At 49.8% G+C, this 135,232-nt stretch overlaps 6 protein-coding genes, 61 non-coding genes and 3 pseudogenes across 67 annotated transcripts; 1 reads left to right on the top strand and 69 right to left on the bottom strand.

The window, feature by feature from the left end:
* Positions 1-28,435: 28,435 nt before the first annotated feature.
* LOC149352057 (uncharacterized) lies at positions 28,436-33,369 on the top strand. The gene is made up of 2 exons (XM_089584437.1): positions 28,436-31,911; positions 33,357-33,369. Exons 1-2 carry the CDS (start codon positions 29,483-29,485, stop codon positions 33,367-33,369), a joined length of 2,442 nt encoding a protein of 813 aa, XP_089440563.1. The 5' UTR covers positions 28,436-29,482.
* Positions 33,370-36,390: 3,021 nt separating this feature from the next.
* TRNAQ-CUG (transfer RNA glutamine (anticodon CUG)) lies at positions 36,391-36,462 on the bottom strand. Its single transcript has one exon. It is a non-coding gene; the product is annotated as a tRNA-Gln (tRNA).
* A 1,961-nt stretch (positions 36,463-38,423) lies between these two features.
* Positions 38,424-38,495, bottom strand: TRNAE-UUC (transfer RNA glutamic acid (anticodon UUC)). Its single transcript has one exon. It is a non-coding gene; the product is annotated as a tRNA-Glu (tRNA).
* A 5,586-nt stretch (positions 38,496-44,081) lies between these two features.
* On the bottom strand, positions 44,082-44,153 carry TRNAQ-CUG (transfer RNA glutamine (anticodon CUG)). Its single transcript has one exon. It is a non-coding gene; the product is annotated as a tRNA-Gln (tRNA).
* A 5-nt stretch (positions 44,154-44,158) lies between these two features.
* On the bottom strand, positions 44,159-44,230 carry TRNAE-CUC (transfer RNA glutamic acid (anticodon CUC)). Its single transcript has one exon. It is a non-coding gene; the product is annotated as a tRNA-Glu (tRNA).
* A 78-nt stretch (positions 44,231-44,308) lies between these two features.
* TRNAQ-CUG (transfer RNA glutamine (anticodon CUG)) lies at positions 44,309-44,380 on the bottom strand. The gene has a single exon. It is a non-coding gene; the product is annotated as a tRNA-Gln (tRNA).
* A 5-nt stretch (positions 44,381-44,385) lies between these two features.
* On the bottom strand, positions 44,386-44,457 carry TRNAE-CUC (transfer RNA glutamic acid (anticodon CUC)). Its single transcript has one exon. It is a non-coding gene; the product is annotated as a tRNA-Glu (tRNA).
* A 78-nt stretch (positions 44,458-44,535) lies between these two features.
* TRNAQ-CUG (transfer RNA glutamine (anticodon CUG)) lies at positions 44,536-44,607 on the bottom strand. The gene has a single exon. It is a non-coding gene; the product is annotated as a tRNA-Gln (tRNA).
* A 5-nt stretch (positions 44,608-44,612) lies between these two features.
* TRNAE-CUC (transfer RNA glutamic acid (anticodon CUC)) lies at positions 44,613-44,684 on the bottom strand. Its single transcript has one exon. It is a non-coding gene; the product is annotated as a tRNA-Glu (tRNA).
* A 78-nt stretch (positions 44,685-44,762) lies between these two features.
* Positions 44,763-44,834, bottom strand: TRNAQ-CUG (transfer RNA glutamine (anticodon CUG)). Its single transcript has one exon. It is a non-coding gene; the product is annotated as a tRNA-Gln (tRNA).
* A 5-nt stretch (positions 44,835-44,839) lies between these two features.
* TRNAE-CUC (transfer RNA glutamic acid (anticodon CUC)) lies at positions 44,840-44,911 on the bottom strand. Its single transcript has one exon. It is a non-coding gene; the product is annotated as a tRNA-Glu (tRNA).
* Positions 44,912-44,988: 77 nt separating this feature from the next.
* Positions 44,989-45,060, bottom strand: TRNAQ-CUG (transfer RNA glutamine (anticodon CUG)). Its single transcript has one exon. It is a non-coding gene; the product is annotated as a tRNA-Gln (tRNA).
* A 5-nt stretch (positions 45,061-45,065) lies between these two features.
* Positions 45,066-45,137, bottom strand: TRNAE-CUC (transfer RNA glutamic acid (anticodon CUC)). The gene has a single exon. It is a non-coding gene; the product is annotated as a tRNA-Glu (tRNA).
* A 78-nt stretch (positions 45,138-45,215) lies between these two features.
* TRNAQ-CUG (transfer RNA glutamine (anticodon CUG)) lies at positions 45,216-45,287 on the bottom strand. Its single transcript has one exon. It is a non-coding gene; the product is annotated as a tRNA-Gln (tRNA).
* Positions 45,288-45,292: 5 nt separating this feature from the next.
* On the bottom strand, positions 45,293-45,364 carry TRNAE-CUC (transfer RNA glutamic acid (anticodon CUC)). Its single transcript has one exon. It is a non-coding gene; the product is annotated as a tRNA-Glu (tRNA).
* An 80-nt stretch (positions 45,365-45,444) lies between these two features.
* TRNAQ-CUG (transfer RNA glutamine (anticodon CUG)) lies at positions 45,445-45,516 on the bottom strand. The gene has a single exon. It is a non-coding gene; the product is annotated as a tRNA-Gln (tRNA).
* Positions 45,517-45,521: 5 nt separating this feature from the next.
* On the bottom strand, positions 45,522-45,593 carry TRNAE-CUC (transfer RNA glutamic acid (anticodon CUC)). Its single transcript has one exon. It is a non-coding gene; the product is annotated as a tRNA-Glu (tRNA).
* A 73-nt stretch (positions 45,594-45,666) lies between these two features.
* TRNAQ-CUG (transfer RNA glutamine (anticodon CUG)) lies at positions 45,667-45,738 on the bottom strand. The gene has a single exon. It is a non-coding gene; the product is annotated as a tRNA-Gln (tRNA).
* Positions 45,739-49,889: 4,151 nt separating this feature from the next.
* Positions 49,890-51,110, bottom strand: LOC149352075 (uncharacterized). Its single transcript, XM_089584457.1, has one exon. The coding sequence runs from the start codon at positions 51,108-51,110 to the stop codon at positions 49,890-49,892; it is 1,221 nt and encodes a 406-aa protein (XP_089440583.1).
* A 143-nt stretch (positions 51,111-51,253) lies between these two features.
* On the bottom strand, positions 51,254-51,325 carry TRNAQ-CUG (transfer RNA glutamine (anticodon CUG)). The gene has a single exon. It is a non-coding gene; the product is annotated as a tRNA-Gln (tRNA).
* Positions 51,326-51,330: 5 nt separating this feature from the next.
* On the bottom strand, positions 51,331-51,402 carry TRNAE-UUC (transfer RNA glutamic acid (anticodon UUC)). The gene has a single exon. It is a non-coding gene; the product is annotated as a tRNA-Glu (tRNA).
* A 154-nt stretch (positions 51,403-51,556) lies between these two features.
* On the bottom strand, positions 51,557-51,628 carry TRNAE-UUC (transfer RNA glutamic acid (anticodon UUC)). The gene has a single exon. It is a non-coding gene; the product is annotated as a tRNA-Glu (tRNA).
* Positions 51,629-51,705: 77 nt separating this feature from the next.
* On the bottom strand, positions 51,706-51,777 carry TRNAQ-CUG (transfer RNA glutamine (anticodon CUG)). Its single transcript has one exon. It is a non-coding gene; the product is annotated as a tRNA-Gln (tRNA).
* Positions 51,778-51,782: 5 nt separating this feature from the next.
* TRNAE-UUC (transfer RNA glutamic acid (anticodon UUC)) lies at positions 51,783-51,854 on the bottom strand. Its single transcript has one exon. It is a non-coding gene; the product is annotated as a tRNA-Glu (tRNA).
* Positions 51,855-55,657: 3,803 nt separating this feature from the next.
* Positions 55,658-56,722, bottom strand: LOC149352081 (uncharacterized). Its single transcript, XM_089584485.1, has one exon. It carries the CDS (start codon positions 56,720-56,722, stop codon positions 55,658-55,660), a length of 1,065 nt encoding a protein of 354 aa, XP_089440611.1.
* Positions 56,723-56,858: 136 nt separating this feature from the next.
* On the bottom strand, positions 56,859-56,930 carry TRNAQ-CUG (transfer RNA glutamine (anticodon CUG)). Its single transcript has one exon. It is a non-coding gene; the product is annotated as a tRNA-Gln (tRNA).
* A 5-nt stretch (positions 56,931-56,935) lies between these two features.
* Positions 56,936-57,007, bottom strand: TRNAE-UUC (transfer RNA glutamic acid (anticodon UUC)). The gene has a single exon. It is a non-coding gene; the product is annotated as a tRNA-Glu (tRNA).
* A 78-nt stretch (positions 57,008-57,085) lies between these two features.
* LOC149352084 (uncharacterized) lies at positions 57,086-58,225 on the bottom strand. The gene has a single exon (XM_089577114.1). It carries the CDS (start codon positions 58,223-58,225, stop codon positions 57,086-57,088), a length of 1,140 nt encoding a protein of 379 aa, XP_089433240.1.
* Positions 58,226-65,511: 7,286 nt separating this feature from the next.
* Positions 65,512-66,700, bottom strand: LOC149352085 (uncharacterized; annotated as a pseudogene).
* A 124-nt stretch (positions 66,701-66,824) lies between these two features.
* On the bottom strand, positions 66,825-66,896 carry TRNAQ-CUG (transfer RNA glutamine (anticodon CUG)). The gene has a single exon. It is a non-coding gene; the product is annotated as a tRNA-Gln (tRNA).
* Positions 66,897-70,532: 3,636 nt separating this feature from the next.
* LOC149352087 (uncharacterized) lies at positions 70,533-71,743 on the bottom strand (annotated as a pseudogene).
* A 162-nt stretch (positions 71,744-71,905) lies between these two features.
* Positions 71,906-71,977, bottom strand: TRNAQ-CUG (transfer RNA glutamine (anticodon CUG)). The gene has a single exon. It is a non-coding gene; the product is annotated as a tRNA-Gln (tRNA).
* Positions 71,978-71,982: 5 nt separating this feature from the next.
* On the bottom strand, positions 71,983-72,054 carry TRNAE-UUC (transfer RNA glutamic acid (anticodon UUC)). The gene has a single exon. It is a non-coding gene; the product is annotated as a tRNA-Glu (tRNA).
* Positions 72,055-72,133: 79 nt separating this feature from the next.
* TRNAQ-CUG (transfer RNA glutamine (anticodon CUG)) lies at positions 72,134-72,205 on the bottom strand. The gene has a single exon. It is a non-coding gene; the product is annotated as a tRNA-Gln (tRNA).
* Positions 72,206-72,210: 5 nt separating this feature from the next.
* Positions 72,211-72,282, bottom strand: TRNAE-UUC (transfer RNA glutamic acid (anticodon UUC)). The gene has a single exon. It is a non-coding gene; the product is annotated as a tRNA-Glu (tRNA).
* A 78-nt stretch (positions 72,283-72,360) lies between these two features.
* On the bottom strand, positions 72,361-72,432 carry TRNAQ-CUG (transfer RNA glutamine (anticodon CUG)). The gene has a single exon. It is a non-coding gene; the product is annotated as a tRNA-Gln (tRNA).
* A 5-nt stretch (positions 72,433-72,437) lies between these two features.
* Positions 72,438-72,509, bottom strand: TRNAE-UUC (transfer RNA glutamic acid (anticodon UUC)). The gene has a single exon. It is a non-coding gene; the product is annotated as a tRNA-Glu (tRNA).
* Positions 72,510-72,588: 79 nt separating this feature from the next.
* TRNAQ-CUG (transfer RNA glutamine (anticodon CUG)) lies at positions 72,589-72,660 on the bottom strand. The gene has a single exon. It is a non-coding gene; the product is annotated as a tRNA-Gln (tRNA).
* Positions 72,661-72,665: 5 nt separating this feature from the next.
* TRNAE-UUC (transfer RNA glutamic acid (anticodon UUC)) lies at positions 72,666-72,737 on the bottom strand. Its single transcript has one exon. It is a non-coding gene; the product is annotated as a tRNA-Glu (tRNA).
* Positions 72,738-72,818: 81 nt separating this feature from the next.
* LOC149352096 (uncharacterized) lies at positions 72,819-83,067 on the bottom strand. The gene is made up of 3 exons (XM_089575661.1): positions 82,533-83,067; positions 81,725-81,837; positions 72,819-73,742 (listed from the first exon to the last, which is right to left on the bottom strand). Exons 1-3 carry the CDS (start codon positions 83,065-83,067, stop codon positions 72,819-72,821), a joined length of 1,572 nt encoding a protein of 523 aa, XP_089431787.1.
* A 167-nt stretch (positions 83,068-83,234) lies between these two features.
* On the bottom strand, positions 83,235-83,306 carry TRNAQ-CUG (transfer RNA glutamine (anticodon CUG)). Its single transcript has one exon. It is a non-coding gene; the product is annotated as a tRNA-Gln (tRNA).
* A 5-nt stretch (positions 83,307-83,311) lies between these two features.
* Positions 83,312-83,383, bottom strand: TRNAE-UUC (transfer RNA glutamic acid (anticodon UUC)). The gene has a single exon. It is a non-coding gene; the product is annotated as a tRNA-Glu (tRNA).
* A 79-nt stretch (positions 83,384-83,462) lies between these two features.
* On the bottom strand, positions 83,463-83,534 carry TRNAQ-CUG (transfer RNA glutamine (anticodon CUG)). Its single transcript has one exon. It is a non-coding gene; the product is annotated as a tRNA-Gln (tRNA).
* A 5-nt stretch (positions 83,535-83,539) lies between these two features.
* TRNAE-UUC (transfer RNA glutamic acid (anticodon UUC)) lies at positions 83,540-83,611 on the bottom strand. The gene has a single exon. It is a non-coding gene; the product is annotated as a tRNA-Glu (tRNA).
* Positions 83,612-83,690: 79 nt separating this feature from the next.
* Positions 83,691-83,762, bottom strand: TRNAQ-CUG (transfer RNA glutamine (anticodon CUG)). Its single transcript has one exon. It is a non-coding gene; the product is annotated as a tRNA-Gln (tRNA).
* A 5-nt stretch (positions 83,763-83,767) lies between these two features.
* Positions 83,768-83,839, bottom strand: TRNAE-UUC (transfer RNA glutamic acid (anticodon UUC)). Its single transcript has one exon. It is a non-coding gene; the product is annotated as a tRNA-Glu (tRNA).
* A 4,976-nt stretch (positions 83,840-88,815) lies between these two features.
* On the bottom strand, positions 88,816-88,887 carry TRNAQ-CUG (transfer RNA glutamine (anticodon CUG)). The gene has a single exon. It is a non-coding gene; the product is annotated as a tRNA-Gln (tRNA).
* Positions 88,888-88,892: 5 nt separating this feature from the next.
* TRNAE-UUC (transfer RNA glutamic acid (anticodon UUC)) lies at positions 88,893-88,964 on the bottom strand. The gene has a single exon. It is a non-coding gene; the product is annotated as a tRNA-Glu (tRNA).
* A 79-nt stretch (positions 88,965-89,043) lies between these two features.
* TRNAQ-CUG (transfer RNA glutamine (anticodon CUG)) lies at positions 89,044-89,115 on the bottom strand. The gene has a single exon. It is a non-coding gene; the product is annotated as a tRNA-Gln (tRNA).
* A 5-nt stretch (positions 89,116-89,120) lies between these two features.
* TRNAE-UUC (transfer RNA glutamic acid (anticodon UUC)) lies at positions 89,121-89,192 on the bottom strand. The gene has a single exon. It is a non-coding gene; the product is annotated as a tRNA-Glu (tRNA).
* A 79-nt stretch (positions 89,193-89,271) lies between these two features.
* On the bottom strand, positions 89,272-89,343 carry TRNAQ-CUG (transfer RNA glutamine (anticodon CUG)). The gene has a single exon. It is a non-coding gene; the product is annotated as a tRNA-Gln (tRNA).
* A 5-nt stretch (positions 89,344-89,348) lies between these two features.
* On the bottom strand, positions 89,349-89,420 carry TRNAE-UUC (transfer RNA glutamic acid (anticodon UUC)). Its single transcript has one exon. It is a non-coding gene; the product is annotated as a tRNA-Glu (tRNA).
* Positions 89,421-89,498: 78 nt separating this feature from the next.
* Positions 89,499-89,570, bottom strand: TRNAQ-CUG (transfer RNA glutamine (anticodon CUG)). The gene has a single exon. It is a non-coding gene; the product is annotated as a tRNA-Gln (tRNA).
* Positions 89,571-89,575: 5 nt separating this feature from the next.
* Positions 89,576-89,647, bottom strand: TRNAE-UUC (transfer RNA glutamic acid (anticodon UUC)). The gene has a single exon. It is a non-coding gene; the product is annotated as a tRNA-Glu (tRNA).
* Positions 89,648-89,726: 79 nt separating this feature from the next.
* Positions 89,727-89,798, bottom strand: TRNAQ-CUG (transfer RNA glutamine (anticodon CUG)). Its single transcript has one exon. It is a non-coding gene; the product is annotated as a tRNA-Gln (tRNA).
* A 5-nt stretch (positions 89,799-89,803) lies between these two features.
* On the bottom strand, positions 89,804-89,875 carry TRNAE-UUC (transfer RNA glutamic acid (anticodon UUC)). Its single transcript has one exon. It is a non-coding gene; the product is annotated as a tRNA-Glu (tRNA).
* A 79-nt stretch (positions 89,876-89,954) lies between these two features.
* TRNAQ-CUG (transfer RNA glutamine (anticodon CUG)) lies at positions 89,955-90,026 on the bottom strand. Its single transcript has one exon. It is a non-coding gene; the product is annotated as a tRNA-Gln (tRNA).
* A 5-nt stretch (positions 90,027-90,031) lies between these two features.
* On the bottom strand, positions 90,032-90,103 carry TRNAE-UUC (transfer RNA glutamic acid (anticodon UUC)). The gene has a single exon. It is a non-coding gene; the product is annotated as a tRNA-Glu (tRNA).
* Positions 90,104-90,182: 79 nt separating this feature from the next.
* On the bottom strand, positions 90,183-90,254 carry TRNAQ-CUG (transfer RNA glutamine (anticodon CUG)). Its single transcript has one exon. It is a non-coding gene; the product is annotated as a tRNA-Gln (tRNA).
* A 5-nt stretch (positions 90,255-90,259) lies between these two features.
* Positions 90,260-90,331, bottom strand: TRNAE-UUC (transfer RNA glutamic acid (anticodon UUC)). The gene has a single exon. It is a non-coding gene; the product is annotated as a tRNA-Glu (tRNA).
* A 79-nt stretch (positions 90,332-90,410) lies between these two features.
* TRNAQ-CUG (transfer RNA glutamine (anticodon CUG)) lies at positions 90,411-90,482 on the bottom strand. The gene has a single exon. It is a non-coding gene; the product is annotated as a tRNA-Gln (tRNA).
* Positions 90,483-90,487: 5 nt separating this feature from the next.
* On the bottom strand, positions 90,488-90,559 carry TRNAE-UUC (transfer RNA glutamic acid (anticodon UUC)). Its single transcript has one exon. It is a non-coding gene; the product is annotated as a tRNA-Glu (tRNA).
* A 4,783-nt stretch (positions 90,560-95,342) lies between these two features.
* Positions 95,343-95,414, bottom strand: TRNAQ-CUG (transfer RNA glutamine (anticodon CUG)). The gene has a single exon. It is a non-coding gene; the product is annotated as a tRNA-Gln (tRNA).
* Positions 95,415-95,419: 5 nt separating this feature from the next.
* Positions 95,420-95,491, bottom strand: TRNAE-CUC (transfer RNA glutamic acid (anticodon CUC)). Its single transcript has one exon. It is a non-coding gene; the product is annotated as a tRNA-Glu (tRNA).
* Positions 95,492-95,571: 80 nt separating this feature from the next.
* On the bottom strand, positions 95,572-95,643 carry TRNAQ-CUG (transfer RNA glutamine (anticodon CUG)). The gene has a single exon. It is a non-coding gene; the product is annotated as a tRNA-Gln (tRNA).
* A 3,632-nt stretch (positions 95,644-99,275) lies between these two features.
* Positions 99,276-100,528, bottom strand: LOC149352122 (uncharacterized). Its single transcript, XM_089575662.1, has one exon. It carries the CDS (start codon positions 100,512-100,514, stop codon positions 99,276-99,278), a length of 1,239 nt encoding a protein of 412 aa, XP_089431788.1. The 5' UTR covers positions 100,515-100,528.
* A 39-nt stretch (positions 100,529-100,567) lies between these two features.
* TRNAE-CUC (transfer RNA glutamic acid (anticodon CUC)) lies at positions 100,568-100,639 on the bottom strand. The gene has a single exon. It is a non-coding gene; the product is annotated as a tRNA-Glu (tRNA).
* Positions 100,640-109,150: 8,511 nt separating this feature from the next.
* LOC149352124 (uncharacterized) lies at positions 109,151-110,100 on the bottom strand (annotated as a pseudogene).
* Positions 110,101-110,561: 461 nt separating this feature from the next.
* TRNAE-CUC (transfer RNA glutamic acid (anticodon CUC)) lies at positions 110,562-110,633 on the bottom strand. The gene has a single exon. It is a non-coding gene; the product is annotated as a tRNA-Glu (tRNA).
* An 84-nt stretch (positions 110,634-110,717) lies between these two features.
* Positions 110,718-110,789, bottom strand: TRNAQ-CUG (transfer RNA glutamine (anticodon CUG)). The gene has a single exon. It is a non-coding gene; the product is annotated as a tRNA-Gln (tRNA).
* Between the last annotated feature and the right edge of the window lie 24,443 nt (positions 110,790-135,232).

Raw genomic sequence — 135,232 nt, forward strand, 5'->3', positions numbered from 1 at the left:
TCTTTGACTTCTTTCACTCCCACTTCCTCCCTTCCTGTACGGTGCGGTTCAGGTGTCCACCGAGATGACAGAATTACTGCGCCATTTCCTTTCCTCAAAAAGCATTGCATTCGAAGGGCAAGGCATCGCGCCGAACGGGTGGTGGCGTTCCGTGGACTCCCTGGCAGCGCTACAACACGCTGTCGCGTTCCACTCCTAAAGGGGAAGCTTACGTCATTAATTAGCAGTAAGTTAGTATTCAGGCATTAATCAGTAATTAACCATTAATTAGTGATTTGTCATCACTTAGTAATTGGTACTCAATTATATGTGACGCCACCAGTGCCACATAGGCAGTCAAAGTGGTGCGGAAAACGCTTTCGCCTCTACGCACTTTAGACAGTCAAAGTGCCCCCTGAGTTTTTACGTATATTGTTTGCGCATCTACCTTTGACCAGGCGTAAATATACTGGCCGTTTTGTAGCGTGCAATATTGCAGGCATCTTAATACTTCCCGTTATGCAAAAAAAAAATATATTTCCTGGCTTGAGACGGGGCCATTGCGGCGCAATCAAGCATTAGGCCAGCACTGGTATAGAACTGGTTGCACGGCAGCTGCTCCGACAGCTAATATAACATTCAAAAATTAAAAAGGAAAATAGCGCTTCAACGGGCAGCTCTGATTACTAACTATTATTCAGACGAAAAGCAGCGCACTCAAAATCTCCAGTCTTATCTTCATTTCTGATTTAACGCAGGGCACACGCGCTCCTCACAGATTTCATTAAAGAAAACGGCATAACTGGCTCGTGACGCCCAGCAGGTTAAGCCGCGAAGTAGAGAAGCTGAATTCTTAATATTTTAAATATCTTTGTTCATGTACGCTACGCGTATTATAAAAGCTCGTCTGCGGTAACGCGCAGCATGAACTTGTCGATTATTGCCTGATTATTGCGGAATTGTGTGACTAATTCAAAGTAAAACAAAAGTAGAGCATAAACGCTATCCACTCTAATTTGGAGTTGAGAAAAGTACAACTTAGCGTAATCATGCATAATTACACCCATTGTTCTGGTTTGGCTTATGGGGTTTAACGTCCCAAAGCGACTCAGGCTACGAGGGACGCCGTAGTGGAGGGCTCCGGAAATTTCGACCACCTGGGGTTCTTTAACGTGCACTGACATCGCACAGTACACGGGCCTCTATAATTTCTCCTCCAAAGAAATTCTAGCCGCCGCGGCCGGGATCGAACCCGCGTCTTTCGGGTCAGCAGCCGAGCACCATAACCACTGAGCCACCGCGGCGGCCATTGTTCTGGTACCATGTGGGGTGGTTCTGTGCCTTACGAACAGATAATTCAATAAAACATGACGTTAAAACTCTGCTTATTTGGAATATTTATGGATGTTTCTATAATAAAATGCAAAAAAAGCAAGCGTGTGCCGTTAATTTTTTTTTTTAAATAAAGAGCACAAACGAAGAAATAAAAAAAACTTTTCGTGACATGACCGACTGCTTGATTTACACTTGGAAAATTACCAGGGAAATTCAGTGGTCAGAAACACGAACATAGTCTCAACACGTGGAAACGCTTGTGTCGACATGCGTGTGAGCGTCCTCTGGTAAACCACGGGAAAGTGAGCGACAGACGCCATTTCCACGCACATTCCCCATTAACAGAGTGTATACCACTTCGAAGTGCACTGAGCGCTGTCGCAGGGTGGTTGGCTCTGCGGTGCCGATGTTTAGTGATTCCTGAAAGTCCCGCCTGCAGTATCGATGCAACCTTCGAATCGAGGATTTAATTTGAAGGGTTTAATTTGAACCAATTATATTACTGCGTGGATTGACTAAAATTCTTGTTGCTGCCTGCAGCCGCAGATTTCACGCTTTGCGCCAGCGCTATAGTTCCGTTGCTTGGCGCCTAACGCCCGCCGTGTTAAGCTGCCGAGGTACCTGTATTTTCCTGTTTTTTTTTTCTTTTCGGGTGCTCTTTTTAAAAAGGTGTGAGCAGGTTCAGTCCGCGTGTAGTACTACTTAGTACGTAACCTCCCATCAACACTTTCACCTCTCCAGTTTCCATCTAGGGCGCAGGCCTCCACCAGGATTTTCTTCAGGCCAACCTCTTGCTATGGAGGCTTTGTTTTACAAATTTTACGGTCGCCGAGAATAATACTAATAAAAAAAAAGGCGCAGAACGGTTAGCGCTCGAACTGCAGGGACAGCGTCGTTTTCCATCAGACTCGTCTCCCAATCCTTCCTCTTCCTTTGCGCACGCGGCATGGCGTTTGCGTCATCGGGTCAACAGCAGGAAAGTTGTAAAGAGCAACTCTGTTTGCATCCGACTCGTGGCAGCGGTTACGCACAGCCGCACGTCAGCGGAATGAGTCGGCGGCGTGTACGGGAGCAACGTTTACCTGCGAGCACGGTTTACGAGAGTGAGCTGCAACGGACAGAGCACGACTCACTTTCTGTTCGAAGTGACTCAGGCTAGAGCCGCATTTTTTTTTGTGTGTTCCTCCTGGACACTTCCTACGCAGCGTGGAACTATGCAGGCTGCACGTGTACAAAGAAAAATTTTTAAAAATCTTTGCAGCTTCGTAAAAACTGAAGGCGATAGTCATGCAGGTGCTGCCTTCCTGAGTGTGCGTGTGGCTCGGCGGACACAAGATAACGAAATAGCGGTCATGGGTTTGCGACGAATCAGCCGAAAATTGGTAATTACTTTTTAATTAGGTAAATGACCTATTTTCCGCGAGCTCAGTGTGCTGCGAATTGCACTGAAGTTGCATTTTACGAATATTTCACCAGCACTAATTTCGCGAAGCAGGCGCTACAGGACCTTTAGTTCCACCTTACAACCGGAGGATTGCAATATTTTTGACGTTGCAAAAGGAGGCTGCGAGGATCATGCTACGTCGAGCACTGTAGTCTAAGAGAATCCTGCTAAGCAGTAACTGCTCATTGGATAAAAAGAAAGCGCGCCGTTAGTATTGCTCTTTAAAGATGATATTTTTGGAAGTAATTTGAACGCCCGCTGAATTCCGCAGTCTCCTACAAGACCTAAACATCGCTTTACTTCGTGAACTCACCTCGTACACGCAGAGAGCATTAAACATTGCAAAAACTGACCCGAAAAAGCCATCAAAAGATCTGACCACTTTTGTGCGTTTTGTGCCTTTGCAAACCCAGCTTTCTTAGATATCGCTTTCAAACGTGGCGAAACTGTGCAATATTGTAAATTACTGTCATGATCATACATTGATGTGAACGGCATTACCTTCCAGTGTGTAGCAAAATCTTGTTTTTAAAGTTTGTTCTGCACGCGCACCGAGTAGCTAAGATTGCCACAGAAAACCAGTGGGGTGTGTTTTTGTTGTGTTATGTTGGGTTGTATGGCGCATCAGCAACTGAGGCCATCATGCGCCAAACACAGGGTCTGGTGTTTTGTTTTAGCGTTTTAATTTTTCTAGCCCTAGAACTTTTTTTTTACGTCAGAGTTACTTCCTTAAAAAAAATTAAAAAAAAAACCATATGGAAGTTCAACAAAGACATTTTCGCCCAGCAGTACCTAGGCTGGGAGAGAAGGGGATGTGTTCATTATAAAAGCTTGTAAAATGCTTTTTTCTTGCTTTTTCAAGTTTTTTACATGAAAAGTAATCCATTTCAAATACTGGGCCGATTATCGGTGCTGCTTGGGTAGTATGTGGTTGATTGTGAGCTCATCTCCACATGCTACCGGGGATAATGCTGCCGGGGATAGTAAATATAATACAGCTCATACATCGCTGTAGTTTTTTAGCAATCTGCGACAGTTTCAAGGAATTAAGAACGCCATTTTTGCTAGTTTCTTGGTTTCTTGGGGGTACGGTTAAGAGCCTAGGCTCCCAGTTTCTTAGGGCCCATTATCAGAGTTTTCGGTTTGTTGACACGCTCAAGTGAGCTGTACAGCCCCTGCATCGTGGATGTGCTGGAGTTAGTGTCCAAAGACTCTCTGGAGGCGCTGGAGGTCCGCGGGGAAGCCGCAGGTTTGAGAGATGCAGACCTCCGCCGTTGGGGAGAATCCTTTTGGCCTACCGACTCAAGGTCTTGCTCAAGGGTGCTCAATGTAGCAGACGGAGTGTTCGCCTACTCAGTTTGCTCAATGCGGTGAAGCTTGACAATGCTCGTCAGGATGGTCTTTGGAAGCGTATTTGGCACATGTTTGGTGTCCGCGGCAACTTTGTGAGTCATGGCCAAACTTCTGACACTTGAAACATAGACGGGGGTCTGGAATATATGGGCGGACATTTATTTTCAGGCATCCTACTTCTGAAGAGTCTGGAAGTTGCTATATGACTGAACGTGAGGACTTGGTGCTCTGTACAGGTTTCTTTGTTGTACTTCAGGATTTTTATTCTGGGTGACACCCTGGTCACTGAGTCCTTCCAAAATTTCCTTCTATGTTAAATGTATAAAATCGCTTACCGAGATAACACCACGGGCGGTGTTCAACGAACTATGAGCAGTTAATGTGACAGGGATGTCCCCAATGGCCATTATGTTTGAAAGCTTTGAGGGCTGGACATTATCTTTGAGTTCAATCGTAAGGTTTCCACCGGAGTTTTAGTTATCTTATATCCTGGGGCAAATGCTTCTGTAACATATTTTGCAACTAAAAATGATAGATCATTGCTGGTTTTTCTTTGACCTCAATATGAACGACATAGAATCTGGGGAAGAGTTTTCTTTCTTTGGTGAATTCTGCAGTCACTTCGGTACGCCCTCTTTCCTGAGGCCGGTCATTAGTTGAGAAAAGGGAAGCCATAAAAAGGATTTGTTTTTAGTCTACGATGCCAGCCGCCCGTGACGGAGCAGGAACTTAGAAGAAGGCCCTGCCCACGCCAGTTGTGCACTTAATCTGTAACCCAATATATGACGTAACACAGGGAGGTTAGCCACACAAGGTTAACCCTCGCCGTCTGGAAGAAAAAAAAAACAAGACGAGAGGTGACATGAGAATTCTGAGAAAAATTATAGGAAAATGAAAGGTGGAGAGAAGGATAGGAAAAGGCGACTGCCGATATTCCCCAGTCGGGTCAGTCCATAGGTGCCATCTACGGGAAGGTGGAGCCAAAGCGGCATGTTGCCTCCGCCGAGGGACCCTAAAGGCCGAAATACTCGGCATCGTCTCAACTACCAGGATCCTCTTTTTCCCGGAACGGCTCAGTCACGCATGGATAAGCGTGGGTGCTCGGGTCCGTAGTGGCGCACTGCTCACAAACACCTCCCTGTGGGGATGCCCTTGCGGATTCTCGGAAAACATTGGTGTCGCAATTCACCATCATCTGCATTTTGTGGATGCCACCGCGGGGGTGCATTCTTTACAACTTGTGAATCAGCTGTGAAATATTCCGAGATACTGTTATGTATATATTGTTCAGAATGATCTAATCTTCTGATTCATAACGAAATCTTGATTTTAAAGTTTGTCCTGCTCTCGTGCCGAATAGTTAAGATTGTCATAAAAAACCAATTGGGTGCGTCTTTGACTATACACAGCAGAAAACTGCAAGCGTCCCGAGGAGAGATCTGCGGATGTATTGATTGTGATGGTGCAATATTGCGATATGCAAAAAAATTGCACTCACAAACAACTTGCCGTTGAAAAAGCTTTTCTAGAATTTCTGGGAATGGGCACATCAGAGGGAGGAAAGCGGCTGGACGTAAAAGAAAGAAAAAGAAACAAACTGAAGGGCCGTGAGAAGCGAAGACAGCCGTTGGTAAAGACCATGACGCCTTCTTTTCGTGAAGAGAACCTGCCAACGGGAAGTTGCCAGCGCACTTTCCACTTCTAATCGTAGAAGTTAAGGGACGTGCTGATCTCGGAAACATATTTTTAACAAGTTATGTGACGATATTTTACTGCAATTATTCGCGGGATATTTCTTCCCTAGCTGCATGAAAACTCGAAAATTAGCTTCTCGCGAAAATTAAGCCGTTTAGAGCATTCAGGTCATGCTGCAATTTGCAATCGCAATCTTCAAGAATGTATTGATTCGAGACTAGTCCAATTTACAGAACCCGCCAAGGTGCAAACCGGCGCACGCTGCAAGAAAGCGGGAAATTATTTGACGTATATCTCAGGACGTATTACCCTTTGAAACTTTGTAAATTTGGTTAGTATCGAATGAACGCAATCCTCGAAATTGGGATTTCAACATGTAACATAAAGGGAATGATTAAAAAGATAATTAGCAAATCTAGTCAATCAGTCGTATAACCATAACCGCCATCTCGTTATCTTGTATTCGCCGAGTCGAACCATCCACGAGACCACTAACATCTTTTTTGATGCAGCTTTAAAGAATAAAAAAAATTCCCTGTATATGGAAGTACAATCGCAGCGAAGAAAAGTTGCGGCCAGTCTTCGCTCAAGCACGCTTTCGACATATCTCGGCCAACACTGTATACGCTTGTCTGTGGCGTACGGCATTACAACCGCAGTCGGAATTCCTTCTGCACCTTGAAGGTTCGCGTACAAAACGCGTGAGGCTTGAGAGAAGAATTTTCGTGACGAGAAGCGTTTTTAGGCATGAGCGAGTACAAGACAGGCGGCGACTCCTTCAAGGACGTTTATGGCCCGAAAACGTGGAACGCGTGTACGCCACAGCCGATGCTATTAAATCATAATTAATGCAAATGAAAAGGGAGAGCAGGGGGGGGGGGGGGGCTTCTAAATGTTGCGCGTTAGAGAAATAAGCGCACACAGACCGTATAGAAAGAGTCGCGCGGTCGCAACACGTTAAGGATTTCTTCTCAGGAAATATTTATGACAGCTGATTGGCACACTTCACGCTATTCGAGGCCGCTCTAACTAGGCATGTCAGCAGCTGCTTTCACATGCATTTGAATAATTATATATGAACAGTCGTAACTCTTCTTGCTCATGGGAAAGATGGCAGCCAGTCCAACTTTTACGAGACATTTGGTATTATATGGTTTTGAGCATCATTAATAATGCTTTCCAAAATCAGCTGACGAGCGTGGTTGCGACGATCTTGCGCCATAAGTGATAGCGCATATTATTGTCTTGCAGCCACCACACCACCGCCACTTACCTGAAAGCGCGATTGAGTTGTCCACTGACCGAGGGAGCCAGTTATGCGCATTTTCATCTTTTTGATCTTCAGTGCCTATTTACCCAAAGTACGCCGGTGGCATATATGCTCCAGTGCCACTTTTTTGCAGGAGTGTTGTCAAAGCCAACGCGTATTGCTCTAGTGCCTTGTTTCTGGCACAGCGTTGTCCACACCAACGCATGCAGCGCACATCTCTCTGTCACTATTGCCCCATGCATGCTCAAAGCGGGAATATTAGTTAGATAGTGGTGTTGACTGATGAAGAAGACGATCTGCAATCCACAGCGCGAGAGTGTGTTGAAGTGCAACATGATCGAGGGGTGTTTGGCTACGGCGATATCCAAGTGCTCTCGCGCAGTGGCCAGCGAAGCTGATCTGTTCACGCAGCTCCGGGTTCGAATTTCAGTCGCGGATGTTGTGGGGACTTTGCCCCTCGTCTTCCCCTTTTGGTTGGCTTCCCTGCGATGCACCCTCCTTACCTCCGTCCTCGTTCACTCCCATCTTCCTAACATTCCCATCTGCCGTAACTGAAAGGGAGGAAGATGGGAGTGAACGAAGACACCGTATTGAGTAGACGCGCCTTTGTTCACTCCAAACCATCGAGCTGGCATGGCGGAGTGATTAGCGTGCTCGTCTCGCACTCCGGAGGCCCTGGTTCGATTCCCGAACTCGAACAATTTCCTACTCGGTTTTATTTATTTGTCTGGATATTTAGGCTAATAGCTTAACTATTATTACTCAATTAGTCATTAATTATCACGCAATTATTATAGAATTACTTAAATCGCATTCCGATATCATTCGAATGCCATCGATTAATTAATGATTGGCATATGCCCGTATAAGGCACGTAACCGAAACGCGGACTCATCTGCCGACTCATCTGCCGACTCATCTGCCGACTCATCTGCCGACTCATCTGCTGACACGTCTGCTAACGACAGTATGAGGCATTGAAGGCTTTCGCCTTAAAACCATCGCCGATACGCTCGACATGTATGTCGATGCCGAGCACAAGACCCGGGGCATCATCTTTCCTTACATCGTCTTCGCCTACAACACCACAGTGCAGGAGACCACCCAGATGACGCCTTTCAGGCTCGTCCATGGCAGAGAGGCCACGACCACGCTGGACGCCATGCTGCCGAACGTTACCGAGGAAGAAAACGTCGACGTCGCCGCCTACCTACAACGCGCAGAAGCCCGAAGACTTGCCCGATTAAGGATCAAAGACCAGCAGCAGACCGACGCCACGCGCTACAACCTACGAATACGCAACGCAGAATACAAGCCAGGAGACCGAGTCTGGGTTTGGACGCCCATTCGGCGCCGAGGATTGAGTGAAAAGCTTTTGCGCCGCTATTTCGGCCCGTGCAAGGTTCTTCTCGGCTAGGTTGATTGGACTATGAAGTCGTTCCTGACCAAATGACTGCATCCCAGCGACGCCGCGTACGACAAGAAATTGTTCATGTCGTCCGTCTAAAGCCCTGTTACGCGCGCTTAAGGACGCTGTGTTTCCAAACTCAGTGTTTATGTTTGCACTTGAAAAATTGCTTTGCCTGAGCTTTTCGAAAGCGCATGTATTTTGGAACGATGTAGCCAAATTCTGTCCGGCCACAGTGCCGAGTATAATCGTGTTTTCGAAACTTTAAGAACTGATACGGCTTACTAACGGCCAGCTACAAATCTCTGATTACAAGTAGGAGCCTAACTCCACTAGTCTAGAAGATAATTATTAAAAATTAGTCAACCGGCTTACTACTAAAGGCGATTCACTGGTTTTCTGGTGTCCGCCAACACTGGTAATGCTATGCAACAAAAGCCATATTTTTACACCAAAAAGCCTACTATTTATGAAAATTCCTTAAAGACTTCCCTGAAACACCTGGTATGGTTCAACCGGCTATAGGAATTTGTTTTAGAAGATTTTATTCGTCGGAAAGAGCTTGGTTCTAAGAGTTGGCGTTAAGTGGTCGAGAGTACATAGCCCTCGCCGACGTTGTCAGCCCATTCCACCGCCAGAACTTCTGTTCTGGGGTCAGAGCTAGCGGCATGGTCTCCCACCGCTCAAGAGAAGTACCGGTAACTAGATCACCCGACGGGGCTCTATTTTGTAATCCCATAGGATATGATCGTACTTGACTCGTTGGCCGCAGTGTTTACAGCTCGGGTTGTATAGCTCCGTGTAAATGTGCACGAGGAGTAATGGGGTGCGCATCAATCTCGTCTGTAGATGACGCCACGTAACCTCTTGCTGTTTAGTCAGGCTTTTGTCCGGAGAGGGAAAAGTTCTCCTCTATAGTTTAAAATGATTGGTTAAATCATGATATGTGATCATGGAGTCCTTCGTGAAATTCAGGGAGCCAGACTCGCTCGGTCGACGAAGCCTCGGGCTTTATTGAGGGCTGCCTCGTTCCCCGGATTCACCGAATGGCCTGGAACCCGTATCAGTTGGGAATAATTTGGTGAGGATATCAGTGGGATGTACCGAACATTCGAAATTCCCGCGTAAATCTTTTACGTTCAGCGCGAAACGCCGCGCGTGGGGGTAGCCATGCAAACTAGAAGCAGTTGCCCAGATTTTTTGGGCTTTTATGCGCTTGGGGGCTTCGAGGATAAAAAATCTGATGAGAAACGAAAACTTTATAATGTTGACAAAGCGATGAGGTTGCAGCCTTTTCATATAGGAACATTTTTTCGAAGCGAATGCAGGACTAAGTGAGGCTTATCCCGGTGTCTCAGTATAACAGCTTTAGCTATAAAACACGCACACCTTGTCCTGTTGAGGTTGGAAGATTACGATGACTGCGGAAATAAAATTATTTTCCGAGAGATGCTGTGATAAGAAGACGACGACGATCACTGAGGGCGCTACAGAAAAAAAACGGAGATAGCGCCGCCAGACTTGTTCGATTTGGACCAGAATGCCACTGAAGAGAGTCAGTAGTGCCTGGCAAATCTGGCGCAGAGAGCCTGTTCTCGTCTCCTCAACCGGCATTGGGGACGGCCCCGTCGACGGCGACGAGTCTGAGGAAGGCGTGGAAACGGACATGAGGCTGGAGCCTGTCCCTGCGACCTTCAGCGGGGACGAATGCTCTGTCGATGAGCACCAAGTCCCCAAGGAGATTATGCAAGGCATCCAGAACACTGACCCGACGTGGGATGGTGCGCTGTCCGAGAAAAGCGAGGGGACGGACAGGACTCTGAAGTTGGTCACAACGCCCCTCGACGAGGTGCGCCTTGTCCCCAAGGAGGTCATGCAAAACATCCAGAACACGGACCAGACGCCGTATCATGCGGTGTTCGAAGAAGGCGAGGAGGTGGATGTAACGCTGAAGTCGTTTACGACACTCCTCAAAGAGGAGTGCCCTGTCCCCAAGGAGGTCGTACAAGGCATTCAGAACGCGAACACGACGCGGTATCGCGCACTCTCGGAAGAACTCGAGAAGGTGGACACGACGCGCCTCGACACGAATGCCCTATCAATGAGTACCCCGTCCCCAAGAAGGTCATGCAAGACATCCAGAATGCGGACCCGACGTGGTATTGGCGCACTGTCCGAAGAAGGCGACGGAGATGGACAGGACGGCCAGCGTCGTCCTGTCCATCTTCCACACGATGCGACACGACGCGCTGTCGAAAAGTAAGACTTACGCGTTACTTACCGGTGCGATACTTCCTCTTCCTTTTGCCTGTTCCTTCTGCTTTGTTGTGTTTCCTGTTCCCTGCTGGCATTGATGCTGTGCTGTCTTTTCTCCTTGCAGCCATCCTCTCCCGTTCGGCCATGGAGGCACTGGTCTGCCAAGAGGACTTTCTTAGGTTTAGCGACTGTGTGCAGCCGCCGCACTCATGTAGCAGTGCACATAATTTTTTAATCTGGATATGTAGGAGAACGATATAGTTGCGCGCACACGGGTGCTTTTGTGCAAGTCATCGGACTCCACAACCATCTTGTTTTCTACTGAAAGGGCATACGAACTCACAGTCGACCTCTCTATGTATACTAGTTGCAATTTCTCCTTTATTTTTACGCCGAAAAATAAAAACTGCGTGATTGCTTTCTATATGGCCTGTGTTTGTAGCTTATCGCAGATTTACTGGTACGATCACATCTGCGAGGACGAAGGCGTTTGCTTTCGCGTAGTTGAGGTAAGCTAACGCCGAAAGCAGGGGACGAGGCGCGGCGTGCAGTGCAGAGCCGAAGGCCAGGTCAGTGAACCTCTCGCGCCCTCGCTTTGGGGTCGGGAGGACTCCTCTACTTGACATGACGGCCCTTCCGTCCGAAGAAGATAACGTCGACGTCGCCACCTACCTTCGACGCCTAGCAGCAGCCCGAAGATTTGCCAGATTACGGATCAGAGGCGAGCAGCGGACCGACGCCAGACGAAGATGCAACGCAGAATACAAGCCAGAAGACCGAGTCTGGGTATGGACGCCCATTAGCCGCGGCGGATTGAGTCAAAAACTGTTGCGCCGCTATTTCGGCCCGTAGGTTCTTCGTCGGCTAGGTGAACTGGACTATGAAGTTGTCCCTGACGAAATGACTGCATCTCAGCAATTGTCTAAGTCGTCCGTCTAAAGTCCTGTTACGCGCGCTAAAGGACGCTGTGTTTCCCCACTCGGTGTTTATTTTTGCACTGGAAAAGTTGCTTTGCCTGCATGCTTTTAGAAAGCGCATGCATTTTGGGACGATGTAGCCAGATACTGTCGGGCCACAATGGAGGATAATCGCGTTTTCGAAATTTTAAAAATTGGTACGGCTATTAATAACGGTCAGCTACAAATCTCTGATTACAACCAGGAGCCTAACTCTACTAGTCAAGAATTTAATTATTAAAAAGTTGTCAACTGGCTTGCTACTAAAGACCACTCACCGGCTTTCTGGTTCCGCCAACACCGGTAATGATGTGCAACAAAAGCCATATCTTTACCCAAAAAAGCCTACCATTTTTGAAAATTACTTAGTCCTCCCTGAAAAACTTGGTATGGTTCAACCGGCTATAGGAATTGATCGTAAAACATTTTACTCGTCGGAAAAAGCTTCGCCAGCACGGTCCGTGACCGCTCGATAGAAGTAGCGGTAACTAGATCACTCGCAGGTGGCTCTATTTTGCAATCCCATAGGATATGATCGTACTTGACTCGTTGGCTGCAGTGTTTACAGTTCGGGTTATAGAGATCAGGATAAATATTCGCGAGGAGTGATGGGGTGCGTATCGACCTCGTCTGCAGACGACGCCACGTAACCTTTTGTTGTTTAGTCAGGCTTTTGTCCGGACGGGTGAAAGTTCTCATCCTTAGTTTGAAATGGTTGGTTAGATCATGATATGTGATCATGGAGTCCTTCATGAAATTCAGGGAGCCAGTCTCATCCACTGCCCCGTCGACGAAACCCCGGGCTTTATTGTGGGCTGCCTCGTTCCCTGGATTCACCGAATGGTCTGGGACCCATATCATTTCGGAATAATTTGGAGAGGATACAGTGGGATATAACGAACATTCGAAATTCCCGCGTAAATCTTTTACGTTCAGCGCGCCACGCCGCACGTGACGGTAGCCATGCAAACCAGAAGCAGTTGCCCAGATTTTTTGGGTTTTTATGCGCTTGGGGGCTTCGAGGATGAAGAATGTGATGAAAAACGAAAAATTTATAATGGTTTCAAAGCGATGAGGTTGCATCCTTTGTATATAGGAACATTTTTTCGAAGCGAATGCAGGACTAAATGAGGCTTATCCCGGCGTCTCTGTATAACAGCTTTAGCTACAAAACACGCACACCTTGTCCTGTTGAGGCTGGAGATAGCGCAGCCAGACTTGTTCGATTTGGACCAGAATGCCACTGAAGAGAGTCAGTTGTGCCCGGCGAGGCTGGCGCGGAGAGCCTGTTCTCGTCTCCTCAACGGGCGTTGGGGACGGCCCCGTCGACGGCGACGAGTTCGAAGAAGGCGTGGAAACGGACATAAGGCTGGAGTCTGTCCCTGCGACCTGCAGCGAGGAGGAATGCTCTGCCGATCAGCACCAAGTCCCCAAGGAGATTATGCAAGGTATCCAGAACACTGACCAGACGTGGGCTGGCGCGCTGTCCGAGGAAAACGGGGGGACGGACAGGACTCTGCAGTGTGCCACAACGCCCCTCGACGAGGAGTGCCTTGTCCCCAAGGAGGTCATGCGAAACATCCAGAACGCGAACCCGACGCCGTATAATGTGGTGTTCGAAGAAGGCAGGGAGGTGGATGTAACGCTGAAGTCGTTTACGACGCCCCTCGACGAGGAGTGCCCTATCCCCAAGGAGGTCGTACAAGGCATTCAGAACGCGAACACGACGCGGTATCGCGCACTGTCGGAAGAAGTCGAGAAGGTGGACACGACGCGCCTCGGCACGGATGCCCTGTCAATGAGTACCCCGTCCCCAAGAAGGTCATGCAAGGCATCCAGAATGCGGACCCGACGTGGTATTGGCGCACTGTCCGAAGAAGGCGACGTAGATGGACAGGACGACGCTGGTCGTCCTGTCCATCTCCCACACGATGCGATACGACGCGCTGTCGATAAGTAAGACTTACGGGTTACTTACCGGTGCGATACTCCCTCTTGCTTTTGCCTGTCCCTTCTGCTTTATTGTGCTTCCTGCTCCTTGCTCGCATTGATGCTGTGCTGTCTTTTCTCCTTGCAGCCATCCTCTCCCGTTCGGCCATGGAGGCACTGGTCTGCCAAGAGGACTTTCTTAGGTTTAGCGACTGTGTGCAGCCGCCGCACTCATGTAGCAGTGCACATAATTTTGTAATCTGGATATGTAGGAGAACGATATGGTTGCGCGCACACGGGTGCTTTTGTGCAAGTCAACGCACTTCACAACCATCTTAATTCTTACTGAAAGGGCACACGAACTCCCAGTCGACCTCACTATGTATACCAGTTGCAATTTCTCCTTTATTTTTACGCCAAAGAATAAAAACAGGGTGATTGCTTTTGATATGGCCTGTGTTTGTAGCTTATCGCAGATTTACTGGATTTACGCTCACGTCTGTCAAGTCGAAAGCGTTTGCTTTCGCGTAGTTGAGGTAAGTTAACGCCGAAAACAGTGGATGAGGCGGGGCGTGCAGTGCAGGGCCGATGGCCAGGTCAGTGAACCTCTCGTGCCCTCGCTTTGGTGTCGGGAGGACGCCTCTACTTGACATGACGCCACTTTCGTCCCAAGAAGATAACGTCGACTTCGCCGCCTACCTTCAACGCGTGGAAGCAGCCCGAAGATTAGCCACATTACGGATCAAAGGTCAGCAGCGGACCGACGCCAGACGAAGATGCAACGCGGAATACAAGCCAGGAGACCGAGTCTGGGTTTGGACGCCCATTAGCCGCGGTGGATTGAGTCAAAAACTGTTGCGCCGCTATTTCGGCCCGTAGGTTCTTCGTCGGCTAGGTGAACTGGACTATGAAGTCGTCCCTGAAGAAATGACTGCGTCCCAGCGATGCGATGCACGACCAGCAATTGTCTATGCCGTCCGTCTAAAGTCCTGTTACGGGCGCTAAAGGACGCTGTGTTTCCCCACTCGGTGTTTATTTTTGCACTGGAAAAGTTGCTTTGCCTGCATGCTTTTAGAAAGCGCATGTATTTGGGACGATGTAGCCAGATACTGTCGGGCCACAATGGAGGATAATCGCGTTTTCGAAATTTTAAAAGCTGATACGGCTATTAATAACGGCCAGCTACAAATCTCTGATTACAACTAGGAGCCAAACTCTACTAGTCAAGAATTTAAATATTAAAAATTTGTCAACTGGCTTGCTACTAAAGACGATTCACCGGCCTTCTGGTGTCCGCCAACACCGGTAATAATATGCAACAAAAGCAATATATTTACCCAAAAAAGCCTACTATTTTTGAAAATTACTTAGTCCTCCCTGAAAAACCTGGTATGGTTCAACCGGCTCTACGAATTGATTGTAAAACATTTTATTCGTCGGAAAAAGCTTCGCCAGCACGGTCCGTGTCCGCTCGATAGAAGTAGCGGTAACTAGATCACCCGGAGGTGGCTCTACTTTGCAATCCCATAGGATATAATCGTACTTGACTCGTTGGCTGCAGTGTTTACAGTTCGGGTTGTAGAGATCAGGATAAATGTTCGCGAGGAGTGATGGGGTGCGTATCGATCTCGTCTACAAACGACGCCACGTAACCTCTTGTTGTTTAGTCAGGCTTTTGTCCGGACGGGTGAAAGTTCTCATCCTTAGTTTGAAATGGTTGGTTAGATCATGATATGTGATCATGGAGTCCTTCATGAAATTCAGGGAGCCAGTCTCATCCACCGCCCCGTCGACGAAACCCCGGGCTTTATTGTGGGCTGCCTCGTTCCCTGGATTCACCGAATGGTCTGGGACCCATATCATTTCGGAATAATTTGATGAGGATATCAGTGGGATGTACCGAACTTTCGAAATTCCCGCGTAAATCTTTTACGTTCAGCGCGCCACGGTGCACGTGGGGGTAGCCATGCAAACCAGAAGCAGTTGCCCAGATTTTTTGGGTTTTTATGCGCTTGGGGGCTTCGAGGATGAAGAATCTGATGAAGAACGAAAAATTTATAATGGTGTCAAAGCGATGGGGTTGCATCCTTTATATATAGGAACATTTTTTCGAAGCGAAAGAAGGACTAAATGAGGCTTATCCCGGCGTCTCTGTATAACAGCTTTAGCTACAAAACACGCACAACTTGTCCTGTTGAGGTTGGAAGATTACGATGACTGCGGAAATAAAATTATTTTCCGAGAGATGCTGTGATACGAAGACGACGACGATCACTGAGGGCGCGACAGAAAAAAACGGAGATAGCGCAGCCAGACTTGTTCGATTTGGACCAGAATGCCACTGAAGAGAGTCAGTTGTGCCCGGCGAGGCTGGCGCGGAGAGCCTGTTCTCGTCTCGTCAACCGGCGTTGGGGACGGCCCCGTCGACGGCGACGAGTTCGAAGAAGGCGTGGAAACGGACATAAGGCTGGAGTCTGTCCCTGCGACCTGCAGCGAGGAGGAATGCTCCGCCGATCAGCACCAAGTCCCCAAGGCGATTATGCAAGGAATCCAGAACACTGACCAGACGTGGGCTGGCGCGCTGTCCGAGGAAAACGGGGGGACGGACAGGATTCTGAAGTGTGCCACAACGCCCCTCGACGAGGAGTGCCTTGTCCCCAAGGAGGTCATGCGAAACATCCAGAACGCGAACCCGACGCCGTATAATGTGGTGTTCGAAGAAGGCAAGGAGGTGGACGTAACGCTGAAGTCGTTTACGACGCCCCTCGACGAGGAGTGCCCTATCCCCAAGGAGGTCGTACAAGGCATTCAGAACGCGAACACGACGCGGTATCGCGCACTGTCGGAAGAAGTCGAGAAGGTGGACACGACGCGCCTCGGCACGGATGCCCTGTTAATGAGTACCCCGTCCCCAAGAAGGTCATGCAAGGCATCCAGAATGCGGACCCGACGTGGTACTGGCGCACTGTCCGAAGAAGGCGACGTAGATGGACAGGACGACGCTGGTCGTCCTGTCCATCTCCCACACGATGCGACACGACGCGCTGTCGATAAGTAAGACTTACGGGTTACTTACCGGTGCGATACTCCCTCTTGCTTTTGGCTGTCCCTTTTCCTTTATTGTGCTTCCTGTTCCTTGCTCGCATTGATGCTGTGCTGTCTTTTCTCCTTGCAGACATCCTCCCCCGATTGGCCGTGGAGGCACTGGTCTGTCAAGAGGACTTTGTTAGGTTTGGCTGCTGTGTGTAGCCGCCGTGCTCGTGTAGACGTGCACATATTTTTGTAATCTGGATATGTAGAAGAACGATATGGTTGCGCGCACACGGGTGCTTTTTTGCAAGTCATCGGACTCCACAACCATCTTGATTCCTACTGAAAGGGCATACCAACTCACAGTCGACCTCTCTATGTATACCAGTTGGAATTTCTCGTTTATTTTTACGCCGAAAAATAAAAACTGCGTGATTGCTTTTGATATGGCCTGTGTTTGTAGCTTATCGCAGATTTACTGGATTTGCTTTACTGGCGTTTGCTTTCGCGTAGTTGAGGTAAGTTAACGCCGAAAACAGGGGACTAGGAGGGGCGTGCAGTGCAGAGCCGAAGGCCAGGTCAGTGAACCTCTCGCGCCCTCGCTTTGGGGTCGGGAGGACACCTCTACTTGACATGACGGCCCTTCCGTCCGAAGAAGATAACGTCGACGTCGCCACCTACCTTCAACGCCTAGCAGCAGCCCGAAGATTTGCCAGATTACGGATCAGAGGCGAGCAGCGGACCGACGCCAGACGAAGATGCAACTCGGAATACAAGCCAGAAGACCGAGTCTGGGTTTGGACGCCCATTAGCCGCGGCGGATTGAGTCAAAAACTGTTGCGCCGCTATTTCGGCCCGTAGGTTCTTCGTCGGCTAGGTGAACTGGACTATAAAGTCGTCCCTGACGAAATGACTGCATCTCAGCAATTGTCTAAGTCGTCCGTCTAAAGTCCTGTTACGCGCGCTAAAGGACGCTGTGTTTCCCCACTCGGTGTTTATTTTTGCACTGGAAAAGTTACTTTGCCTGCATGCTTTTAGAAAGCGCGTGGATTTTGGGACGATGTAGCCAGATACTGTCGGGCCACAATGGAGGATAATGGCGTTTTCGAAATTTTAAAATCTGGTACGGCTATTAATAACGGCCAGCTACAAATCTCCGATTACAACTAGGAGCCTAACTCTACTAGTCAAGAATTTAATTAATAAAAAGTTGTCAACTGGCTTGCTACTAAAGACCACTCACCGGCTTTCTGGTTCCGCCAACACCGGTAATGATGTGCAACAAAAGCCATATCTTTACCCAAAAAAGCCTACTATTTTTGAAAATTACTTAGTCCTCCCTGAAAAACTTGGTATGGTTTAACCGGCTATAGGAATTGATCGTAAAACATTTTATTCGTCGGAAAAAGCTTCGCCAGCACGGTCCGTGACCGCTCGATAGAAGTAGCGGTAACTAGATCACCCGCAGGTGGCTCTATTTTGCAATCCCATAGGATATGATCGTACTTGACTCGTTGGCTGCAGTGTTTACAGTTCGGGTTATAGAGATCAGGATAAATATTCGCGAGGAGTGATGGGGTGCGTATCGACATCGTCTGCAGACGACGCCACGTAACCTTTTGTTGTTTAGTCAGGCTTTTTTCCGGAGCGGTGCAAGTTCTCCTCCTTAGTTTGAAATGGTTGGTTAGATCATGATATGTGATCATGGAGTCCTTCTTGAAATTCGGGGAGCCAGACCCATCCACTGCCCGGTCGACGAAACCCCGGGCTTTATTGTGGGCTGCCTCGTTCCCTAGATTCACCGAATGGTCTGGGACCCATATTATTTCGGAATAATTTGGAGAGGATACAGTGGGATATAACGAACATTCGAAATTCCCGCGTAAATCTTTTACGTACAGCGCGCCACGCCGCACGTGAGGGTAGCCATGCAAACCAGAAGCAGTTGCCCAGATTTTTTGGGTTTTTATGCGCTTGGGGGCTTCGAGGATGAAGAATCTGATGAAAAACGAAAACTTTATAATGGTGTCAAAGCGATGAGGTTGCATCCTTTATATATAGGAACATTTTTTCGAAGCGAATGCAGGACTAAATGAGGCTTATCCCGGCGTCTCTGTATAACAGCTTTAGCTACAAACACGCACACCTTGTCCTGTTGAGGTTGGAAGATTACGATGACTGCGGAAATAAAGTTATTTTCCGAGAGATGCTGTGATAAGAAGACGAGGACGATCACTGAGGGCGCGATAGAAAAAAACGGAGATAGCGCAGCCAGACTTGTTCGATTTGGACCAGAATGCCACTGAAGAGAGTCAGTTGTGCCCGGCGAGGCTGGCGCGGAGAGCCTGTTCTCGTCTCCTCAACGGGCGTTGGGGACGGCCCCGTCGACGGCGACGAGTTCGAAGAAGGCGTGGAAACGGACATAAGGCTGGAGTCTGTCCCTGCGACCTGCAGCGAGGAGGAATGCTCTGCCGATCAGCACCAAGTCCCCAAGGAGATTATGCAAGGTATCCAGAACACTGACCAGACGTGGGCTGGCGCGCTGTCCGAGGAAAACGGGGGGACGGACAGGACTCTGCAGTGTGCCACAACGCCCCTCGACGAGGAGTGCCTTGTCCCCAAGGAGGTCATGCGAAACATCCAGAACGCGAACCCGACGCCGTATAATGTGGTGTTCGAAGAAGGCAGGGAGGTGGATGTAACGCTGAAGTCGTTTTACGACGCCCCTCGACGAGGAGTGCCCTATCCCCAAGGAGGTCGTACAAGGCATTCAGAACGCGAACACGACGCGGTATCGCGCACTGTCGGAAGAAGTCGAGAAGGTGGACACGACGCGCCTCGGCACGGATGCCCTGTCAATGAGTACCCCGTCCCCAAGAAGGTCATGCAAGGCATCCAGAATGCGGACCCGACGTGGTATTGGCGCACTGTCCGAAGAAGGCGACGTAGATGGACAGGACGACGCTGGTCGTCCTGTCCATCTCCCACACGATGCGATACGACGCGCTGTCGATAAGTGAGACTTACGGGTTACTTACCGGTGCGATACTCCCTCTTGCTTTTGCCTGTCCCTTCTGCTTTATTGTGCTTCCTGCTCCTTGCTCGCATTGATGCTGTGCTGTCTTTTCTCCTTGCAGCCATCCTCTCCCGATTGGCCGTGGAGGCACTGGTCTGTCAAGAGGACTTTGCTAGGTTTGGCGACTGTGTGTAGCCGCCGCGCTCGTGTAGACGTGCACATATTTTTGTAATCTGGATATGTAGGAGAACGATATGGTTGCGCGCACACGGGTGCTTTTGTGCAAGTCAACGCACTTCACAACCATCTTAATTCTTACTGAAAGGGCACACGAACTCCCAGTCGACCTCACTATGTATACCAGTTGCAATTTCTCCTTTATTTTTACGCCAAAGAATAAAAACAGGGTGATTGCTTTTGATATGGACTGTGTTTGTAGCTTATCGCAGATTTACTGGATTTACGCTCACGTCTGTCAAGTCAAAAGCGTTTGCTTTCGCGTAGTTGAGGTAAGTTAACGCCGAAAACAGTGGATGAGGCGGGGCGTGCAGTGCAGGGCCGATGGCCAGATCAGTGAACCTCTCGTGCCCTCGCTTTGTTGTCGGGAGGACGCCTCTACTTGACATGACGCCACTTTCGTCCCAAGAAGATAACGTCGACTTCGCCGCCTACCTTCAACGCGTGGAAGCAGCCCGAAGATTAGCCACATTACGGATCAAAGGCCAGCAGCGGACCGACGCCAGACGAAGACGCAACGCGGAATACAAGCCAGGAGACCGAGTCTGGGTTTGGACGCCCATTAGCCGCGGTGGATTGAGTCAAAAACTGTTGCGCCGCTATTTCGGCCCGTAGGTTCTTCGTCGGCTAGGTGAACTGGACTATGAAGTCGTCCCTGACGAAATGACTGCATCCCAGCGATGCGATGCACGACCAGCAATTGTCTATGCCGTCCGTCTAAAGTCCTGTTACGGGCGCTAAAGGACGCTGTGTTTCCCCACTCGGTGTTTATTTTTGCACTGGAAAAGTTGCTTTGCCTGCATGCTTTTAGAAAGCGCATGGATTTTGGGACGATGTAGCCAGATACTGTCGGGCCACAATGGAGGATAATCGCGTTTTCGAAATTTTAAAAACTGGTACGGCTATTAATAACGGCCAGCTACAAATCTCTGATTACAACTAGGAGCCAAACTCTACTAGTCAAGAATTTAAATATTAAAAATTTGTCAACTGGCTTGCTTCTAAAGACGATTCACCGGCTTTCTGGTGTCCGCCAACACCGGTAATAATATGCAACAAAAGCAATATATTTACCCAAAAAAGCCTACTATTTTTGAAAATTACTTAGTCCTCCCTGAAAAACCTGGTATGGTTCAACCGGCTCTACGAATTGATTGTAAAACATTTTATTCGTCGGAAAAAGCTTTGCCAGCACGGTCCGTGGCCGCTCGATAGAAGTAGCGGTAACTAGATCACCCGGAGGTGGCTCTACTTTGCAATCCCATAGGATATAATCGTACTTGACTCGTTGGCTGCAGTGTTTACAGTTCGGGTTGTAGAGATCAGGATAAATGTTCGCGTGGAGTGATGGGGTGCGTATCGATCTCGTCTACAAACGACGCCACGTAACCTATTGTTGTTTAGTCAGGCTTTTGTCCGGAGGGGTGAATGTTCTCATCCTTAGTTTGAAATGGTTGGTTAGATCATGATATGTGATCATGGAGGCCTTCATGAAATTCAGGGAGCCAGTCTCATCCACTGCCCCGTCGACGAAACCCCGGGCTTTATTGTGGGCTGCCTCGTTCCCTGGATTCACCGAATGGTCTGGGACCCATATCATTTCGGAATAATTTGATGAGGATATTGATTGTAACACATTGATTGTAAAACATTTTATTCGCCGGGAAGAGCTTGGCAAGAGGTCGCGTTAAGTGGTCGAGAGTACATAGCCCTCGACGACTTTGTCAGCCAAAACTTGCGTTCTGGGGTCAGAGCTAGCCAGCACGGTCTCCCACCGCTCGAGAGAAGGAGCTGTAACTAGATCACCCGGAGGTGGCTCTATTTTGCAGTCCCACAGGATGCGATCGTAGGTAGCACGTTGGCCACAGTGTTATCAGTGGGATGTACCGAACTTTCGAAATTCCCGCGTAAATCTTCTACGTTCAGCGCGCCACGGTGCACGTGGGGGTAGCCATGCAAACCAGAAGCAGTTGCCCTGATTTTTTGGGTTTTTATGCGCTTGGGGGCTTCGAGGATGAAGAATCTGATGAAGAACGAAAAATTTATAATGGTGTCAAAGCGATGAGGTTGCATCCTTTATATATAGGAACATTTTTTCGAAGCGAATGCAGGACTAAATGAGGCTTATCCCGGCGTCTCTGTATAACAGCTTTAGCTACAAAACACGCACACCTTGTCCTGTTGAGGTTGGAAGATTACGATGACTGCGGAAAAAAAATTAATTTCCGAGAGATGCTGTGATAAGAAGACGACGACGATCACTGATGGCGCGACAGAAAAAATGGCACAATCCCCCGCCGTGGGTATGTGCCATTCAGCCCGAGGACATCATCATCATCATCATCATCAAACGGAGATAGCGCAGCCAGACTTGTTCGATTTGGACCAGAATGCCACTGAAGAGAGTCAGTTGTGCCCGGCGAGGCTGGCGCGGAGAGCCTGTTCTCGTCTCCTCAACCGGCGTTGGGGACGGCCCCGTCGACGGCGAGGAGTCCGAAGAAGGCGTGGAAACGGACATAAGGCTGGAGTCTGTCCCTGTCACCTGCAGCGAGGAGGAATGCTCTGCCGATCAGCACCAAGTCCCCAAGGAGATTATGCAAGGAATCCAGAACACTGACCAGACGTGGGCTGGCGCGCTGTCCGAGGAAAACGGGGGGACGGGCAGGACTCTGAAGTGTGCCACAACGCCCCTCGACGAGGAGTGCCTTGTCCCCAAGGAGGTCATGCGAAACATCCAGAACGCGAACCCGACGCCGTATAATGTGGTGTTCGAAGAAGGCAAGGAGGTGGACGTAACGCTGAAGTCGTTTACGACGCCCCTCGACGAGGAGTGCCCTATCCCCAAGGAGGTCGTACAAGGCATTCAGAACGCGAACACGACGCGGTATCGCGCACTGTCGGAAGAAGTCGAGAAGGTGGACACGACGCGCCTCGGCACGGATGCCGTGTCAATGAGTACCCCGTCCCCAAGAAGGTCATGCAAGGCATCCAGAATGCGGACCCGACGTGGTATTGGCGCACTGTCCGAAGAAGGCGACGTAGATGGACAGGACGACGCTGGTCGTCCTGTCCATCTCCCACACGATGCGACACGACGGGCTGTCGATAAGTAAGACTTACGGGTTACTTACCGGTGCGATACTCCCTTTTGCTTTTGCCTGTCCCTTCTCCTTTATTGTGCTTCCTGTTCCTTGCTCGCATTGATGCTGTGCTGTCTTTTCTCCTTGCAGACATCCTCCCCCGATTGGCCGTGGAGGCACTGGTCTGTCAAGAGGACTTTGTTAGGTTTGGCTGCTGTGTGTAGCCGCCGTGCTCGTGTAGACGTGCGCATATTTTCGTAATCTGGATATGTAGAAGAACGATATGGTTGCGCGCACACGGGTGCTTTTTTGCAAGTCATCGGACTCCACAACCATCTTGATTCCTACTGAAAGGGCATACGAACTCACAGTCGACCTCTCTATGTATACCAGTTGGAATTTCTCGTTTATTTTTACGCCGAAAAATAAAAACTGCGTGATTGCTTTTGATATGGCCTGTGTTTGTAGCTTATCGCAGATTTACTGGATTTGCTTTACTGGCGTTTGCTTTCGCGTAGTTGAGGTAAGTTAATGCCGAAAACAGGGGACGAGGAGGGGCGTGCAGTGCAGAGCCGATGGCCAGGTCAGTGAACCTCTCGCGCCCTCGCTTTGGCGTCGGGAGGACACCTCTACTTGACATGACGGCACTTTTGTCCGAATAAGATTACGTCGACGTCGCCACCTACCTTCAACGCGTAGCAGCACCCAGAAGATTTGCCAGATTACGGATCAGAGGCCAGCAGCGGACCGACGCAAGACGAGGACGCAACGCGGAATACAAGCCAGGAGACCGAGTCTGGGTTTGGACGCCCATTCGCCGCGGCGGATTGAGTCAAAAACTTTTGCGCGGCTATTTCGGCCCGTACAAGATTTTTCATCGCCAAGGTGAACTGGACTGTCAAGTCGTTCCTGACGGAATGACTGCATCCCAGCGACACCGCGTGCGTCCAGAAGTTGTCCATGTCGTCCGTCTAAAGCCCTATTATGCGCGCTAAAGAACGTTGTGTTTACACCCTTTGTGTTTGTTTTTACACAATCCGTTTGAGTTGTTTGTGGCCTCATTATGTTGTAAAGCATCTTGTCGGCGCTTCTTTGAGGGGGGAGTAATGCCGCGAATGTTGGTAGTTTTTGTTCATTCTTCAAAGATGCCGGCACGCCGCTTTATCGCTTTGTTTGTGATGCAAGACGCGCCTAGATTTATCTCGATTGATCGCATGCAGACGGAGCCGACTCTACTTTGTTCCAGAGTGTTTTAGTAACTTTCCAAGCTGTATCTCGAAAGTTCGCTATCAGCTTTAATAAGTGCACGGCCGAGAGCGGCGGGATTCTGTTCGACGACCGCCGAGCACGCTTGTCGCTACGCCGCCGCCGAGTGCTTAAGTTCTTTGCGGGCGCGAGTCAGCCAAAAAAAGAATTTTGTTTAGAAGCGATTCTCGCTGTTTTCTGGTTCGCCGGAGTGCAGTCACAACTACGTGACAATATATGCTTGCACCACAAGGCCAGGCAACTTTTTCATGAACTATCGGGGACATAGGTGCCAGGACGCGTCTCCGCCGACCGGAGCGTGGAAATCTGCATCGTTGCGCCATCTAGTGGTAGTTCACCTCGTTCGAGATCAAGGAGGAGCGCATGCGCGTGCTATCGTACGCGTAAGCATGTACTGACGTTGCCTTAACGGGAGTTCCTCTTCGAACAGCAGTTTTTCGCCAGATGCCGCTATATGGGCACCGCTGTGATCGTCTGCTACATGTACTGCCGCGCTAGAATGACAAAGCACTTGTCATGTCTTTCGCCAATTGGACGCAATATTCCCTCGAACGGGCGTGCATTGAATGGCTGGCTGTTTTTGTTGTTTCCAACAGCGGCTCCCTTCTTGGTTCTGGGACGTTAAAGCTTCATGGTGAACGTCGGTTCTATGTGGAATAAATAAAAACGCATGCAGATTCTCAATGATTGTCGCTAACTGGGCGCAACGCCTATGGAGAATATTACTGAGCTCTGATTAGGTGATTTTTTTGTCCGTTTTTATGTTTTGTATGCAATTTAATAAAAACAGCGTGTTTGGAAGCCGATGTCTTGAAAATTCTTAAAGGAGTGATATTTTTCTTGGTAACAAAGATATTATCAACACGTTTAGTTGGAGCCGAGAAAAACATCTCTAATTCATGCCTTCGATATGAGATAAAGAAGTACAGGCAGAGGCGAGAAAATTTCTTATTGGCCTAATAACAAAAACAGCTTGGCGTGCTCAGCATAGCTATAGAAAGTATCGTGGCTTTGGTTTAATAGCTAGTAAATTTTCCTTACACAGCAATAACTTGTTGCAGTCTGCGAGTCATTGACCCGTAAAGGCGGCCTATGCATTCGCGGTGCTCATGCAGCTTTCTCACTTTTGCTGTATTGCATTCCACAATCCGTCTGCTGTGGCGCCACCGAGGTTTCTTGACACCAATTTCCTTTTGATGGTGCCCCAAACGTTTTTAATTGGGTTCATGTCGGCGCCATTGACTGGCCACTCCAGCAAGGGTATGCTGTGACCTGCAAGCGTTGCGCTCACTTTTCGGGTAGTATGCACTGGGCTGCGATCTTGCTGCAGCAGATAGCACCCGTCCGGAAAGGGATCGTCAAGGACGCACGACACAAGCGTGGTTTTTATTATCTCGCAGTAGGCGTCCGCGTCGAAGTGACCGCTGATTCTTACAAGTGGCCCCACTCCTTCCTTGCTTATGGCCTCCCAAACAGCAACAGTGCAGCGCCCACTGGAGAGGACATTTTGAGTGTACTCTGGGAAGTACCTGCGCGAAGAAGAACAGGAGAAAGGGGAAAACAGAGTTGTAAGCTGGGCTAGTTGGTGGACGTTCATCTTGCAAAAAGTTGGCCACTGCGCCCAAAAGAGATTACTTCTTTTGTCTGGGCATTTTGGCGCAGTAACCCCCTTTTTGCAAGAAGGGGGAAAACTGAGCAAAGTCGGAGAAGTGTTTGTGTTGGGGGGTTATTGATAGCTAATATTTTTTTTTGATCTGAGGGCGTAATTATGATTGTTCGTCGTTTCGTGATTATACAGAAGCATAACTATGCAGTAACAGTTAGGATGCCTATTTTTTGTACGAATGAATTTAAAGCAAGTTTCTGTAGCGAATAAATAAATAAAGCTTCACAAAAACTAAAGTAACTGAGAAAACATCACAATGCTACCGATACCACGGATCGGCAGAGATAATTTTTTTCCGTTGCTTTTGCGAGTAATGCAAAGGACTGTAAGTCATACCTGCAGTTCATGGGACGCCAAACGCGCCGCTTCTGGTCCCACCTTGTCGAAAGGGTAGACTCATCGGTGAAGATCACCTCAGACCAGTTGGTAGATTTCCACTGCTCGCGTCTACGAACGAAGTCAAGCTTCGCCTGTCGCTGTGCTTCCCCGAGGATGGGCTTCTGGACAGCGACATAGTTGTTTAGCCCGCACTCGCGAAGCCTCCTTTTGATGGTCTTGCAAGAGCCGTCTTGATGTTTATGGCGCGTATTAATGGGTTGGCGATTGCGGCTCCTACTGTAAGACGATCTGTTGCCCTTGGCCGTCCAGAACAGGGAAAGTCGGAAAGTCGCCCCTGCTCATCACGGAACGCTTTAACAATACGTGTCACTGCCCACTTCGAATGGCCAGTCAATCTAGCGATCTCTGTTTGAGGCACGCCTTCAACAAAATAGCGAACAATTCATTCTCTCTTCGATCGGAATAGGAGGGGCCATCTCTGAGAAGCAGTGACTGCCTTGCTCATGAAAAAGCATTCGCTGCCAGTGCCTCTTGACCGGCGGATTTCGTGGGCTGAAATCATGCGCTATGAAATGCCGATAACGGTTTCCAAGGCGGCGTGTACCATTTTCCCATTCCGCAAAACAAATGTTTGGTTGTCTGAGAACAGACGGCAAGTAGAAAGCTGCTGTTGGAAACAATAAGAATAAAAACAGCCTGCCATTTAATGCACGTGTCTTCAAGAGAATATTGCGTCCAATTGGCGAAAGACATGACAAGTGCCTCGTCATTCTAGCGCAGCAGCACGTGTAGCAGACGATCACAGCGGTGCCCATATAGCGGAATTTTGCGGAAGACTCTTGGACGAATAGCAACTCACGTGAGGGCACCATCCGTACATGCTTACGCGCAAGCTAGGACGCGCATGCGCTCCTCCTTGATCTCGAACCAGGTGAACTGCCACTAGATGGCGCAACAATGCAGTTTTTGCCAGCGGGGCCGCGTCCTGAGCACTTCTGTCCGCGATAGAACATTACGCACCCAGCCGACGTCCCTATTTCATGGCTGACGATAGCGTAGGATCTAGACGTTAAACGCCGCACCATGCACTCGGTCTCTTCCTCCCCACCGACTTTCGTTTCTTGCGCAGCAAGAACGTCGATATCCTTCTCTGTTAAAAGGCGGTACACTTGATTCTGCTTTCTGTTTCCCGCTAGACCCCTAACATTAAGCGTGCCTACTTTCAAAGGGGGTGGATTCGCCATTTCTACCGAGGGAAAAGAGCCCGAGTACACGGTGCTTACCTCTCGCGTCCAGCACAGTGCTAGACGCCGTCGTCGCCGCAGGAACCATCCGTTGAAAGCGCCGAACCGTGGAGAGGGGGGGCTTTGTCCTCTCCACGCCTCTACGTGGAAAGGTTAGGCCGAGGACGCAAGGTGTTGCGCCGGGCTTGGACGGTTTTTGCTGGTGGCTCTGTGCTGGAGGCTGACGCCTTTTCTTCTGGAACAGTCTGTGCATGCGGTCGCTTAGTTGACGGCGTGACACTTGGTGTGCAAACACTGCTGGCATCTCGGCGCTCGTCGAGTCTGGTCTGCTCTGTGTCACTCGCCAGCTGGTTGGGCGTCGTTTCACCTTTTTTCGTTGAGCCTGATGTTTCAGATCCTTCCCCTATGTCGCTGGCATCGTTGGCATCCGGCACTCCCAGACGGGTCCGTCAAGCCAACCGGCTTCCCATGGTCTGTTCCTTCTGCCGCCTCCTCTGCCTCGACGACATCCGTTTGGTGTTCCTCAGCGCCAGCTTTTGTTCCGAGTCCTGCAGCCGATGCGTACGTTCGTACACACTCCTGCTCCACGTGACCGTAGCGCCTGCATTTGGAGCAACGGGGCAACTTACACTCGCGGCGTATGTACTACATGACATGAGCCGTGGCAACGCAGACACTGCATAGGGCGTCCAGGCACCACCACTAGGGCCAGTTCTCCGGCGACTCGAACCTGGTGGGGCAGGTCGTCAAAATTCATTCCAGGTTTCAGCTTGAGCATACCACCCTTGCAGTTGAACCCTTTTCTTCCACACCTTGGACGCGCCACCGCTCGCGCGTTATTTCGGTCCCGTTGCCGAATACCGCGAAGGCCGTCCTGATGTCGTCGTTGGCCGCCCCGTGCAGCATCCAGTGTAGCCTGTTAAGAGTGGACAACGTGGTCCTGAGAGCCGGGTGTGTCTCATCGCAAAGCAAGGGATATGACGAGGCCTGGCGCCGGCGGCAGAAGCATAGACGACGACGGCCGGGGCTGTTGCACTCCAAATCACCGAACCTCCGACCCGATCGAAGGACGCTGTCTCCCACGGACCTGGGATAAATTACTGTCAGACGAGTGTCGTCGTTAGGCAAAGATGCGGCGACAGCTTGCGACAGCAGCGGCAACGATGAAAGCAGAGATGCACAGCAGCACGGCGGAAACACCGGTATACGTTGGCCGAGTCGACCTTCGGGTCACCGGACTGGATGATGCTACGCAAGGTCACGCTGAGCGAGGCTGCTAATTGAAAGACGCTGTGTCGAATGGGTCTCGTGCTTCGGCCATCCGGCGGGGGAGTTCGAGAAGGTTCAACCACCTGCGAGAAGACTGCGGGATTCTGCTTTCCCACGGAGGCAACGCACAGAATACTTGCGGCAGTGGTCAAGGTGACGCATCTGTGTTTGATGACTGTCTTCCCCTTCTCATCCCCCGAGCTGTGAGAGAGCGAGAGCTTCAGCACCGCCCCGTGCCGTGGGTGGTACCGCCAGCGTCATCAATGGCCCATCCGATTGGACAACGTTATTCGAACCAAGTTCCCCAGTCAGGGATCTAGGGAACGCGAACCGTATTTAACGGGATGTTGTTGTGTGATCGGAGCATTGGATTCGATTCTCTTCTGTAAATATGTAGAATAAACCCTCTTGTACAGTTTCCTCGTTAGCGCAGTCCGTCAACGTCATTCGGAGCCGGTTCCTGTGAGGCTAAACGAGTTAGTCATCTCCAGGACCCCTCCGTTTTCAACACTGGTTGGCAGCAGCTGGGATGGACCGTGCGACATCGTGCTTTCTCCACGGGTGAGCGTTTTGGTTTTTGCTATGGGATTCGCCAGGCTTTAGATTCAGAGAAAAATCTTGACTGGGAATCAAGGGTTTGTCATTTGAGAAGGGTTATTCTCAAGGCATTTTTTTTGAGTTAGCAGAGCCAAAGCGGAGAAAGCGTCACAATGGACCTAATGAGATTGTTGAAGTCGGACTTGCTGTTGATATGCGAGGAACTGTCAGTGGAAGTTCAGAACAAAGTAACCAAAATTGAACTGGGCGAAATCATTCTTAAACACGTCAAGGATAACGATCACCTAGCAGTTACATGGAACTTGATACAGGAGGAAAAAGCCCGTAAAGAAAAAGCCGAACAGGAGGAAAAAGCGCGCACAGAGGAAAAAGCGCGTAAAGAGGAAGCTGATCGGGAGTGGGAAAAAGAGAAAGAAAGAAAAAAATGGGAAGCTGAAAACGCTGAAAGGGATCTAAAGCTTAGACAGCTTGAAAACGAAAAACAAAAAGAGGGCGTTGGTGCGAGAGCCGGAACTCTTGGAAGAGCAAGCGATGCAGAATCGTATCGAATGAACAGGTACATGCATTCGTATGAAATTGGTCGGGACATAGGACTGTACCTGGGTAATTTTGAGAGAACTTGTGAAAGAGAGAACTTTGCTCGCAGTACATGGCCACAACGGCTTCTGACCCTCTTGCCATGTGAAGTAGCTGAAGTCATAGCGAGACTTAGCACGAAAGACGCAGCAGATTATGACAAGGTAAAAGCCAGCCTGCTGAAAAGATACCGGCTTTCAGCCGAAGCTTTCCGACAGCGCTTCAGGAGCACAATCAAAAACGATAGCGAGGGCTATCCGGATTTCGCGTATGGCCTTAAGACTAACCTGCTAGAATGGCTAAAAGGAGCTGAGGTTTACGAAAGCCGAGACAAAATCATCGAGTGTTTTTGCCTTGAGCAATTTTACCGAAGCATTCCACAAGCAGTGAAACTGTGGGTTCAAGACAGGGAAAAGGTCGACACAGTTGAAAGAGCCGCTGAGCTGGCAGAGGAGTACGTTTCGCGCAGAAGGTTGAGCACTGAAGGGGGTGCGTCACACGCTCGAAACACAATGCGAGATCAAGGACCTAGCCGAAAGAAGCAGCTTGCTAGAAGTTCTGGACAGTCGGAGGCGTCAAAGAAAGCGCCAGAAAAGCAAGAAGAACAGTCAAAGAGAGAGGGAGCAGACAAAGCCGGGAAAAGAGAGTTCGAGGCTAGTAGGCCACAGCGTTGCTACAACTGCAATCGTGTCGGGCACTTTGCAGCCAAATGTCCAAAGCAGCGTGTTGTGTTCTCGTGCATCGATGATAGCGACGAGAATTTAGAGCTCCTTAGGCCGTACTTGCACGAAATGCAGGTTAACGGGAAACCTTGCAAAGTGCTTCGTGATAGCGCCGCGACGATGGACGTTGTCCATCCGTCCTATGTTACAGCGGACGATTTCACGGGGGAAGTGTCGTGGATAAAACAGGCGGTAGAAGAACACAGTGTATGCCTGCCGATGGCTAGAGTGAGGATTTGCGGGCCGTTTGGAGAGCTGTTAACTGAGGCCGCAGTTTCGAAGGCCGTGCCACTTCAATTCCCATACCTTTTCTCGAATCGATCCGACCAATTGCTACGCGAGAGAGGCCAGAAACTCGGAAGTGGGGTGATACAAGCTTTGACAAGGTCTAAAACTCTCCAGCTCGCTTCTCAATTGAGCCAGATTCCCAAACTTCAGGTAGCTAGAGATGCACCAGCCAACTTATCGTTGGAAGCCAATCAGGAGGGTGAAGAGCCACCAGGGCATAAAAGGCAGACGGATGACCGAGCAGATGAGCGACCAGACACTTCGATCACTGAGTCGGTAAATGAGGCAGAGAGGGCTGAAGGGTCCGTTTTATCTCCAGCTTCGCGTAACTTTGATCGCCTTCTGCAGGTGAACAGGGAGTCCCTAATAAAAGAACAAAAACAGGACCCTACATTGGAAAGATTGCGCCTTACAGCCGAAGAGGGAATCGCGAGACGCAACATAACGATGCATGAGAAAGGAGGCTTACTGTACCGACACTATCAGGACAGAAAAGGCAAAACACTTGATCAGTTGGTCGTGCCTGAAAGGTACCGAGCGGATATTCTGAGTCTCTGCCACGGTAATGGCTGGTCAGGACATCTCGGAATCAATAAAACAAAGGAGCGGCTGTTAATGGAATATTACTGGCCAGGATGTTTCAAAGATGCAGAACGCTACGTGAAATCGTGCGATGCCTGCCAGCGCGTGGGCAAGCCGGGAGAGACATGGAAGGCTCCACTAAAAATTGTGCCATTGATCTCGGAACCTTTCCGCCGGCTTGTAATAGACACAGTAGGCCCGCTGCCTAAAACAAAGTCAGGCTATAAGTACCTGCTCACTATGCTTTGTCCCGCCACAAAATTTCCCGAAGCAGTTCCATTGAAGGATTTGAGCTCCGCAGAAATAGTTGACGCTCTTTTGTCGGTGTTCGCGCGCATAGGATTTCCGGCCGAAATCCAGGCCGATCAGGCGACAGTCTTTACAAGCGCTTTGACGACCACGTTCCTAGAAAGGTGCGGGGTAAAAATGCTACACAGCTCGGTGTATCATCCGCAGTCTAACAGTGTAGAAAAGTGGCATTCGGTGCTGAAGCGGGTGTTACGTGCTCTTTGTTACGAGCACAAAGCCGACTGGGAGAACTGTCTACCGGCCACACTGTTCGCTTTACGAACAGTGCCCCACGAAGCCACGGGGTTCACCCCAGCAGAACTTGTATACGGAAGAACCCTCCGCTCTCCCCTCCGAATGCTGAGAGAAATGTGGGAAGGGACAGGAGAGAACCAGACAGTGGTTGAGTACGTGCTTCAGCTACTGGACCGCCTTAACGATACAAGGAAGTTAGTTAACCAAAATATGAAAACTGCCCAGGAGGCCGCCAAGGTCTATTATGACAAAAACGCCCGCCTTCGAGCTTTCACCGTGGGCGATCGCGTGATGATACTCCGGCCATCGAGAAAGAACAAGCTAGAAGTTCACTGGGATGGTCCAGTGGAAGTTTTGCAGAAACTTTCAGACACTAATTATGCGCTAAAGGTTCCAGGCAGAGGAAAGCAGGTGAAAATCTATCACTGCAATCTGATGAAGCCGTTCGTGGAACGTAGCGGGATCGTCAATCTGACGCTAAATGAACCGGAAGAGCCGGACGGCGAGAGTCCAGATTGGAAGGAAAGCGCTGGCGCTAGTGGCGCCATGGAGAACATCCTGGCTCTTTCCATAGGTGCAGAATTTCTAAACTCGGCCCAGATCGACGCGCTAAAGCAGTTGTTGAGCGAATTCGCCGATCTATTTAGCAGCCGCCCAGGAAAGACACATCTCCTGACGCATGAAATAGAGCTCACGTCTGATGAGCCGATTCGATCGAAGCCCTACAGGGTATCACCACGGCAAAAAGAGGTAATGGAAGCTGAAATTCAGCGCATGTTAATGTTAGGGGTTATAGAGCCCGCGGAAAGTGACTATACCTCACCGCTGATCCTGGTTGAAACCCCAGGCAAGGATCCTCGCCCATGCGTGGATTACAGAAAGCTGAATGCGATTACCAAGGATCAGCTTTACCCGATTCCCAACATAGAGGAAAGGATAGAAAGGGTGAGCGGCGCAAAATTCATTTCCACCCTCGATCTCGTGCGCGGATATTGGCAGGTTCCCCTCTCGGAAAGCGCGAGCCGGTATGCTGCTTTCATATCGCCAGCAGGCACCTTTCGACCCTTAATGCTTAGTTTTGGGTTGAAGAATGCCCCCTTCAGCTTCTCGAAACTCATGGACATCGTACTAAAGGATATGCAGGGCTTTGCGCTCCCCTATTTAGACGATGTCGCTATTTTTTCGGAAACCTGGGAAGAGCATCTAGAGCACCTAACGAGCGTGCTTTCTAGTTTGCGACAGGCCGGACTGACGTTGAAAAGGGAAAAGTGTAGGTTTGGTTGCGCTCATGTGTCCTACTTGGGCCACGTTGTAGGCCAGGGAACTAGGAGCCCATCCGAGTTAAAAATTGCCCCGATAGCGGCATTTCCGCAGCCACGGACGAAGACAGACATTCGCTCCTTTTTGGGATTGGTTGGATACTACCAGCGGTACATACCGAGCTACTCACAGCGGGCAAGTCCCTTAACTGACGCCTTACGAAAGGGAGCACCCAGTGACGTACACTGGGATGACCTAAAAGAAAACTCCTTCCGGAGCCTGAAGGAAGCGCTCGTGTCCCGACCTTTGCTTCGGACCCCTGACTATGGTAGGGAGTTTATAGTCCAGTGTGACGCCAGTGATAGAGGACTGGGTGCTGTTTTAAGCCAAGTGGGCGACGACCACGAAGAACACCCGATTCTGTACGTCAGCCGCAAGCTGACCTGTAGAGAAGAAGCGTACAGCGCTTCAGAAAAAGAGTGCGCGTGTTTAGTTTGGGCGGCACAGAAGTTGTCGTGTTACCTGTACGGCGCAAAGTTCATCTTTGAGACTGATCATTGCCCTCTAACCTGGCTGCGACAAATGTCTCCCAAAAATGGTCGCTTGCTCAGATGGAGTCTAGCTCTCCAACAGTACAATTTCTCGGTGCGTTACAAGAAGGGAAAACTGCACGGAAATGCTGATGGTTTAAGCCGACTATTTTAAGCGGGAGAAATTGGGACAACCTACTGTGTGTGTGTGTGTTTTTTTTTCTTTAACCTTGGCCCAAGCGGTCCGTCTTGGGCGATTTCAAAGGGGATATTTTGCGCTTTCTTGGCACCAAAATTACGCCAAAATTCAGTAATGTTTTATTAAACATTTATTGTCATTGTGGGAAGCCTGGTGGGTCTTTGGCAAATTCCGAGCGCTTGCTTGTGGGTCAGTGCCCTGTCTCGTGGAACAGTCCACTGATGCCATTCTTTGTTGAATGTTCGAGCTTGGATGCCATTTCTGGAAACCAGCCCTTCCACCCGACTCCGGCCTCATCTCTTCCTGCCCAGCGGTCGTGGACGCTGGCCATTCGAGATTTTTCGGGCCGCGGACGAGCTGTTAAGAGTGGACAACGTGGTCCTGAGAGCCGGGTGTGTCTCATCGCAAAGCAAGGGATATGACGAGGCCTGGCGCCGGCGGCAGAAGCATAGACGACGACGGCCGGGGCTGTTGCACTCCAAATCACCGAACCTCCGACCCGATCGAAGGACGCTGTCTCCCACGGACCTGGGATAAATTACTGTCAGACGAGTGTCGTCGTTAGGCAAAGATGCGGCGACAGCTTGCGACAGCAGCGGCAACGATGAAAGCAGAGATGCACAGCAGCACGGCGGAAACACCGGTATACGTTGGCCGAGTCGACCTTCGGGTCACCGGACTGGATGATGCTACGCAAGGTCACGCTGAGCGAGGCTGCTAATTGAAAGACGCTGTGTCGAATGGGTCTCGTGCTTCGGCCATCCGGCGGGGGAGTTCGAGAAGGTTCAACCACCTGCGAGAAGACTGCGGGATTCTGCTTTCCCACGGAGGCAACGCACAGAATACTTGCGGCAGTGGTCAAGGTGACGCATCTGTGTTTGATGACTGTCTTCCCCTTCTCATCCCCCGAGCTGTGAGAGAGCGAGAGCTTCAGCACCGCCCCGTGCCGTGGGTGGTACCGCCAGCGTCATCAATGGCCCATCCGATTGGACAACGTTATTCGAACCAAGTTCCCCAGTCAGGGATCTAGGGAACGCGAACCGTATTTAACGGGATGTTGTTGTGTGATCGGAGCATTGGATTCGATTCTCTTCTGTAAATATGTAGAATAAACCCTCTTGTACAGTTTCCTCGTTAGCGCAGTCCGTCAACGTCATTCGGAGCCGGTTCCTGTGAGGCTAAACGAGTTAGTCATCTCCAGGACCCCTCCGTTTTCAACAAGCCTCAGCTTGACCTGTTGATCTTTATGACCAATAGGAATGCAGCGGCCTCTCTTTACTTGCCGTTCCTTGCATGCCACAAACTTCTTCGTTGCTTCAGGGCTGTTGAACGTGACCGCCCAAACGTGGTTGATCTGGTACGCCCCAAATGCCGCAACGTCGGCGAGCGCACCAGTGATGGCAAGGGCGTCGCAGAAGTCCTCAACCTTGTACGGCCTAACTCGCACGTCGCCGTGCAAAAAAAAAAAAAAAACGCGTTGAAAAGAACACGTCCGGTGTGGAGATCGGCAAAATAATCTGGTAGTCATTATCTTCTGTCATATTAAGCCTGTTTCCGCGGCCAGCAAGGGCCGCTATCGCCCTGACCGCTATAGCACACGATTCTGCGACCGTTCACATCGGTGGCCGGAAGTAGAATGATTACACCATGAGACCGCACATTCCGACGCCGGGAATGGAACCCAGTACTCCTGGATGAGAGCCAGATATCCTAGCCACTAGACCACACCGGAACCCGGTGAACAGCTGCAAGAGGAGGCACAAGAAGCGCGGATGGCATTAAAATTGGCAAAAAAAAGAAAAAGAGCTGACCTCGGATCGCCGGATTCAGAGTCCAGAGCGCTAACCATTACAACACGAGACCAAATTTTCCGACGCCGGGACTTGAAACCGGGCCTTCTGGGCGACAGCCAGGTATTCTTGCCACTAGGCCACGCCTTTTTTTTTTTTCTTTATTGCCTGCTAATACAGTGACAGGTCACACAAATGAATACATACATATATACTGAATAAGCACGTTAGCATGCGATGCGGGTATTTCAAAATTTTTTCAGACACACCAAGTCATCAAGGATGGTAACCCACTCAGGGGGTTCATTTTGTGCACGATACACTTCTCTAATATATGAAACACTTTCGATTAGGTTATCGCGCGTAGATCGCACATTGGCATCTGCGTGCCGAAAAGCCATTCTCGTCCTCCACAAGCTGTGGAGGCCCAGGACCATGAACATATCAAAAGGTATCCCTTGATCGCTTTCACTAGGCCACGCCGGAACACGGTGAACAGCAACAAGAGGACGCAGAAAAAGCGCGGAAGGCATTAAAATTGGCAAAAAAAAAAAAAGAAAAGAAAAGAGCAGGTCTCACCGAGATTTGAACTCGGATCGCTGGATTCAGAGTCCAGAGTGCTAACTTTTACACCATGAGACCAAATTTTCCGACGCCGGGAATCGAACCCGGGCCTCCTGGGTTAGATCCAGGTATCCTAGCCACTAGACCACGCCGGAATTTTTTTTTCTTTATTGCCTTCAAAGGCGTGGGAATACAGTGCATTACAACATATGTGACTATTTACATGGCTATTTACATGGCTACAGGACTCCTCGCTTCCAGCGACCATTCCAACTTCTTCAGTTGGGATAGATTCTGGAAAAGGAATACAATTTCGTCGTCAAAACCTCGGTCTTTTAACACATCGTAAATTTTCAGGACACTCTCAACAAAATATTGATACACAGATCTGGCTCCAGGATCGCAATGGCGATATGCCATGGCACTACGCCACACTGCATGCAAGCCAAGCAGAAAAATGATGTCATATGGAGCTCCATCGTCTTCGACAGGCAGAAACCTAATGCCGTGCGAAGTGAGCGGCAAATCTTTCTTTCTGGTTCGCTGCAACACGTCCCAAAAGAAGATTGCATTATTACAGTCGACAAAAACATGGTCAATTGTTTCCTTCTTCGTACACAGAAGGCAATGGGTGCCCCACGGGACGTATATGTCTCTTTCATGTAACCAGCCCAGACGAAGACAAGTCCCCTTGTCGAAACGTTGGCTCAAGCAACCTGAGGTTTTCCCCTCCCTTGTTCATTTTGTGATCGCAAAGGACCATCTACCACACCCTCTCTATACCACAGCTTTTAACAGGTAAGGTACCTGTGTGCAGCTGAAAGAAGAAAGTTTTTGCTGAAGGCGTTACCCACATTCTTCTTACTCTCTTTAACACATTTTGTCCCGGTGAGGCCCCAAAGGCCGACCGATACAAGGGAGCGGGAAAAAGGACGTGTAATAAGTCGTTCTTAAGGTGCCTTTTCTTCACAGTTGTCAAATATTCTCTGGAAAAACGGGTGACAAGGAATCGATAAGATGCGACAACCTCAAGGAGGTAACGGGACACACTGTAGCGACCACCTCCGGCAGAGGAGATTACAAAGTCTGGCAGTGCATTTGGCAACATAAACTGAACAAAACACTGGAGGAAAGGGTTTCTTCTTTCGCGGAGAAACATGAAGCGCATGACCACTTGGCTTAAAAACAAGTGAGAGAGGGACAGACCCCCCTCGGCGACTCGCCGAAAAAGATTCGTTCGGGAGGTTCTCTCCCAACTGGACTGCCATATAAATGTCGCAAAGATGCGATGGAACTTCTGTATATTCACCCGTGTACAGTACAACACCTGCAAGATGTACATTATCTTAGCTGCTAGAAAAAACATTGCATACCGTGGCACGCGCGAACACTGAAAGGTCGCGCCCACGCCATTTAGATGTCAAATCTCTCATTTCACCGGCCTTCTTGCTCCAGACCGAATCGCTTTCACGATAGCAATCAAGAGGCACCCCAAGATATGTGCTCGGTGTAGTGGACCAGTGAACATTTTCAAATACATCTGGAGTCATGTCCCATGCGCCATGCCACAAACCAATGCCCTTATCTATGTCATGCTCCCAGTCTTGGCACAAAAATCCTGTGTTGTTTTCAGTACAGCCGTAATGCATTCCCTGTCCGATGCAAAAAAGGCAACGTCATCCGCGTAAGCAAGCACACGAACTTCACACGTGTGGAAGCCAAAACCGCGCATTTCTTCATTCTGCAAAATTTTCTGGCAGAGTGGTTCAAGGAACAGTGAGAACAACAGCGGCGACAATAGACAACCTTGGCGTACAGATGAGCGTACATCTATACGGCGCGACAGTTCACCATTTATGACAAGATTTGTGGTGCAGTTTCTGTACGCGGTGAACAGCAGCAAGAGGAGACACAAGAAGCGCGGATGGCATTAAAACTGGCAAAAAAAAGAAAAGGAAGAGGAGGTCTCACCGAGATTTGTACTCGGATCGCTGGATTCAGAGTCCAGAGTGCTAACCATTACAGCATGAGACCAAATTTTCCGACGCCGGGAATCGAACCCGGGCCTCCTGGGTGAAAGCCAGGTATCCTAGCCACTAGAGCACGCCGGAACACGTTTTTTATTAGAAATATACATCACAAGAAAACAAAAGAAGTATACACACACTTAAGGACATGGTACATGGCGTCGGTATGGGCTAAAACCATCACCAAACCTTGGCTGACGTAAGGCGCTAAAAGCGTTTCATATGTACAAGAGGCTCAATTCTCGGTATCCATTCAGGCACTTGTTTCAAAGTTTTGTAGTTTTCCAAGAATCTGCCTACAGAATCGCGAAAGTACTCCTGCGCCGGCCTTGCATCGATGTCAGCATGTCGCGCCGCCATGCAGGCCTTCCAAATACAGTGCAATCCCATGAGCATTACTGCGTCAAACGGTACACCTTCTCCATTTTGCACTGCTAGGAAACGAATTCTCCGGGGTTCTAGGGGCAGAGCTTTTTTCAGTGTTCTTTGAAGAATGTCCCAAAAGAACACTCCTCCCCAGCATTCCAAGAAAACATGTTCAATAGTTTCTGGCTTTCTACATATAAAGAAATGAACACCCCATGCAACATACAATCCTTTCTCTGCCATCCAAGTTTTATGCGAAGCATACTACTTTAGCAACCACTTCAGCCCTTCACCGTGGTTATGCGCCTCCAAATCACGTGATACATGACGTCACACCACGTGACACGATGACGTCACGACAGTAGAGAAACGGGGGCCCACCTCGCGCCGTCGCTGTGGTTTTGCGCCTCCAAATCACGTGATACATGACGTCACACCACGTGACACGATGACGTCACGACAGTGGAGAAACGGGGGCCCACCTCGCGCCGTCGCTGTGGTTGTGCGCCTCCAAATTACGCGACACGATGATGCTTCGCATTCTCCAGGCTTAACCAAGTTAAGCCTCAGCCATTTTTTACCCCTAACCTTCCGGTGTGCAGCCTGAAGAAGGACTTGGCTCCCGGAGCTACATACATTCGCTTCACACGCTTTAAAACATCGCTGCCTGGATTGGTGCTGTACATAGTTCGATACAGTGGCACAGGAAAAACCAGGTCTGCAAGGTCCTTGTATAGCTGTTTGCGTCTTACCCCTGCAAGATATTCGTATGAAAATCGCGCGCTTAGGGAGTTACAAAAAGCTACAACCTCCATCACGAAGCCAAAAACACTTCTTTGTATACACTCAGTAGATAGCACAAAATCCGGCAAAAGTCTGCTCAATCTGATCTGTACTACAGTACGCAAAAACGGGTCCTTCACATCTCGAATAAAACAAAAACGGTTGACCACTTGTCTGAGGAATAAATGCGACAAGCCCAGGCCTCCTTGAATAACTCGCCGGAAGAGGTTCGTACGGCTTGTTCTCTCCCATACCGACCCCCACACAAAGATGGCCAAAACACGGTGCAACTTTTGTACATTGGCGCGTGAGCAGTGGAAAACGCTTAGCACATACCACAGTTTAGTGACAAAAACACATTGCACACAGTACTGCGCGCAAACATAGACAAGTCCCCTCCTTTAACCTTCTCTGTACTTTCACGCACTTCTGCAACTTGCCTCCGCCAGTAGGGCTCACTGTCGCGGTAAAACTCTAAAGGAGCGCCTAGGTACCTAGCGGGAGTATTAGCCCATTGCATGTTGGCGAAAGTGCCTGGTTTCGTCTCCAAAGAACCGTGCCAGAATCCAAGGCACTTACCCCAGTTCACTGCGCTGCCGCTGGCATCACAGAAACGCTTAACAATTTCCACCGTTTTCAAGATGCTCTCATGGTGAATGCAGAAAACCGCCACATCATCCGCGTATGCCAACAGTTTCACTTCTGTTCGCTGTAATTTAAAGCCTTTTACGTAGCTGGTGTGTATTATACTAAGGCAGAAGGGTTCGATATGTAAGGCAAAAAGTAATGGTGAGAGGGGGCAACCCTGTCGCACGGATCGTTGCACCTCGATGGGTGCTCTTACCGATTTGTTCATTACTAGGCTCGTTGTGCATCCCCTGTAAGCTATTGCGACACCCTCTGTGATAACTGCTCCCACGTTGACGTGTTGCAAAAGTGTAAACTAGATTTCATGTGGTACACGATCGAACGCTTTCTCCAAATAAAGCTGGAGCATTGCGACGCTCATGTTTAGTGCATCGCAGCACTCTAGCACGCACCTCGCCGTGTGAATGTTAGTGAATATTGACCGATCCCTTATACCGCATGTCTGGTGCGGTCCAACAACCTCTTTCATTACCGTTTGAGGTCTTTTAGCCAGTACCTTCATATAGATCTTGTAGTCAACATTCGTTAAGCTGATTGGACGATAGGCCTTTACTTGCCTTAAAGCGATTCGATCCTCTGTTTTTGGGATGAGAACTGTATGCGTGGCCAGAAAAGAAGGCGGTAGGCGGTCTCGGTCATATGCGTCTTCTAAAAGGTGGGCTATTATGGGGGCTAATTCATACTTGAAAGTCTTGTAGAATTCAGCGCCTAATCCATCTGGTCCTGGTGACCTCCCTCGTTTTAAGTCATCGATAGCCAACTCTATTTCAGCGACAGTAATTGGGCGCTCTAACACGTCTTTTGAGTTGTCATTAATCCTAGGCATTAAAGCCAGGAAATCTGTCCTGAAGCTTTCTAAGCCTACCGCTCTACACGCAAATAGACCTTTGTAAAATAGTGTGAAAGCGTTTTCGATGCCGTTCTGTTCATTCAAAATAATACAGTCTTGCTCAACTTCGGAAATCACATTCTTGCGGGCCCATTTTATTTCCCTTGCCAGTGCTCTTTTAGTTGGTGCCTCACCGGTTATCTCTTTATCGGCTCTGGCTCGAACGAGCGCACCACGGTATCGGTCGATATCAAACTGTTCTAGCTTTTGTGTGAGCGAACAGATGTCAGCCTTGAACCTGCCGGGAGCTGAATTTCTTGATTTATTAGCATCTCCAGGCTCTTTCGTAAGTTCGTCTCGTATTTATTATTCTCATACTTTATAGCGCTAGCTCGTTCCAACGCTTTCATTTTAGTTTTTTGCTTGAAAGTCTCCCATTGTTCGCAAACTACTGTGGCTGTATCATTCTTAATTTCTCCGAGCATACTTGACACTTGTTCATTGAAAACGTCGTCATCCAAAATCTTCGCGTTGAACTTCCATAACTCCCATGTGACTTTGTTTTTATTTTCTATCTTATTCCTAATATAAAACCAGACAAGACAGTGGTCGCTGAATGACACAGACTGCACATGGTACTCTCGGAAAAGCGCTGTCAACTCGGCCGAAACGCACTTTCTATCAAGCCAGGCGTGACTGGCACCTTGGAAATGCGTAAAGCGGACGCAGTGGTCGTCTTCTAAGCATTCCGCTACGTCTTCGAGCCCAAATTCATCGATTAATTCTCTCAGTTCTGCCGTGCTGGCATCTCTATACGGTGTATCGTTCGCTTTATCACGCGCCGCTAATACACAATTAAAGTCTCCCATGGGAGCTAGTTTCCGATCGACAATGCAATAATTTCTGAGTCCCTGAAACATCTGTCGTCTTTCCTCGAGTACATTAGGAGCATACAAGCATATTACCCGCAACAGCACTGAATCAAAACTAAAATCGCAAAGAACCATACGTCCTGCAATGTCTGACTGTACGGCCTGTACTTCCAGCCCCAAATGTTGGCGCACAAAAAGAACACAGCCTGCGGATCTCCCAACCGCATGGCTCACAAACGCGTAGTAATGTGACATGAAAGGCAGCACCATACTCTCGGTCTCAACATCCCCTCCAATTTTCATATCTTGTACGGCAATAATATCTAAATCTTTTTCCGTTGTCAACCTATATAACTGCCGTTGCCTCCTCCTCGCACCAAGCCCTCGGACATTGATTGTGGCAAATCGCAAAGCTCTCTCTGGCAGCGCCATTGTAGAATGGAAGGAGACCAAGAGAATGGTGCTTACCGTTGACAAGAAGCATCCTCAGCGCCAGAACAAGCGCTCGTCCAGTCACAAAACTTACAACTACGAGGCCGCCGGCGGCGTCGTCGGCGGCGTCGTCGCCCTCGTCGTCGTCCTACGGTCTGGAGGGATGTTCGGCCGAGGTCGCAACGCCGACCGACGCACGGGAGCTGCTTTTGACGGTGGCTCTCCGTTGTTATTGTTGCCTTGGTGGCATGGCACATACCCACGACGGGGGATTGGCCAGGGCTCAGTGAGGAGAGCCCAAAGAAGGCAAATTGGTGCCAAGCTAATGGATTACCCTTTGGTGCCAAGCTAATGATTTAAATTTGGGTACGTATTCTGAGGAATTAAAGATGGAATTATGGATAAAAAGGAATTATGGGAAGAAATGAATAAAAAAACAATGGGCATAAAGATTAGAGAATTGAACACAAGAAAAATTCTAAATGATTTTGCAATGCGGAAATTCTGGATACTATTAGCAAGGGAACCTGCCGGTAGCAATTATTTAATTGTGGAGGAAATTGCAAACTTGACGCAATGCGAAACCTTGACAGGCGGGCCAGAAGATGTGTCATCTTCCTCGACTACTTCGTGTTAGCGTTTAGTCGCTGCGGCGGCGGTGCCCTCGTTTGATGTGTCCACGTTCTGCTCCCCCTCGCTGGCGTTTCCCACCGATGTCGCGTTTATCTTCTCGTCCTGGACCAACCTCGCCGTCGATGGGTCTTCTGTTCTCGCAGGTGTGCCATTTTCTTCGAGGTTCGGGGGGCCTTGGCGTACTGAGTCGCCTGAGGCTTGCTCAGCCGGCTCATTTCCAGCCGTAGCTTTGTCTTCTGACCCCGCCTTGGCTGCTGCTTCAGCATCAGCTTCATCCATTAGGACCTCCGAGTTATCGTCACTCCTCGCGGGCCCTGCGACGCTGGCGTAGGTACGCACGCACTCGGTCTCGTCGTGGCCAAAGCGACGACATAGTACAAAGCGCGGTACCTCGCAGTCACGACGTATGTGGCCGGTGCTTTGGCATCGCAAGCAGAGGGGTGCCCTGCCCGGCACCACGACAAGGGCCAGCTCACCAGCAATCCTGAGCTGATGTGGTATATCTTCCGGCTTCACACCAGCCTTGAGCTTCAAAGTCACGGTCCCGGTCGTCAAGCTCTTGTCCGACAAACCATCGAACCTCCAGTGCTCCTTGACCATATCTGTCGCTTTTCCGTAGACTAGAAAAGCCGCCCGCACGTCGTCGTCGGGGACGATGGACAGCAGCCAGTGCAGTTTCAACCGTAGGTCCTGGTGAGACGGGTCGATGAGAACGCAGCGATGGTTCTTCACTTGCACGTCGTTGTTGGCGAGCAATCTCTGCACACCTGCGTCACACTTGAAGGTAACTGCCCACACGTGATTCATTCGATACGCCCCCAAGGCCGTAACATCGGGGAGCAGATTCAAATTCACCAGCGTATCCCTGAAGTCTTCTACTCGGTAGGGCCGTGCTCTCACGTCCGCATGCATAAAACCTGTATTCAAAACCAAACGCCCTGAAGGCAGACTAGGCAAAACAACACGATACTCATCATCCGATGCTGAAGAAAACCTGTTACCGCGGCCGGACACGGCCGCCACGCCGGAACGCGGTGAATAGCAACAAGAGGACGCACAAAAAGCGCGGTTGGCATTAAAACTGACAAAAAAAAGAAAAGGAAGAGCAGGTCTCACCGAGATTTGAACTCGGATCGCTGGATTCAGAGTCCAGAGTGCTAACCATTACACCATGAGACCAAAATTTCCGACGCCGGGAATCGAACCCGGGCCTCCTGGGTGAGAGCCAGGTATCCTAGCCACTAGACCACGCCGGAACGCGGTGAACAGCAGCAAGAGGACGCACAAGAAGCGCGGTTGGCATTAAAACTGACAAAAAAAAGAAAAGGATGAGCAGGTCTCACCGAGATTTGAACTCGGATCGCTGGATTCAGAGTCCAGAGTGCTAACCATTACACCATGAGACCAAATTTTCCGACGCCGGGAATCGAACCCGGGCCTCCTGGGTGAGAGCCAGGTATCCTAGCCACTAGACCACGCCGGAACGCGGTGAACAGCAGCAAGAGGACGCACAAGAAGCGCGGTTGGCATTAAAACTGACAAAAAAAAGAAAAGGATGAGCAGGTCTCACCGAGATTTGAACTCGGATCGCTGGATTCAGAGTCCAGAGTGCTAACCATTACACCATGAGACCAAATTTTCCGACGCCGGGAATCGAACCCGGGCCTCCTGGGTGAGAGCCAGGTATCCTAGCCACTAGACCACGCCGGAACGCGGTGAACAGCAGCAAGAGGACGCACAAGAAGCGCGGTTGGCATTAAAACTGACAAAAAAAAGAAAAGGATGAGCAGGTCTCACCGAGATTTGAACTCGGATCGCTGGATTCAGAGTCCAGAGTGCTAACCATTACACCATGAGACCAAATTTTCCGACGCCGGGAATCGAACCCGGGCCTCCTGGGTGAGAGCCAGGTATCCTAGCCACTAGACCACGCCGGAACGCGGTGAACAGCAGCAAGAGGACGCACAAGAAGCGCGGTTGGCATTAAAACTGACAAAAAAAGAAAAGGATGAGCAGGTCTCACCGAGATTTGAACTCGGATCGCTGGATTCAGAGTCCAGAGTGCTAACCATTACACCATGAGACCAAATTTTCCGACGCCGGGAATCGAACCCGGGCCTCCTGGGTGAGAGCCAGGTATCCTAGCCACTAGACCACGCCGGAACGCGGTGAACAGCAGCAAGAGGACGCACAAAAAGCGCGGTTGGCATTAAAACTGACAAAAAAAAGAAAAGGATGAGCAGGTCTCACCGAGATTTGAACTCGGATCGCTGGATTCAGAGTCCAGAGTGCTAACCATTACACCATGAGACCAAATTTTCCGACGCCGGGAATCGAACCCGGGCCTCCTGGGTGAGAGCCAGGTATCCTAGCCACTAGACCACGCCGGAACGCGGTGAACAGCAGCAAGAGGACGCACAAAAAGCGCGGTTGGCATTAAAACTGACAAAAAAAAAAGAAAAGGAAGAGCAGGTCACACCGAGATTTTAACTCGGATCGCTGGATTCAGAGTCCAGAGTGCTAACCATTACACCATGAGACCAAATTTTCCGACGCCGGGAATCGAACCCGGGCCTCCTGGGTGAGAGCCAGGTATCCTAGCCACTAGACCACGCCGGAACGCGGTGAACAGCAGCAAGAGGACGCACAAGAAGCGCGGTTGGCATTAAAACTGGCAAAAAAAATGAAAAGCAGGTCCCACCGAGATTTGAACTCGGATCGCTGGATTCAGAGCCCAGAGTGCTAACCATTACACCATGAGACCAAATTTTCCGACGCCGGGAATCGAACCCGGGCCTCCTGGGTGAAAGCCAGGTATCCTAGCTTTTTTTTTTCTTTATTGCCGGTCTCCGACAGTGAGCAGTAAAACAGGACGATACACTAAAACAAAAACAGAAAGAAACAAAAAATGCAGTAGCAGTCAGCTTTGCACTGACATTGTCGCATTAAAATTCCTTCAGCGCTGTCAAGGCTTCTACTCTCGGCAACCACTGTGGTACACACTGAAGCGATTTCTGAACTTCAACAAATCTGGATATACTCTCGCGAAAATACATCCGTGCGGGCCTCGCATCCGGATCGCAATGGAAACCGGCCATGCGAGAACGCCATACAGAGTGGAGTCCAGCCAGCGTTATGAGGTCAAATGGAATCCCGTCTTCATTATTTACTGCTAGGTATCTAATGCCGTGAGGGTCCAATGGGAAATCCTTTTAGAGCGCAGCTCTTTGGCGTCCGTTCCTGGGTTTCGCGTCGTCGTCGGCCTCGTAACCAGCTCCGTCCCCCTTTCATCCCCCCAGCGCTATCGGCGTCAGCGGCATCAGTCAGTCGCTGCTATCTCCTCCCTCCTCCCTTTATCGTGTTGTCCGCTTGCTGCGCGCGCTTCTGCCCCCATCGTTTGCCGCTGGGTGTACACGCCGCCCCCCTCACCCCTCTTTCTGCGAGTCTCCGGTTGTCAAAGCGCCGGCTCGAACTTAATTCCTTTCTTCGCTCCTCCTCCAATGCAACCCCTGTGCGGTGGCAATCAGAGAGCCAGATCGGTGGCGGCGGATCTGTATATGTGCACCGCCCGAGCCGAAATTGCGAATACGTGTGAAAAAAAAAAAAAATTCTGTGATAGCGCATACATGTGTTGCTCGATTTCTTTGCCTCAATCTATCGAAAAGGTGAAACAGCTTATTTGCTGCGCTCAAATTTCGCATTAGGAAGTAACGTAATCGTCGGTAATTTTTTGACCGTTCTCTGTAGAACATCCCAAAAGTACACACCTTCCCAGCAATGCAGAAAAACATGGTCTATAGTTTCGGGCTGTTTGCATATCAGACAGTCAGCTCCCCACGGTAAGAAAAAACCCCGTTGCTCTAGAAATTTCTTTACTGGCAGTGTTTCCGTATGTAGCTTGAAGAAAAAGGATTTCATGCCAGGTGTCACCTGCATTCTCTTTACCCTTTTTAAAACATTCTGACCGGGCTGTACACTATGCAAGGCTCTGTACAATGGTTCTGGAAAAATGTTGTCACATACATCTTTGTACAGTGTTGTTCTTTTCACTGAAAAAAGATAACCATTTGAAAAACGCGTCGACAAAAACCGTATACTAGTCACCACCTCTGAAAAATCCTGAAATGGGTCCGGGCATCTCATTTCTGCCAACAATAAAACTAGGCGGCGCACATCTTAATCTAACTTGGCACACTGTGCGCAAAAAAGGATCGCTTGTGTCACGAAAAAACAAACCTATTTACAAGTTGTCGCACAAAGAGATGCGACAGACTGAGACCACCATCCTTCACCCTTCTGAACAAATTCGTTCGGCTACACCTATCCCATTGCGATGCCCATATAAAGGTTGCGAACACTCTGTGCAGCCTTTGCACATTCAGCCGCGAGCAGTGCAGTACCTGCATCAGATACCATAGCTTACTTACAAAAAAAAGTTACACACCGTGGCCCTGGCAAAGAACGATAGAGGAACCCCCTTCCACCTGTCTGCTTTTTCTCGCGTTTCCTGGAGCTGGCTTAGCCAGAGGTCGTCATTGTTTTTGTAGAATTCCAATGGGACACCCAGGTACTTCGCTGGGGTGTTCACCCACGTCACGCCAGCGAATGTGTCTGGGGTCGTCGGCCATTCTCCATGCCAGAATCCCAGGCATTTACCCCAGTTAATTAAACTGCCCGTGAGATCCCGGAAACACTTCACTACTTCAACCGTTGCTGTAATACTTCCTTGGTCGATGCAGCATACGGCGACATCGTCGGCATATGCTAAGAGCTTTACTTCAGACGCTTGCAGATGAAACCCACGAATTGAATCATTCTGAATGATAACCAAGCATAGCGTTTCAATGTACAGACAAAATAAAAGTGGGCTGAGGGGGCAGCCCTGGCGCACCGAACGCTTCACCGCAATGGGGGCCCCCAATGACTTGTTTATGATTAGCTGCGTGGTGCAATTTCTGTACGCCATGACCACTCCCTCTTTGATAATTGCGCCGACATTAATATGATCAAGAATAGCGAACAAAATAACATGTGGGACGCAGTCAAAGGCCTTCTCTAGGTCGAGCTGCAGCACAGCGACACAAGCTTTCATGATGTCACAGCACTCAAGCACGCACCGTATCTTATGTATGTTACTGACTATAGACCTGCCCCTGATTCCACATGTCTGGTGGCAGCCTACTAGGTCTTTAATCACTGTTTGGAGTCTGCTCGCTAAAACTTTCATTAAAATTTTGTAGTCTACGTTGGTTAAAGAGATTGGTCTGTAATAAGTCACAAGTCTAAGTTTTTCCTCATCATCAGTCTTAGGGATAAGAACAGTGTGTGATGTACTATAGGACTGTGGTAGAGCTTTCATTCGGTACGCCTCATTGAACACTTCCGTGAGCACTGCAGACAGCTTTTCTTTGAAAAACTTATAAAAGGAGGCAAACAAGCCATCGGGCCCAGGCGACTTTCCGTTGTTTAAGTTTTCAATGGCAAGGCACACTTCACCTTCAGTTATTGGTCGCTCCAAAAATTCTCTTATCTGATCGTCCAATCTCGGCATGTGGGCAAGAAACGTCTTTTTAAACCCGTCCAGGTCGGCAGGATGGAACGCAAATAGCGCCTGATAATACTCAGAGAACTCTCGCCCAATGCCCTCGTTGTCATTCACAACGACACCATTCCGCTCTATCTCTGCTATGTGATTTCGTCGGGCGTTTGTCTTTTCAAATTCCAAAGCCCGCTTCGTAGGCACCTCGCCTGCTTTCAGTGAATTTGTTCTCGCACGCACCAGCGCACCCCGATAACGTTCTTCCTCAATCAACTGCAGTTTCTGCTTTAGATTCCTGACATCATCTATGAAAATACCGGGCGTTTTGCACTCCTCTGCTATCAGTTTCTGCAATGTTGTTCGCAGCTCGGTTTCCTTCATTTTTTCGTGGAAGCGAATCGCACTGGCCCTGTCAATTGCTGTGACTTTAATCTGCTGCTTGCATAGTTCCCACTGCTGACCGAGATTCAGGCTACTGTTTGGTTTTAGTCTGTTAATTTCTTCTAATGCTTTTGCTACGAATTGTTCGTCGCCAAGTAGCTTAGAATTCATTTTCCACATGTCCCATACAAAGTGTTTCATTTGTTTCTTTGTTCCTATAGCGCATTTAACCAGGCAGTGATCAGTAAAACACATCGGTACAACGTCGTAACTACGGCACCTCGGGATCACATCCAGAGAGACGTAGATCCGATCCAGGCGTGCGTGGCTAGCACCCTGGAAATGAGTGTACTTTACAGCGCGTGCGCTCTGCAGGCATTCAGCTACATCTGTTAATTCCGCTTCGGCAATGACCTCTGCTAATAAATCTGTACTCCTGTCTCGGAAAGCTGTGCAACTGGTTTTGTCTGCAGACCTAAGCACGCAGTTAAAGTCACCCAAAATAATGAGGCGTTTTTCAGGCATCACGTACTGTCGGACATAGGCAAAGAAATTATGTCTTTCCTCCACTGTATTAGGCACATACACACAAATCACCCGATATTCCGCTTCACACAGAAGGAAGTCACACACTATTAATCTCCCAGACGGGCATGACATGATGCTTTGAACAGGAAGACCGGGCAACTTTTTCACAAACAGTACACATCCTGCTGACAACCCAACAGCGTGGCTAACGACGGCGTAGTACCTCGCTGTGAAACGCAGCACCATGCTCGCAGTCTCCCCCTCTCCCTCGACTTTTGTCTCCTGAACAGCTAGAATGTCAATGTCCTTCTCTGTTACCAGCCGATACAATTGACTTTGTTTTCGTTTTTGTGCTAACCCTCTGACATTTAAAGTAGCTACACATAGAGACGGTTCAGGAGCCATTTAGGTTTGTAGTAGGAGGGAGGCCCGGAGCATGGTGCTTACCTTTAGCATCTAGCAAACCGCTAGACGCCTCCGGGGCCGTCCGGTTGGCTGCTGTCGCTTTTCGACGGGGGAGGCTTGTCGGCAGGCTTCCTGTCCACGTTGACGTTTGGTCGCGGCTTGAAGGTAGCCCGCCGTCCTTGCGCCGCTTTCACTGGCGGCTCGTCAACGCTGCCTGCGAGCACCTTGTCGTCGTGGTCCCCGGAGACTTCGTGGGGGCGTTTCGTTGCCGTACCGGTACCCGTTGTAACGGAAGCGCCATTGACTGGTGCATCCTGTCCCTTAGATGATAGAGGCGGTTGCGCTTGACGACTCGCGCCGCTTTTATCAAGGTCCTGCTGCACCGGTGGTGGACTAGCCACCGGCTGACTGGGACGGTCTGCGCTTGTGTCCTGCGGTCCACCAGCGAGGGCTGATAGTTCTGCCACTGCACTAGGCACCGGCTCACCCGTTCCCTTCGCCGCGTCCTCTGCTTCGGTCGCGTCCATTAAGTGCTCGGTTTCTTCCCTTGCACTCGGTCCCATTGCCGAGGCATACGTACGGATACACTGGGAGTCCTCGTGTCCGAAACGCCTGCAGCTCGAGCAGCGCGGCACCTTGCACTCTCTCCTGACGTGGCCGGTGCCGCGACAACGCAAGCACTGCATCGGACGGCCGGGTGCGACGACTAAGGCCAACTCTCCTCCAACCCGTATTTGATGCGGCAAGTCTTCAACTGTCATGCCCCTCTTTAGCTTCAGAACTACGGTCCTCGTCATGGAACCCTTGTCGCTCACACCTTGCACACGCCACCGCTCCCTATTAACGTCCATGACGGTCCCAAACGCCGCTAACGCGGTCCGCACGTCGTCGTCAGCCACACCGTGCAACAGCCAGTGAAGCCTAAGCCTCACCTGCTGATCCTGTGGGTCGATGATGACGCAGCGACGCTTCTTCACGTTTAGTTCCTTAAAGGCCAGAAGCCGCTTCGTAGCCTCCGCCCGGGTGACTGCCCACACGTGATTGACCTGGTAGGCTCCCAGAGCCACCACGTCCGGCAGCAAACCAGTCGGCAGGAGGGCGTCTCTTAAATCTTCCACCCTGTAGGGCCGCGCTCGCACGTCGCCATGCAAAAACACGGTGTTCAGAACGATGTTTCCTGTTGGCAGTTGGGGCAGTATAAGCTGATAATCGCCGTCATCGCTATCGGTGATCCTGTTTCCGCGGCCAGCCAAGGCCGCTATCGCCGCTCCGCCGGAGCTCATGATCCTGCGTCCGCACCAAACGGTAGCCGGAAGTAGAATGATCCTAGCCACTAGACCACGCCGGCACACGGTGAACAGCAGCAAGAGGACGCACAAGAAGCCCGGTTGGCATTAAAACTGGCAAAAAAATGAAAAGGATGAGCAGGTCTCACCGAGATTTGAACTCGGATCCCTAGATTCAGATTCCAGAGTGCTAACCATTACACCATGAGACCAAATTTTCCGACGCCGGGAATCGAACCCGGGCCTACTGGGTGAAAGCCAGGTATCCTAGCCACTAGACCACGCCGGAACACGGTGAACAGCAGCAAGAGGACGCACAAGAAGCCCGGTTGGCATTAAAACTGGCAAAAAATGAAAAGGATGAGCAGGTCTCACCGAGATTTGAACTCGGATCGCTAGATTCAGATTCCAGAGTGCTAATCATTACACCATGAGACCAAATTTTCCGACGCCGGGAATCGAACCCGGGCATCCTCGGTGAAAGCCAGGTATCCTAGCCACTAGACCACGCCGGAACACGGTGAACAGCAGCAAGAGGACGCACAAGAAGCGTGGTTGGCATTAACTGGGAAAAAAAATGAAAAGGATGAGCAGGTCTCACCGAGATTTGAACTCGGATCGCTGGATTCAGAGTCCAGAGTGCTAACCATTACACCATGAGACCAAATTTTCCGACGCCGGGAATCGAACCCGGGCCTCCTGGGTGAAAGCCAGGTATCCTAGCCACTAGACCACGCCGGTTTTTTTTCTTTATTTCCTTTTTCACAAGTACAGACAATATTCACAAGTTGAAAACGCTTGCCAGCTTTCGGCGAGCGTGGGCATTTAAAACCGTTTCATATTTACAAGGTCATCAAACACAGGCAACCACTCTGGTGGTTCAGCCCGCACTTTGAAAGCCTCACGAAGAAATACAACACTTTCCTTGAAGTATTCTCTGGTAGGTTGGGGATTTACGTCTGCGTGGTGCACTGTCATTCTTGTTTTCCATATGCTATGAAGACATAGTACCATAATCATATCGTACGGCACCCCTTCGTGGTTCGACGTCGGGAGGAAGCGGATGCCATATGGCGTTACCGGCAAATCTTTTCTCAAAGTGCGCTGCAATATGTCCCATAAGAATGTTGCATCTTCACAATCAAGGTGTCCTGCACGGTAAGCAGTCTATCGTCCATGGCACAAAGATACCCTTCTGCTCCAGCCACGGTTTAACGGGAAGAGTTCCGGTGTGCAAATGAAAGAAAAAAGTTTTCGCAGTAGGCCGCACTGGCATCCGCTTCACTCTTTTCAGTACGTCTTTGCCAGGCCCTGCTGAGCAAAAGGTGCGATACAGTGGTTCTGGCATAGATACATCAACAACAGCTTTATACAATTGCTTTCGAGCCACGGTGCTCAGATACTCTAATGAAAAACGCGCGGCGAGGAACTGGAAAGACCAGACCACTTCTCGTAGGAAGCCTCGCGCACTCGGTCCACTGACTTGGGCAGAAGACACTATGAACCCTGGCATCATGTTACAAAGTCGCGTTTGGATCACAGTACGAAGGAAACCGTTCCTTTGGTCTCGCACAAAGAGAAATCTAGAAACTACCTGTTTTAAAAACAAGTGTGCCAAGCCCAGTCCGCCACTCTTCACTGAGCGAAATAAATTTGTACGGCTCGTACGCTCCCATGTTGATCCCCATATATACACTGCAAGCACTCTATGCAGCCTTTGAATGCTTGCTCTCGTCGCACACAATGCCTGGAGGACGTACCAGATCTTCGCTACCAGAAAGATATTGCACACAGTAGACCTTGCGAATATAGAAAGGTTTCGCCCTCCAAACTTCGTAGATTTTTCCTTTATTAGTTCTGCTTCATTTCTCCAATAGTCATTTGTGTCTTTGTAGTGGTTTAAAGGAATTCCTAGATATTTTGTTGGAACCAATGTCCACTGCATGTTTTCGAAGACTGCAGGAGGAGCAGGAGGAGTGTCCCACTCTCCATGCCAAAAGCCTAAGGATTTGTCCCAATTGATAACGCTGCCTGTCACTTTGCAAAAATTAGTCGCAACGCTGACAGCCTTACTGATACTTGCTTGGTCAGAACAGAAAACCGCAATGTGGTCAGCGTACGAGAGCAGTTTAACTTCACTTGTGCTCAACTGAAAACCTTTTATTGCACTGGACGATATGATTTTCAAACAGAAAGGCTCCAGGTAGAGCGCGAACAGCAATGGAGATAAAGGACATCCTTGCCTGACAGAGGTCTTGATCTGAAAACTGACTGTTAATGTTTTATTAATTATAATACTGCTAAAAATATCTGCGTAACACATTTCTACACCTTCCAGCAGGACTGTACCGACGTTAATGTGTTCTAAAATGCTGAAAAGGACATTATGCGCAACTCTATCGAAGGCCTTCTCCAGATCTAGTTGCAACATCGCTACCTTCCCGCATAAGGCATCGCAGCACTCTAGGACGGTTCTAGCTACGTGTATGTTCGTTAGAATGGATCTTCCTTTAATACCACAAGTCTGGTGCGGTCCCACAAGCTCAGCTATAACACTTTGAAGCCGTCTGCCTAAAATTTTTGCAAAGACCTTATAGTCCGTGTTCGTTAGGCTTATTGGTCGATATGATCGCACTGACAACAACGTAGCCTAGTCATCTGTTTTGGGGATCAACACAATGTGGCTTTGCCTAAAAGAAGGCGGTAATTTCTTAACTCTGTATGCTTCTTTGAAAACGTTATAAAGAACTACTGCTATCTCCGTTTTAAAGGCTTTGTAAAATTCTGAGCCAAAGCCATCAGGCCCTGGCGACTTCCCTGCACTTAATTCATCAATCGCACACTCTATTTCTGAAACGCTAATGGGCACTTCAAGATTTGTTTTTTCCTTTTCTTCAAGCTTTGGCATGAGCCTAAGGAAATCTCTTTCAAACCCTTCTAGTATCTGTGGTTCGTGGCCAAGCAGTTCTTGATAGTAGTCGACAAAAGCGCGGCGAATCAGTTCTTGGTCTTGCACAACTTCATCTCTGTATCTTATCGCTTTTATTTCATTGCGCGACGCGTAGCTTTTTTCGCCTGAAAGGGCACGTTTAGTCGGTGTTTCACCCATATATAGCCTTTCCGCCCGTGCGCGTACTACAGCTCCTTTGTATCTGTCTGTATCAATTATTTCTAGTTTGCTTTTAACTTCTTTTATTTCTTTCGCAAACCTACCCGGATCAATGGCTTCTACACTTAAATAAAAGTCAAGCTGACTTTGCAGTGCAGTTTCTTCTTTTTTCCGTATTCTCCGCAGCTCACTGGCTCTTTCAATGACTGCTATTTTTGCATTTTGCTTCAAATCTTCCCATGCTTGAACATAACACTGCGGTTCACTCGCTAGTAGATCTCCAATTCTTTCTTTTATTTCCTTCACATACTGTTCATCATCGAGGATCTTAGCGTTGCATTTCCACAGCTCCCAGCTGAACTTGGCTGGTTTCCTTGGTCCTAGCGCACACGTAACCAAGCTATGGTCACTAAAAGAAACGTTTTTGACGTCATATTTTGTGCAGTGAGATGTCAGACCGGCCGAAACATATATTCGATCTAGCCTAGCATGACTGTTTCGCTGGTAGTGCGTAAAGCGAGGCACTGTACCATTTGACAGAAAACACCCTACATCTTGTAATAGGTAGTCTTCCGTTAGCGAATTCAGCACGGATACGCTCGCGTCTCGTATCGGTAAACCTGTCATTCTATCTTCAACTCTGCATATGCAGTTGAAGTCTCCCATCATTATAATCACCCTGTCACAGTTCAGATAGCATTCAACACTTTCAAAAAACACTCTGCGCTCGTTTGCTGCATTTGGAGCGTATATGTCAACTATACGAAACTTCTGGGCATGCAGCGTTATGTCACATACAATGAGCCTTCCAGAAGGGCACGCGTACACACTATCAACAGTTATTTCTCTGGTATGCTTCAGAAACAGAGCACAACCACCGGCTGTGCCAATTGCATGGGAAACACACACATTATAATACGTCCTGAACGGTTCAACCATGCGGTTCGTTCCTTCCTCGCTTTCAACCTTTGTTTCCTGTATGGCAATTACATCCAAATCATTTTCCATAAAAAGCCGACTCAGCTGATACTGTTTTCTGCGCGCCGACAAGCCTCGCACGTTAAGCGTGCCTACATACAGAGGGGTTTGGAGAGTTACTGCCATTTCTTTGCCGTTTTAATTTCCACATACGAATCGCATGGTAGCACTTTGATTATCACGAGACAGCCAAACACTCACATTTTTAGAGCATATTCCACCCGCTCGAGCCATTTTGGTTGACACTTCGAGTTCGCCGTTGTGGCCTCGACGCACTGTCTTTCTGGTCGGTTCCGGTGTTGCCACTGTCCGGCTGGAAAAAAAAAACGCCACGTCACGTCGCCGGTGGTGCCGGCGGTTTCCGCTCGGGCCGTAGCTCGAGCGGTATTTTCGGCGCTGGTTTCAGGGTTGGCCTTCGAGTGGGCGTGGTCTTTACCGGCGGCTCATCCGTTGCAGTCTAGCTGGTCTTGTGCCCGTCTTTGTTGTCTTCATGCAGTCGTTTTGACGCAAGACTGCTGGCATTAGTCATGGTCACGTCTGTTAGTTCAGGCACTCCCTCGTCCTCTTCACACGGTGCATTGCCTCTGTTCATTGGGTCACTCGTCAGTAGAGCCTCTTTGGTATCGGTCGAAGCGTTGGTAGTCACTTTCTCATTTGAAGCTGCATCCACTTCGTGCGCCTGTGCAGCCCTACCTTCGCCAAGAGTTAGCGAGGTATCTGCCTCAGGCGTAGTTTCTGCCGCGTCTGCCTCATCCATTAGATGCTCTGTCGACAGTTCCTCGTTTACTTTCCGGCCTGCCACGTTTGCGTAGGTACGCACGCATGTGCTTTCATCATGGCCATATCGCCGACACTTGGTACAACGTGGCACTCGGCAGTCACGCCTAATATGACCCGTAGCATGGCACCTCAAGCACAGCGGGGGCCGTCCAGGAACGACGAGAAGAGCCATGATTCCAGCGACTCGCAGCTGATGGGGCAGATCTTCTATCGTCACACCAGGCTTGAGCTTCAGGCCAACCGTGCGCGTAGACGAGCCTTTGTCTGCAATTCCTTGTACTCGCCAGCGTTCCTTGTAGACATCAGTCACTTTTCCGTACGGTGACAGCGCAGAGCGCACTTCTTCCGCTACGTTCTGTAGCACCCAGTAAAGCTTGACACGTACTTCTTGGTTTTCAGGGTCGACAACAAGGCACCGTTTCTCTTTCACCTTTACTTCGCCGGTTTGCACCATCTTCTTAGCAGCTTCGGCACTTTTAAAAGTGACGGCCCAAACGTGGTTCATCTGGAAAGCCCCCAGAGCTATCACTTCAGGGAGCACTCCGAGATGAACTAACATGTCCCGAAAGTCTTCCACCCGGTAAGGCCTGGATTTCAAATCCCCGTGAAGAAAAACAGTATTCATAACAGACGCACCTGTTGGCAGTGGCGGTAGAACAACTTGATAATCCTGGCTTTCTTCAGCAAAAAACCTGTTACCGCGGCCCTGCTGGGCCGCTAACACCGCTCCGACGGAGCTCATGATAACGCGTCCGTTCGCTAGCGCGGCCGGAAGCAGAATCCCTAGACCACGCCGGAACACGGTGAACAGCAGCAGGAGGACGCACAAGAAGCGCGGTTGGCATTAAAACTGGGGAAAAAAAATGAAAAGGATGAGCAGGTCTCACCGAGATTCGAACTCGGATCGCTGGATTCAGAGTCCAGAGTCCTAACCATTACACCATGAGACCAAATTTTCCGACGGCGGGAATCGAACCCGGGCCTCCTGGGTGAAAGCCAGGTATCCTAGCCACTAGACCACGCCGGATTTTTTTCTTTATTGCCGGAAAACAATACATGCGCAGGCGTAAAAAGTCGCTAGCCAGACTTTGGCTACGGCGACGGATTAAAACATTTTCATTTCGATCAATTTGTCCATAACTGCCTCCCAGTCCGGTGGTTGAGGTTGACTGCGGAGAACATCTCTCAGAGAGACTACACTTTCTATGAAGTTTTCCCTGACAGGTCGCACATTTGCGTCTGCGTGCCTAGCCGCCATCCTAGTTTTCCAGATGCTGTGGAGGCCCAGTAGCATAAACATATCGTATGGCACTTCGTCATTTTCTATAGGTAGGAACCGGATGCCATATGGAGTAACAGGTAGCTCTTTTTTTAATGTTCTTTGCAAGATATCCCAGTGGAAAACCGGGTCCCAGCAGTCGATAAAGACATGTTCGATGGTCTCGGGTTTTTTGCACAATGTGCAGTCGACGTTCCATGGTACGAAAATGCCCTTATCGTTTAGCCATGTTTTCACCGGAAGGGTACCAGTGTGTAGTTTAAAGAAAAAGGATTTGACGTTCGGTCTTACCGGCATCTTCTTAACTCGATTTAGCACATCTTTGCCTGGGCCTCCGCAGTAAAAGGATCGGTATAAGGGTACAGGTATAAAGATATCTAGCAAATCCTTGTACAATTTTTTCCTGGGCACAGAAGTCAGATACTCTGTCGAAAAATGAGAGCTCAAAATGTGAAAGGCAGCCACAACTTCACGTAAAAAACCAGTTACAGCACGATTCGTGGCTGGGAAACTGGACACAACAAATTCCGGTAACACATTTCCTAAGCGCACCTGCAACATTGTGCGCAACAAAGGATCGGTTTGATCACGTAGAAACAAAAATCTTGAGACAACTTGTTTCAGAAACAAGTTGGAAAGTCCAAGGCCACCTCTTTTGACCGGTAGGAACAAATTAGCTCGACTAGTTCGCTCCCAATTCGAGCTCCAAATAAAAACAACAAACACTCTATGCAGCTTCTGCACGTTTGCTCTGGTGATGAGCAAAAACTGCAAAAAATACAAAATTCTGGCTATCAAAAATACATTGCACACACTTGCACGCGCGAAAACAGACAGGTCACGTCCTTTCCATCCATCCGCTTTTTTCCTTGCACTCTGCGTTACCTCACCCCACAACTCTGTACTGTTCTTATAGTGCTCTAAGGGTACCCCCAAATACTTCGCAGGGGAGGTCGTCCATTGCATGTTGGCAAACACTGGTGGTGTGCTCTCCCAATCACCGTGCCAAAACCCAATGCACTTATCCCAGTTAACTTCGCACCCGGTCTTTTTTGCAATAGGCCCCCGCAACTTTCACAACTTCTTTAACGCTTTCTTGGTCCGCGCAAAAGACAGCGATATCATCAGCGTAAGCAAGCACTTTTACTTGCACCGACTGAAGAGTGAATCCGCAGATCCCATCATTGTGTAACAGCGATAACAGAAAAGGCTCAAGATAGATCGCAAAGAGCAGGGGCGAGAGCGGGCAGCCCTGCCTGACCGAGGAACAGACAGGCACAGGTTCAGTAAGCTGTTTGTTCACTATGATACGCGTAACACAGTTTTCGTACGCCATCTGTACACCTTGTAATATTACAGAGCCGACGTTGGCATATTCTAGAACGGCGAAAAGAATTTCGTGTGACACGCGATCGAAGGCTTTCGCCAGGTCAAGCTGCATCATGGCAACTCGTCCCACGAACGCATCGCAACATTCAAGAACAGTTCTAGCAATGTGCACATTCGTTCCTATGGTGCGACCTTTAATACCGCACGTTTGGTGCGGCCCTACAAGGTCCTTTATAACCTTTTGCAGTCTATTGGCAAGAATCTTCATAAACACTTTATAGTCGACGTTGGCCAGGCTTATCGGCCGATAAGCCGCAACGGACAGCAGTTTAGCCTGGTCTTCACTCTTGGGCACTAAAACCACGTGTGCTGTTTTAAATGACGGAGGCATTTTCTTTGTTTCTGTCGTGTCCGGTCGCTGTGTTGAATGCAGCGAAAGACGCACACGGTACCTTAAGACTTCGTTTATTTAAAGCCGATGAGGGTGCGACCAGCGTCGACCGAGGCAGGAGCCGAACTGGCCGCCCGAAGAAAGGAGGGAGTGGAGAAGCGTCCACGGCAGGGAGTGGCTTCCCAGAACCGGAGGAGGGTGCGGGGGCGCACCGTGGGGGGGCATCCGGCGACAGCGTGCGACGAGGGGCAAGCGGTCGTTAGGAGGAGGATGCGAGTGGTCGTTAGGAGGAGGATTGAGTGGTCGTTAGGAGGAGGATGCGAACTGTCGTTAGGAGGAGGACGCGGGGGCGCACACACACAAAAGCAATAAGGGGACACAACACTTCCTTCCCCCTTAGAAAGTTGCCTGGTATCGTGCAGGGGGTCGGCGCTCACGCGTGGAGGCGCGCTGGCTTTGTGCGCTCGGGGGAGAAACACTTGTAGGCTGGCTGTTGTTCGCTGTGTCTCCTAGGTCTGTCCTGGGCGAAGTCTCTTCTTCCGGGAAGAGGTGCCAGGCTATGTGGGAAAATGGTGCACGTGTTCTCTCCGCTGGCGGACAGCTCTCAGACGGCGTCGTAAATCTACGCAGCTGGTTGAGATGTCGGCGTGCTACTGTGCCATGTATGTTGACGAGCCAAGAGCGCAGGCCTATGCGTCTGACAATTGTAGCTTCCTCCCAGCGTGGCTTTTTCAGAAACTGTCGGGCGAGGACGCGCTGCCCCTCATTAAGCGTGCCGCAGCGCGGAATTGCTTTTTCTTCCCGGAACGTCTCTGCCTTTGGCTCGGGGAGGATGGCTGTGAGCTGGGTTCGCATTTCACGCTCGAACATCATTTTCGAGGGGGTCTCGCCTGTTGTGCTCTGAACCGTCGTGTGCTGCTTGAAGAGAAAGCGCGCAAGGCGGCGCTGCAGCGAGCCTGTCTGATCTCTTTCAAGGGCGCGTTTTAGCTCGGCTACGTAGCGCTCGGCTTGTCCGTTTGTCGCTGGGTGGTAGGGGGCCGATGTAACTGATGAGATCCCGTTGTCACGATAAAACTTGAGGATCTCCGCAGACACAAACGGTGTTCCGTTGTCCGACACTACCTTGCGCGGCAGGCCGAACGTTGCAAATAGTGATCGGAGGTTGTCAATGACTGCTGCCGAAGTCGTCTGTCCCATTTGCCTTATCTCAAGCCACTTTGTGTAGGCATCTACGACCACAAGGAAAGTGCAGCCCTCAATTGGTCCTGCAAAATCAATGTGCAGTGTGTGCCACGGTGTGTCTGGCTTTTCCCATTCTGGGACAGGAGCTTTCGGCGGGGCGCTCTGGCTGCTCTGGCAAGGCTTGCATTCTCGCACCACTGTTTCGATGTCGTTGTCAATGCCAGGCCACCACATGTAGCTTCTGGCACACTTTTTCATTGCAACGATGCCCCGATGTCCGGCGTGGATGAGAGACATAGCTTGTGCGCGTAGTTCTCTCGGCATCACAACTCGGGACCCAAATATGATGCAGCCGCGATGGGTGCTCAACTCTGTAGCTCGCCTGCGGTAAGCGTCGAAGTTGTCCCCTTTGAGTTTATGCACGTTGCCTTGTTGAACAGCTGTGTAAACTAGCCGGAGAGCTGCGCACTTCTGCGTAGATGCTGCAACTGTGCCTGCTGTAAGCGGAGGTTCTGGCAGTGCTTCGAACATCAGAACGTCTCCTGGTGGAAATGGTTCGTCAACAGTTGCGTCTAGTGGCAGACGGCTTAGCGCATCGGCGTTTTGATGTTTACTCCCATTGCGGTAGACCAGAGCGTAGTCGTACGCTGAGAGTTTGATGCACCAACGTGTCATTCGCGGAGACAAAGTTGGTGGCATAGGCCTTTGTGGTCCCAGAATGCCCAATAGCGGTCGGTGATCGGTTATAAAGGTCACCTTCCGGCCGGCAATGTACTGGTGAAAATGTGTCGCCGCGTAGACGATGGCTAGCCCTTCTTTGTCAAGTTGCGCGTAGTTGCGTTCTGCTTGCGACAACGTACGTGAGGCGAAGGCGATGGGAGCTTCCCTTCCTTGCTCGTCAGTTTGCGATAGAACCGCGCCGACTCCGTACGGTGATGCGTCGCAAGCCAAAAGCAGAGGCTTCCTTTCGTCGTAGTGGCGGAGGACTGTACATCTTCGAATCAGGTCTTTCAGGGCATCGAATGACTGCTGATGGCGTGGCGACCATGTCCATGTCACATCTTTCCGAAGGAGTTGGTATAAGTCGTTGGCCACGGTAGCTCTTTGTTCCAAGAACCGGTCGTAGAACGTCAAGAGTCCGAGAAAAGCCTGTAGCTCCTGCTTGTTTGTTGGAGCTCGTGCTTCTGTGATCGCTCGCACCTTGTCCTCGGTAGGGTGAATGCCTTCCGCATCAATTCGGTGTCCCAGAAATTGCACCTCTGGCACCGCAAAACAGCACTTCGATTTGCTTATGCACAAATTAGCGTTTGCTAGCCTTTCGAGAACGAGCTCTAGGCGCACTGCATGCTCTTCAGTGGAAGTGCCACTGATGATGACATCGTCAAGGTAGACACAAACTCCTGGGATGCCCTGAAGCACTGTCTCCATGAATTTTTGAAATATGGCCGGGGCTGCAGCTACGCCAAAAGGCAGTCGCTTGACTTTGTACAAGCCTTTCAGTGTGTTAATTGCCAATAATTCAGCAGTTGACTCGCTCACCTTCAGCTGCTGATACGCCTGGGTGAGGTCCAATGTGCTGAAGACTCTTGCGCCACGTAGTACACTGAATACTTCTTCAGGTGTCGGTAGCGGGTAAGAGGACGCTTTAGTCGCAAGATTGACGGTGCTCCGGTAGTCTCCGCAGAGGCGTATGGTTCCGTTCTTCTTGCGAACTACGACAAGAGGTGTGGCCCATTCTGAATGCTGCGTCGGCTCGATGACACCTTGCTGCTCCAGTTTGTCCAACTCTTTTTCAACTGAATCTCGGAGAGCAAACGGCACCGGCCTGGCCTTCAGAAATTTGGGTTGCGCGTTGTCCAACAACTCCAGTGTGACCGGGGGCCCTTCGTTTCCTGGAATCTCTTCCGAGAATACTCTTTCGTATTTCTCTTGCAGTTGCTCAACCATGTTCTGGCTCGGCGTCTGGTGTATGCCGCATATCATCACGCCTAGAGGAGAAAACCAGTTTCTCCCTAGAAGGCTTGATCCTGTGCCCTTCACAACAAGCAGAGGTAGCGTATGGGTCTGGCCGTTGTAGTTAACCTGCACGTTGGCAGAGCCCAATAGTGGCAGATTCTGTCCTGACCACGTTCGCAGGTGCGTGTCGTCTTGTTGCAGGGCGGGTGCGTCAGATGGCCATGAAGTTCGGAACGTGTCCTCACTGATCAGAGTACAGGCTGCGCCGGAGTCCACCTCGAACTTAATCAGCTGGTGATGTACGCTTACTTCTGTAAAAATCTTCGGTCGCGTGCCGAGATTCATGGTGTTCAGGTCGTACAACACAGATGGTGTTGCTGATGTTGCTCCATGGAGATCAGATAGCGGCGTATTCTCTGAGGCGTTGACGCTGTGATTAGGCTGGGAAGGTGACTTTATCTTGGCAAGTCTCCGTTTCGTAATGCATGCTCTTTCGATATACCCTCGCTTGTGGCAAAAATTACACGTGGCTGACTGGAATCGACATCCCTGGGGGTTGTGTTGGTCGTCACACCGCCAGCAGCGTTGTGCCTTTTTGACCGATTTTACAACAACAGAAGGCTTGCGCACCTGGTTGCTTGTCTGGTGTACCGGCTCGGTGTTCCGGCGAATCCCTCTCTGCTGGTGACCGGCGCTCTCCGCTCGAACGGCGATGTCGTAAGCTTTGCTGAATGTGAGGTCCTTCTCAGCGAACAGGCGCTGCTGCAGTGACTCGTCACTTAGTCCGCACACAAATCTGTCGCGTAACATCACGTCCAAGGGAAGCATGGTGGTGTTAGCAGAAGAAGCTGCGTCTCCCTCCTGCCCGGTAGCTGTTGTCGACAGCGTTCCAAAATTGCAGTCGGCAGCGAGCTTCTTGAGCGCGGCTACGTAGGCGCTCACAGTTTCTCCTCCCAGTTGATCTCGTCGTTGGAAGCGAGCCCGGCTGTAGACCTCGGATGGCCTTGGGTCGTAGTGCTTTTGCAGCGCTTTTACGATGTCGTCGTAAGACACTGCCGCTGGTGTGCTTGGCTGAATAAGGGCGCAGACAGTATCGTAGGTCTGCTCCCCGCACAGCGTCAGCAGGTTGGCCCTCTTCAAGGCTGGGTCTGTGATGTTGTTAGCTTCAAAGTAGAACTGAAGGCGTCCAACCCACGATGACCACGATGAGCCGTTGAACTCTGGTATCTGATTGGGAAACCCTCGCGTAGCCATGGCTTGTCAATAGCGTTGCGTAGCGCGGGTCGAATCCACTTTCTCGTCGCCACTGTCGTGTCCGGTCGCTGTGTTGAATGCAGCGAAAGACGCACACGGTACCTTAAGACTTCGTTTATTTAAAGCCGATGAGGGTGCGACCAGCGTCGACCGAGGCAGGAGCCGAACTGGCCGCCCGAAGAAAGGAGGGAGTGGAGAAGCGTCCACGGCAGGGAGTGGCTTCCCAGAACAGGAGGAGGGTGCGGGGGCGCACCGTGGGGGGGCATCCGGCGACAGCGTGCGACGAGGGGCAAGCGGTCGTTAGGAGGAGGATGCGAGTGGTCGTTAGGAGGAGGATTGAGTGGTCGTTAGGAGGAGGATGCGAACTGTCGTTAGGAGGAGGACGCGGGGGCGCACACACACAAAAGCAATAAGGGGACACAACAGTTTCATAAATTTCGGTGAAGACGCAGTGCAGAGCATGGGTGAGTTCGGCTTTGAAACTCTTATAAAAATCACTGCCTAAGCCATCAGGACCAGGAGATTTTCCGGCACTCAGCTATTCGATTGCTCTTCCCACTTCGCTTACGCTGATTGGTACCTCCAGCCCTTGTTTTATTTCATCTCCAAGCTTTGGCATACGAGACAAGAACGTCTCTGTAAAGCCCTCTTCTTCAAGCTGACGGCGCCCAAACAATTCCCTATACTGCTCAACAAAAGCTAACTGAATCACCTTGCTATCATTCGTTACCTCGTTTCTATACCTGATTTGTTTTATTTCATTTTGAGTCGCGTACTTCTTTTCATCACTAAGCGAGCGTTTAGTAGGCACTTGGTCAAGCCATAGACGTTCAGCACGCGCCCTTATCACGGCAGCTGTATACTTGTTTTTTTCGATAATCTCAAGTTTACTTTTTGTTTCTCTTATCTCTTTCTTATATCTTCCCGGCTGGGAACTTTCCAGGCTTACGAGCAAGTCAAGTTGGCAATGTAGCTCTTTTTCTTCAGTACGTTTATCATGGCAAATAACGCTTGCTCTTTCAATCGCGTTCATTTTCACTTGCTGTTTGAAGTCTTCCCATCTAATTGCCCAGTTCCCAGGCTCTGCTGATAGCAATGCTTTAATGCATTCATTAACCTTACTACCAAAACGTTCATCCTCGACTAGCTGTGCGTTAAACTTCCAAAGGTCCCACGAGAAACTAGATTTCTTTTCTTTTTTCTCCAGGGTAAACGTAACTAAGCTGTGGTCGGTAAAAGACATGTTTTTCACCTCGTAGTTGTTGCACAAAGGAACAAGATCAAGGGAAACATACGCTCTGTCCAATCTCGCGTGACTTTCACCCTGAAAGTGAGTAAAATGCGATGCTACCGAAAGAACTTCGGCAACATCATCTAAACCATTTTCGTGTACAAGCACATTCAACGATTCCGCACTTTTGTCGCGGACAAGTCTTTTTGTAGTTCTGTCCTCTGCTTTACATACGCAGTTAAAGTCACCCAAAAGCACAATTAAACGCTCACAGCATACGTATTGTTCAAGACGCTCAAAAAATTCCTCTCGCTCGTTCTCTTTGTTAGGGGCACACACACACGATCCTCCATAGTAAATTGGAATAAAGAAAATCAACTACGAGCAAACGGCCAGTTTGACACACAGTTAAATTCTGTTCGACAATCCCCATGGAATTCCTAATAAAGACAGCACAACCCCCCGATGTGCCAGACGAATGGCACACACAAATATTGTAACGTGTCGTAAAAGGCTGCACCATACGGTCCGTCTGTTCCTGTCCTTCGACTTTGGTCTCCTGAACGGCTATTATGTCTAGGTCACTATCGAGGAACAACCGGCTCGATGGGTACAGTGCCGGTATTCCAACGTCTCTTGCACCTCTGCCTCATGCGTACGGACTGGAAACCCAGCCCATGGTGTCCGTCACCGAAAAAGGCCATCTCGCGTCCACAGAAGCCACACACAACGCACTCACTCACCTAAAGGTCGGTTCACATGCAAGCGACTGAGCGATTGAGCGACGCGTCGCAGCGAAAATTTCCAACTTGTTGAAACCTCGCCGCTCGTCGCAGCGACGACTCAAAACAGGTTTTTCCGCCGCGGCGACAGGATTCGCTAGCATTTTCGCTGTCATGTGAAACAGGCTTAAGGCGGCGGCTTAGCCGCCGCTCGTTGATCGGCCGGTATATTCGGCCGCGGTTTCAGCGTCGCTCGCCTCACACCAACAGCCTTCGGCGGTGGCTCGTCGCCCTCGCTCGCTTTAGGCTCTCCATTCGCACTGTGCTCGTGCGGTCGCTTTCCTCCCTGGTTGCTGGTTGACGCATCCGTCACTTCCATGCTTTCAGCATGTTGGGGAACGCCGGGAGCTGACGCCCCACTCCCCGAGAAGACTTCGTTCTTTGACGCCTTAACTTCTGCAGGCGGCGCTTCCTGTTGCTGCAGTTTACTGCTGAGCGTCTCCGCGGTTGCGGATGTTCCAGGAGTCGACAAAGCCGGGGATTTCTCCTTCTCCGCTCCGTCACCTGCCTCTGCTGCAGCGTCTTCCGCGTCAGCCTCGTCCATGACAAGCTCGGACGAGACGTCATTGTTGACTGGGACGGCAGCGCTCGCGTACGTACGTACACAGCTGCTATCCTCATGTCCGTAACGGCGACAGGCGCCGCACCTTGGGACTTTGCACTCACGGCGAATGTGTCCAGTACCGTGGCAGCGCAGACATAGCGGAGCTCTGCCCGGTACAACCACGAGAGCCAGCTCACCGCCAACCCTGACTTCGTGAGGGAGGTCTTCCAATTTCACGCCAGGATTCATTTTCAATGAAACCAGGCGCGTCGTTGACCCCTTGCTGGCGACACCCTGGACGCGCCACCGTTCCTTGGTGACTTCGCTCACCTTGCCGTACGGGGCGAAGGCTACCCTCACGTCTTCGTCGGGCACGTTGTGCAGCAACCAGTGCAGCTTGACGCGGACGTCTTGGTTTGCCGGGTCGATGACTAGACAGCGGCGGTCCTTCACTTTCACTTCCCGGGCAGAAAGAATTTTCTTCACCGCATCAGCACTGGTGAAGGTAATAGCCCACACATGGCTCATGCGATACGCCCCCAAGGCGATAACCTCGGGGAGCAGCATCAGCAGAGCCAGCGCATCCCTGAAATCTTCGACCCGATAAGGGCGGGCCCGCACGTCAGCGTGCAAAAAAACTGTTTAACACAACATTTCCTGTAGGAAGGGTAGGCAGAATCACCTGATATTCATCTTCCGAGGCAAAAATCCTGTTTCCGCGGCCAGACATGGCCGCTGTAGCCGCTCCAACGGAGCCCGTCATCGCACGTCCGTCACGCTCGGTGGCCGGAAGCCGAATCCCACTAGACCACGCCGGAACACGGTGAACAGCAGCAAGAGGACGCACAAGAAGCGCGGTTGGCATTAAAACTGGAAAAAAAATGAAAAGGATGAACAGGTCTCACCGAGATTTGAACTCGGATCGCTGGATTCAGAGTCCAGAGTGCTAACCATTACACCATGAGACCAAATTTTCCGACGCCGGGAATCGAACCCGGGCCTCCTGGGGGAAAGCCAGGTATCCTAGCCGCTAGACCACTTTTTTTTTTCTTTATTGCCTGGCTTTGACATTACACAACAAAATGGCGGGACACAATGAACACTTGGTGTTGATATAGTCAGCCTGCCAGGGGCTGGCTTCGTCACATTAAATTTCCTTTAGGGCCATCAAAGGCTCCACCCTTGACAGCCACTCGGGAGCCTCGCCAACAGATTTGACACTCTCAACAAACCGGTGCACAGTTTCACGAAAATAAATTCGTGCTGGCCTCACGTCGGGATCACAGTAATATCCTGCCATTCTCGCGCGCCAAATACTGTGGAGGCCCAGTAACATTATCAGATCGAAAGGTACTCCGTCCTCGTTTTCAATGGGCAGATACCGTATTCCATGGGGGTGAAGTGGAAATTGTTTCTTTATAGTCCTTTGAAGTACGTCCCAAGAGTAAACCCCTTCCCAACAATGCAGAAAAACGTGACCTATCGTTTCTGGTTGCTTGCAGATAAGGCAGTGATGACCCCACGGAAGAAATAAGCCCTTATCCTGTAAAAGCATTTTGACTGATAACGTTCCAGTGTGCAACTTGAAAAAAAAAGTTTTAACCTCTGGGTCAACGTGCATTCCCTTTACCCTCTTTAACACATTCCTTCCAGGGCCTCCACTGTACAAGGCCCTATACATGGGTTCCGGCAAGACAACTTCACATAAATCCTTATATAATTTTTGCTTGTTCACTGTAGATAAATATTCGTTGGAAAACCTCGTTGAGAGAAATCGGACACTTGCGACAACTTCTCTGAAGTACCCAAAAACTCCGCCCGATAGGGTTTCGGTTGCAACAACAAAGTCAGGCAGCGCGCGCCCCAGCCTTACTTGGCACACGGTGCGCAAAAACGGATCACTGACATCACGCAGAAACATAAATCTGTTAACAATCTGCCGCAAGAAAAGGTGTCCCAGACCCACTCCACCATCCTTCACTTTTCTAAACAAATTCGTCCGGCTGCACCTTTCCCATTGTGCAGCCCACACAAAAACAGCAAAAATTCGATGTAGCTTTTGTATGCTCATTCTTCCACAATGCAACACACTTGCATCGCATACCACACCTTACTGATAAAGAAAAGGTTGCACACGGTGGCTCTAGCGAAAATTGATAAGCCTGTTCCTTTCCATCTTTCCGCCTTCTCACGCGCATCCTGGCTCTGCACTCTCCAATATGTTTCGCTATCGCGATAGCTTTCTAGCGGTACTCCAAGGTACTTCGTTGGGGTCTTCACCCAGGGTACGTTTGCAAAGTGGTCCATCGTCGTTTGCCATGCTCCGTGCCAGAGCCCCACTGACTTAGACCAGTTCACTCTGCTGCCAGAGTTTTTGCAGAATTCAGCGACACATTCAACGGCCTCTGTTACACCTTCTCGATTAACGGAAAAAACCGCTAAATCATCCGCATATGCCAGCAGCTTCACCTCCGCAGCTTGCAGCCGAAAACCAGTTATTCTCTCGTTTTCGATGATGTCTAAACACAAAGTCTCGACGTAGATAGCAAACAGAAGAGGGCTGAGGGGGCAGCCTTGACGTACCGAACGCTGCACACGAATGGGGGCCCCCAGACTCTGGTTAACAATCAATCTCGTCGTACAGTTCCGATACGCCAAGGCGACTCCCTCCCGGATAACATACCCAACATTCACATAATCAAGTAAGCACAGCAAAATTTTATGCGCGACACAGTCGAACGCCTTTTCGAGATCAAGCTGCAAGATGGCAACGCGACTATTTGTAAAATCACAGCACTCGAGCACACATCTTGCCTTGTGTATGTTAAAAAGAATAGACCGGCCTTTTATCCCGCACGTTTGGTGGGGGCCAACAATTTCCTGGATTACACTCTGTAACCTTTGCGCCAACACCTTCATATAAATTTTATAATCGACATTTGTGAGAGCAATTGGCCTGTACCCTGTTACGTGTCGTAACTTGTCAGCTTCATCCGTTTTCGGAATTAGGACAGTATGTGATTTACCATAAGACGGAGGCAATTCACGTACGTCGTAAGCTTCATTAAAGACCGCCTTCAACACTGGCGCGATTCTGCTCTTAAATGATTTGTAAAACGCCGCGCTTAACCCGTCTGGTCCTGGTGACCTCCCAGAATTTAAATTGTCTATTGCCATTTCTACCTCTGATTCGGTTATTGCCAGCTCTAAAACGTCTTTCTGCTCGTCGCTGAGTCGCGGCAGTGCCCCAAGAAACCTGTTCTTAAACGTATTTATGTCTGCATCCTGTAATGCGAAGAGCGCCTCATAGTACTCAAAAAACGCACGCTGTATATGTTCGTTTTCGTCTGATAAGATGCCACCCCATTCTATGCTATCAATGTGATTTCGCCGAGCATGAGCCTTTTCAATTCCCAACGCTCGTTTCGACGGCGTCTCCCCTGCTGCTATATCTTCCGCTCTGGCCCGCACCAACGCTCCACGATAACGGTCCTCTTCTATTAGTTGAATTTTCTGCTTTATTTTCCTAATGTCATCGATCCATTTACCAGGCGCTTCACTTTCCTTTTCTAGCAGTTTTGCAAGCATACATCTTAGATTGCGTTCGTTTAGATTCTCTTCGTACACAATGGCACTAGATCGTTCGACTGCTTTAATTTTAACCTGTTCTTTGCAAAGTTCCCACTGTTGCCATATTCTCAGTTCACTACTAGGCTCTATTTTGCTTATTTCTTCAATTACTGCACAGCTAAATTCATCGTCCTTAATTAGCTTGTTATTTATTTTCCACATATCCCAACTAAAAGCACTGCCCCGTTTTTTCAATCCTATCCCACATACTACTAAACAGTGGTCCGAAAAAGCCACCGGCACTACATGGTAACTGTTACATTTTGGAATCACATCCAGCGATACATAAATACGGTCAAGCCGAGCATGGCTTGCCCTCTGAAAGTGTGTGTACTTCACGCCGCACGCGCCTTGCAAACACTCTGCCGCATCCTCAAGGTTCCATTTATCTATGATTTGCGACAGTATCTTCGTACTCGCGTCCCTGAACACCCTTGCACTGGTCTTATCGCAGCCACTTAGGACGCAGTTGAAGTCGCCCATGATGATAAGCTGTTTCTCGGAACAAAGACGCTGTTCAACACTTTGAAAAAACGCAGCCCTTTCGTCCGTAACATTTGGTGCGTACACACAGACAATTCGCCACTCAATGTTCTTCAATGTAAAATCGATAGCGACACAGCGACCTGACGGACACGAGAAATGAGCTTGCACGACAAGACCCGGCAACTTCTTTACAAAAAGGACGCTGCCAGCAGATGTACCTATCGCATGACTCACTACAGCGTAGAATCTAGACGTGAAACGTCGCACCATGCTCCCGGTCTCTTCTTCCCCTTCTACTTTTGTCTCCTGCACGGCCAGTAAGTCAATATCGTGCTCTGTTAAAAGCCGGTAAACTTGTCTTTGCTTTTTCTTTCCTGCCAAGCCCCTAACATTGAGTGTGGCTACTTTCAACGGGGTTACAGAAGCCATTGTCGCAAATAGTGAAGAGGCCAAGAGCATGGTGCTTACCCCACCCGTCTAGCACATGGCTAGACGCAGTCGTTGCCACCGGAGCCATCCGGTGCAGGCCCCTGACCTTGCCGCGGGGCTGCCTTATCGCCGGCACGCTTGTCCGCCAAAACGTTGGGTTTCGGTCTGAAAGATGACCGTCGGGATTGAGCAGTTTTTGCTGGCGGCTCCTCACCACTGAGAGCTGCCGCCTTGTCCCCTTCGTTGTCGGTCAGGCCATGAGGGCGCTTGGCTGGGGTGGTGCCGCTCGCTGAACGGGCGCAGCTCTGGTCCTGCTGTTCCTCGCTGATCATTGGCTCGGCGTCCTTAGTTGCCAAGACGTTCTCCCCGTCTGCCGACGTGCTCGCCTGACTCGAAGGTAAATCTTCCTCTTCGAGTGGCTTCCTTTGGTTGCCGGGTCCACTAATGTCTCCGCTGGGAGGCCCTGATGCGTCGGTCGTCCCGGCAGCCTTGCCAACTTCCACTGCTCCTTTCGCCGCCTCCGCCTCGACGACGTCCATCAGAAGCTCTGCCGTGTCGTCTCTCGATACCGCACCGGTAGCCACCGCGTATGTGCGAACACACTCGCTGTCACCGTGGCCATAACGCCTGCATTTGGAGCACCGGGGTACCTTGCATTCACGTCGAACGTGACCCGTGCCGCGGCACCGTAAGCACTGCATAGGCCGCCCAGGCACCACAACAAGGGCCAGCTCGCCGGCGACGCGTAACTGGTGTGGCAGGTCGTCAACCTTCATACCGGGTTTCAGCTTCAGGAGAACAGTCCTGGTTGTAGACCCCTTCTCTTTGACGCCTGAAACACGCCAACGCTCCCGGGTCACCTCCGTTACATTCCCAAAAGCCGCAAGAGCCGTCCGAATGTCGTCGTCGGCTACACCGTGCAGCATCCAGTGCAGCCGTAGTTTCACCTGTTGGTCGGCAGGATCGATGACAATGCAGCGCCGTCCTTTGACATCCAGTTCCTTTATCGCTGCCAACTTCTTCGTTGCCTCGGTACTGTTGAGCGTAACCGCCCAAACGTGGTTTACCTGATACGCCCCCAACGCCACAACGTCGGGGAGCGCACCAGCGTTGGCGAGGGCGTCGCGGAAATCCTCGACCCTGTAGGGCCTAACTCGCACGTCGCCGTGCAAAAACACGGTGTTTAGAACAACACGACCGGTAGGCAACGTAGGCAAAACGATTTCGTACTCCTGTCCTTCCTTATCTTCAATCCTGTTTCCGCGGCCATCGACGGCCGCTATCGCCGCTCCGTGGGAGCCGTACACGCCAGTGGCCGGAAGTAGAATGCCTAGCCACTAGACCACGCCGGAACACGGTGAACAGCAGCAAGAGGACGCACAAGAAGCGCGGTTGGCATTAAAACTGGAAAAAAAAAATGAAAAGGATGAGCAGGTCTCACCGAGATTTGAACTCGGATCGCTGGATTCAGAGTCCAGAGTGCTAACCATTACACCATGAGACCAAATTTTCCGACGCCCGGAATCGAACCCGGGCCTCCTGGGTGAAAGCCAGGTATCCTAGCCACTAGACCACGCCGGAACACGGTGAACAGCAGCAAGAGGACGCACAAGAAGCGCGGTTGGCATTAAAACTGGGGAAAAAAATGAAAAGGATGAGCAGGTCTCACCGAGATTTGAACTCGGATCGCTGGATTCAGAGTCCAGAGTGCTAACCATTACACCATGAGACCAAATTTTCCGACGCCGGGAATCGAACCCGGGCCTCCTGGGTGAAAGCCAGGTATCCTAGCCACTAGACCACGCCGGAACACGGTGAACAGCAGCAAGAGGACGCACAAGAAGCGCGGTTGGCATTAAAACTGGGAAAAAAATGAAAAGGATGAGCAGGTCTCACCGAGATTTGAACTCGGATCGCTGGATTCAGAGTCCAGAGTGCTAACCATTACACCATGAGACCAAATTTTCCGACGCCGGGAATCGAACCCGGGCCTCCTGGGTGAAAGCCAGGTATCCTAGCCACTAGACCACGCCGGAACACGGTGAACAGCAGCAAGAGGACGCACAAGAAGCGCGGTTGGCATTAAAACTGGGAAAAAAAATGAAAAGGATGAGCAGGTCTCACCGAGATTTGAACTCGGATCGCTGGATTCAGAGTCCAGAGTGCTAACCGTTACACCATGAGACCAAATTTTCCGACGCCGGGAATCGAACCCGGGCCTCCTGGGTGAAAGCCAGGTATCCTAGCCACTAGACCACGCCGGATTTTTTTTTTCTTTATTGCCGGAAAACAATACATGCGCAGGCGTAAAAAGTCGCTAGCCAGACTTTGGCTAAGGCGACGGATTAAAACATTTTCATTTCGATCAATTTGTCCATAACTGCCTCCCAGTCCGGTGGTTGAGGTTGACTGCGGAGAACATCTCTCAGAGAGACTACACTTTCTATGAAGTTTTCCCTGACAGGTCGCACATTTGCGTCTGCGTGCCTAGCCGCCATCCTAGTTTTCCAGATGCTGTGGAGGCCCAGTAGCATAAACATATCGTATGGCACTTCGTCATTTTCTATAGGTAGGAACCGGATGCCATATGGAGTAACAGGTAGCTCTTTTTTTAATGTTCTTTGCAAGATATCCCAGTGGAAAACCGGGTCCCAGCAGTCGATAAAGACATGTTCGATGGTCTCAGGTTTTTTGCACAATGTGCAGTCGACGTTCCATGGTACGAAAATGCCCTTATCGTTTAGCCATGTTTTCACCGGAAGGGTACCAGTGTGTAGTTTAAAGAAAAAGGATTTGACGTTCGGTCTTACCGGCATCTTCTTAACTCGATTTAGCACATCTTTGCCTGGGCCTCCGCAGTAAAAGGATCGGTATAAGGGTACAGGTATAAAGATATCTAGCAAATCCTTGTACAATTTTTTCATGGGTACAGAAGTCAGATACTCTGTCGAAAAATGAGAGCTCAAAATGTGAAAGGCAGCCACAACTTCACGTAAGAAACCAGTTACAGCACGATTCGTGGCTGGGAAACTGGACACAACAAATTCCGGTAACACATTTCCTAAGCGCACCTGCAACATTGCGCGCAACAAAGGATCGGTTTGATCACGTAGGAACAAAAATCTTGAGACAACTTGTTTCAGAAACAAGTTGGAAAGTCCAAGGCCACCTCTTTTGACCGGTAGGAACAAATTAGCTCGACTAGTTCGCTCCCAATTCGAGCTCCAAAGAAAAACAGCAAACACGTTTGCTCTGGTGATGAGCAAAAACTGCAAAAAATACCAAATTCTGGCTATCAAAAATACATTGCACACACTTTCACGCGCGAAAACAGACAGGTCACGTCCTTTCCATCCATCCGCTTTTTTCCTTGCACTCTGCGTTACCTCACCCCACAACTCTGTACTGTTCTTATAGTGCTCTAAGGGTACCCCCAAATACTTCGCAGGGGAGGTCGTCCATTGCATGTTGGCAAACACTGGTGGTGTGCTCTCCCAATCACCGTGCCAAAACCCAATGCACTTTGTGGGTTTCTACGTGGACACAGGCCACCACCCACCGCGGGTTCGAGCTTCGCGCGAGCCAAGGGCCCCGATCAGCCGTCACCACACACACACTGGGACACCGATGCGGTGCACTCAACCTCCGCTGGGAGGAGAGCGATTCGCCGCAAAGAAATAAGCCTCCAAGTTCACAAAGGAGACGTTTATTCACGTCGTCCTTCAGCAGTACACACACACTCAATCGTCACCCCGTCCCGGGGGCGCGCGAGGAGCAAGGCTCCGCTGCGCGCACGAAGCGACTCGAGCAATGTGCGCCGCTAGCACGCCGCTGCAGGAGAATGTCCCCGCGGCAGTGCTGTGATCTCTCTCTCGTGTCGACCGTTGGGCCGGTTGCGAGAGAGAGTGGGCATTCAACGCAAGGTACGCCTGTCAGAGGTCGCTGGACCCCGCTGGACAGGCTCGAGCCGCTGCAGGTCAGAGGACACGTGCGGGCGAGCTCGAGTAAGCACTGGTCCGAACGGCAAAGGCCGGCACGGACAAACAGTAACGTACGCACCTTACGCTGTCTCGGAGGGATCTCTCTCTGGGCCCCGCTCGGACGGTCGCGCGGTGCGCGGCCGCCCAGAGCGGGTCCCGGATTTCCCGCCAAAATGCGCCAATGGCAAAGGCCGTTGGGGAGCCGGGGCGGAGCTGTGGCCAAATGACAGTGATTAGTCACCTAGCCGCCTCTCCACCGCCTGAGGCGGGAGCAAGGGAAAGAGGAGAAACAACGCAGGAAGCCGGCACAGCCGCGCAAAGGCAACGGCGGAAAGCCAGGATTCCCACAACTTATCCCAGTTAACTTCGCACCCGGTCTTTTTGCAATAGGCCCCCGCAACTTTCACAACTTCTTTAACGCTTTCTTGGTCCGCGCAAAAAACAGCGATATCATCAGCGTAAGCAAGCACTTTTACTTGCACCGACTGAAGAGTGAATCCGCAGATCCCATCATTGTGTAACAGCGATAACAGAAAAGGCTCAAGATAGATCGCAAAGAGCAGGGGCGGGAGCGGGCAGCCCTGCCTGACCTAGGAACAGACAGGCACAGGTTCAGTAAGCTGTTTGTTCACTATGATACGCGTAACACAGTTTTCGTACGCCATCTGTACACCTTGTAATATTACAGAGCCGACGTTGGCATATTCTAGAACGGCGAAAAGAATTTCGTGTGACACGCGATCGAAGGCTTTCGCCAGGTCAAGCTGCATCATGGCAACTCGTCCCACGAACGCATCGCAACATTCAAGAACAGTTCTAGCAATGTGCACATTCGTTCCTATGGTGCGACCTTTAATACCGCACGTTTGGTGCGGCCCTACAAGGTCCTTTATAACCTTTTGCAGTCTATTGGCAAGAATCTTCATAAACACTTTATAGTCGACGTTGGTCAGGCTTATCGGCCGATAAGCCCCAACGGACAGCAGTTTAGCCTGGTCTTCACTCTTGGGCACTAAAACCACGTGTGCTGTTTTAAATGACGGAGGCATTTTCTTTGTTTCGGTGAAGACGCAGTGCAGAGCATGGGTGAGTTCGGCTTTGAAACTCTTATAAAAATCACTGCCTAAGCCATCAGGACCAGGAGATTTTCCGGCACTCAGCTCTTCGATTGCTCTTCCCACTTCGCTTACGCTGATTGGTACCTCCAGCCCTTGTTTTATTTCATCTCCAAGCTTTGGCATACGAGACAAGAACGTCTCTGTAAAGCCCTCTTCTTCAAGCTGACGGCGCCCAAACAATTCCCTATACTGCTCAACAAAAGCTAACTGAATCACCTTGCTATCATTCGTTACCTCGTTTCTATACCTGATTTGTTTTATTTCATTTTGAGTCGCGTACTTCTTTTCATCACTAAGCGAGCGTTTAGTAGGCACTTGGTCAAGCCATAGACGTTCAGCACGCGCCCTTATCACGGCAGCTGTATACTTGTTTTTTTCGATAATCTCAAGTTTACTTTTTGTTTCTCTTATCTCTTTCTTATATCTTCCCGGCTGGGAACTTTCCAGGCTTACGAGCAAGTCAAGTTGGCAATGTAGCTCTTTTTCTTCAGCACGTTTATCATGGCAAATAACGCTTGCTCTTTCAATCGCGTTCATTTTCACTTGCTGTTTGAAGTCTTCCCATCTAATTACCCAGTTCCCAGGCTCTGCTGATAGCAATGCTTTAATACATTCATTAACCTTACTACCAAAACGTTCATCCTCGACTAGCTGTGCGTTAAACTTCCAAAGGTCCCACGAGAAACTAGATTTCTTTTCTTTTTTCCCCAGGGTAAACATAACTAAGCTGTGGTCGGTAAAAGACATGTTTTTCACCTCGTAGCTGTTGCACAAAGGAACAAGATCAAGGGAAACATACGCTCTGTCCAATCTCGCGTGACTTTCACCCTGAAAGTGAGTAAAATGCGATGCTACCGAAAGAACTTCGGCAACATCATCTAAACCATTTTCGTGTACAAGCACATTCAACGATTCCGCACTTTTGTCGCGGACAAGTCTTTTTGTAGTTCTGTCCTCTGCTTTACATACGCAGTTAAAGTCACCCAAAAGCACAATTAAACGCTCACAGCATACGTATTGTTCAAGACGCTCAAAAAATTCATCTCGCTCGTTCTCTTTGTTAGGGGCATACACACATATGATCCTCCATAGTAAATTGGAATTGAAAGGGGGTTCGCGTACTAGTGACCTCACCTATACAGTTCACCAAACAGCTGAGCGGACGGCAGCAAAATCACAGTCAGTCTGCACAGCCAGAGAGCTGGAGCCGCGCGCCGGCACCCTTCGTCGTCAACTTCTTCGTCTGCCATCGAGGCAACCTGAGGCGCATTCATAATAGTTCAGGCGCGTTCATTGTAATTCACTACAATGGCCCCGGGATGGAAGAGGAGCCATCCTGGCGACCTATGGTGCTGGCAAGAGGAGCGGGTCGTAATAAGTCTTGAGGCGACTGACATGGACAAGCTCACGGCCGCGACGACGCAAGTCCGAAGAGGGTGTAAGCGGCTCTACAATATAATTAACAGGGGATGTTGATTCGACGACGCGGTAAGGGCCATGATGTTCTCTGCGAAATTTCGAAGACTGTCCTGGTGTAGTCGAGGGGACCCAAAGCCAAACTAATGAACCTGGAGAGAAAGCGTGCGCGGTTTGATGGGCATCGTGTTCATGCTTTCGGCGACCTTGGGAGTCCGAGGTGAAAGAACGGGCCAGTTGGCGACATTCCTCGGCGTGCTTGGCGAGTTCGGAAAGGGGCGTGCATTCGGAGGCGTCCGGAGTGTACGGCAAAACCGTGTCCATTGTGGAGGACGGCTCACGGCCATACAACAGGTAGAAAGGGGAAAATCCGGTGGTTGACTGGGTGGCGGTATTGTATGCGTACGTCACAAAAGGCAGCACAGAGTCCCAGTTAGACTGATCTGACGAGACGTACATGGTGAGCATATCGCCGAGAGTGCGATTAAAGCGCTCAGTCAGCCCGTTAGTTTGAGGGTGGTAGGCAGTGGTGGTCCGATGAATGATGCGACACTCTCTGAGGAGGGCTTCCACCACGTCCGAAAGAAAGACACGGCCTCGATCACTGAGCAACTCGCGCGGCGCACCATGGCGGAGAACAAAATTGTGCAGCAGGAAGTGGGCAACATCACGAGCAGTGGCAGCGGGTAGTGCGGCGGTCTCTGCATATCGGGTTAGGTGGTCGACGCCAACAATTATCCAGCGGTTCCCAGATAACGTGTAGGGCAGCGGGCCGTAGAGGTCGACGCCAACACGATCGAATGGGCGAGCCGGGCACGGCAATGGCTGCAAGGGGCCGCTCGTACGGGGCGCGGGAGACTTGCGTCGCTGACAGGCGATGCAGGAGCGGACGTATTGGCGAATGTACCCGTACATGCCCCGCCAATAATAACGCTGAGATATTCTTTGAAACGTCTTCAACACACCGGCGTGGGCACATTGTGGGTCAGCGTGAAACGAGGCACAGATCTCAGAACGTAAATGGCGAGGTATCGCGAGGAGCCACCGTCGACCATCTTGCGTGTAGTTACGGCGGTAGAGCAGGCCATCACGGAACGCAAAATGTGGTGCCTGGCGGCGTAGAGTGCGCGAAGGCACAGCAGTGTGAGCGTTGGTCACGACGTCGATGATCGACGCAAGCCACGGGTCTTTGCGCTGTTCCGCAAGCATATCAGAGGCGGTAAGAGGCGAGAGGACGGGTTCAGGCACGGATGAGCAGGCAGCGGCGGTGGGCAGAGGAGATCGAGATAGAGCGTCGGCGTCCATGTGCCTACGGCCAGAGCGATATACAACGCGGATGTCGAACTCCTGAAGGCGGAGAGCCCACCTGGCGAGGCGGCCGGCCGGGTCTTTAAGAGACGACAACCAGCAAAGCGCGTGATGGTCCGTGACGACATCAAACTGGCGGCCGTACAGATAGGGTCGAAATTTCATGAGTGCACAGACGATCGCTAAACATTCCTTCTCCGTAACGGAATAGTTGCATTCAGCCTTGCTGAGCACCCGACTCGCATACGCCACGACGTATTCCTCATAACCATCTTTCCGCTGAGTCAGGACAGCTCCGAGGCCGACGCCACTTGCATCGGTATGCACCTCGGTAGGGGCTCTCGGATCGTAGTGGCGAAGTATGGGCGGCGAGGTAAGAAGACGGCGCAGTGTGGTGAACGCGTCTTCGCATTCGGGGGACCAAGCGGACAGGTGGTTGTCTGTTCCAAGCAGTTTCGTGAGTGGCGCAATGATCGACGCAAAATTGCGGACGAAGCGCCGAAAATAGGAGCACAGACCGATAAAGCTCCGAAGCTGCTTCATTGTTGTCGGCTTGGGAAACTCCGCAACAGCGCGAAGTTTGGCCGGGTCGGGGAGAACGCCTTCCTTGGATACAATGTGACCCAAGATGGTTAGCTGCCGGGCGCCGAAGTGGCACTTCTTCAGATTAAGCTGTAGGCCGGCGTCGGTGAGGCAAGTCAGAACCTGCTGCAGGCGCGTGAGGTGAGTGGAGAAATCTACCGAAAAGACAACGATATCGTCCAAATAACAGAGGCAAGTATGCCACTTCAGCTTCCGTAAGACGTTATCCATCATTCTTTCGAATGTAGCTGGCGCGTTGCACAGGCCGAATGGCATAACGGTGAACTCGTACAGGCCGTCGGGGGTAACGAATGCGGTCTTCTCACGGTCAGCGGCAGCCATCGGGACCTGCCAGTAGCCCGAACGCAAGTCAAGAGAGGAGAAGTATTCGGCGCCTTGGAGACAGTCAAGAGCGTCAACGATGCGGGGAAGCGGATAATTGTCTTTGGGGGTAATTTTGTTCAGTCGCCGGTAATCGACACAAAATCTGATAGAACCGTCTTTCTTCTTGACCAGCACCACCGGAGAAGACCAAGGGCTGTGAGAGGGACGGATGACGCCACGGTGCAGCATGTCTTCAACGTGCTCACTTATCACTTGACGCTCAGCCGCAGACACGCGATAGGGGCGCTGCCGAAAAGGCGGGTGGGAGCCGGTCTCAATGCGATGAGCCACGGTTGATGTACGGCCTAAAGGCTGATGGGCTGCATCGAAAGCGAAGCGGAAAGTGTGGAGAAGGGCTGAAAGCTGCTGACGGTAGGTGGACGGAAGAGTATCGTCGATGACGGCGCGGAAAAGTTCGTCAGGCTCAGGTTCAGTAGCGAGCTCGGAATGCATGGCGTTTAGAGAGGGACCGCTGGCTGCCTCGTGGACATTAAGGGCAGAGAGAAGGCAGACCGGTTGAATGCAGCCAGGGGACTCACCAGGTAGCAGGGTAAGGGCACACGAGGATGGATTGTAGAGCAGCATCTTCGTGACACCCCGCCGAACATCGAGGACAGCAGAAGGTAGCGGCAGGTTCTTCCGGCGTACAAAGGAAGCAGACGGCGTAAATAAAACGGTGTCATCCGACGCGGCACGGCACGACAGGGAAACAAGGGCAGATGCTCCCGGCGCTACTTCAACATCTTCAGCGATAGTGACCTTGAGTGGCAAGGGGGCAGAGGTTTCAGTAGTAAGCTCGTCAAACAAAGGAGAAAATTCAACTTCAGCGCGGGCGCAATCGATGACGGCGTTGTTGTGTGACAGAAAGTCCCACCCGAGAATTATGTCATGCGAGCATGAGGACAGCACCAACAATTCGACTGGATACAATATATCGTCAATGATGACTCGTGCTGTGCACGAGGCGAGAGGGGCAATGCACTGTTCACTAGCGGTGCGGAGCGAGATACCCGTAAATGGCGTCGTGACTTTGCGCAAGCGGCGGCAGAGTTTTTCGTGAATCACTGATACTGAGGCACCCGTGTCGATAAGCGCATGTACCGGCAGTCCGTCGACGATGACCTGAAGAACGTTGCGTGGGGAAAACGGAGGCCTTGAGCTTTTCGAACAGCGCGCAGTTCTTGCCTCCGGAACTGCGGATCTTAGTTTCCCTCTTCAGCAGAGGGAGGGCGACGGCGCATTGGTGACAGTGAGCGACGGCGCGGTGATGGAGAACGTCGGGTCTCGTAAGCACGACGGTCGGGGCCGTACGCGTCTAGCGGCGAGGATGGAGGAGCCGAATAAAACATCTGGGATGGATGCACAGGGGTTGAGATGGGTGGCGATGCCACCATGCGACGGCGACAGTGGCGGGCGACATGTCCCGCGTACCCACAGGAGTAACAGATGGGTCGGTTATCCGATGTGCGCCAAGGGTTGTAAAGCCGCTGCGGAGACGGCGAAGAAACCGGGGCTGGTCGTAGAGACGGGGCGGGGCGCGGGACGGGCTGACGAGGTGGAACAGTCAGGGGCACGGAGCGCGCCGCTGCTTCTGCGTAGGTCATCCGGGCGGGTATAGGAGATGGTTGGGGATACTGAGCCTCGGCGTAGGTTAAGGGAGCAACCGAAGGGACTGGATGTGCAGTAGGAATAGCCTCGGCAACTTCATGGCGGATGACCTCCTGCAATGGCGCCACCAGAGGAGTCGCAGCGGCGTGACTGGAGGGCATCAACGAGAGCTGACGCGCGACTTCCTCCCGAACAAACTGCTTTATCTGCGGTGACAGTTGCGCCGGGTCGGTGTCAGATGTGAGGGAAGCAAGCGATTCCTGCTGCGAGAGCGGAGAACGGGTGAGGATGCGTCGCTTCCGAAGTTCGTCAAAGTTCTGGCAATGAGTAATGACGTCGGCGACTGTGGTGGGATTGCGTGCCAGAAGCATCTGGAACGCATCGTCGTCGATTCCTTTCAAAATGTTCTCAATCTTGGCGCGCTCAGACATAGAGGCATCAACTCGTGTGCACAGGTTCACAACGTCCTCTATGTAGCTGGTGAAATTTTCACCAGGCAGGCAGAAAATCGACTACGAGCAAACGGCCAGTTTGACACACAGTAAAATTCTGTTCGACAATCCCCATGGAATTCCTAATAAAGACAGCACAACCCCCCGATGTGCCAGACTAATGGCACACACAAATATTGTAACGTGTCGTAAAAGGCTGCACCATACGGTCCGTCTGTTCCTGTCCTTCGACTTTGGTCTCCTGAACGGCTATTATGTCTAGGTCACTATCGAGGAACAACCGGCTTAGTTGGTACTGAAGTTTTTTAGAAGCCAGTCCCCTAACATTAATTGTTGCAATGCGCAACGCTCTAACAGGTGTCGAAGCCATCTAGTTTAAGTACAGGAGCCGTATGGTGCGTACCTCAGGACACAAGGCGACGGTGGAGGGCGACTTGCCTAGTCCATGGAGCTCGATGGGTACAGTACAGTGCCGGTATTCCAACGTCTCTTGCACCTCTTCCTCAAGCGTACGGACTGGAAACCCAGCCCATGGTGTCCGTCACCGAAAAAGGCCATCTCGCGTCCACAGAAGCCACACACAACGCACTCACTCACCTAAGGCGGCGGCTTAGCCGCCGCTCGTTGATCGGCCGGTATATTCGGCCGCGGTTTCAGCGTCGCTCGCCTCACACCAACAGTCTTCGGCGGTGGCTCGTCGCCCTCGCTCGCTTTAGGCTCTCCATTCGCACTGTGCTCGTGCGGTCGCTTTCCTCCCTGGTTGCTGGTTGACGCATCCGTCACTTCCACGCTTTCAGCATGTTGGGGAACGCCGGGAGCTGACGCCCCACTCTCCGAGAAGACTTCGTTCTTTGACGCCTTAACTTCTGCAGGCGGCGCTTCCTGTTGCTGCAGTTTACTGCTGAGCGTCTCCGCGGTTGCGGATGTTCCAGGAGTCGACAAAGCCGGGGATTTCTCCTTCTCCGCTCAGTCACCTGCCTCTGCTGCAGCGTCTTCCGCGTCAGCCTCGTCCATGACAAGCTCGGACGAGACGTCATTGTTGACTGGGACGGCAGCGCTCGCGTACGTACGTACACAGCTGCTATCCTTATGTCCGTAACGGCGACAGGCGCCGCACCTTGGGACTTTGCACTCACGGCGAATGTGTCCAGTACCGTGGCAGCGCAGACATAGCGGAGCTCTGCCCGGTACAACCACGAGAGCCAGCTCACCGCCAACCCTGACTTCGTGAGGGAGGTCTTCCAATTTCACGCCAGGATTCATTTTCAATGAAACCAGGCGCGTCGTTGACCCCTTGCTGGCGACACCCTGGACGCGACACCGTTCCTTCGTGACTTCGCTCACCTTGCCGTACGGGGCGAAGGCTACCCTCACGTCTTCGTCGGGCACGTTGTGCAGCAACCAGTGCAGCTTGACGCGGACGTCTTGGTTTGCCGGGTCGATGACTAGACAGCGGCGGTCCTTCACTTTCACTTCCCGGGCAGAAAGAATTTTCTTCACCGCATCAGCACTGGTGAAGGTAATAGCCCACACATGGCTCATGCGATACGCCCCCAAGGCGATAACCTCGGGGAGCAGCATCAGCTGAGCCAGCGCATCCCTGAAATCTTCGACCCGATAAGGGCGGGCCCGCACGTCAGCGTGCAAAAAAACTGTGTTTAACACAACATTTCCTGTAGGAAGGGTAGGCAGAATCACCTGATATTCATCTTCCGAGGCAAAAATCCTGTTTCCGCGGCCAGACATGGCCGCTGTAGCCGCTCCAACGGAGCCCGTCATCGCACGTCCGTCACGCTCGGTGGCCGGAAGCCGAATCCCACTAGACCACGCCGGAACACGGTGAACAGCAGCAAGAGGACGCACAAGAAGCGCGGTTGGCATTAAAACTGAAAAAAAAAATGAAAAGGATGAGCAGGTCTCACCGAGATTTGAACTCGGATCGCTGGATTCAGAGTCCAGAGTGGTAACCATTACACCATGAGACCAAATTTTCCGACGCCGGGAATCGAACCCGGGCCTCCTGGGTGAAAGCCAGGTATCCTAGCCACTAGACCACGCCGGAACACGGTGAACAGCAGCAGGAGGACGCACAAGAAGCGCGGTTGGCATTAAAACTGGGAAAAAAAATGAAAAGGATAAGCAGGTCTCACCGAGATTCGAACTCGGATCGCTGGATTCAGAGTCCAGAGTGCTAACCATTACACCATGAAACCAAATTTTCCGACGCCGGGAATCGAACCCGGGCCTCCTGGGTGAAAGCCAGGTATCCTAGCCACTAGACCACGCCGGAACACGGTGAACAGCAGCAAAAGGACGCACAAGAAGCGCGGTTGGCATTAAAACTGGGAAAAAAAATGAAAAGGATGAGCAGGTCTCACCGAGATTCGAACTCGGATCGCTGGATTCAGAGTCCAGAGTGCTAACCATTACACCATGAGACCAAATTTTCCGACGCCGGGAATCGAACCCGGGCCTCCTGGGTGAAAGCCAGGTATCCTAGCCACTAGACCACGCCGGATTTTTTTTTTCTTTCTTTATTACCGACTTGGCCGGGCAAACAAAACAAAAATACAATGACATGACAATAAAAGCACAGGTCAGTTTCTAGCTAGTGCACGATGATAAAATGGGTTAAATGATTTTAGTTGGCCGAGGACAGGCAGCCACTCAGGCTGAGGAGCTTGCTGTCCGAAAACTTCCTGAGTATACATGATGCTCTCAATGAAATACTGATGAGCCGGATTCACAACAACATGTTCATGCCTGACATCCATTCGCGTACGCCATAGGCTGTGCATGCAGAGCAACATTAGCAGGTCGCAAGGCACTTCACCTGGCTCTGCACATGGTAGGAAGCGTATTCCAAAAGGAGTCAGGGGGAAATCTTTTTTCAGTGTGCGCTTCAACACATCCCAAAGAAAAACAGCGTCATGACAGTCGAGAAAGATATGTTCTATAGTTTCCACTTTCTTGCAAATAAGACACTCTACTGACCAAGGTACAAAAAGGCCTTTGCTTTGCAACCATGGCTTCACTGGGAGGGTTCCAGTATGCAATTGAAAAAAGAAAGACCGCACTGAAGGCTTCACCGGCATTCTTTTGACTCTTTTTAGCACATCCCTTTCGGGACCCAGAAGATATGCACTGCGATAAACAGGCACTGGCAGAAACACATCAAGCAGGTCCTTGTACATCTTTTTCCTTGTTACAATGGTTAGATACTCATCGGAAAATTTTGACCGAAGAATACGGACTGCTGCAACAACTTCTTGCAAAAAAGCACTTAACCCACTCTGCCCTGCAGACATAGATGACACAACATAATCAGGCAGTGATTCTGACAATCGCACTTGTATAACAGTTCGCAGAAAATCATTATCTTGACGCAAGAAAAAGAATCTAGTGACTATCTGTCTCAGAAATAAATTTGACAACCCTAGCCCCCCGTTCCGCACCTTGTGGAACAGATTGCATCGGCTGGTACGTTCCCATGTTGACGCCCAAATAAATGTTGCAAACACTCTGTGCAACCTTTGCACTGAAGTCCTTGGCAAAGTTAACGCTTGCAGAACGTAAAAAATCCTCGCTACTACAAACATGTTGCACACCGTAGCTCTTGCGAACATGGAAAAGTTGTGACCGCCCCATTTGCTTGTCTGAGCTTTGACTCGTTCGGTTTCATGGGCCCAATATTCTTTGCTTTCTCTGTAGTTGGTTAGCGGCACGCCGAGGTAGTTTCCTGGCGTGTCTACCCACTTCATTCGACAGAATACTTCTGGCGTGGCCTGCCACTTTCCATGCCAAAAACCAAAACATTTCTGCCAGCTTATCGCGCAGCCACTTGCATCACAAAAATTTACGGCTTTTCTCACCGCTTCTTGCACGCTTTCCTGGTCTCTGCAGAACACTGCTATATCATCTGCGTATGCCAATACCTTCACCTCATTATGACAAAAGGCGTAACCTCGAATGTTTTGCGTAGTTAACAGCTTTAAACAAAAGGGCTCCAGGTAAAGTGCAAAAAGCAGTGGAGAAAGAGGGCAACCCTGCCTCACTGACGACAAGACAGGAATACTATTACTCAGGCGGTTATTAATTATGAACCTTGATGTACAGCTATCATAAACCATTTTCACGCCATCAGTGATGATACATCCTACATTCACATGTTCCAAAAGCACGAACAAAATTTCATGCACAACTTTATCAAACGCCTTATGCAGGTCCAATTGCATCATGGCGACACGACCCTCCGTTGCATCACAGCATTCAAGGACACTTCTAGCTACGTGTATGTTAGTAAAAATGGATCTTTCTTTTATGCCGCAGGTCTGGTGTGGGCCAACAAGGGTTTTAATTACTGTTTGGAGTCGTCCGGCTAGCACTTTCATATAAATTTTGTAGTCTACGTTAGTTAAGCTTATTGGGCGGTAACACTCAACTGACTGCAACCTACTCGGGTCGTCCGATTTTGGGATCAACACCACGTGGGAAGTTCGAAAAGACGGCGGAGTTAACTTTCTTTCGTAACACTCGCTTATTACGCGCTGTAATGCTATTGCCATTTCTGTTTTCAAAGCCTTGTAAAGTGCGGCACCGAGGCCGTCCGGCCCAGGCGACTTGTTCAAGCTCAGCTGCTGTATTGCAGCTTCGATTTCTGCTGCCGTTATGGGCTCCTCAAGTACCTGCGCCAGGTCCTCCTCGACTCTTGGCATTAGCGACAGGAATGCAGTTTTGTATTGTTCAACATCAGGCGTTTTAAGGCTGAACAAGTTTTGGTAATATTCCAGAAACGCCCTTTCAATCACCTCAGATTCGGAAGTTACGTCATTGCGATAACAAATTTCCTTTATCTCTTTCGAAACTGCATACTGTTTTTCGTCGCTGAGCGCCCTTTTTGTGGGCGTCTCCCCAAGCCAAAATCTTTCGCTGCGTGCCCTTATCACAGCACCTCGATATTTCGTTTCATCTATTAGTTCAAGCTTAGTTTTGGTCTCTTTTATTTCTTGTCTGTACAACCCCGGCTTGACGCCTTCCATGCTGAGCATGAAATCAAGCTCGGTACGAAGTTCCTTTTCTTGCTGTTTTTCTTTACGCTTTAAAACACATGCTCTTTCTATAGCGGCCACTTTCACGTCGCATTTAAATTGTTCCCATGTTTGTATAAAGTCTGTCTCTTTTTCTAACAAGCTTTTGACTGAGTGTTTTAGTTTCTTGCTAAACTCGTCATCCTCCAACAATGAGTCATTAAATTTCCATAATTCCCAACTAAACTTGACAGTCCTTTTCCTCTCCCCAAGTGTGATCACGACTAAAGAATGATCACTGAAGCTGACGTGCACAGTCTGGTACTGGGAACACAAGGGCACAACTTCAGAAGGAACATAAATTCTGTCCAGCCTTGCGTGACTAACGCCTTGGAAATGCGTGTACTGTGCTTGTTCTGAACCTTGCATTATAATGCCAATATCTTCCAATTCTGCTTCATTAATCATCTCAGACAGTAGCTCGGCACTCGTGTCCTGCAGGGTTTTGTTGCTTGTTCTATCTTCAGGTCTACACACGCAGTTGAAATCTCCAAGCAATAGTACACGCTTTTCTGTCAGCAGGAAAGGTTGAACACGGCGAAAAAAGGCATCTCGTTCGGGAATTCTATTAGGTGCATATACACACACAGCTCTCCACTCTACACCAGAAAAGTAAAAATCGCATGCTACAATCCGGCCACTTTCACAGGAAAATACAGTTTCCACAGCGACTTTGCCGTTTCGAGTTAAAATCAGACACCCTCCCGACTTTCCTTTTGCATGGCACACGCAAACACTGAACTGTGCACGGTAAATTTCTGCCATCGCATCTGTCAACTCTTCGCTTTCAATTTTTGTCTCTTGAACAGCCAACAGATCGATTTCGTTTTCGAACAAGAGACGTTTAAGCTGATTTTGCCTTCTTCGCGCAGAAAGACCTCTCACGTTCAGTGTGGCAATACGCAAGCTAGATGTTAGTTGAGGCGCCATCTAAATGGTTGGGATTCGCCGCTCTCAAAGTGACATCGGTTTGCAGCTCACCTCATCAAAAATCCTTCCAGCTTGCAAAGTACGGCGGTGTCAGCACTGAACCCGATCGAAGACCGGATTACCAACACGAAGACCCTGCAAGGCACCTCCGCTAAGGCGGAGGGACACCCGACGAAGTCCTACGATCAGGAGGGATGTTCGGCTTGGGCTTGTAGGCCGCACGTCGAACAGGAGGCGCTTTGGGAAGAGGTTCCTCATGGTCCGTCCCGTCGTAGCTCGTCGCCTTGTCATCAGCTTCGTCATGCGTCCTCTTCGCTGGCAAAGTTGACGCCGCGGGCATCTCCGTGTCAACGTTCCTCTCGTCGGTCGATTCCAAAACCGTCTCAGCTGCACCTACCGCAGCATCATCTGCTTTTCCCGCGTCCGCCTCAGTTCTGGTGTCAGGCACAGGCGGTTCTTCTGAGTTGGCAGCCTCATGTTCCGTGGGAAGCGTTGCTTTTTCTGAGGCTATGCTTTTCGGTACTGCGTCTTCCCGACTCTCACGGGTCGCCTCTACTGCGTCGATTTCGTCCATAATATGCTCCTCAGTAGTATCCCTACGACCAGGACCAGCTACGGTAGCATATGTTCGCACGCACTGGGCGTCGTCGTGGCCGAAGCGACGACAGAGCCCGCAACGTGGCACACGGCACTCCCGACGTATGTGTCCGGTGCCGCGGCACCGGAGGCAGAGCGGAGCTCTGCCAGGAACGTGGACGAGTGCAACGTCCTCTCCAACACGCAGCTGGTGCGGTAAGTCCTCGGTGGTAACGCCCACCTTCAGCTTCAATGTCACTGAGCGCGTAGTAGACGACTTGTCGACGCAGCCTTTGACTCTCCACTTGTCCCGAGTTATGTCGGTCACTTTTCCAAAAGCCGCCAGAGCTGCCTTCACGTCGTCATCTTTCACGCCGTGTAGCAGCCAGAACAGCTTCAGCCTGACGCCCTGGTTGCATGGGTCAATGACCACACAGCGGCGGTCCTTGACGTTGAACGCCTCCGCCTGTAGCATTTTGTTTTTTCCTTCTTCATCGCAGAATGTCACGGCCCAAACATGATTCATCTGATATGCCCCGAGGGCAACCACTTCCGGCAGCAATGACAGACGCTCAAGAGCGTCACGAAAGTTTTCAACACGGTATGGCCTGGCTTGGACGTCGCCATGCAAAAAAACAGTATGCAAAACGCTCGAACCTGTTGGCAAATGCGGCAAAATCAGCTGGTAGTCCTCGTTCGGTTTGATCGTACTCCTGATACCGCGGCCCGGCTGGGCCGCTAAATCCGCTCCTTGGGAGCCCATGATACACACGTCCGTCACGCTCGGTGGCCGGAAGTCGAATCTCACTAGACCACGCCGGAACACGGTGAACAGCAGCAAGAGGACGCACAAGAAGCGCGGCTGGCATTAAAACTGGGAAAAAAAATGAAAAGGATGAGCAGGTCTCACCGAGATTCGAACTCGGATCGCTGGAATCAGAGTCCAGAGTGCTAACCATTACACCATGAGACCAAATTTTCCGACGCCGGGAATCGAACCCGGGCCGCCTGGGTGAAAGCCAGGTATCCTAGCCACTAGACCACGCCGGAACACGGTGAACAGCAGCAAGAGGACGCACAAGAAGCGCGGTTGGCATTAAAACTGGGAAAAAAAATGAAAAGGATGAGCAGGTCTCACCGAGATTCGAACTCGGATCGCTGGATTCAGAGTCCAGAGTGCTAACCATTACACCATGAGACCAAATTTTCCGACGCCGGGAATCGAACCCGGGCCTCCTGGGTGAAAGCCAGGTATCCTAGCCACTAGACCACGCCGGAACACGGTGAACAGCAGCAAGAGGACGCACAAGAAGCGCGGCTGGCATTAAAACTGGGAAAAAAAATGAAAAGGATGAGCAGGTCTCACCGAGATTCGAACTCGGATCGCTGGATTCAGAGTCCAGAGTGCTAACCATTACACCATGAGACCAAATTTTCCGACGCCGGGAATCGAACCCGGGCCTCCTGGGTGAAATCCAGGTATCCTAGCCACTAGACCACGCCGGAACACGGTGAACAGCAGCAAGAGGACGCACAAGAAGCGCGGTTGGCATTAAAACTGGAAAAAAAATGAAAAGGATGAGCAGGTCTCACCGAGATTCGAACTCGGATCGCTGGATTCAGAGTCCAGAGTGCTAACCATTACACCATGAGACCAAATTTTCCGACGCCGGGAATCGAACCCGGGCCTCCTGGGTGAAAGCCAGGTATCCTAGCCACTAGACCATGCCGGAACACGGTGAACAGCAGCAAGAGGACGCACAAGAAGCGCGGTTGGCATTAAAACTGGGGAAAAAAATGAAAAGGATGAGCAGGTCTCACCGAGATTTGAACTCGGATCGCTGGATTCAGAGTCCAGAGTGCTAACCATTACACCATGAGGCCAAATTTTCCGACGCCGGGAATCGAACCCGGGCCTCATGGGTGAAAGCCAGGTATCCTAGCCACTAGACCACGCCGGAACACGGTGAACAGCAGCAAGAGGACGCACAAGAAGCGCGGTTGGCATTAAAACTGGGAAAAAAAATGAAAAGGATGAGCAGGTCTCACCGAGATTTGAACTCGGATCGCTGGATTCAGAGTCCAGAGTGCTAACCATTACACCATGAGACCAAATTTTCCGACGCCGGGAATCGAACCCGGGCCTCCTGGGTGAAAGCCAGGTATCCTAGCCACTAGACCACGCCGGAACACGGTGAACAGCAGCAAGAGGACGCACAAGAAGCGCGGTTGGCATTAAAACTGGGAAAAAAAATGAAAAGGATGAGCAGGTCTCACCGAGATTCGAACTCGGATCGCTGGATTCAGAGTCCAGAGTGCTAACCATTACACCATGAGACCAAATTTTCCGACGCCGGGAATCGAACCCGGGCCTCCTGGGTGAAAGCCAGGTATCCTAGCCACTAGACCACGCCGGAACACGGTGAAGAGCAGCAAGAGGACGCACAAGAAGCGCGGTTGGCATTAAAACTGGGAAAAAAAATGAAAAGGATGAGCAGGTCTCACCGAGATTCGAACTCGGATCGCTGGATTCAGAGTCCAGAGTGCTAACCATTACACCATGAGACCAAATTTTCCGACGCCGGGAATCGAACCCGGGCCTCCTGGGTGAAAGCCAGGTATCCTAGCCACTAGACCACGCCGGAACACGGTTTTTTTTCTTTATTTCCGGATACTTACACAGTACAAAATCGTACACGGAAAAAATAAAGCGAACTCACAGCCAAAAGTTCACGTGGAAATGATAGTAATAAGGAAGCTGTCATCCTTAGGTGGGATGACGTTGTCGTTTTAAAATTCTCTCAAATGGATCAAGGGCTCTAATCTTGGCAGCCATTCTGGAACTGTACACTTCAATTTGTGCATTTCAACAAAGGCATGCATACTTTCACGAAAGTAGAGCCTTGCAGGGCGAGCATCGGGATCTAAATGATACCCAGCCATCCGGGACCGCCAGAGGCTGTGCAGACCGATTAACATGACGGTATCAAAAGGTATGCCGTCTTCGTTATCTGTTGATAGGAACCTGATGCTATGTGTATCTAACGGTAAGTCTTTTTTAAGGGTTCTTTGCAGCACGTCCCAAAAATAAACCCCCTCCCAACAGTGTAGAAAAACATGATCTATTGTCTCAGGCTGTTTGCATATTAAACAAAGCGACCCCCATGGCAGAAAACACCCCTGTCTTCAAGAAATGTTTTTACCGACAACGTTCCAGTATGCAGCTTAAAGAAAAACGTTTTTACTCCTGGGGAAACTGGCATCCTTTTGACCCGCTTCAATACATCTTGACCCGGATAGCCGTTGTACAAGGCTCTGTACACAGGAACGGAGAAAAAGTCATCGCACACATCCTTATACAATTTTTTCCTATTGACTGAACACAAATATTGAATCGAAAAACGAGTTGTCAAAATTCTGACGCTGTTTACGACTTCTCTTAAAAAACCAAAAAGGCGCCCTGGCATACTTTCTGTGGCAACAACAAAATTTGGCAACGCCCGCACGAGCCTTACTTGGCAAACAGTGCGCAGAAATGGATCATTTACGTCGCGGAAGAAAATGAATCTGTTTACAAGCTGTCGGGCGAATAAGTGTGCTAGCCCAAGACCCCCGTCTTTGACGCGCCGAAACAAGTTATACCGTCTACACCGTTCCCAATTCGACGCCCAAACAAAAGCGGCAAATACCCGATGCAGCCTCTGAATGTTTAACCTGGAACAGTGAAGCGTTTGCATTACATACCACAACTTGGCAACAAAAAACAGATTACACACCGTTGCGCGTGCAAAGATAGACAGCGGCACACCGCTCCATTTGTCAGCCTTCTCACGGATTTCTTGGGCTTGATCGCGCCAAAATGCCTCACTGTCTTCATAGCATTCTAGAGGCACACCCAAGTACTTAACCGGTGTTGTGGCCCAAGTCACGTTGGCAAACGTGTAAGGCGTCGATGGCCACTCTCCGTAAGCACAAAGTTTCAATATAAATGCAGAACAGAAGCGGGCTGAGGGGGCAACCCTGACGCACCGAACGTCGCACGTTCACGGGTGCACCAAGTTCCTTGTTGACAATTAATCTTGTAGTGCAGTTTCGGTACGCCAAGGCTACGCCCTCGCTGATAACAGAACCCACATTAATGTAATCTAGAACTGCAAACAAGGCATCATGTGAAACACAATCAAACGCTTTTTCAAGGTCGAGTTGCAGAACCGCAACGCTACCGCATGTTGCATCACAACACTCCAGTACGCATCTCGCCTTATGTATGTTCGTAGCAATGGTCCTTCCCTTGATCCCGCAAATCTGGTGAGGCCCAACAATCTCCTTAATAACGGTTTGTAATCTGGCTGCTAGTACTTTCATTAGTATCTTGTAATAAACATTTGTTAGGGCTATTGGCCTGTATGACGTCACCAATCTCAATTTCTCAGTTTGTTCTGTTTTAGGGATTAGTACAGTATGTGACGACGCAAAAGAAGGCGGCAACAAGTTAAGATCGTAGCCTTCGTTAAATACTGCAGCTAACAATGGGGACAACACTTTTTTAAATGCTTTATAAAAAGCCGCGCTCAAGCCATCAGGCCCTGGCGACTTCCCTGGATTTAGATTATCAATGGCACGCTCAACTTCATGTTCGGAAATCGGCAGCACCAACCTTTCTGTTGTGTCAGCATCTAGTCGTGGCAAGGAAGAAAGAAACACGCGCTTAAACCTGTCCATGTTCATGTCGCGAAATGCAAACAGTTGCTGATAGTATTCGTAAAACGCACGTGCAATGCCGTCTTTATCTGTCACGAAGTTGCCGTTCCACTCTATCTCTTCTATGTCGTTTCGACGACCATGCATGCGCTTTCTCGAGACCGAGAGCCCGTTTAGTGGGCGTCTCGCCTGCTGCGCATCTTTCGGCCCTGGCACGAACGAGCGCTCCTCGATATCGATCTTCATCTAGTAACTCAATTTTCATTTTCAGTTTTCTGATATCGTCATTATAGACCCCTGGCTCTTTGCACTCGTGCGCTATTAATTGATTTAGTGTCGCCCTTAAACAAGCTTCTTCTCGCTTTTCGTCATGTCGAATACAACTGTCTCTTTCTATAGCTTTCATCTTAATTTCTTGTTTGCACCATTCCCACTGCTCTCCAATGGTGGTGCAAGGCCGTTGTTCTATCTCTTTAAGCTTCCCTACAATTATTTCAACTAAAGCTTCATCTTCTACGAGTTTGGAGTTTAGCTTCCACAGTCCCCACACAAATTTTTTCTTTCGGTTTCTAGGGCCGATTGTAATGTACATTTCACAAGACAGTGATCCGAAAAAGACACTGGCATAACGACATAATTTTGGCATTTTGGAATCGCATCCAACGATAAATAAATACGGTCGAGCCGGGCATGACTAGAACCTTGGAAATGCGTGTATTTCACGCTGCGCGCTCCCTCCAAACACTCCGCTACATCACCTAGAGCAAATTCGCCAACTAACTGCGACAAAACATCCGTGCTTGCGTCTCTAAAGGCGCGGCTACTTGTCTTATCTCGAGCACTTAAGACACAATTGAAATCGCCCATAACGACGAGTTGTCGCCCACTATTTAGATATCGCTGGATGCTCACGAAAAAATTTAACCTTTCATCAGCCGCATTCGGTGCATAAACACAAAAAACGCGCCATTCACTGTTATGAAAAACGAAGTCACAAACAATAAAGCGACCTTGCATACATGAAATCACTTCTTGCACTGTCAGTCCTGGCAACTTCTTAACGAACAGAAGGCACCCGGCCGATGTGCCAACCGCGTGACTAACAGCCACATCGTACCTCGACGTGAAACGCTGCACCATGCTCCCCGTGTCCTCTTCCCCTTCTATTTTGGTTTCCTGAACCGCCAACACGTCCACGTCCTGGTCCGTTAAAATACGGTAAACTTGACTTTGCTTTCTTTTCGATGCAAACCCACGGACGTTAAGCGTTGCTACGCTCAGTGACTGTTGCATCGTCATTTTCGTACTTTAGAAGGACGCAGGGAGCATGGTGCTTACCTTTCGCGCCTAGCACGTCGCTAGACGCTTCCAGAAGTCCCGCCGCCATCGTAATTATCGGGCTGGACGTGCTGCGAGAGCGGCTTTTCGGCTGCCCTCCGGCCCGTCGCGACGTTAGGTTGCGGTCTGAAGGAAGGTCGTCGTCCCTGTACAGTTTTCGCTGGTGGTTCCTCGGCGTTGCCAGGGAGCTGCTTTTCCGCTCCGTCACCGGCGTCGGCGTGCGGGCGCTTCGGCGCACTGCCAGCGCTCGTTGACCGGCCGCCGTTCTCCGCATTGGTGTTCTCATCCGCCGATACCGCCGGAGCACTTGTCCCTTGAAGGGGCGCTTCCTCGCTCACAGGCACCTCCGAAACAACGGATGGCAGTACCTGTTTCTTGTCCACGCCCTCGCCCGCCTCTTTTTCAGTGGTCGTCGGAGTTATCACGCTGGGGGCCACCGCAGAGCTTTCCACACCATCGGTCCCCTTGGCTGCTTCCTCAGCCTCGACGACGTCCATAACGTCTTCCGGTGTCTCCTCTCTAAGCGCTGGCACCGTTGCGGCAGCGTATGTGCGGACACACCCATCTTCCGAATGTCCGAAGCGTCGGCAGCGTGAGCAGCGAGGTATCTTGCAGTCACGTCGGACATGACCGCTTCCCTGACAACGCAAACACTGCATGGGCCGCCCAGGCACGACCACAAGGGCAAGCTCGCCGGCGACTCTTATCTGGTGGGGGAGGTCGTCCGCCTTCATTCCAGGCTTCAGCTTGAGCAGAACTATCCTTGTGGTGGAGCCCTTTTCTTTCACTCCTTGCACTCGCCAACGCTCACGGGTTACCTCCGTCACGTTCCCGAAGGCCGCAAACGCAGTCCGGATATCTTCGTCGGCGACGCCGTGCAGCATCCAGTGTAGCCGCAGTTTCAGCACGTGGTCCTCGGGGCCGAATATAAGACACCGGCGTCCTTTAACTGGAAGCTCCTTGAAAGCCGCCAATCGCTTCGTTGCTTCAGCGCTGTTGAGTGTCACCGCCCAAACATGGTTGATTTGGTACGCCCCCAACGCCACAACGTCGGGGAGCGCACCCGCTTGGGCGAGGGCGTCACGAAAGTCTTCGACCTTGTAAGGCCGCGCTCGCACGTCGCCGTGCAACAACACCGTGTTGAGAACAACACGTCCTGTTGGCAGAGTAGGCAAAATAATCTCGTAATCCTTATCTGCTTCAATGTCGGACCTGTTTCCGCGGCCAGCAAGGGCCGCTATCGCCGCTCCACCGGAGCTCATGATTCTGCGACCGTTCACTGGCGTGGCCGGAAGTAGAATGACGCCGGAACACGGTGAACAGCAGCAAGAGGACGCACAAGAAGCGCGGTTGGCATTAAAACTGGGGAAAAAAATGAAAAGGATGAGCAGGTCTCACCGAGATTTGAACTCGGATCGCTGGATTCAGAGTCCAGAGTGCTAACCATTACACAATGAGACCAAATTTTCCGACGCCGGGAATCGAACCCGGGCCTCCTGGGTGAGAGCCAGGTATCCTAGCCACTAGACCACGCCGGAACATGGTGAACAGCACCAAGAGGAGGCACAAGAAGCGCGGATGGCATTAAAATTGGCAAAAAAAAATGAAAAGGATGAGCAGGTCTCACCGAGATTTGAACTCGGATCGCTGGATTCAGAGTCCAGAGCGCTAACCATTACACTATGAGACCAAATTTTTTTTTTTTTTTATTGCCTGCTTAGACACATACATCACAAGAAAACAAGAGAAGTATACACACACTTAATGGTACATGGCGTCGGTATGGGCTAAAACCATCAACCACACCTTGGCTGACGTAAGGCGCTAAAAGCGTTTCATATGGACTAGAGGCTCAATTCTCGGTATCCATTCAGGCACTTATTTCAAAGTTTTGTGGGTTTCCAAGAATCTGCCTACAGACTCGCGAAAGTACTCCTGCGCCGGCCTTGCATCGATGTCAGCATGTCGGGCCGCCATGCAGGCCTTCCAAATACAGTGCAATCCCATGAGCATTACTGCGTCAAACGGTACACCTTCTTCATTTTCCACTGCTAGGAAACGAATCCCACGGGGGTCAAGGGGCAGATCTTTTTTCAATGTTCTTTGAAGAATGTCCCAAAAGAACACTCCTCCCCAGCAGTCCAAAAAAACATGCTCGATAGTTTCTGGCTTTCTACATATAAAGCAATGGTCACCCCATGGAACATACAATCCTTTCTCTGCCATCCAAGTTTTTACCTCCAACGTTCCGGTGTGCAGCCTGAAGAAAAAGGACTTGGCTCCCGGAGCTACATACATTCGCTTCACACGCTTTAAAACATCGCTGCCTGGATGGGTGCTGTACATTGTTCGATACAGTGGAACAGGAAAAACCAGGTCTGTAAGGTCCTTGTATAGCTGTATGCGTTTTACTTTTGCAAGATATTGGTAGGAAAATCGTGCGCTGAGGAAGTTACAGGAAACCGCAACCTCCTTCAGGAATCCAAAAACACCTCCTGGTATACACTCGGTAGATACCACAAAATCCGGTAAAAGTCTGCTCAATCTGATCTGTACTACAGTACGCAAAAACGGGTCCTTCACATCTCGAAGGAAACAAAAACGGTTGACCACTTGCCTCAGGAATAAATGCGACAAGCCCAGGCCTCCTTGACTAACTCTCCGGAAGAGGTTGGTACGGCTTGTCCTCTCCCATACCGACCCCCACACAAAGATGGCCAATACACGGTGCAACTTTTGTACATTGGCGCGTGAGCAGTGCAAAACACTTAGCACATACCACAGTTTGGTAACAAAAAACACATTGCACACAGTGCTGCGCGCAAACATAGACAAGTCCCCTCCTTTAACCTTCTCCGTTCTTTCACGCACTTCTGCAACTTGGCTCCGCCAGTAGGGCTCACTGTCGCGGTAAAACTCTAAAGGAGCACCTAGGTACCTCGCTGGTGTATCAGCCCATTGCATGTTGGCGAAAGTGCCTGGTTTCGTCGCCCAAGAACCGTGCCAAAATCCAAGGCACTTGCCCCAGTTAACAGCGCTGCCGCTGGCATCACAGAAACGCTTAACAATTTCCACCGTTTTCAAGATGCTCTCATTGTCAACGCAGAAAACCGCCACATCATCCGCGTATGCCAACAGTTTCACTTCGGTTAGCTGTAATTTAAAGCCTTTTACGTAGCTGGTGTCTATTATACTAAGGCAGAAGGGTTCGATATATAAGGCAAAAAGTAATGGTGAGAGGGGGCAACCCTGTCGCACGGATCGTTGCACCTCGATCGGTGCTCCTACCGATTTGTTGATTACTAGGCGCGTTGTGCATCCCCTGTAAGCCATCGCGACACCCTCTGTGATAACTGCTCCCACGTTGACGTGTTGCAAAAGTGTAAACAAGATTTCATGTGGTACACGATCGAACGCTTTCTCCAAATCGAGCTGGAGCATTGCGACGTTCATGTTTAGTGCATCGCAGCACTCCAGCACGCATCTCGCCGTGTGAATGTTAGTGAATATTGACCGATCCCTTATACCGCAAGTCTGGTGTGGTCCAACAATCTCTTTTATAACCGTTTGAAGTCTTTTAGCCAGTACTTTCATATAGATCTTGTAGTCGACGTTCGTTAAGCTGATTGGACGATAGGACTTTACTTGCCTTAAAGCGATTGGATCCTCTGTTTTGGGGATGAGAACTGTATGCGTGGCCAGGAAAGAAGGCGGTAGGCGCTTCCGTTCATATGCGTCTTCTAAAAGGTGGGCTATTATAGGGGCTAATTCATTCTTGAAAGTCTTGTAGAATTCGGCGCCTAATCCATCTGGTCCTGGTGACCTCCCTCGTTTTAAGTCATCGATAGCCAACTCTATTTCAGCGACAGTAATCGGGCGCTCTAACACCTCTTTTGAGTTGTCATTAATCCTAGGCATTAAAGCCAGGAATTCTGTCCTGAAGATTTCTAAGTCTACCGCTCTAAGCGCAAATAGACCTTTGTAAAACAGGGTGAAAGCATTTTCGATGTCGTTCTGTTCGTTCAAAATAATGCCGTCTTGTTCAACTTCGGAAATCACATTCTTGCGGGCCCATTTTCTTTCCCTTGCCAGTGCTCTTTTAGTTGGTGCCTCACCGGTTATCTCTTTATCGGCTCTGGCTCGTACAAGCGCACCGCGGTATCGGTCGATATCAAACTGTTCGAGCTTATGTTTGAGCGAACAGATGTCAGCCTTGAACGTGCCTGGAGCTGAGTTTTCTTGATTTATTAGCATTTGCAGGCTCTTTCGTAAGTTCGTCTCATACTTATCATTCTCGTACTTTATAGCGCTAGCTCGCTCCAACGCTTTCATTTTAGTTTTTTGCTTGAAAGTCTCCCATTGTTCGCAAACCACTGTGGCTGTATCATCCTTAATTTCTTCAAGCATACTTGACACTTTTTCCTTGAAAACGTCGTCATCTAAAATCTTCGCGTTAAACTTCCATAACTCCCATGTGAATTTATTTTTATTTTCTTTCTTGTTCTTAATATCAAACCAGACAAGACAGTGGTCGCTGAATGACACAGACTGCACATGGTACTCTCGGCAAAGCGCTGTCAATTCGGCCGAAACGTACATTCTATCAAGCCGGGCGTGACTGGCTCCTTGGAAATGCGTAAAGCGAACGCAGTGGTCGTCTTCCAAGCATTCCGCTACGTCTTCGAGCCCAAATTCATCGATTAAGCTTCGAAGTTCTGCCGTGCTGGCGTCTCTGTATGGTGTATCGTTCGCTTTATCTCGCGCCGCTAAAACACAATTAAAGTCTCCCATCAGTACTAGTTTCCGATCGACATCGCAATAATTTTTGAGTCCCTCAAACATCTGTCGTCTTTCCTCGAGTACATTAGGAGCATACAAGCATATCACCCGCCATAGCACTGAACCAAAACTAAAATCGCAAAGAACCATACGTCCTGCAATATCCGACCGTACGGCCTGCACCTCAAGCCCCAAATGTTGGCGCACAAAAAGAACACAGCCTGCGGATCTCCCAACCGCATGGCTCACACACGCGTAGTAATGTGACATGAAAGGCAGCACCATACTCTCGGTCTCAACATCCCCTTCAATTTTCGTCTCTTGTACGGCAATAATATCTAAATCTTTTTCCGTTGACAACCTATATAACTGCCGTTGCCTCCTCCTCGCACATAGCCCTCGGACATTGATTGTGGCGAATCGCAAAGCTCTATCTAGCAGCGCCATTGTAGTATGGAAGGAGACCAAGAGGATGGTGCTTACCGTTGACAAGAAGCATCCTCAGCGCCAGAACAAGCGCTCGTCCAGTCCCAAAACTTACAACTACGAGGCCGCCGGCGGCGGCGGCTGCGTCGGCGGCGTCGGCGGCGGCGTCGTCGCCCTCGTCGTCGTCCTCCGGTCTGGAGGGATGTTCGGCCGAGGTCGCAACGTCGACCGACGCACGGGAGCTGCTTTTGACGGTGGCTCTCCGTTGACGGGCGGGCCAGAAGATGTGTCATCTTCCTCGACGACTTCGTGCGAGCGTTTAGTCGCCGCGGCGGCGGTGCCCTCGTTTGATGTGTCCATGTTCTGCTCCCCCTCGCTGGCGCTTCCCATCGAGGTCGCGTTTATCTTCTCGTCCTGAACCAACCTCGCCGTCGATGGGTCTTCTGTTCTCTCAGGTGTGCCATTTTCTTCGAGGTTCGGAGTGCCTTGGCGTACTGTTTCGCCCGAGGCTAGCTCAGCCGGCTCATTTCCAGCCGTAGCTTTGTCTTCCGACTCCGCCTTGGCTGCTGCTTCAGCATCAGCTTCATCCATTAGGAGCTCCGAGTTATCGTCACTCCTCGCGGGCCCTGCGACGCTGGCGTAGGTACGCACGCACTCGGTCTCGTCGTGGCCAAAGCGACGACATAGCACACAGCGCGGTACCTTGCAGTCACGCCGTATGTGGCCTGTGCTCTGGCATCGCAAGCAGAGGGGTGCCCTGCCCGGCACCACGACAAGGGCCAGCTCACCAGCAATCCTAAGCTGATGCGGTATATCTTCCGGCTTCACACCGGCCTTGAGCTTCAAAGTCACTGTCCGGGTCGTCGAGCTCTTGTCAGACACACCATTCACCCTCCAACGCTCCTTGACCACATCTGTCGCTTTCCCGTACACTAGCAAAGCCGCCCGCACGTCGTCGTCGGGGACGGTGGGCAGCAGCCAGTGCAGTTTCAACCGTAGGTCCTGGTGAGACGGGTCGATGAGAACGCAGCGATGGTTCTTCACTTGCACTTCGTTGTTGGCGAGCAGTCTTTGCACACCTGCGTCACACTTGAAAGTAACTGCCCACACGTGATTCATTTGATACGCCCCCAAGGCCGTAACCTCGGGGAGCAGATTCAAATTCACCAGCGTATCCCTGAAGTCTTCTACTCGGTAGGGCCGTGCTCTCACGTCCGCATGCATAAAAACGGTATTCAAAACCAAACGCCCTGAAGGCAGACTAGGCAAAACAACACGATACTCATCATCCGATGCAGAAGAAAACCTGTTACCGCGGCCGGACACGGCCGCTGATACCGCTCCAACGGAGCCCATTTCACACGCGTCCGTTCGCTATCGCGGCCGGAAGTGGAATCCCAGACCAAATTTTCCAACGCCGGGAATCGAACCCGGGCCTCCTGGGTGAGAGCCAGGTATCCTAGCCTCTAGACCACGCCGGATTTTGTTATTATTTTTTTTTATTACCGGCTTGGTAAGAACAAACAGAACACAATAAAAGAAGTTCGCATTGCTAAAAGCCCTAGTTCTTTTGTCTAGTGCACGATGGTTAAAAGAGTCTCAATGAAGCCAGCTGCTCCAAGACAGGCAAATATTCAAGGGGATCAATGTGTACTCGGAAGACACCGCGTAAATACTTCACAGCTTCTAGAAAGTACAGGCGAGCAGGGCGTACAGCCGCCCACAGACTTAACACGAATGACGGAAAGCGTGGCCTGGACTGCCGTCAGCGCCACGAAGCGATAGTCATTGGTGCGGGACAATGCTCTCGGTATGTTTGCGGTGGCTGACGATAGATGGTGCGCAGCTCGCTTTTACTGCTTTTCCGCTTGTGCCTGATCGCCGCATGTACAGCGCGCTCGTCACGGGGGTGTTTCAGAGCTTTTTGCTCGCCGATTCAGCCTCCACGGCCCCGGCAACGCTCTTTGCAGTTTTCTTATCGCGGCAGCCAGGAACTGCCCGCTAAGCTGCCGCGGTTCGCACCTTCTATCGTCAGGCACCGCAAACATTCCGAGAGCATTATCTCGCACCCGATGACTCTCGCTTCATGGCGCTGACGGCAGTCCAGGCCACACATTACGTCATTCGTGTTAAGTCTGTGGGCGGATGTACATAATGTGTTCATGTCTTACATCCATTCATGTTTTCCAAATGCTATGCATACATACCAGCATTAGCATGTCCCAAGGCACGCCCCCAGGTTCGGCGCACGGAAAGAAGCGAGTCCCGAATGGTGTTATCGGTAGTTCCTTTTTCAAAGTTCGCTGAAGGATGTCCCATAAGAACACTGCGTCATGGCAATCAAGGAATATGTGTTCTATGGTTTCCGGTTTTTTACAGATAAGGCAGTTAACATTCCAAGGCACAAATAGCCCTTTGCTTTGCAGCCATGGCTTCACTGGTAGCGTGCCGGTATGAAGCTGAAAAAAAAACATCTTGGCCGCAGCTCGGAGAGGCATTCTTTTGACCCTTTTTAAAACATCGCGCTCAGGACCCAAATTATACACAGCATGATGCACAGGTATCGACAAAGACATTTGGACGAGATCCTTATACAACTTCTGTATAACTGCAGCCAAATATTCATTCGAAAACCTCGCCTGGAGGATGTCAGGCAGCGAATGACATAATCGCACTTGGATTACAGTTCTAAGAAAAATGTCACTTTGTTCGCGCACGAAGAAAAATCTGGTCACAATATGCTTCAAAAATAAATGCAATAGCCCAAGACCCACGTTCCTCATGGCATGAAACAGGTTGCAGCGACTTGTACGCTCCCATGTAGACGCCCATATGAACGTCGCACTCTGTGTACTTTCTGCACAGACACTCTTGGCATCGACAGCGCTTGCAGAACATAAAATATTTTAGCCACCAGGAATACATTACACACTGTGGCTCGCGAAAAAACAGAAAAATTGTGTCCTCCCCATTTGCTGGTCTGGAACTTGACACGCTGTGTTTCCTCGTCCCAATATTCTTTGGTATTCCGGTAGTGATTCAGCGGCACACCCAAGTACTTGCCAGAGTTTTCGTCCATTCCATGTTGCAGAAGTTTTCTGGCGTGTGTTCCCAGTCTCCATGCCATAAACCTAAACATTTTGACCAACTTATTGCGCTCCCAGTTACCCTGCAAAACTCCGCAGCTTCTTCGGCAACTACACGCACACTGTCTTGGTCGGCACAAAACACAGCGATGTCGTCTACGTAGGTTAAGGCCTTAACTTCGGCATCAAAAAAAGGTGTACCCTCGAATATTTGGTCTCGTAAGGAGCCTTAAGCAGAATGGCTCCAGATAAAGGGCAAATAGGAGGGGCGAGAGTGGACAGCCCTGTCGGACAGAAGACAGCACTGGTATGCTTTCACTCAAACCTCTGTTTATAACCAATTTTGCAGCGCACTCTTTCTAAACCATTTTCACATTGTCAGTGATGACAGATCCGACCTCTACATGCTCTAAAAGTGCAAACAGGATGTCATGTCCAACCCTGTCGAAAGCCTTGTGCAGATCTAATTGCAACATAGCCACGCGGTCTTGCATTGCGTCACAGCATTCCAGGACACTCCTTGCTGTGTGAATATTCGTAAAAATTGTCCTGCCTTATATGCCACATGTCTTGTGTGGACCTACTAATGATGTAATGACGTTTTGTAGTCTTCTTGCTAGCACCTTCATGTAAATTTTATAGTCAACATTTGTTAAGCTTATAGGGCGATAATTTTCGACGCAGAGTAACCTCACCGGGTCCTCTGTTTTTGGAATTAGTATTAAATGAGACAGCCTGAAAGATGGAGGGGTCCTGTTGTGCTCATAGCATTCAGCTATCACGCGCTCAAGACAAGTATCTATTTCGGTCTTAAAGAACTTGTATATGGCGGCCCCAAGACCATCCGGCCCAGGCGACTTACTGGGACTTAATTCATCTATGGCTATTTCAATTTCTGCCACAGTTATAGGTCCCTCAAGCACCTGCTTTGCGTCGTCGTCCACGACAAGCATGAGTGGTAGAAAGCCGGTTGTGAAACTGTCAATGTCAATGAATTTCTGGCTAAGCAAGGACCTGTAATACTCCAGGAATGCAAGCTCTACTAATGCCCTTTCAGTGGTTACTTCATTGTGATAACAAATCTTGTTTATCTCTTTTTTCACCGCGTACCTCTTCTCATCGCTCAGCGCTCGTTTCGTGGGCGTTTCCCCTTGCCAGAGCTTCTCGGCACGCGCCCTTATCATCGCGCAGCGGTACCTTTCCTCATCTATCACTTACAGTGTGACGATTCCCCAAGTCAGCGGACGCGAAGTACACCGCAGGCGCCGTCTCAGCGGCACCCAGCTGCACAAAGGGAAATAAACGCTCCCTCGCTTTTCAAAGAGAGGAGCCAGTTTGACTCCCGCCAGCAACGTGTACTGTCGGGTTTACGGGCGCCCCTTCCCGCGCCCTCCTCAGGGCACGTCGGTGACCCGTTTCGGCATTCGCTTCCAAGCTCCGCACTTACAATACTATAACAATTCTGGCGACGAGGTAAAAGTTTTCCGGCATCGCATCATCTGCAACCATGCCGATCTACGGAGCATTGGAGCCATTCCACGGGGAAGGAGGAGCCTGGACAGAGTACTTGGAGCGAGTCAAGCTCTTCTTCGACGCCAACAGTGTTCCAGAGGAGAAGAAAAGGTCCGTGTTCCTGACATGCTGCGGGTCCAGCACCTACTCCTTACTACGGAGCCTGCTGACGCCAAAGACTCCAGATCAAGTCTCCATCGACGAGATATTCTCCGTGCTGTCGGGCCACTACATTCCTAAGCCTTCCGTCGTGGTCTGCCGCTTCAGATTCAACAGTCGCTCTCGCCAACCGGATGAATCTGTCAGCGACTACATCGCATCACTGAAAAAGCTTTCAGCAAACTGTGAGTACGGCACCTTCCTTTCGGACATGCTGCGGGACAGACTCGTTTGCGGCATTAATGACGCGCCAATGCAACGGCGCATGCTTGTAGAGCCAAACCTGACGTTCGAGTCTGCAGTCAAGGTCCTAGTTGCAATCGAGACGGCGAAAAAAGACTCAAGCATGTTGATGCAAGCCCAGGGTATGGCCGAAGCGCAGCCAGTTCACAGTGTGATGCGAGCGCGAATGAAACAGACGATAAGTTGTTATTGCTGTGGAGAGCCGCACTACGCAACAGTATGCCAGCACGCCAAATCCCGGTGCAACGCATGCAGCAAGATCGGGCATCTGGCCAGAGTATGCCGCTCAAGGGCTACCGACACGAAGCAAAAGAACGTGTCAATGAAGCACAATACGCAGAGGCAACAAAAGCAGCCAGTTCACAGCCTTGCAGAGAGTGGAAATCTTCCTGAAATCCAGTCACAGGTCTACGAGACGTCGCAGATGAAAAGCGACCGTTTGTCGCAGTTTTGCAAGTCGCAGGCAGACCTCTTAGAATGGAGCTGGACACGGGGGCCAGTGTCTCCGTAATGGGGGAGACCGCATTCCAACAGTGGTTTCCCGAGCTCTCAGTAGATCCATCAGACGTGATTCTGAAGAGTTATTGCGGAAGACTGACACCCGTTAAGGGCAAGGTTACCGTTCCAGTTCAGTTCGGGTGAAGACAGGCAACACTGCCTTTGTTTGTAGCTCCGGACCAGTGTCCAACTCTTCTCGGACGAAACTGGATCAGTGCGCTGCAGCTGAACCTTAATGACGTCCGATCCGTTGACTCACTCACGAGCATTGACGAGCTGCTGACTTGCTACAAGGACGTATTTTCAGAGGGACTAGGCACATTCAAAGGTGTGAAAGCCAAAATTGTTGTCAAGGAAGATTCTGCTCCCAAATTCTTCAAACCAAGAACAATTCCTTTCGCATTGCAAGACAAAGTTGCAGAAGAATTGCAAAGAATGCAACGAGAAGGGGTACTTACACCCGTCAGAACGTCTGAGTGGGCAGCCCCAATTGTTCCTGTGCTTAAGCAAGACGGCCGCATGCGCATATGTGGCGACTTCAAGGTCACAATTAACGGTGCCACAGTGCTGGAGAAATATCCTGTGCCGCGAGTCGAGGACCTCTGGGCGAAACTTTCAGGTGGCAAAAAGTTTACCAGGCTGGACCTGAAAGACGCTTACCAGCAGGTAGAACTTGACACGAGCTCACAGAGGCTAGTGACCATCAACACGCCTCAAGGCCTCTTCCAGTACACTAGGCTACCGTTCGGAGTAGCTTCAGCGCCGGCCATATTCCAGAGAGAAATGGAAAACTTGCTACAAGACATGCGCCATGTCACCGTGTACTTTGATGACATCTTGGTAATGGGACTGGATGACGCTGATCACTTGAGTAACGTAGCTAGTGTGCTGCAGCGTCTACAGGAAGCAGGCCTGAAGCTCAAGCTAGAGAAGTGTTCATTTCTGGCGACAGGAGTTGAGCACCTGGGCCATGTCATAAACGCAGACGGACTGAGGCCAACGCCAAAGAAAAGAGAAGCTGTCGTGAATGCTCCAAGTCCCAAGGACGTCAAGCAACTTCAGAGCTACCTTGGACTCATTAATTTCTACAGGCGTTTTCTGCCTAACCTTTCGACAGTTCTCCGGCCCTTGAATCTGCTGCTTACAAAAGAAACTCCATGGAGGTGGACAAGCGTAGAGGAACAAGCTTTCCGAGAAAGTAAGGATCTACTAACTTCCGCACCGGTACTGCATCATTTCGATTCTTCTAAGCAAATCATTCTCAGTTGCGATGCTTCACCGTACGGAATCGGAGCTGTTCTCGCACACCGAGATGAAACAGGGGAACACCCCATTGCCTTCGCATCGAGAAGCCTTCTTCCAGCAGAAAAGAATTACAGTCAGCTGAACAAAGAAGCTCTTGCCTTAATTTTCGGTGTCTCGAAGTTTCATCAGTATCTCTGGGGCCAAAATTTTGAAGTAATAACTGATCACAAACCACTTCTGGGACTACTCGGGCAGGACAAGCCTATTCCTGACAGATCATCACCGAGAATGATGCGTTGGGCAATTACCCTGTCAGCGTACAAGTATACGCTTGTGTACCGCCCTGGCACCAGCATCAGCAACGCCGACGCGCTGAGCCGGCTACCGCTTCCTACAGAGCCCTGCACAGTACCCAAGCCTGCTGACATCTTCATGCTTGAACATTCATATCCTCGACTTCTTTCTCCATCCGCCATTGCCAAAGCTACAGATAGTGATCCTGTTATGTCACGCCTACGCCAGGCGCTCCTTACTGGTGACGAGCTGCCAAGAGGAAATGACTGGACACTATTTCACAAAAATCGTACAGAGCTGAGTGTTCATGAGAACTGCATCCTGCGAGGAACACGAGTCGTCGTTCCTAAAGAACTACAAGCAGAAGTTCTTGATCTGCTCCATGAAACTCACCCAGGTGTTGAAAAGATGAAAGCAGTCGCACGGAGCCACATTTGGTGGGAAGGACTCGACAGTAGCATCGCTCAGAAAGTGCAGCTTTGCAAAATCTGCCAAGAACACCAGATAATGGGACGGAAAGCACAGTCTAATCCTTGGCCGTTTCCGAAGAAACCATGGTCTAGACTGCATGTCGACTTTGGTGGTCCATTTCAAGGACACTATTTTTTCGTCCTAGTCGATGCCTACTCTGAATGGGTAGAGGTGGTTCCCGTTCATGCACCATCAGCGGACGCCACAATTCGATGCCTGCGAAGCATATTCTCCACACATGGCATTCCAGACATCATTGTCTCCGACAACGGCACCGCATTCACCAGCAAGAAGTACGCTGACTTCTTGAGCAAGAACGGCATACGGCGTACTCTCATCCCGCCATACCACACGGCATCGAACGGAGCAGCGGAACGCGTCGTGCAGACAATTAAGGGGAAGCTCAAGAAGGCAGCGCCTGGAGATTTCCAAACAAACATCGACAGGATCCTGCTTTCCTACAGAACAACGCCGCACGCGTTTACTGGGTCCCCTCCCGCTGAGCTCCTTATGGGCAGGCAACTGCAAACGCCCATTCAACGAATGCACCCCGGCCTAAGGGCTCATGTGGACTTCAAGCAGTTGAAGCAAAAGATGCTCTGCGATAGCAACGCACGCAAAAGCTCTTTGCCTTTGTCCGGCGAGCCGGTCTTTGTTCGAAACTTCCGACCAGGCCCAGCTTGGATTGCCGGAACGGTTCGCCATCCCACAAGCTCTTCGTCGCTTCAAATACAGCTCGAAGACGGAACGCTGTGGAACAGACACGCGGACCATGTGCGACCGCGAAGGACCCCCGGCGTTCTCTCCGACGACGAGGAGCCTCTTCCTGCACTGGCAGCGACAACGGACACGGAACAGTTGTGTCTACAACAGCCTCGGCGCCGCAACAGCAGTCAAGTGCGGCCCCTTTGCACCCCCAGCTTCGTCGGTCTTCCTGGGTCCGGAAGCCTGTTATCTACTACGGACTATAGAGGCGTAAACAAGCGCCGCTCGACACCAGTGCCGTGCAGCAGGCTTCATAACAAAGGGAGGAGTGTGACGATTCCCCAAGTCAGCGGACGCGAAGTACACCGCAGGAGCCGTCTCAGCGGCACCCAGCTGCATGGGGAAGAAGGGAAAGGGAAACAAACGCTCCCTCGCTTTTCAAAGAGAGGAGCCAGTTTGACTCCCGCCAGCAACGTGTACTGTCGGTTTTACGGGCGCCCCTTCCCGCGCCCTCCTCAGGGCACGTCGGTGACCCGTTTCGGCATTCGCTTCCATGCTCGTCCCTTTACAATACTATAACATCCAGTTTACTTTTTGTTTCTTTTATTTCGTTTGTAAAGAGTCCTCGGTTAATGCTTTCTGCACTAAGCACGTAGTCTAGCTCGCTATCAAGCTCTTTTTCTTGTTGTCTTTCTTTGTGCCTGAGTGCGGACGCTCTACCTATCGCAGTGACTTTAAGGTCGCGCTGAAATTGTTCCCACTCCTGTATAAAATTTTCAGATGTGTTCAGGAACATGCTCGTGAGGTGTTCCTTGGTTTTAGCAACAGATGTTTCATCCTGAAGCAATCTGTCATTGAATTTCCATAAGCCCCAGTTGAATTTTGCGCCTTTTTCGTTCCTGCCAATGGTGACCAGAACCAAAGAGTGGCCAGTAAAGCTTACGTGTTGCGTCTGGTAACTACAAGAAATTGGCGCCAACTCAATCGGATCATATATGCGATCAAGTCTTGAGTGACAAACACCTTGAAAGTGCGTGTAATTTGCTTGGTCCCCAGGTGTCAGTACAATACCAATGTCTTCTAGCTCATTTTCATTAACCATTTGTAAGAGCAATTCAGCACTTATGTCCCTATCGACTCGATTCGCTGTTCTTTCCTCCGCTCTGCAGACACAATTAAAGTCTCCAAGCAATAAAACACGCCTTTAGCAAGCCAGGCACGATTCAATAAGTTTAAAGAAAGATTCGCGTTCATTATATCTGTTCGGTGCGTAGACACATACAGCTCTCCATGGCATTCCAGAAAAAAACAAAATCACAGACAACAAGTCGTCCCGTTTCACACGTCATCACGTATTCAACAACAGAAATAGCACTGCGGATTAAAATGATACAACCCCCCGACCTCTCCACAGCATGACAAACGCATACATTATACCTATTGCGGAAAACTTCGACCATGCGCTCAGTTTGTTCTTCACTTTCGATTTTTGTTTCTTGGACAGTCAACAGATCGATATCATTTTCTAACTAAAGACGACTCAGCTGTTGTTGCCTTCTGCGCGCTGAAAGGCCTCGCACATTCAGCGTCGCCACACGTAGTCTACTTTCGGGATTGACCGCCATCTAAAGCATGTAGAAGTCGCCCAACATGGTACTAACGTGTCTATTACAATAAGTCATGGTGTCAGTCCGTCACAAAAGCAGGAAGATGATTAGACACGCACTGGTCCCGATCGCTGACCGGGACGCCACTGCTGCGTTCGAAGCGGCGCCCCCGCTAAGGCGGAGGCGTTGCTGACGTAGTCCTGCGATCTGGAGGCACATTATGCTTCGGTTTCAAGGAGGACCGACGAACTGGAAGGGCCTTTGCGGGAGGTTCTTCGTTTCCCGTCCCATCTTCATTGGTCTTTTCGACGGTATCCTCGTGTGCCCGCTTTGCAGGCATGCTGGAAGCCAGGGCCACCTCGGCGTCTTCGTTTTCGCGTACAGCGGCCTCCTTCGAGTTTGAAGGTTCGCTTGCCGTCAAATCGTTTTCATTCTTCTCCGCAGATGTCGATGCAGAGGCATCAGGCGTAGTGCTCTGCCCGCAGGTTTTTCCGTTAAGCTTTTCCCCCGCCTTGTCGTTTTCACGGGGCGTATCTTTTGCAGTGTTTTCTTCACTGCATTCTAGGGTGGCTTCTGCGGCGTCTCCTTCATCCATCAGGTGTTCTGCCCCCTCATCCTTCCGGACCGGGCCTGTAACGCTCGCGTACGTTCGCACGCACTGGTTCTCATCGTGGCCGTATCGACGACACAGTCCGCAACGCGGCACACGGCACTCTCGGCGTATGTGACCGGTTCCATGGGACCGAAGACAAAAGGCGCTCTGCCAGGGACTTGCACAAGTGCGACGTCCTCAGCGATACGCAATTGATGTGGCAAATCCTCGTTAGTGGCGCCCGCCTTGAGTTTTAGCGTGACCGTCCGCGTTGTGGAAGACTTGTCGACGCAGCCTTCCACCTTCCACTTGTCTCTGGCTACATCAATCACTTTTCCAAATGGCGCCAACGTGGTCCGCACGTCATCGTCGTGCACACCGTGCAGCAGCCAAAACAGCTTCAGCCGGACGCCCTGGTTGCTGGGGTCAATCACCACACAACGCTGCTCCTTGACGTTGAACGCGTCGGCCTGCAGTATCTTCTGCTTGCCATCTTCATCCTTGAATGTTACTGCCCAAAGGTGATTCATACGATACGCCCCTAGGGCGACCACTTCCGGCAGCAGTCACAATCGCGCAAGAGCGTCACGAAAATGTTCCACACGGTACGGCCTGGCATCGATGTCGCCATGCAAAAAAACAGTATTCAATACAGTCGAACCTGTGGGCAGATGCGGCAGAACCAGCTGGTGATCCTCGTTCGGCTTTTCCGTACTCCTGATATCGCGGCTCGGCTGAGCCGCTGAAACCGGCCGCTGAAACCGCTCCTTGGGAGCCCATGATGCGCACGTCCGTCACGCTCGGTGGCCGGAAGTCGAATCCTAGACCACGCCGGAACACGATGAACATCAGCAAGAGGAGGCACAAGCGCGGATGGCATTAAAACTGGCAAAAAAAAAAAGAAAAGGAAGACGAGGTCTCGCCGAGATTCGCACACGGATGGCTGGATTCAGTGTCCAGAGTGCAAACTATTACACCATGAGACCAAATTTTCCGACGCCGGGAATGGAACCCGGGCCTCCTGGGTGAGAGCCAGGTATCCTAGCCACTAGACCACGCCGGAACACGGTGAACTGCAGCAACAGGACGCACAAGAAGCGCGGAGGGCATTAAAATTTGCAAAAAAAAAAAAAATAAAAGGAAGAGCAGGTCTCACCGAGATTTGAACTCGGATCGCTGGATTCAGAGTCCAGAGTGCTAACCATTACACCATGAGGCCAAATTTTCCGACGCCGGGAATCCAACCTTTTTTTTTCTTTATTGCCGACTTCGACATCCAAAACAGACGCACGAACGATAAAAAAAAAACGTGCTAGCACTCCTTTGCCTGACACGGCATGCTAAAATTTCTTCAGTCTTACCAAACCGTCAAGCACATCAATCCATTTTGGCTGTTCAGGAAGTGCCTTATAAACTTCCCTGAACCACACAACATGTTGAATGAAATGTTCTCGCACAGGTTTCACTTGTACATCTTCATTGTTAAACTCCATTTTGGTTTTCCACAAGCTGTGAAGGCCCAGGAGCATTATTGGCTGAAATGAAAAATCGCCGGTTTTGTGAAAGAGTAAGAATCTTATGTCATATGCATCTACTGGTAGTTCTGTTTTCAACGTTCTCTTAAGAACATCCCAGAAAAAAATGGGGTCCTAACAGTCCAAAAACGCATGTTCAATGGTTTCAGGCTTGTGGCACAGGAAACAGTTTGTTGACCAAGGGGCGAAAAGACCTTTATCGTGCACCCATGTTTTCACTGATAAGGTATCACTGTGGAGTTTAAAGAAGAAAGGATTTTATGGATGGTAATATTGGCATCTTCTTAACTCTTAAGTACATCGACTCCTGGGCCTGCACAGTGTGTTAAACGGTATATCGGTAGAGGAAGCATTGTGTCCACTAAGTCCACGTACAATTTTTTTTCTTGACATTACACAAATACTCTATGGAAAACCGAACATGCAGCATTCTGTACGCGAGCACAACTTCTTGAAGGTACCCCCTCATCGCAACATTTATATTTAGAGAACTTACACGGAAGTCAGGAAAAAGTCGACAAAGCCGAACTTGCACTGCAGTCCGGAGGAACACATCATTTTGATCCTGAAGGTATATGAAACGCGAGACAGCTTGTCTCAAAAATAAGCGCGCCAGGCCGAGCCCACCTTTCTTCACAGAAAGAAATAAGTTTGTTCGACTCGTCCTTTCCCAGGTCGAATCCCAAATAAAAACGGCAAAAACACGATGCAGCTTTTGAACGCTTTCCCGGGAAGCGCTGAGCATATTCATCACGTACCACACTTTAGCAGTAAGGAACAGGTTACATATAGTGGCACGCGAAAACATGGATAATTGTCTTCCTTGCCATGCATCACTGCTTTCCTTGGCCATCGGTGCTTGGTCATGCCAGTACGGATCTTGGCCCCGGTAATAGTCAAGGGGTGCTCCTAAATACAACGCTGGAGTAGAGGACCAGCGTTTCCGAGAATAGTTTTCAGGCGTAACATCCCAGCTGCCGTGCCAGAACACCATCGATTTTTTCGCAGTTGATCTGGGCCCCTGTACAGCTACAAAATTTGTGTACTACTTTTTCGGCCTCAAAAATACTTTCTCTATTTACACAAAAGACAGCGATGTCATCGGCATAAGCAAAGATTTTTACGTGCGCCGATTGCAGCCTGAAACCCGTTATGCATTCATTATTCTGGATGGCCAAGCAAAGCGGCTCAACGTAGGCCGCGAACAGCAATGGCGATAGGGGACAACCCTGCATTACAGAAAATTGCATTTGCAGGCTGTCAGTGAGTTCGCCACCGGGAACCCAACCCGGGCCTCCTGGGTGAGAGCCAGGTATCCTAGCCACTAGCCCGTCTGGGAGATTAATAGTGTATGAGTTCCTTCAGTATAAAGCTCAATATCGGTTGACTTGTGTGTACGCGCCTAATACAGTCGAGGAAAGATATAACTTTTTTGCCTATGCTAGCCAGTACGTAATGCCTGAAAAATGCCTCATTATTTGGGGGACTTTAACTGCGTGCTGAGGTCTGCGAACAAAGCCAGCTGCACAGCTTATCGAGACAAGAGTACATTATTATTATTAGCTGAGGTCGTTGCCGAAGCGGAATTAGAAGATGTAGCTGAATGCCTGCAGAGCGCACGCGCTGTAAAGCACTCATTTCCAGGGTGCCACGCACGCCTGGGTCGGATCTACGTCTCTCTGGATTTGATCCCGAGGTCCCGTAGTTACGACGTTGTACCGATGTGTTTTACTGATCACTGCCTGGTTAAATGCGCAATAGGAACAAAGAAACAATTGAAACACTTTGTATGGGACACGTGGAAAATGAATTCCAATGAATTCTAAGCTGAGCTGCCGCATTCAAAAAGTACTATAGGGAGGCCTGCGTCTACCAGACGTCCGTAGCGCTCGTTAAAGCTGCCCTTATGCCTTGATGGCAAGCGAAAGCAATTCATTACAAACCCACTTATAACAATATTAGAATCATCAGTCACAAAGCACAACACTGACTTCTCTTCTGTTACCGAATGCGACGCGAAAGACCAGTTACTCGACATGGGCGTCATGAACGCGCTCTAGGCGCCCTATCGGCGGCTCGTCATAGATTATGTTAAGAGTAACTGAGAGGCCAAATGCCGACGTCTTGATTGGGATCTCTTTGTTCGCCGCCGTGAAAATGATTAAGGTCGCTTGGAAAGAACTGAATGGAGAGTGCATCCCGTATTGCTTCAGTGCAGTATATGTTTTATGGACCCGGGAATGATGGAGGACGCATTCGAACACCCACGAGTTCAGACTTGCTTGTAATTGTGGCAGTGTGTCATTCATGCAAAGCTGGCAAGATATGAAGTCGTTCGGGATGACTTCGTTTGCGCGGATGATGACGCGGACGACGCACAGTCAATACGATACGCAAAATATAAGCGCTTCTTGACTGCCAAGAATATCATGACAATGATGACGAGGAGGCCGACCTACCACCAGGTACTGTGAACGCTTCAACCGCAATTTGTAATATTTCATACTAAAATAAGCTGGTTAACAGCTAATGTCTCGGCGAGAAGCATATGATCATGCTGGCGAGTTTGGAAAGCGCCGTGACAGGGTCTACATTAAAGAGGCACACGCGCGTAGAGAGGTAAAGACTCTCCTTCCGTCTGGCTTTGTATTTTTGGATGTTATATGGGAAGTCCACTCACTACGAACCTCGGATATAACGAACGCAGTCTGCATGACAATCGGGTTCGTTATAAGTGGGCTGGACTGTATTAGGAGGCATATCGAGGAATGGGGCTTTCGAGACGGGTCATGCGAACTTGAAACTTGGAAAAAACCACCTAGGCGCAAATAATTTCACAAGGACAAAAGAGACGAGGAGACAACGGACAGGCGCCTGTCCGTTGTCTCCTCGTCTCTTTTGTATTTGTGAAATTATTTGCGCCTAGGTGGTTTTTTCCAAGTTTCAAGATGCAAAACCAACTAGCCCGTCAACATGCCTTACTGATCATGCGAACTGCTTCACGAGACGTGCCGTGCATGTTGGGTATAAGGTCGGCCTGGCATACGAAAGGTCAAGCAAGCCGGTGTACTAATATCAGGCTGCGAGAACATCATTCCTTTATTTCCGCTGACGAATCCAACCTGCCTCGCCGTCTCCGTCAGTCTGAATGCCACAGTCTGTATAGAAGTGTCGGCATTCTTGGAAGGCACAGAGAAGAACGTGAAGTTTTAAAGGTTTGCTGCATCAAGATGAACGATGGTGATCAATACGTCAGTGTCGCGCGTCGCTGGGCCTCTAAAGGAAAGAATTCAGTTTTTTAAACTGCAGGCGATTGATAGGCCCCATTGACTGCATGTTTTTATCATCACATTGCTCTTTGTTGTGTGGTGGGTTTTTTCTGCGCATTATCTACTAACTTTCCTGGGTTAGCATTACAGTGATAGAACGCTGTTGCTAGTCCAGTTTTGTCATGCATGCTTCTTTTCTGGTTCTTCATCTTTTTTGCTGTTTTCCTCTACAAAGGTGAGGCCCGTAAAGCCTGTTTCGCATGCAAGCGAAAACGATCGCGATTTCTTCTGCCGCTGCCCAAGACCCTGTTATGAGAGGCCGCGGTGGCTCGGGTGACCAGAGAGACGATACTTTAACAAATTGGAAATTCGTCCCCGCGAAGTGCTCCTGTCGAAGATTGGTTGGTTTGTGGGGTTTAACGTCCCAAAGCGACTAAGGCTATGAGAGACGCTGTAGTGGAGGGCTCCGGAAATTTCAACCACCTGGGGTTCTTTAACGGGCACTGACATCCCACAGTACACGGGCCTCTAGAATTTCTCCTCCAAAGAAATTCAACCGCCGTGGCCGGGATCGAACCCGTCTTTCGGGTCAGCAGCCGAGCACTATAACCACTGAGCCACCGCGGCGGCTTTCCTGTCAAAGAGTTCGCTAAGTGAAACAGCCTTAACGGGGACCAGGGCTTTAAGGAAATTGGTAGTTGCCCGTATGACTCCAAATCAGCATTGATAACGATCGTACTGACGGGGAAAACATATTTTCACCTCATAATAATCAGAGTGACAATCTTTAATAAAGCCCCAATATTTCAATCTTTACCTCACATGGCCACAAATTGCGCGGGTTTTGAGAGGTTAGCTTTATTTGGAAAGTTCATTCCACGCTTTAACAGAGGGCAGCAAAACAACGGAAAGGGAGATTGCCGCAGCTCGTGCGCGTTAAGAGCGACGGCTGCGTCAGCCTGGCCGTGCGTCCTTCCACCAACCAGCAATGAGCGGGGGGCACAAAACAAGCGCGCCTGCCACGAAATTTTCTACTTTCACACGCTTTCTTCCGAGCCAGGAAAACACTTTCGCATAAATATCACACACACGGTCACCAAAACTAAGCCTCTGATAATTGTTTTCCACTCGCTACAACTAAGTGTAGCAATTCGTGTATCTACATACAATAGTTGGAAAGATTATGATCTATATTTCAACCAGCTCCAGCACGAAATAAAATAATTTTCATCTCCTTACTGTAAACGGCCGCACTAGTTCTCTTACCTTTATTTTTAAAAAATTTGGCGCGCAGTACGTGAGCGAGTTTCCCAAATTTTAAACATGTGAGCCGAGTGTGCGTTATGTGTCCTGAGGATTTTTTCCGGCAAGAAATTCGACATAGGTTGCGTGAGTTTGCATGGTATAAGTTAGGACTGATTTGTAGTTGCGCTTTGTGCCAGGCGGCGTTGAACTGCTCGTGATTGCGCTACTATGCGATATGTCTCGTCGCCGGAAAAGTGGTGGTCATATTAAAGCGACTACGCGAAAAAAAGGGAGTCTAAACATGGGTAACTATGGGGACTTTTTGTAGGTGGGCCAAATTTCTTTGCTACAAAGTGACTGCCGGAGAAGAATCCTGCGCGTTTGTTCAAGTTTCTCAGACCAAGAAACTATGTTTTGAATATAACTTCACCACGTCACCCCAAGAAAAGCCGCACGAGGAAATCCAGTATAAAATCAATGCTTATTGTCGTTTTTATTACTTTCCGAAAAACCTTTCCCAAGGAATTCGTACCACGATGTCAAACTGTAGATGAAGAGTTTCAAACGAAAGTTCTTGACCACTCGTGCAAAAAAGTTGTGCGCTTGCTTGACGATATCGCTATTTCACGGATCCTACAACACAATAACGCATCGATTCTCTCTTACCCGCGATCCAGGAACTTCATTGTTGCAAAACAAATCCCAGTGCTTCGAAATCGGCTATAGAGCACAAAGCAGCCTCCGTAATTTTTTTTTTTTTATCTGCCGACACGTTTTAAAAGGGCATCGTCTGGTCACAGTGCCCAAATATATCCAACGGAGATTTCAATGCCTCATTTTGATGGGTGAAGCCGATACGGGTTGCTGTGAACCAGAAAGCGGCGGCGATTTCGGCACGAGGTACGCTTTTTGCGGTTGGGGTTCCTCGCACGACGTATGAGCACGCTTGCCACAACACTTCACTGCATGACAGCAGTTTTCCGTGAAGGATGAGCACGCCACACCGAAGGCTAACGCAAAACCATTTGAAAAGGACCCTTAAATGCTTCGAAGAGAAGGAATCTCAGCTTCCTTCTAGTTCCTTTCACACTGAATGCGGCGGCGTTAAGTGACGCGTCTTTGTTGCCGAGGGTTGTGGACAAACGTGCTCAGACCAACGTCAAAATCCTTAGCTATCCGACATTTCTTCGCACCCGATTCAACTGCGTTGATTATGGCCACATTCTGGTCACCGGAAATTGTTTTGCCCTCTAGCTTTCCACCTCCTGCACCAATTTTGAATTGCGAAACCAGCAGAGCCTAGATACGGTCAGGCATACCAAACGCACGGCCAAGAGGTCAAAGCATGCGACTACGCCACCACACCGCGAGAGCGGAACCTATACTGCAAACGGCACCTGAGAAGCACAGCGCGCTCGCAGCACACATCGTGCAGCGACGAGGTACTCGACGAGCGAGAGGAACTCCAATGACCATGGCAACCGTCGAGGCGCAGCACAAAGCCACGGGAAGCGAGTACCGCTCTACGCGGTATCATTCAGCGTGCAGAGTACGCGCCTAAGTTTCGGTGAAGATGGGCGCGCCGGCGTCAAAATTTTGTCGCTCCGAAGCCGACGCCGACGAATCGCGCGGAGAAACGCACCTTGCGGGCCTCGCTATAGGCGGGAAAAGTCTACCGCAAGCTTCGTGCGTTGCTCGACTGAACGAGTTAACCGCGATTATTTCAGTTCGCCGCGTCGAACGGCACGGGAGTACAGAGCTATTTTACAAATGATACGCTCAGAGCGAAATGGCCAGTAGGATTCGCTTGTGGTTCGTTGTACACATTTGCAGGAAAATTTTACTTCGTAAGAACGAGACATCACGATACACCGGCTGTTATGGGAGCTTCAAATAACAGCCGTTCCTTCATTACATCAGTTATCAATTTTTGTAAACCGTTTCCTTAGAGCGAGGTTTGACTGTGCATAACATCAAAATTAATTCCAACATAGCAATTGTCATTACTTTCCGGATCCAGTTCTTGTGCCATAATTAACCTGATCTCATTGCTGGTTGATAATAGATCGAACCAAATAGACCAGTACTGTTACTCTGCATCCACCTTTTATCTCCAATGCAGTCATATACGTGGCCACCCCTTTTTTTTTTTCTTTCCACTGGTGCGACGCGCTTCGGCGGCTGAGCGCGCAGGGAATCTGTCTCGAGGGCTGTGAACTTTTTAACGATGCAGAAATCTCGGTCGCCGCTTCCTGAGGGCGTTTCTCATGTTTGCACGTCGCTTTGGCGAACACCTCTTACGCCCAGTGTTACCTCAATCCACGCATCTTCCCACTCAGTCCGCTCTTTCCCGGCCGCGCTGCGAGCGCTGTTACTCAGCGAATGCTCCAAAAGCGGTGGCATTGGCCGAGGCGTCGCTGGTGCTCTAGTGCGTGCCAGTTTAAATGGAGAGAAAAATATGGTGCAGAGGAGGAGGGACGGAGACGTGGGCGCAGTGTCATGGTTCGGGTGGCACGCATGACAGAGTGCATAGCTGTCTGCGGCGCTCTTACACGCACGGTGATCTCGCGAGGGCCGTAGTTTTCTTTTCGGTTGCTTTTTCCTTTTGGGTTGACTCGCTTCCCGAGAAACCCCGAGAGCGTTGACGCGAGAGATGCAGGCGGAAGTGCGACCTTGCCGAGCGCGTATGCATGATGCGGGCCGACCGATCGACAGTCTGCCGTGAACGCCCAGATTTTGGGCGCTGAAGCGGCCCGCTCAAGGTTGCGCGCGCGTCTGGTGCGCACCACGAAGCACTACGGTCTCTGTAGAGTGCGCGCGCTGTTGGGCCGGCGCGAGAGCAGGAAATACACAATACACGCCCGTCACCTAGTGCATGCATCTACATGTCGACGCGCCATCAGTGCACAGTTTGCACGGGCACGCATAGCGAAAATATAGTGTATAAAGAGAGAAATACGTCAGGTAAACAGACGATGTATACCGTATACAACGGGGCCGCTTCCGGACAACCGGAGGACAAGATACGCGATCTACTGATGCTCAGCATTCACTGTTTATTCCTACAGCGAAATTCTGTGATGGAAGCTCACCCGTGATGGCCACACGCCATCCTGTGACGCATAGCTGCAACGCAGCACTCCTCCTGTGCCCGTGACCGCCACTTCTTCTTTGCGGCTAAGAGCGGTGGTCGAGCGGGGTGGCCAGACCCTTTGCCATGGCACACGTGGGACCGCCGGATGAGCGGCAGTCAGCAGCCAAGATTCGAAGCGCTCATGAGCGTGCAGAAAGCGTCGAAAGCGGCAAAATCGGGCCGCACGAGAGAAGGAACACGAAACCTCGCGGCTTCGCGGTCAAACCGAAGAACGCCGCCAGCTGAACGCAGCATGTATGTACCTATGTTCGCGACGTCGCAAGAGCAGAAGGGAAGCATCCGGCCTAGCTGCCCGCTCCGACAGGGTGTTGACGGTGCCGCCGCCTGTTAAGCGTCTGCTAACGGATGAACAGCTCGCAAAGTCAAACTGCAGCGCGAATTTCTGCCTTCGGGGACAGCTTTTTGCAGACCTTTTAACTACCTTAGCCGATGTAGTATTTTTTCTTTTTAAATGTGGGAACGCATTCTGAGGCTTGCTCTATAGACTTTCATCCGCTTTTGCGTGCGTGCGCGCTACTCGGCGACCTCTTTTGCGTCCCACTACGGTGCTACTTGGATAACAATCTTCGTCCAAGCTCTCCTGGACAGCATTAAAGAGTACCTACACCGCATATATGGCTCCGTATAGCGTACACTTGTTGAAGAGCCGTGTAGGAATGAGGATGGGTTATCCACGGTATACATGTGAGCTTGTAAGTATAGGAAGATAAAGAAGAGGAAGAAAGTAACCTCGTCAGAGAGGAGAAAAAGAAGAGGAAGGCAGGGAGGTTACCCAGACGAGTGTTCCGGTTGGATAGCCTGCACTCCGGCAGAAGATTCAGGTGGCTTAAAGTAAAAAGGAAAGAGAGAAATGGGGTTAGAAGCAAGGACACCAGGCAAAGGCACTCGCGCTGCAAAGTCACAATTTGCCGCTGAAGCAGGACGCCTTCGGGAATCGAAAAAGTGCCTGTACGCCTTGAGGGCTGCCTATCGCTGCGGTCGCAGTACAGAACAGCTTGTCCTTCGTCACTATACGCAGGGCATTCACATAGCAGACGGTTCAGCGTAAAACAAAGCGGCTTCGCTTCACGGTAGATGTAGATAGTGTGGATGAGAACTTGATATCATCCCGACTTCTTGGGCCGATCAGTTTGGAGGAGCCATTCTGCCCGTTATTAAAGAGGTACATGCAGCGGTTGTGCACATCAAGCACCCGCGTTGATTCATGCTGCTGGGATGGGCAGGCTAGCGAGCAGGGAATGCCTATATTGGGTTCATAAAAGTCTTCATTATAGCAATAACTAGCTCGTCTTGGACGTGGGCCACATCTTGGTCTAGTGCTCGGCGAGCAGCAGGCTCAAGTCACTGGGGGCGCGGTACCTGCTTCTTCACTGAGGGTGTGCAGTGCTTCGGTAGTGAAGGCCAGATCACTTGCGGGTCTTGATTTTGGACCGGGGTTCTTCCTTGTGCTTGATTAGCAGTAGGCTCGGAGCAATGGATGCGCAGTACCTGCACGGGCGCGTAGCGCCGGTAGGGATGGTGAAGGCACATCTGCGGCTGTCGTCACGGCTTCGCCTGTCATATGGCATCCGTCCTTTAGAGCGGCATGTATAGAGGGAGGGCAGTTGCTGAATCATCTAAACTATCCTTCCCAATGCCTACTGCACTCTTCGATGACCTCCGGCGAGGTTGACGAAGCCGTTGTGCATTAGCGGCGGCCTCTTTGTGTGCAGAATTGTCACTTGTCGTTAGTTTAAGCACTTCCTGTTCCCTCTTAAGATGGGGACAGTCCGTTGAGGCCTCATCGTGAGGGCCACGGCAGTCGGTGCAATTCAGGACAATAGCCCTACAGGCATCGCTTCGCCGCTGTGTGGCTCAGAACACCGTGGGAAAACGATGGCGAAATTGCATACTCCACTCACGTGCCCATCTTCATACATTTTTGACATTGGAGCGGCACAGGGATGAAAAGCCTAGCCATGTGTCGGAAGTACCCAGCCTTCACGTATGCTGGAATGCACCATGAAAAATCAACGTGACGCACTTAGACCTGCCGAGGCGCTGCACAAGGGCAAGTCGAAGTCGCAGATGACCATGCAGACATCGTAAATGACGGCGACCGTTGTGCCGCTGCCCTGAAGCACATGGGAGCGAACAAAGATGCCACCGAGTTTTTGATGCTGCTAAAGTATTCAAGCGCGTTCCGATCCTTGACATCAATGGCGAACAACGTTCCTGTAACGATTAACTGTCACATTGTCACGTCTTTGGTTGCCCCTGAGACCCGAGCTCGCGATTTGCCTGTTGAAGTGATTGGGATTGTCGGTGGAAGACCTTGGAACGAACAAGTCAATATGTGCTGGTGTACCTCGCATCATGGGAATCGTAGATTTAATAGACAAGGATGAATCCTCGCCTCTACGTAGTCTTCGTTCGGCCTTCTTCCTCAGTGATCTGGCGAAGCGGTCATCAGTCTTGGAATCATCGCTAGCAGCCAAGCACCGCGCGCCGGCCTGGCTGAATGCGTCGGTCGGGTGGACGGGGCATTTCGTCTGGGCGGCCGCTGCCGACCCCCTATAGGTTCCATTGAAGTCCCCAGCAGGCTCCACTTCCATCGCCATCAGATGAAAACGACCAGCGCCTTCACGATTATTCCATAAACTAGAAACTGCAAAGGTGTAAGGACAACTTTCTGGTGTAGAACAACTTCATTGTCTTCTATGGCTTCTATGGGCAATCGGCGGGGAATGCATTTCGGCAGCAGTTCCACCCTGCATTTTGAGTTCCCACCTGCAAATTTTTTCCCTAGGGGGACCGATGTAAGGATGCCGTTCTGCGAGATCGTGCAGTTTTCGTGTAGTCTGTATCCGGACACCCTCATATCATAAAACCTGCGCACAGCCGCCCCACTAAACCGCAATGTTAACCTGACTCGCAACACCGGCTAATGCGCCATAAAATCCGAAGAGTGCCCAACCCTACACCTCTAACTTTCACCCCAGCACCCGCTGGCTGCTTACTGCACCTGGCTACACCGATGCTGCCAACGCCATCTCGCCCGCTTCTGTCGCGGCACCTGTTACGTCGAACGGCCGCCTTATATCTAATATCGATGAATGAGCTACCATGTGCGCATGCATAGACTGCCACTTACCCACCCCACATCTCTGAACTGATTGTTGTAACTGGCTACTCTACACTCTCAGAAAAAGCCATTCACTAGAACTTCCTTTGGCGCAAATGCTTCAGTATCGGCATAAACGCAACAGACATCCCACGCCCAGAGCTAATAAAAGACTCCGATTGGCATCAGCATTCTGCACCACCCCAGCTACGGCTGGAATTCGCTTTACCACAGCAGTAGACGACCGGAAATTTTTTAACGCGAGGGCATTTGAGGGCTCATGACGAGAAATCGTACCGTGGAAGTGGTGCATTTAAAAGACTAAAGCTCAAGAACAACAGAAGGAATGAAGGCGAAAAGCGGAAAGGCGAGTGAAGCAAGGGGGGCGCTCCCAGAAAGTAGCCAATGAGACAGCCGGCGTCGGAGAACTGAGGAGCGAAGAAAGAGGAGCTACGAGATGGAGGAGGGAGGCACTTAAGGAAAGGAGAGGGAGACACTTAAAAGATTTGACGCCGGTAAGTAGCGAAATGTGTGAAACGTTGAGTTTGGCGGAGTCTAAGTGGGGCGAAGTAGGTGGAACCGTGACGAGGGTTTGTACGACGTGCAAGAACTGTCTCGTTAAGCAATGAACCTGCCATTACAGCCACTTAGCGTAAAGCATAGTTGAGGTGTCCACGGTTCCAAGAGAGCAGTTATGCGACTTCCCTCTGGTTCAGGTGTCCACAGAGATGTGGACACCTCGCCCTCACCTCACGCTCCGTATATCCTGGCATATCAGAGCTAAGCCTCTGTCAATTTTTTTTTACCTGTACGGTATTCATGACGGAATATGGTCATGCGCTAGCAGCACCCTTGCCTCAAGCAAGTGCAAGATCTCGACCGTCTCGTTGCCGACGACTTCATACGACCGACCGGAAGGAGACTAGTTTCAAAACTATGCTTGGTCGATGAAGCGTCATTTCTCGGTACTGTTAGAAAGGGACCCGTAGACCAGCTTCGCGACTGCAACTTGGGGCTGAAAGCTAGTAAATAGAAATAACGATTATCACGTTCAGCGATTCGTACCGGACATTATGGCAAATTTTTCGCACTTTCTCATCGTTTCTTCTCATTCTCATTCGTTCGCCAATTACAGAAACCTTGCTCTGTATCCTGTCGTCGTCATCATAATGAATTGTGGTTTTGGGGGTTTTAACATCTCATAGGCACTCATGCTATGAGGGATGCCGTAGCGCAGGGCTCCCGGCAATTTCGATTTCGCCTCCATCAAAATGCGACCGCCGCGGCCGGAATCGAGCCCGCGTCAGCCGAGCGCCATAACCACTGAGCCACCGCGGGGGCTTACAATTATTATTATTATTATTATTATTATTATTATTATTATTATTATTATTATTATTATTATTATTATTATTATTATTATTATTATTATTATTATTATTATTATTATAGCAGCAACATTTGTTGGAAAGGATCCAGGAAGCTGCCACCTTAGCCGGCACAACGCGCGCCTACTCCAGAAAGGCGACCAGAGAGAGAATGCATGACATAGGAGAGAAGAAACACACAAGGGAGGCTCTGCGCGACCCCAATTGCTCCACGAACAAAATGCAGAAGAAGGAGAGCGCATATAATCGCAGACAAAGCTTGAGAAAGTAAATAAAATGCTATTATAAAAAGCAGCACGGAAGGCAACGCAGAATATTACATGGCAGGAGAAAAACCCATCGAGGGAAACTGAACTGAATAATGCGGGAAAGGACACAACTAAAAGGTGCGAAACGCTAAAAGTAAGACAAGTCACCCAGCACAGAGCGGGGTGCACGGATGGGGCACTAGCGGATGGCGGCGCGAGAACAGAAGCAGCGCCAATCCCGGCCGGCAGTCTATAAAGCAGATGCCTTGAGAAAAGACAAAAGGGCCCGATGCGCTTGGTCACGCCAGGAAGCACGGCCTTTCAGGAAGAGAAAACTATAGTAGAGTAGGGTGCAGCCGATGTTTTCTTTAAATAATTTTGCTTCCAGCACTGTGTTTCTCCGAGCTGGTTCTTGCCGCACAGACTGTCTCACTGGTGTGTGCTTTTGTTTTACGTGTCGTTTTCGTTTCCTCAAATACTGAAAGTGAAAACAGCCTTTGAGGCATATTTTTCTTTCATTCTGCATTCTCTTTTCCTTAATACATCGCTAACCTACAAACGGGCCGCACTTTAGGGCTCGTGGTGACCCTCAATTATTGCTTTTCCAGATTCGCCGAAGTGTTACGACCGGGTATACATGTGTGTACGTTCTGCGGTGACAGCCTTGGAAGCCGGTTTTCTAAGGTGGCAATGTCCCCAAGGTTTTCGCACGGGCCATATGTTCTCTGCCTCAAAGCACAGCCGTTTTGGTCTGCGTCTCATTGAATTGCACGCTCATTTTGTGAACGTTATAACTCTCATCAAGGCCTGCGTCTTTTTTTCTTCTTTGAGACACCAGCTATTTTGAACATATGACACCATAGGCTCAAGATAGTCCTGGCCACAAGTATAGCGTCGGTCTACTAGAACCGTATATTCTTTTCGACGGGGCGTGAGGACTGTTCGAAAGAGTGGTATTTTGGCGAGTGCGAACGTGCTCCACATACAGCGGCAGTTTACCTTAGTAAGCCCGCGACACCGAAGCGGAGCGCTCACGACTGCATTTTGATGTGAACATCGCGAAAGAGACGACGGACGAGAACGATAAACACAGGACATGTGTTTGTTCTGCCATATGCAACCGTATACCGCTCGCATGGAGAGCTTTCCTTATAAAAGGAAAGCAGGGCAACGGCGGAAGGCAACCAAGAAGAAGGAGGTATAGAAAACATTGAGAGCGTGAGCTTATTTTACAGAACTGATCTGTGTCCACACATTACTCGCTTCGGTAGTTTCAGGCGCACAGTTTTTATTCGCTGCCGCTGTGCTCTGTACTTTTCTTATGCAAGTGAACGGAATATTTTCTGTATTGTCCTTGCAATCTCAGATCAGACAAACGTCGCTTCGTTTTTGCCTTGATTGATGCTCCTAACACAAGACAAACGTGTTCAACTTCGGGGCCTACGACAGTATAGAACCTGCATCGAATGTAGAATAGGCATGTAACTTCTCCATGTTAAGCAAGACTCGGGACGCACACTTCGGACTGGTATACACGCTAATGGGATCCATTGACCCGAGTGCCGCGCAATTCGGCGAAGAAGCGCAAACGTTCAAGGCGCCGCCGCGATCTAGCAACAACCATCGCGCAGCTACGCGGCAATGTGGCCGTTCTGGATGCCGCAGCCGAGAAGTATAAATCAAACTCTGCAGTCCGTTCGCCTGGCAGGGATAAGCTGTGGCAAGGGACGCGCATGCAGTAGATGTCCGGGTGGGACTATCCATACTTAATAGTTACTTTGTGGGCGAAATGTACAGCAGCTCAGGTCTTGGGAAATCCTCTCAAAACGTACTTATGAATTTTGGCTGGGATTTAGAGATACAGCGCATAAAGAACTATTTCCGATAAATGATTTGGACCTTATGACGCGAATCAAGGGCGTTAACGTTAGCCAGAACCAGGCTTGCGCTGCTAAGAACTGAACAATGATTTTACGAGCAAACAAAGATAGAAGAGATTAGAGGCTTATGAAGTCCCTATAATAACCAAGTTGGATCATATTACAGTAAGGAATCTGGCAAAAGTTCTGTCGAAGACAAATTAGTCGACGCAGCGGATGTGATAGTGAGCCAAATACCGTTTGACTCTCGCCCGAAACTTTCTCAAAAATCCATCACTTCTTAAAAACTTTTCTAGACCGACTTTTATTTTCTCCGTTATATTCTTTTCCTTGCTCTCTTTGCGAATTTTTGACAGAAAAGTTAAAGGGAACAAAGGAAACACGGCAAAATAACATCGCTACCATCGGTGAAGACCCAACTTATGGCACGACGGAGCGTGACCGGAATCCTGTACGAAGTCGTACGTCAGCGCTGCTTGCTTTCGGCTCGTATGTCTGGCCGTGTATTGACCGACGCGCATTTCAAGTGCCGCTGACGCCCGGTGGACGACCAGTCTCAGCTCTAGCGCGAATGTGAAGTTGTATATATCGACCCTCTGTCCACTGCAGGTCGTTTCTCCTTTTTTTTTTTGGTGCAAGGTAAAATTTTATAGGCGCGACTCCTGTTTCACGGCATCACAAAATCATTTCAACCACACACCGCGAAATGGTGTACATTGTGCGTTTTTTATTTGCCGTCTTTCCTAATACTCTTGTTTTGTTTCCGTCGGTTAGGAATCTTCTCATCAAACTTTATTTCCTCTCCTCACCTCGGCATCGTGTGTCCTTGCAATCCTTTCTTCGTTGCTGATGTGCCGCAGCCAATTAAGGTATAAAGCAAACCTCGCATTCACGCTTATTGATTCCTTTCTCTTTCCTCTTAATCGCATTAATATTGCCCGTGCATTTTCAGCTTCATCATTCATGGTGCGTTTATTTCTCGGAGCGCGGTGTGCTACGAGGATTCCGCCGAATAGAAGGACATATAATACATATTTACGCATGCAGCGACTCAGAGTATGAATTCTTTCGTTTAATAAGTCAGAAGATTGAGTGTGACAACTCAGCGTGCTCCTCGTAGCGTACAATACGCACAAAAGCGAATTTCGTGTAGCTTTCTCGGCTTGTTTCTAAAAACAGTGAAATTAAACATAATTTTGGAAACGCGTTATAACAATTATATCCTGCCAGTATTCATTATCATATCGAAACTTGGAAGTTAACGCGAAAAGGCTTCGCAGCAAACTGATGACAGTGCAGCGAGTAAAATGCAAATGTAAGAGGAAAAGGAAGAGAGAGAGAGAGAGTGAGTGCAGTATTGATCCGAAAACAATGAACTCGAGGTAATCGCATGCTGGAGGAAATCACGACGAGGTCATTGGGCTTGGGCGGGATACGTAATGTCACGGGAAGAAAAACGATGCTCTTTTAGGGTAACAGAAGCGATTCCAAGGGGACGGAAGCAACAAAGGCGGTAGGGGATCAGCTGGGGAGATGAGATAACTTTGCTAGGATGTCTTGGGGGCCTCGTTTGGCGCAACAAATGGCTTATTCAACTATGGGATAGGCACTTGTCCGCCAGTGGACATAACCTTGCTGAGGATGATACTGGTGATATTGATACGAAGACAGTCCACTCTCGGTTACTGCCGGCTATAGCGAAAGCAATGATACGATGCCAATTTAAAAAAAATGATTATACACAACAGTCAATATGTTGGTGCCATCAATGATCTGTGTGTGTGTGTGTGTGTGTGTGTGTGTGTGTGTGTGTGTGTGTGTGTGTGTGTGTGTGTGTGTGTGTGTGTGTGTGTGTGTGTGTACGTGTGCGTGTGCGTGTGCGTGTGTGTGTGTGTGTGTGTGTGTGTGTGTGTGTGTGTGTGTGTACGTGTGCGTGTGCGTGTGCGTGTGTGTGTGTGTGTGTGTGTGTGTGTGTGTTTATAAATTTTTGCCACCAGTAAAAAATTTGGGGGAACACTTAACTTCCGCTTAAGGGTATGGCACGATACCGTAATGGTTTAATTTCCATATATGCAGAAGGTCATTCTCTACATTCATTTAGATCCCTCGGAGTCCTCATACACATCCTCGCGCAGTGGTGCAGCGGTTAAGCGATGCGCCACTGCCATGCGATGGCAGATGCTGCCACCGGTGGGTCCTGTGCGTCCTCGGTCATTCCAAATAACCTCTCTTAATCAACAATTAACTGCCACCTGCCAGTGTGGTTATTTTTCTCACAATCCAGAGGACAGTTTGTGATGACCCCACCGGGTGACGTATCAATGAATGCAAATGGACATGAGAAAATTATGACGTTGCCAACCATTTGGAACATGCAAAGTCAGTGGCAACTAAACAAGTTATGCATTTCACAGAACAGTGACAGTGCAACAATAGGGATTTATTTTTTCGCGTAATTTAGGCCGTTATAAAAGCCAAAGTAGAAATAGCACTGCGTGACTGAAAAGTGGCTAAGATGTGCATCACTTGGCTAAAGTGCATGGCTTTTTTCCGCACAGTGACAGCGGGACATCAGTCGTCTTTTAGCACTCTTTCTTGAGCTCACAATTGCAGTTGCACAAGCCAGAATGCCGCGTTGAAAACAAGTGTGGGAAGTTCTGCTGAAGGCCAGTCATTGTTGACATGTACAGAACAAGCTGGCATATACTCTGTGCAACTGCAAAGCGTTGTCAAATGTCTCTGTGAATGCAAAACAAAGTGGGTGTCTAGTAGGGCATAAAAGTATACACATGCCATCATCATTAATGTAAACATAATCAGATTTGTGAGCCAGGAAACTGGATTACAGGTAGATGAAATGCAAGAACCAATTTGGAGGGTTTACTTAGTGATGACCCCTGGCTTATGCAAGGAAAGAGTACTTTGTATAATCAGGGAAACAGGATACAGTGACCATATTTTCTGCTTATCTAGAGCAAACCCTATCATCTCAAGGAGAATTTATAAAATTGGATGTCCATTATGAGAGCCATGACATCGGAGATTATAAAACTATCCTTTAAGTATGTGACAGGCATATATGCATATGTTTTTCGATACAGCTTTAAAGCAGCATTTAACAGTTATTTTCACTGATCATTAAGATGTAGTATCAATGATTGTAACGGCGACTAGAGGTTATATTCACAAAATGGTTCACTTCGGAACCGGTTAGTTTCTTTGTGGTCCGCCGCACGTGATTTGCCGCTTCGCCGCGTGACGTCAGGCCAGCTCACATTGCGTGGTGTAGCACCCAGTCACTCACGTCGAACCGCGGAGAAGCGGAATGTTTCGTATACATATATACCCTCAGTTCAAAAAGTACCAACCAAAAGTGAGCGTGGTAACTGCTAACTGATGTTTCTACCACTTAATACGTGTAGAGTTTTGGAGTGTGCTATTAGTTGCTGATTATCAACATCGTCAGCAAATTATACCTATTTTACTACAAGTCTGATTTTCAAGGAAAGAAACTAAGTGAGGCATCGATAGGCATCAGAAACTTGGAAAAGACCAAGTCGATGTTACGCCTAAGGTTACCGACAAAAATGAGAGAAGCAGTGATGTGTTGCGTCTTTTACTGACATCTCTTTGCTGCAAATTGAAGTTGATACCTTTTGAGCTTTGAGATGAACCAACAGAAGTCAGACGCATAAGCACACACGTAGCATTCTCACCAAGCCACGTTGTGAGGTCTATGCGTTGCTTAGCTAAAGAGACGAAAGGGACAAGCACAAAGGATAAACTGTGACACAGGTAGCCACAATAATGCATGTTTAGCTTTGCAATGCACGAGTTTAGCTAGTTATACCTAGCTTGTGCATAGTGTGCAAGTTAGCCTAATAGTAAATATTGTGTAAATCTCCCCCGATATTTCTTGCAATAGATTATGATGAAATTTTCTGATGAACTCATTATGCGTATAAGAGAGCATTGTATTGGTTTGCCGAGGTGAGCGAGTGACTAAGCACTGTATTAGATCAATTTATGCTTGAATAAAATGGTTGAGTTCGCATTTTAGTCATTAGCATCCAAGCGCAGCCATACGGCTACAAAGGAAAGCTTTGTAGTCTTTCTTTGTAACCTTATGTCTGTACTTAGGCTGATTCGAATGAGTAAATACTCCTTTATTACAAATCATCTAAACCTATAACATTTGACCAACACCGCTCCCACTTCGAGCTCGCCCTACCACATGCTAGCCGTCCCATTTAGCTCAGTTGGTAGAGCGACTACCACGATGAGCTAGTGGTCCTGGATTCGACCAATCTTCCTTTAACTACGAACTTTCTGTCGAATCTATATAGCCTTCCTTTCTATCCGTATGGCTGTGCTTGGGTGGATGCAGACGAGTAATTAGTTACTCCCTTATTACAAGCCTTCTACGCCTTTGCGGATTCCCTTAAAACATTAGACCAACACTGTCATTTACTGCGCAGATTTTTGCAGTGACATGCTCAAAAGACAAGAGGTTAGTAAGTACAGCCTTGTTAGATGGAAGACCGTTTCAGCCTTTCGTGGCAAAAACAAAAAGGAATCTTGAAATGCAGTGGCATGAGGTAACTGAGGCACAACAGTGCTTGTGCGGCTGGGGAAGAAGGAACCACGAGGGGGAAGAGATTAGTTGGTTATGTGACGATAAAGAGTAAGAAAAAAACCTGCGGGTTATGTATGATGTGAAGAAATTTGAAGATTCACCTTTAGTGCTGTGACACTGAAGCTTCAACAATAGTCTGAGAATAAAGCTCCTCAGGTCTGAACTCATCCCAGGATCTTAGCGAAGTTAGATTGGTGCCATGTGGCATTAGAATACCCAGCTGATGCCCCACAGGGGTTTTGATAGCAAGTAACATGGAAGGTAGTGACGGTAAGGACATGTTAAAGTGTAAATATTCTAGGTTGTAGTTGTGTGTATAAGGATTAATTGGTGAGATCATGTTGCATTTTGAGCCATATTAATGGCCGAGTATTTGAACTAGTATGCTGTGAATATACCTCTCTCGGTAAACATCATAAGGAGGCAAAATGGGGGTACCCTGGCAGTAAAAAAGAAAAATCGCGCATTCTTAGTAGCATTAGCAAACAGGTCATTCTAGAGCATACAAAATATTGTTGAGGAGAATTTAAACGCTGGTATTGATTGCAAGATAGCAGATACCATAGTGATAAATCAACGCTTGCTATGAAAAACTGAACGAACGGTCATAATGTGTTGAACAAAAAGGTGAGGTCCAAGGGCAGTGCTTTCTGGGTGCCTATGTCTGCAGGAAAAAAGCGGGATGCGCAAGAATTGGCTTGGGAAATCTATCGAAGGCTGGCTGTCAAAGCTTGGATCCAGTTTAGAGCCACTGGATGCAAGTTAAAACATGAGAAAATAAGCTTTACATAAATAAGGGATCTTATCACATGCTTTTTCAATGCCAAGAAAAAAAGCGTCGAAGAGGATGTTGCAGTCGAGATGCAAGTGCGTGTTGTGAAGAATGAAAGCAAGTTGCCTATCATTGGAATGTTTTCTAAAAGCTTGCTGATTTGGATCAAACAACTTAATGGGCCAAAACAGTCTAGCAGGGCAAGAGTAAAAAATGTGTATTATGATTCGGAGCACATACCAATGGCACAAATAGGGTCATAGGTGCTGGGTGATGACTGGTCAGACACATACACGGGCCAAGCTATGATCAGGCAGGAAAATATTTGTGCAGACTGCACTAGATATATGCACACACTGCTTGCTGTCCTGTTACCTTCTGTAAGTTTCACAGAACTTGATACAAGCGTACTGTCGGGTGAACTGCTGGAAAGACACTACGTTGAAACGGCGCTAAGGAACGAGAACGACCGGGCAAGAATGGCTGCCCTGTGTGGTGGGATTGTTTGTTCTCTCCCGTAAATCCAGCAAATATGCGATAAGCCACAAACACAGGGCATATCAAAAGCAATCACGCAGTTTTTATTTTTCGGCGTAACAATAAAGGAGAAATTGGCAACTGGTATCCATAGTGAGGTCGACTGTCAGTTCGTATCCCCTTCCAGTAAGAATTAAGATGGTTGTAGAGTCCGATGACTTGCACAAAAGCACCCGTGTGCGCGCAACCATATCTTTCTTCTACATATCCAGATTACAAAAATATGTGCACTGCTACATGAGTGCGGCGGTTACACACAGTCGCTAAACCTAGCAAAGTCCTCTTCGCAGACCAGTGCATCCACGGCCAATCGGGAGAGAATGGCTGTAAGGAGAAAATAGAGCACATCATCAATGCGAGCAAGGAACAGGAAACACAATAAAGGAAAAGGGACAGGCAAAAGCAAGAGGGAGTATCGCACCGGTAAGTCACGCGTAAGTCTTACTTTTCGACAGCGCGTCGTGTCGCATCGTGTGGGAGATGGACAGGACGACGCTGGCCGTCCTGTCCATCTACGTCGCCTTCTTCGGACAGTGCCCCAATACCACGTCGGGTCCGCGTTCTGGATGCCTTCCATGACCTTCTTGGGGACGGGTACTCATTGACAGGGCATCCGTGCCGAGGCGCGTCGTGTCCACCTTCTCGACTTCTTCCGACAGTGCGCGATACCGCGTCGGCTCCGCGTTCTGAACGCCTTGTGCGACCTCCTTGGGGACAGGCCACTCCTCGTCGAGGGGCGTTGTGGCCAACTTCAGCGTCCTGTCCGTCCCCTCGCTTTCCTCGGACAGCGCGCCAGCCCACGTCGGGCCAGTGTTCTGGATGCCTTGCATAATCTCCTCGGGGACTTGGTGCTGATCGACAGAGAATTCCTCCTCGCTGAGGGTCGCAGGGACAGACTCCAGCCTTATGTCCGTTTCCACGCCTTCCTCGGACTCGTCGCCGTCGACGGGGCCGTCCCCAATACCGGTTGAGGATACAAGAACAGGCTCTCCGCGCCAGCCTCGCCAGGCAGTACTGACTCTCTTCAGTGGCATTCTGGTCTAAATCGAACAAGTATGGCTGCGCTATCTTCGTCTTTTTCTGTAGTGCCCTCGATGATCGTCGTCGTCTTCTTATCTCAGCATCTGTCGGCCAATAATTTTATTTCCGCAGTCATCGTAATCTTCCAACCACAACAGGGCAATATGTGCATGTTTTGTAGCTAAAGCTGTTATACGGAGAGGCCGGGATAAGCCTCACTTCGCCCTGCATTCGCTTAGCAAAAATTTGCCTATATAAAAAGGCTGCAACCTGATCGCTTTGACACCATTATAAAGTTTTCGTTTGTGATCAGATTCTTCACCCTCGAAGCCCCCCGGCGCATAAAAGCCCAAAAAATCTGTGCAACTGCTTCTAGTTTGGGTGGCTCCCTCCACGCGCGGCGTGGCGCTGAATGTAAAAGATTAACGAGGGAATTTCGAATGTTCGGTACATCCCACTAATTTTGTCACCAAATTATTCCGAAATGATATAAGTCCCAGCCCATTCGGGGAATCCTGGGAACGAGGCAGCCCACAGTTAAGCCCGAGGTTTCGTCGACCGGGCAGTGGATGAGTTTGGCTCCCTGAATTTCACGAAGGACTCATGATCACATATCATGATCTAACCAATCATTTTAAACTAGAGAGGACAACTTTCCTGCCTCCGGACAAAAGCCTGACTAAACAGCAAGAGGTTACGTGGCGTCGTCTGCAGACGAGATCGATACGCACCCCATCACTCCTCGCGAATATTTTTACGAATCTATACAACCCGAGCTGTAAACACTGCGGCCAACGAGTCAAGTACGATCATATACTATGGGATTGCAGAATAGGGCCACCTCCGGGTGATCTAGTTACCGCTCCTCCTCTCGAGCAGTGGGAGACCGTGCTGGCTAGCTCTGTACCTAGAACGCAAGTTATGGTGGTGGAGTGGGCTGACAAAATAGTCGAGGGCTATGTACTCTCGACAACTTAACGCCATCTCTTAGAACCAAGCTCTTTCCGACGAATAAAATGTTGTACGACAAATGCCTATAGCGGGAAGTGTTCGCTGACACACCCGGTGTAATATATATATATATATATATATAGAACACGTGTACAGATGGAGACCCTTTAAGAAGAGAAGCAAGAACCATGTAACCTCAGTCTTGAAAAAGGACAGGCTCTGTCCGAAACGTCGACTCCCAATAAACGAAGCGTTTCTCAATTCCGCATCTTATATATATATATATATATATATATATATATATATATATATATATATATGACAGAAGCCAACAGCCACAGAAACCAAGGGGCACAACAGGGGATTTATTTATTTTTTTTAATTAATTTATTTATTTTGTGGTGTTGATCAATTTAGAATATCACTGAATATGTTTTCGCTTAAAGCTAATTGATTAGAAAAGCAGAAGAAAAAACAACCACTGCCACCGGTGGGATCCGAACCCACGACCTACGAATTACGCGTCCGGTGCTCTACCTCTGAGCTACGGCGACGGCTGTCAAACCTTCTGCTTTCGGGGGTATTTATGTTTACAAGTAATCTAACCTTGAGAGTGTTCATCAGCGCCACCCACGTTCATAAGCGGCGGACGTGGAACGTCCTGAGTTACCGCAGGTGTGACGTAGAACGTCATCGAACGTAGAGGGTGGAAGCTGCGTGAGAACCCTCTTATGCTTCCTATGGCGTCAAGGCTGCCAGAACCGAGGCCCTCGCTAAGCAATTAAGCAAACAAGGGAAGAGGAATGAGGGGCTCGTTATAAATATGACAGAAGCCAACAGCCACAGAAACCAAGGGGCACAACAGGGGATTTATTTATTTTTTTTAATTAATTTATTTATTTTGTGGTGTTGATCAATTTAGAATATCACTGAATATGTTTTCGCTTAAAGCTAATTGATTAGAAAAGCAGAAGAAAAAACAACCACTGCCACCGGTGGGATCCGAACCCACGACCTCCGAATTACGCTTCCGGTGCTCTACCTCTGAGCTACGGCGACGGCTGTCAAACCTTCTGCTTTCGGGGGTATTTATGTTTACAAGTAATCTAACCTTGAGAGTGTTCATCAGCGCCACCCACGTTTATAAGCGGCGGACGTGGAACGTCCTGAGTTACCGCAGGTGTGACGTAGAACGTCATCGAACGTAGAGGGTCGAAGCTGCGTGAGAATCCTCTTATGCTTCCTATGGCGTCAAGGCTGCCAGAACCGAGGCCCTCGCTAAGCAATTAAGCAAACAAGGGAAGAGGAATGAGGGGCTCGTTATAAATATGACAGAAGCCAACAGCCACAGAAACCAAGGGGCACAGGGGATTTATTTATTTTTTTTTAAATTAATTTATTTATTTTGTGGTGTTGATCAATTTAGAATATCACTGAATATGTTTTCGCTTAAAGCTAATTGATTAGAAAAGCAGAAGAAAAAACAACCACTGCCACCGGTGGGATCCGAACCCACGACCTCCGAATTACGCGTCCGGTGCTCTACCTCTGAGCTACGGCGACGGCTGTCAAACCTTCTGCTTTCGGGGGTATTTATGTTTACAAGTAATCTAACCTTGAGAGTGTTCATCAGCGCCACCCACGTTCATAAGCGGCGGACGTGGAACGTCCTGAGTTACCGCAGGTGTGACGTAGAACGTCATCGAACGTAGAGGGTGGAAGCTGCGTGAGAACCCTCTTATGCTTCCTATGGCGTCAAGGCTGCCAGAACCGAGGCCCTCGCTAAGCAATTAAGCAAACAAGGGAAGAGGAATGAGGGGCTCGTTATAAATATGACAGAAGCCAACAGCCACAGAAACCAAGGGGCACAGGGGATTTATTTATTTTTTTTAAATTAATTTATTTATTTTGTGGTGCTGATCAA

The sequence above is a fragment of the Amblyomma mixtum genome, chromosome 3, assembly GCF_055824585.1.
Source record: "Amblyomma mixtum isolate Tamu chromosome 3, ASM5582458v1, whole genome shotgun sequence".
NCBI classification, from domain to species: domain Eukaryota; kingdom Metazoa; phylum Arthropoda; class Arachnida; order Ixodida; family Ixodidae; genus Amblyomma; species Amblyomma mixtum.

Excerpts from the sequence above, each read along its gene's own strand:
- LOC149352057 (XM_089584437.1), top strand. The coding sequence starts at position 29,483 with ATGGACCTAATGAGATTGTTGAAGTCGGACTTGCTGTTGATATGCGAG.
- LOC149352075 (XM_089584457.1), bottom strand. The coding sequence starts at position 51,110 with ATGAGCTCCGGCGGAGCGGCGATAGCGGCCTTGGCTGGCCGCGGAAAC.
- LOC149352081 (XM_089584485.1), bottom strand. The coding sequence starts at position 56,722 with ATGAGCTCCGTCGGAGCGGTGTTAGCGGCCCAGCAGGGCCGCGGTAAC.
- LOC149352084 (XM_089577114.1), bottom strand. The coding sequence starts at position 58,225 with ATGCAATGGACGACCTCCCCTGCGAAGTATTTGGGGGTACCCTTAGAG.
- LOC149352096 (XM_089575661.1), bottom strand. The coding sequence starts at position 83,067 with ATGTCTGGCCGCGGAAACAGGATTTTTGCCTCGGAAGATGAATATCAG. Across the intron at positions 81,838-82,532 it reads TCACGAAGTCAGGGTTGGCG|TCCGTACGCTTGAGGAAGAG; the intron begins GTGAGCTGGCTC and ends CTGGGTTTCCAG. Across the intron at positions 73,743-81,724 it reads CCGTCGCCTTGTGTCCTGAG|TTTTTGCTCATCACCAGAGC; the intron begins GTACGCACCATA and ends TATTTTTTGCAG.
- LOC149352122 (XM_089575662.1), bottom strand. The coding sequence starts at position 100,514 with ATGGGCTCCGTTGGAGCGGTATCAGCGGCCGTGTCCGGCCGCGGTAAC.